Source organism: Schistocerca americana, chromosome 3 (assembly GCF_021461395.2).
Source record: "Schistocerca americana isolate TAMUIC-IGC-003095 chromosome 3, iqSchAmer2.1, whole genome shotgun sequence".
Classification (NCBI taxonomy): domain Eukaryota; kingdom Metazoa; phylum Arthropoda; class Insecta; order Orthoptera; family Acrididae; genus Schistocerca; species Schistocerca americana.
In genome coordinates, this window is record NC_060121.1 from 652058877 (window position 1) to 652203055 (window position 144179).

The 144179-nt window shown below is 41.4% G+C and overlaps 1 protein-coding gene across 1 annotated transcript; it reads right to left on the reverse strand.

Annotated features, from left to right (window-relative positions):
• Positions 1–8590: 8590 nt before the first annotated feature.
• On the reverse strand, positions 8591–78740 carry LOC124606756 (peroxisomal membrane protein PMP34-like). Its single transcript, XM_047138806.1, has 8 exons — positions 78348–78740; positions 77712–77772; positions 77568–77634; positions 37438–37589; positions 29587–29706; positions 19195–19442; positions 15045–15112; positions 8591–11169 (listed from the first exon to the last, which is right to left on the reverse strand). The coding sequence occupies exons 1-8, from the start codon at positions 78411–78413 to the stop codon at positions 11010–11012; spliced, it is 942 nt and encodes a 313-aa protein (XP_046994762.1). The 5' UTR covers positions 78414–78740; the 3' UTR covers positions 8591–11009.
• Between the last annotated feature and the right edge of the window lie 65439 nt (positions 78741–144179).

A 144179-nucleotide genomic window follows, 5' to 3' on the forward strand; every position in this document is an offset into this window, starting at 1 on the left:
TAATTTCAGTTTTGTTAATACGAAAATTCAAAAGACACCCTGATGTAGTAAAATGTGACGCAAATAAACACCGAAAACAAAAAAAAAATCTGTACAGACATTCTTCAAATTTATTTAGATCAATTGGACCATGAGGACATAAAATGTGAAAATTTCAGCTTCAAGAATCAGACCCCTAGACATGAAGAACTGGAGCCAGCTGTGTGAGAAAAGCGGATAAGTAAAACGTTTATTGTAAATTTTACGCATTTCGAATCTTATGAAAAGTCTTAACCATAAAGACAGTTGTGATGACAAAGGAGGGAGGGCAGATTACAAGTGTGGATGTCATCCAGGATCAATTGACTAATAATGAAGTTTTGTCTGTTGCAGAAAAGAAAGTTTATGTCATTAACAACATATGTATGAATAAATTTCTGATCACACAAAGCAAGAAAACTGAAAGCTGCTGAACAAAGCAAATCATACCAACAGTGATGATGTACTACCAATAATGACAAACTGGATTAAATGAAAGAAGACTTTACAAGTACAACCAGTGACATCAAAAATAAAAGATAAGTACAAACTATCTGTGAAGTTAACTTGTTTGTGGACTCATGTGCTTGTTAACAAAATGAATAGGGATGAGGGTAGTGATGTAGAAATGAAAACTGTAGGATCCAGTCAGGACATGTCTGAGCCGAGTAAAATCGTAGTCAGTAAAGAAACAGTAAAAGCTGATATTTTTGCAGTTAATTTTAGCAAAAATAGAAGAAATTAAGACAGATAACAATAGCAAATTAGACAAAGTGCAAGATCAGATGGACTAACTTAACAATAAAGTTTCAGCACTAAAAAATAGGTTGTCTGAGAGGTTAAAAAGTGTGAATGAAAAAGTTGATGTTTTAGAAAATAAATTTATTGTTTTGGAAAATGAGTTGGAAGTTGAGACAGTGAGACAATCAAAGAATGTTGATGATGTAAGACTTGAACAGAAGGCTGTAGCGGAAAAAAATGGAACAAAATTTCACCAGTTTAAACCAAAAAAATTTAAATGTTGAAAACAATATGCAAACTAATGTAACTGTTTTAGATAAAAAAAAAATTCAGCAGTTCAGGAAATTTATGAGCCAAAGTCTGTGTGCAAACAGTGGTATTGCACGGTCCAACACTCCTATCAAAAGTTTTCCATCAGAAAATTTACATCCAGTGGATTTTCTGCACCTCTGTGGAGATAGTTTTGTGTCAGATATGAATGACAATCAACACATTAAATTTGTTAAAAGATGTCTTGAAGGTGAAGCTCTGTCACGGGTAAATTTAAATTTAAGTCAGTGGGAAACTTATCAGTTTCGAGAAAAGTTTTTTAAATAAATTTTGGTCCAAAGCTGCACAGGAGAGAATCAAAAGTGCATTTTTGAATGGTCCTAATTACAGGAATAGGGATGGCACTTTGAAAGAATTTTTAAGAGCCAACTTAAAAAATCATCACACCTTGACAAACCATTTGACAAAATCACCTCGATTGATGCCACTTAAAAGGAGATTACCTGAAAGATTGTAGTGCGATCTAGTACAAGGACCTGACAATTGTCTTAAACATTTTTTACGATGCTGGATAGGGCATTAGGAAGAAGTGTGTATCATAATAATTGAAATGATAGGAAAAACAATGGGAGTAATTGCAGAAACAGAGATAATGGTAACTTCTATCAGGATCAAAGTGCCAATAGAGGCACACATTTTGATCAGCAGCGGAATAATGTGGATAACCATGGGCATTTTAATAGAAGAAACAATCATAGAAGTAACAAATCTGGAAACTGCAGTTTGCCTCAATGAAGGTCCACAGTTTTGGGGAGAGAAACGTAATGAGCACAAAACCCCCAAGTTACATTTGCAATTAGACAATAATGATAGGGTTAATGATATGGCTCATGTATCTGAAATTGAACAGAAGGAATATAAGAGTTCTCATTTATGTTTTGATCAAAAGTTTTGGGATTCTGTTTAATTATGGGGATGTACGTGCTAATCACAAACCAAAATATGAAGGTAGTGAGAATTTTGAAGTAGTATGTACTAATGATTTCTTCTCTTGGTTGGCAAACAGTGTTATTGATGTATGTAATCAGGTGATGACTGTATTGGATCTGAATTAAGTGATATTTTTTAAGCATATGATGATATAAGATAGAGTCATGGAATACCAGTCTAGTCAAAACAGTTTTTCATTAAGGTCATGCAGAATAATGATCCAAACAGTAAAGGTGAGTTATCTGTTAGCCTAGAGAATAAAGCTGAAAACTTTTTGAAATTGTCTGGGACGAGATTGGTGATGACATAGATAAATGTGCATTCTGGAATAACTTATCTGTCGTTAGTCAGAATTTGTATCCGTAATTTTGACAGTAATGTGTTTAGTGTTCCTTCTGTAACAAGTGATGTTAGTTGTGCCATAGAATCCATTCATTGTGTTCAATCTCTACCTGACAACATGAGTAACCAACGTAACGCAACAGTACCAGTAAAGTTGATAAAACCCTGTAAAGACAGTGTGGATGTAGCATTTGATGAAATTGAAAGTGATCTTTTGCAGGAAGTATCTGACAACAGAAAGGATGTTTTAGATTTTGGGCACCCTTACATTAAAATTAAAGCTGATCAGTGGGGAGGTAACTGATTGATACAGATAGCACAAGTTGTGGTGTATCTGAACAATTTAGGGACAAGATCAAGTATAGTAAGAATTTTGTGGAAATGCCAATTGTAGGTGTAAAGATAAGAGGAGCTACAGGCAAGCAATGCAAGTTTGTGAAATCTCAAGTGCTGTTAACTCTTAGTGTAGAAGACAAGACCTTTGATCATGGATGCATGATGATCCCTAACCTGGAAGAAAATATACACTATGTTTCCAGGTTCATACAACTGTATAATTGTGTTTTATTTGTCAGGAATGTAGTATGTAAAATGTGATTTCTGAAGTTCTGTCTTATACACTGAATGACTTTAAATCTATGCCATACTATATTTGCAGGTTCAGACAACTATATAATTGTTTTGTAATGGATTTGTGCTTTAGAATTTGATACATATATGCCATGATACTATATGAGTAGACCCCTCTTACAATTTTGAGTGAAGACTCATTTTATACTGTTAAAAATTAGGAATAATATCTTAGTATATCTGTGTGTATCACCTTAATAGTTCACTTTTTCATTGCATTAGCTCTGTTTATCAATTTCATATGTGAACACTTTTTAATCCATTGTGACGTAAACCCTGTATATTTGTTTTTTCAATACAAATAGGCAAAGCATATGCTGTGTGATATGAAGGAAGGATTGAACAGCATACTTAGTACACAGAAAAATATTGCAGGATTTGCTAGACAGGAAGTAACCTACCCGTTGGAGCATGTGATGAGAAATCAAGGGAGGAAACCGAAAGATGTGGGTGGTCCACTCCCCACACTCCTGTATGGCTGCACCCTTGCTGGTGCAGTCGACTTACAAGAGATCAGAGGTGCTGGGTTATGTACATCTGTCAACTAAATGTGTTGTGTCTGAAATTTGTAAATTGTTAGCCAAGAAATTATACTATATGAAGAATTCCTGGAACTATTTGTTCAGAAAAGAAGTCACTGCTATGGACAGTGTTATTCCACATAAATGTTCGTTTTTTTTCAAGTATGGGGATTAACTTCCCAGTACATTATGTAACTTTAAAACAATATGTATTTTTTTATCAACTGTAAATGAATCTTCTATGTATGTAGGTTAGTTTGTATGAACTATTAGTAAATAGTGTGGAAGACATTTACAAGTATAGACAGTATAAAAGATGTATACATTTCTGATTCCACAAACTGGATTCGGTCTTCAAGTTACTCGATTATGTCCCCGTTCAAAGCTATTTATGACTCTGATTACCTGTATTTATCCTGACAAGGAGGCGGCCTCAGAGACGGCCAACCGATTCGGCTCAGATTTGGCAGGTCGCTTGTGTACAACCTAAAACGAAGGAATCCAAGATATTTTGGGTCAACACCCCTGCGTTTTTGAGAAAAATCACACCGAAAGGTTATGACGAGTGATCGATTCAAAATTGGCGGGATCGATAGATAATTGTAAATAGAGTATTTTTCATCATCAGGTATGCGGTCCGAAAATGCAGACTTTTCCAGAAATCGAGGTGAGAAACTTTTACAACTGCCGCTTCTGTAACCACATGGTTAACGCCTCTCGTAAACAGCGCCGATAGCGCAGCGGCCAAGGTAAGCCGGCATGGTAGCTCAGTGTGTTCGGTCAGAGAGCCAGTTGGCCTCTGTAATAACAAAACTGAGTGGAAGGATCAACCACTGAACTTTAACAGGATGTCTTGCGACGTCCGCAACGATCAATAACGAACAAAATGCAAAAAAGTTAACTGGCTGGGAATTGGAAAACCCGGGTTCGAATCCTGAAGAAACCTAGTGGATGTTATTGTTTTCGTTTGTATTTTTCCATATCTCAATTGATAGGGATAGGAGGGTTAATAGTGTAAGTAAATCAATAAGGAATGATAATAATAAGGAAGGCAAACTAATTTCCCAAACGCCGTGAGTTACTAAAGTATCAAACTTTTAAGCCTTGTAACATGGTCACAGATAGCCAACCGTGCGATGCTTGTTTACAGCGAGGCATGGGATAGAATGCATGCGGGGAGAGTTATGTTGTCCCGGTTGCCTCTTCGTCATATCATAGAGAGGGAACAGTGTAGCTGTTGAAAGATTGCATTCATTAGGTGCTCTTGGTGCCATGAGTTTATTTGTTTGGAATGTTTATATGACAAGTACCATCCATCTAGTTGTTCGAAGAAAAGTGAGGGCACGTAACAGTGAATGGAAGAGCCACTGTAAAGTGACCTGGAGTAACATTTTAGTTGTTTACTATCCCAAGAGGTTTGAGAAATTTATTTGCCCACCTTATTAACCCTCCTATTCATATCAATTGAGATATGGAAAATACAAACCAAAATAATAATATCCACTATGTTTCTTCGCGATTCGCAGCCCTTTACCTTGGCCATTACGCTATCGGTGCTGTCAGCGAAAAGCGTTGACCATGTGGGTACAGAAGCGGCAGTTGTAAAAGTTTCTTAACTCGATTTCTGGAAAAGTCTGCATTTTCGGACCCCATACCTGATGATGAAAATTGCTCTATTTACAATTATCTATCGATCCCGCCAATTTTGAGTCGATCGCTCGTCATAACCTTTAGGAGTGATTTTCTAAAAAACGCGGGGATGTCGACCCAAAATATCTTAAGAGTCCTTCATTTTAGGTTGTACACAAGCGACCTGCCAAATCTGAGCCGAATCGGTTGGCCGTGTCTGAGGCCTTCCCCTTGTGAGTACTGCAATATTGTATCACATAACTTACTGTTATCTGATTATGAACTTTATTCATTTTTTTGTCGAAACATTTTTGCTAGTGAGGTTTAGATTCTTGGGTTGGTCCCCACGTCATTTAAGCTTAGGTCCTAATATTTTTTTCATTATTTTCTTCTTTCCACGAGTCAACATATCCTATATTCGTACTCACGACTAAATATATTCTTCTGGTCTGTACCTGTCTTGAGTTTTTCGAGTCAGCTCACTTAATCGTACACTTAGACCCTAAATTTTTTCTCTCTTCTCTTTTTGAAGATTTTGAAATTGTGACTTTATAGATGTAAACTTGCAATTTGTAATTTTAGTAATTTACATTGTCTCTGTACTAATTCATATAGTTTAGTGTTGTAGTTTTGACTTTCTATCATTTGTCTTGTGACAGAATGTTCTGCAGATCTGAATACCATGTTCTCATATGTTACGTTTCCTGTACTATGTTATAATCGGATACTTCAATACATTGGTATTCTATCCGTTGGCATCATTTCATACACCTTTTAGCAAACCTTATAGTCGTTCACAAAATGTTGTAAACACATTGTTTCCAAATTTTGTGAGGGGGATATTGTAAAGGGGCATCCTCCTCTAGCATTACCTTTCCTGAACAGAAGTAGTAGATACCAGAAATAGTTTTCAAATTTTATACAGGTCAATATTGTCCCAGCTGTTTATCTGAAAAATTTCATATAATTTTATACACAATGTGTTATTTTTCAAGCCAAAATCTATAAAAAGGAATTACTTTATTTTTGTTGTTAAAATTATTATTTTTTTTAAATATTTGAAATTACAAAATATTTAGCACACTTAAAATTTCTATTGTTAATTACACAATTTAATACTACTGTTTATTACATTTATTTCTGGATTCATTTATAAAATAATAATACAATTTCATTTGTCAAGAAAGATTGTAAACCCTTTGGATTATTGTTTTTAGTGCAAAGTATTTTCCATTGTTGGCCACTACTTTCTCCCATCTTTCGGGCAGTGTGCGAATCCAAAATTGTTCATCTTTTGAAGCGATCCATGAATCGATCCAATTTGTGATTTCTTCATGAGGTTGGAAGTGTTGGTCAGTCAGGCAGTGTGTCATTGATCTAAACGAGTGTTAGGCAGAGGGAGCAATGTCTGGAGAATATGGCGGGTGGGGTGGGACTTCCCATTTAAATGTTTCCAAATACGTTTCGACCTCTTTTGCAAAGTGAGGTTGAGTGTTTTGTGCTGCAAAATCACTTTATCATGGCTCTCGCTGTATTGCGGCCATTTGTCTTTTAATGCTCTGCTCAAACACAATAATTGCATTCGATAACGAGCACCTGTGATTGTTTCACTTGGTTTTAACACCTCATAGTACACGACGCCAAGCTGGTCCCACCAAATGCAGAGCGTGATCTTGGAGCCATGAATATTCAGTTTGGCCGTTGATGTGGAAGCATGACCAGGCTATCCCCGAGATTTTTTGCTGTTATGTCTGCACTATAACACAACAAATATTCCATGATAACCAAATTTATTTGACCTGTCACTCAAAACAAAACATAAGTTCAACTACACAACACTTCGCTGGCTGTAGCACCAAAGAGAAATCAGAGTCACTGGTAGAGAATAGAAGTCCAAACCACTGCCAACCAGTCGATACCGACGCGTCACAAGTTTCCAGCCAGGGAGGCCACAGTATGGTTCGACTGTCGTGAATCCAGCAGCCGGGTAGTAACACAGTCATCGGCGAAGATTGAACTGGTTAAACGGGCTCAGGGAGCTCGCTTAAATCCACAGGACCAATCAGAGTGTTGGTAGATGGGGCTCTTATATGGTTGCTCACTCTGGTGGCAAGGGCAGCGCCACCAGGGTAATCTGTATCGATAGTGGTGTATACGCTGCCGCTAACCCCACGACGACCCGTTCACTTGCGCCAGTTGTTGACATCGTGTGCGGCACTAGCGGTACTCGCTGTGTGCCACGCGTGTTGTAGCACGCCGTGCCGAGTTGATGGCTGCTGTGCAGCGGCCGATACGACATTTGCATTTAGGGCTGTCGTAGTGAACCCATTTTTCGTCCCCAGTCACAATGCAATGCAGAAATCCCTTCTGTTTTTTCCTCTGAAGCAACTGTTCACAAACACGCAAATGCTGTTCAACGCCTCCCAAGTTCCTTCTTTCTTAATCATGCCCATAGCCTCAAGACATTTTTAAATGGCTTGCTGTGTCACTCCCACTGATTGTGCCAATTCTTCTTGAGTATGATGCGAGTCTTCACTCAGCAATGTCTCCAATTCTGCATCTTCGAAAACATTCTCTCTTCCACCACTGTGCCAGTCTACGACGTTAAAATCACCATTCTTGAAGCGTTGAAACCACTCACGACACACACTTTCACTAATAGCGTCCTTACCATACTTGAGAGCATTCGATGAGACTCAATCGCTATTTTCTCCATATTGAAACAGCACAGTAACACCACCCGCAAATAACAAAAATTAGGCTCGTAACCTGACATTTTCAATCAAGAACAACTTCATTATGCAGACACAAATCAACTAATGTTTGAATGAGGTTATGTTGACCGAGGTCCAAGCAAACTGCCTGACATCTGCAATCTGTTTCTTTCGACCACTACTTACCGTTGTCGCCACCTATCCGCAAATGGCAGAAGCAAAGTTTTACACCTTGTACTATACCTTATAAACAGAAATGCTGTATCTAACCTTGTAATATGTAAGGCATAACACCAGTCCCGTGTCATTTTACTCTCCAAAATACGAATGGTATGTCTGGTCAGAACCTCTTAACATTGATGTCATTTGGACCAATTTCTGCTTAGTAATTTGGAAGGAAGATTAACATTTTATTGACAAGAAGGGGCAGAAACTCTTAATAGGACAAGGCTGAAGAGAAATGTACTTTTGAAAACCACCATCCCTGCAGCCACTTTTATTGATTTAGGGAAATCTCAGCAAACCTGTGGAATCTTGAACCCTGGTCTTGAGCGAGTGAGTTTAGTGCATTAATTGAACCACCTTCCTCCATATAGAATAAATATGCTCTGGAGACTGGAACCTGTGTAGACTTACTGTGTCTCTGGGAAGCAGATTCTCTTTACCCCCCTCCATCATTTAGTTGTTGCTGATTATGTAATATATCATCCGAGTCTAGGACACACTATGTGATTATTGGTTTCAAGGAACAAATATTTTAATGAACAAATTTATCTGTACAAAAAAATATTTATACATGGCAGAGTGTCAGCTGCTGTTTTATCTGCAGCTGTAGTGTGATATGGTGAGATAATTATTACATGAAACATTATTCACAAATATTTTTAATTACAGTAAATTAAAGCAAAGTAAAAATCACAGAAATATGCTCAATGGCAACACAATCACAGTTTTATAGTCTCCTAATTGAACAGAGACAAAATAAATGGATGTCTGCAAAGGTTCAATAAATACAATAATGCTTTTACAGGGATAGTTTTAAGTTACACAAGATACAGTCCACCCTCTATTTAGCTGACATTAAACAGTAGCTTCTTTCATCACTGTAATATAAGGAAATATAAAAAACTTAATCTACTAAAAGCAGTATTGTCTTACATATTCATTATTTTTGATTCAGTGTCAATACTAAACACAGAGAGCTGTCATATTCCCTATTTAATATGTACCATGACACAAAAAGATTAAAATATTCATCTGGTTTCACAATGTTCCAGTTTCGAAATATGGAAACTAATAAGACCTTGTGAAACTAACATATGTTCAATATAAGAGTTATACTAATGTGATGAATCATAGTGACATACTTAGTTGTCTTTCAATACAGTTCTTGGGCTAAAATAAGCTTAGACTGAGTGGCACAAGAGTTGCCTCTCATTGATAAAATAAGGAAGGAAATAATTTTTACGTAACACTGAGAATTACTTTTGGAATTTCAGACTGATTCCGAAGGTGTGCATACTGATGAGAAGAAATAACTATAGGCTTAAAAATGTTAAACTATTTCCTACTTTGTCATATATGAAATGACTTTTGTGCTCTTCTGTATAATGTTGTGTTGAATTTCCATTTTGTTTCCCTGAGACCACCAGAGAATATTCATGTAATAAGTCGCCAATCGAGTAGTAACAATATTTCTTAAATTTCCACATAAAAATAGGAGTACCCACAAATCACCACAAAGGGCAGTGCTAAATCTGGAGCAATAAGCTGTAAGACAGACAGCCAGTACTTCAATGACTCACAGTCACTTTTCTTTTTCAGTAATAGATTACACATTCAATTTGAGGAGTAAAAACCAAGGTGGTTTTGATCACATAAAGCATCTGAAATAACAGTGGGAATGGGAATTTTTTTAGAGAGCAATCTTCATCTGCTGTAAGGAGGAAGCATTGCTATATATAATGTGGCTTTTTAAGAATGAGTGGTTCTGAATGTACATTAGTACACTTTTATGCTAAAAATAGATTATATATCTGTAATAGAGACACAAATACCAACCTTTCATCTATTATGGAATGATTATACAGAGATGAAACTTTGGCAGGCATTAAAATGTATGATGCAGGGCATGTTGAATGGTTAATTATATGGTTTGTGTGAGCTTCAAGTGTCACTGGAAATAACAAAATGCTGAATTACACAGGCTTCACCTCACACTCTGTTCCCCACCACAAATATTCTACTTATGGCACCAGCAAGTCCCTTCAGATCTTTGAAGCCTTCCTTGTTAACTACATAGCTCCAAGCTCTCCGTCTACCACATTAGTTTTTTTCTGCAAGTAAGTGAATGAACATTTGACATTTTGGATTTTTACCTCCATTTCATGTGTAGGGAATGCATGTATTATTCTAACAAAATCAACAGCAATATTCTGCACTGCAGTGTAGAATGGGAAATGAAACTCCCCTAGTCTGATTTGGCCAACACAGACATGGAGAACACTAACGAGGTTAATCTTAGTATTTGTCATTACTGAGAAATTAATTTCATGTTAATCATTTTTATAACTTTATCTCTGACATTTTCTTGTTCTTTGTAACACACTTCTTGAAAATGATCTCATGTCTATGCTACTGGGTTGTACTTGTGAGAATAATACTTAATTTTCGACAGAAGAGGACGTTCTACTTTCTTTGATTTCTCTTAATGACAGAGGTAAAAAGGAAATTCATATAAAAAATTAATATAACCAATACAAAATCCTCCAGTGAACAGATAGGCAAGAGTATTGTATGACATACAGTAAGAGTGTGCAGTGAAAAGACAGACAAAAACACAGTATGACACGAACAATAAGAGAGCTAATGTCATGGAAATACTGCAACTTTCAATGATCACAATATTATCTATAAGAAATATAAATCATTACAATTTCATTAGCAAGTGTCACAAATACTTTTCTGATCACTACACTCATACACCACCAAAAGAAATAAAGACTGCTTAGCACTGTCATACATACAAGAGGATGTCTTACATGAAATGCCTACTCTTTGAGTGTTATTCATTCTAAAGATTACTGGCCTTTGGTATTCTTAGGTAAGACAGACTAGTATCTACACCGAATTCTACTCTTTATAAACCATTTTCCTAATGATTTCTCTTAATTACTGTTTGTTGATGACTTAACATCAACTTGAAGACAAATGCTGCAATCTTCTCATATGTTGCAAACATAAGTGCAGCAGTTAAAACAGTCTGAAGCAGTTTAGATTCCATTCCCTTGAAGAGTCCACCAACCCCATGTTTCCTACCAAAAGATAAACAGTGGAAGTTAGTAACAATGCTGTAAAATGTGCCTGCTTTCGTTTGGTAAGTCACATCATCTTTGTTTTTAGGTATATATATAAAAACAAAGATGATGTGACTTACCAAATGAAAGTGCTGGAAGACACACAAACGAACACAAACATACACACAAAATTCAAGCTTTCGCAACAAACTGTTGCCTCATCAGGAAAGAGGGAAGGAGAGGGAAAGACGAAAGGATTTGGGTTTTAAGGGAGAGGGTAAGGAGTCATTCCAATCCCGGGAGCGGAAAGACTTACCTTAGGGGGAAAAAAGGACGGGTATACACTCGCGCACACACACACACACACATATTCATCCACACATATACAGACACAAGCAGACATATACAGAGGCAAAGAGTTTGGGCAGAGATGTCAGTCGAGGCGGAAGTGCAGAGGCAAAGATGTTGTTGAATGACAGGTGAGGTATGAGTGGCGGCAACTTGAAATTAGCGGAGATTGAGGCCTGGTGGATAACGGGAAGAGAGGATATATTGAAGAGCAAGTTCCCATCTCCGGAGTTCGAATAGGTTGGTGTTAGTGGGAAGTATCCAGATAACCCGGACGGTGTAACACTGTGCCAAGATGTGCTGGCCGTGCACCAAGGCATGTTTAGCCACAGGGTGATCCTCATTACGAACAAACACTGTCTGCCTGTGTCCATTCATGCGAATGGACAGTTTGTTGCTGGTCATTCCCACATAGAATGCGTCACAGTATAGGCAGGTCAGTTGGTAAATCACGTGGGTGCTTTCACACGTGGCTCTGCCTTTGATCGTGTACACCTTCCGGGTTACAGGACTGGAGTAGGTGGTGGTGGGAGGGTGCATGGGACAGGTTTTACACCGGGGGCGGTTACAAGGGTAGGAGCCAGAGGGTAGGGAAGGTGGTTTGGGGATTTCATAGGGATGAACTAAGAGGTTACGAAGGTTAGGTGGACGGCGGAAAGACAGTCTTGGTGGAGTGGGGAGGATTTCATGAAGGATGGATCTCATTTCAGGGCAGGATTTGAGGAAGTCTTATCCCTGCTTCAGAGCCACATTCAGAGTCTGATCCAGTCCCGGAAAGTATCCTGTCACAAGTGGGGCACTTTTGTGGTTCTTCTGTGGGAGGTTCTGGGTTTGAGAGGATGAGGAAGTGGCTCTGGTTATTTGCTTCTGTACCAGGTCGGGAGGGTAGCTGCGGGATGCGAAAGCTGTTGTCAGGTTGTTTGTGTAATGGTTCAGGGATTCCAGACTGGAACAGATTCCTTTGCCACGAAGACCTCGGCTGTAGGGAAGGGACCGTTTGATGTGGAATGGGTGGCAGCTGTCATAATGGAGGTGCTGTTGCTTGTTGGTGGGTTTGATGAGGGCGGACGTGTGAAGCTGGCCATTGGACAGGTGGAGGTCAACATCAAGGAAAGTGGCATGGGATTTGGAGTAGGACCAGGTGAATCTGATGGAACCAAAGGAGTTGAGGTTGGAGAGGAAATTCTGGAGTTCTTCTTCACTGTGAGTCCAGATCATGAAGATGTCATCAATAAATCTGTACGAAACTTTGGGTTGGCAGGCCTGGGTAACCAAGAAAGCTTCCTCTAAGCGACCCATGAATAGGTTGGCGTACGAGGGGGCCATCCTGGTACCCATGGCTGTTCCCTTTAATTGTTGGTATGTCTGGCCTTTAAAAGTGAAGAAGTCGTGGGTCAGGATGAAGCTGGCTAAGGTAATGAGGAAAGATGTTTTAGGTAGGGTGGCAGGTGATCGGCGTGAAAGGAAGTGCTCCATCGCAGCGAGGCCCTGGACGTGCGGGATATTTGTGTATAAGGAAGTGGCATCAATGGTTACAAGGATGGTGTCCGGGGGTAACGGATTGGGTAAGGGTTCCAGGTGTTCGAGAAAGTGGTGGGTGTCCTTGATGAAGGATGGGAGACTGCATGTAATGGGTTGAAGGTGTTGATCTACGTAGGCAGAGATACGTTCTGTGGGGGCTTGGTAACCAGCTACAATGGGGCGGCCGGGATTGATTGGGTTTGTGAATTTTAAGAAGAAGGTAGAAGGTAGGGGTGCGGGGTGTCGGTGGGGTCAGGAGATTGATGGAGTCAGGTGAAAGGTTTTGTAGGGGGCCTAAGGTTCTGAGGATTCCTTGAAGCTCCGCCTGGACATCAGGAATGGGATCACCTTGGCAAACTTTGTATGTGGTGTTGTCTGAAAGCTGACGCAGTCCCTCAGCCACATACTCCCGATGATCAAGTACCATGGTCGTGGAACCCTTGTCCGCCGGAAGGATGACGATGGACCGGTCAGCCTTCAGATCACGGATAGCCTGGGCTTTAGCAGTGGTGATGTTGGGAGTAGGATTAAGGTTTTTTAAGAAGGATTGAGAGGCAAGGCTGAAAGTCAGAAATTCCTGGAAGGTTTGGAGAGGGTGATTTTGAGGAAGAGGAGGTGGGTCCCACTGTGACGGAGGACGGAACTGTTCCAGGCAGGGTTCAATTTGGATAGTGTCTTGGGGAGTTGGATCATTAGGAGTAGGATTAGGATCATTTTTCTTCGTGGCAAAGTGATACTTCCAGCAGAGACTACGGGTGTAGGACAGTAAATCTTTGACGAGGGCTGTTTGATTGAATCTGGGAGTGGGGCTGAAGGTGAGGCCTTTGGATAGGACAGAGGTTTGGATTGGGAGAGAGGTTTGGAGGAAAGGTTAACTACTGAATTAGGGTGTTGTGGTTCCAGATTGTGTTGATTGGAATTTTGAGGTTTTGGAGGGAGTGGAGCTGGAAGTGGGAGATTGAGTAGATGGGAGAGACTGGGTTTGTGTGCAATGAGAGGAGGTTGAGGTTTGCTGGAAAGGTTGTGAAGGGTGAGTGAGTTGCCTTTCCGGAGGTGGGAAACCAGGAGATTGGATAGTTTTTTGAGGTGAAGGGTGGCATGCTGTTCTAATTTGCGGCTGGTCTGCAGGAGGATGTTCTGAACAGCCGGTGTGGATGTGGGAGAGGAAAGATTGAGGACTTTTATTAAGGATATATATATTTACACATTTTTTTAATTAAGAAAATTAATTCTGGTATTGTAAAATAAAGTTTCTGTTACAGTATTTGTTTCATTGTGTACATTGTGCATGCTACAGCTAACTGTTTAGTGACAATAATACCACAAACCAGTGTAACACAAACTTTTAGATAATTTGCTACATAAAGAATACTAAATACACCAAAAAATAACAGTTGAACTGTCCAAGAAAGTGTGTTTGAATTTATCTCTGGGCAAGTGCAATTCTGTAAAACATTTCAACGATGTTTCAATAACATTATTTGGGGGGGGGGGGGGGGGGGGAAGGCTGATCACTTGTTGGAACTACTGCTCTATTGGCTTTGTAATATTGATACATTACAAGTGAGAAGTACAAGAGGTAATGATATTTGAATGATCAGATGATTAATGTTTTATATCCTTCAGAAGGCTGCATGCCAATTTCAACCACCACCACCTTGCTCCTTGAATAGTGTAGACTGAAAGTCATATAGTCACTTTTCCCATTCCATACACCACAGAAATATCAAGTTTCAAACAATCCCCACCAAGTTACCAAATTAAAGCTTCTTAAATATTACTGCTTTTAATTTATTAAAGCCACAGAAATGTGCATCAGCATCCTATCTAGTCATATGTTCGGTATGATGTGTTTTCAGCTCCAAACAGTTTACTATTCACATTCCATAACTCATTTGAAATTGCTAACAATATTGCTTTCAGAGCACCTGTGAAGTCTCTTTCTTGGCTGTTCTCAGTTCTTATATAGGAGCATAGGACAGTAGAGTTGCATTAACTGTGGTAACAAGAAGCATAATTCTTACCTGAGTAAGTATAAAGTCATTTCAATCATCCCAGCATCAGAAGTCAAATCTTTGAAATTGTGCCCATGCTGCAAAATGAAATTAAAAAAAAGTGAATTCCTTTGAAGAGCCACTGCAATCACAATTTTTTCAAATTTCAACATTTCCTGCTGCCCAGTCACACTCTTCTTTGGAGTATCAGAACAAAGGAAAGGCTAGTTTCTTACTACAAGTAAATTTTCAAATAAACAACAATAAATAATCTCCAACAGACTATTTTCTATACACCTGTCAGGCAGACAACTATGCAGACATTCTTCACGGGATAGTCACTTAAGTTTTCCTGAGACCTATGGCTGCTACAATACGCACCTCAAATGATGTAAGCATTGTCACTATTATTTCTGACCACCCATATCTATTTACAGCTAATTACTTTCTTACTGGGTGTAAGAATCATCTAAGCACAAGAACAGAATAAGCTGTATTGGCCTGAGGAATTTTGAATGATATCTTCATCCCCAAGATATTCTGATTGCAATCTTATTTGGAATGCCATTCAGCATCAGAGCTCACAAATCAGCTTTGTCATAATATTCAATAATCCACTGATCAGATTGTGGAACTTTAGCGCTATACAACTCTGAAAATACAACATCTTTTAGAATTTGTGCAACAACAGGTGCAACTGTTGGGCATGAACACACTACTGCAAATGATGATTTGGTGAACAGTTTACACTTTATTACACATGATTCTACATTTTTAATTGCAGACAAATACAAATTGAATTTTCTACTCTGCATGTGAAAACAAATTTTGAAAGACAAGGCACTGGTTCTTACTGGGCAAAAATGTGACAGGAAATCATTTTGATGTTATTTAAGTGGCCATCCCAGCATAGGAATCCTTGTCTGGCCCACAGTTTCCTTAAATCACTTAAGACGAGATTGGAATGTATTTGCCTTGGTGGCAAGGAGCAGCACACAGCGGCCAGATTCCAATGATTTAGTATACTGTATCACTTGCGTACTAAAATTTCTGTAATCCATCATCTAGCTTCAGATATTATCTGCAATAAGAAAAATTCAAACGATTCTAACATTACTGTGCAAACTCCGCAAACAGTCTACTTATCTAAGGAAACTGATAAAAGGCTAATAATTACTGGTGAAGTGGGGGGGGGGGGGGGGGGGGATTGAAGTTGACCAGTACAGTTATTAATAAACTACTTTATTGTTGATCACTCTATGCCCAGTCCTAGAGAAAGAAAGAACCACAGAAACATTTACCTTGTTTCGTTTCAGTTTAACAAAAAGGGCAAATATACAACTGAGAATACTAAAAAGCTAGACAAATTAGGTGCACTGATCAGAAAAATGCCAAGTAATACAAATAAAATATATGGGTAATAAAGCTGAAGCTGTCCTCCAACTGAAGGTTGGTTCAAACATCATAGTGCTTTACTAGACGTGGCCCTATTGGAGGTGTGTTACTTTTGCATTTCTCAAACCTCTGAACTAGGTTACAGGCGGTCTTACACTATAACCTAGACTTCAAATCATGATTGTTGCCAGACATGAAAGAAACAATAAGGGACAGAAAAAGTCCTAGGGCCAAACAATGACAGTGTTAAGGACCCTGTAGTGTGCAGCCTGTCACACACCACGCCATATATTTAGTAATGTTATGATGGAAAGGAAAGAAGTGGATATTCACCAAGCTGCTATGAATAAGGTACAGAAAAAAGTTAGTATTATAAAGAATAATAGCTTACACAAAAATATCTGTCTGGATCATACTTTATTTATCCACACAGATTATCCATTTCAGCCTACTGATATCATTGGATCAAAACACAAGGTAAAAATTGCCAGCATGAACTTACACATTGTACATTAAAGTACTATTTGACTTGATACATTGTATTTATTTTTCCCTTGTGTTTTGGTCTGACAAGTGCAGTCTGCTGAAATATGTAATCTACATGGATAAATGAAGTGTAATCTAGATAGTTAGATTTGCATAAATGCTTCATAACTGTTGCCGATACCTACAACGACTTTCTACCAACCACTACTATGAATAATAAGGTAGTAAGTGCAGCAGTAATTAACCTACACATAGGGTCTGGAAATACATCTGACTTCAGAAATTAAGATCTGGATGAGAAAATAATAAACGTAGTAAGCAGAAGGGATATTTATAGCTAATTATTTTTTGTCAGTATAACTGTTAAACCTTTAAAACATTATGATCATTGTAGTGCTACAACACGATTTTAGATAGTAGATATGAGAATGAGAGGACACACAGCAAAATCTGGAAGCAAGGTGGTGTAGCATTCAGATGTCACACAAAGTAAAGGTAATTGGCCTCAGATTTTCTTTACTAGCATAGAGAGGGGAAAGAACAAAATAAGTGAGACACAAACTCTTTCACAATTTGATAGGAAAAAAAAAAAAAAAACAGGAAGAATTTTAGGGAAAGAAACACAATGCAGGATAAGAGATGATGGGAATTAACTATAGACCAAAACTGTCAACTGCCACATCTCTCAGAATAGAAAGCCTGAATCATAGAAGAGTATTGCATTACAAGTTGGACAACTGCACTTTAATCCTGTAAAGGCAGCTGCTCAGATGGATAATGGCAATGTACCAATTTCCAAAAGTTTTTGTGTTTTGACTGTTGGTGTTTTCAGATCTCTAATAGAACTGATTACTTTATGTGCATAATATTTCTTTGAGTGGCCCAATCTTCTTCAGGCACTCCTGAAACTAGTCTTATTCAGCCTTGCTGCCTAAACTACGACCATATGTGAGGCAATATTGAGGTCACACCCTTACTGACAGCCAAGTTTGATTCCAGTACCCTGTCTGTCCTTTGATCCACATTTGTTTTATCCTGCCAGAGCCATTTTTCTGTGAGATGCTCATTTTGTTGGTGTCTTCAGGATGAATTGACCAATGACATATTAGTAAATTTAGTGCCGAACCTTAGACCTCTGTCCTTGTTCATTCATTTCACTCCCACTGAAATGAAGGCATTGTGACATTACATTAAGAATGATCTAGAGACCCGAAAACCAGGCTCATAGCACATTCCATGCCACTGTGGGACATCAGGTATGAAGGAGTTCAGCACAGCTGAGAAGAGGTGCAAAGAAAATCAACAGCATATCCAACTGAAATGGCCGAACAAACTGAATGTCAAGGAAAAATGCCTTTAGTATCAATACGAAATATGAAGCTGCTATCATGGCACATTGTCCAAATATCTGGCTCAGAATAATTACAGATTCTATTGAAATAAAAATGGTGGAAAAACTCAAACAGGATCAGAGGTTTCAAGTTACACAAAGATTGAAGCTGACATTCAATTTATTACAATCTTGTCAATCAGCTGCTAGTAGTTTTGATCTATTACTCCCACTTCCACATCCTCTCACTAATGTATAACTAATTGATCAGCAGTGTGTAATGGCAAAGAAGCTGATTAAAATTTATGTTTCAGGATATGTTCTACAAACCACATATGGTGCAGTATTAACAAATTTATCTCCTCGGTTTACTGTGTGTCCCAACGTCTAGCAGAATGGTATTTCCTTAAAATGTTTCAAAAGACACAGATGGCAGATTCTTAATGCTCTGATTCTAATATTTTTAAATTATGCATGTTACAGTCAGATAATGTTAATTTTAATTGGTTCAAGACTATTTATGGAAAATATCTAGAAAATATGAAAAATATTGTCTTAGTAACCATTTGTTTTCGAAAGAATACACCACCATTTGACAGTAAATTACTGAATTTTTCTTCTGTACAATCTAGATTTCGGCTTTTATGCCATTATCGAGTACAAAGCTAAAAGTTCTTAGACCGTTAACAAGTAATATCTTGTGAAGTCAGCCCAAAGCCAACTGATTTCATTGTACCAGATATGACATGTTAATGGTCTAAGAACTTTTAGCACTGTACTCAAAAGTGGCATAAAAGCCATAATCTAGATTGTACAGAAGAAAAACACAGTAACATTAAGCCAAATGGCGTTGTGTTCTTTCAAAAAATACTGTATGACTATGGTTCAGTACCATTAGAAACTTTTTACTTGTTAACCTGTTTTATAATAATAATAATTATTATTCTAATAACAATATTAACACTTTACCCTAAGTTTCGTCTGCACAATCTGAAGAGGGTAAGTCAATATTGTAGCAACAGCTTTTGCCACTGCTCCCATAAGAAAATAGACCCAACCACTTGTTTCTGTTGGTCCGTACACGGCTCTCATGTGCCTTTTCAATGACTCGTACACCATAAACTGAAGAGCAGGGTTCACAACAAGTAATAATGAAGGCAGAGCACCACTCCATAACGACCCCACACCTTCATTGCGAGCTACTCTCATGAGGCCATCTATATAAACAGAAAAAAATAGTTAGTACTGCTCTATATGATACAGATAACTCATGATGAACAAGAACAATGTAGATAAGTCATCACCAACTTATCCAAACTAACTCAACAACAATTAAGAAGTCCATCCTGTTTAACACACCACCTCTAGAAGAACTGATCTCTCTCTCTCTCTCTCTCTCTCTCTCTCTCTCTCTCTCTCTCTCTCTCTGTGTGTGTGTGTGTGTGTGTGTGTGTGTGTGTGTGTGTGTGAGCGTGTGTGTGAGCGTGTGTGTGAGCGTGTGTGTGAGCGTGGGTGTGAGCGTGGGTGTGAGCGTGGGTGTGTGCGTGCACAAAAACATTTTTCTTCATGCACGTCTGATGCATAGGTTACCATTAAATTAATGATTTCTTAAGTGGATTGACTTATTTGTTATTTTAAAATCTGTGTTGTTCCCATGAAATTTCCTATGATCCAAATATGTTAACAGCCAAATTAATACTTGTTTATTGACTTGTAATATGTTTTACTTACTAATGATATGGTATTAAATGGTTGTTCACTACCTAGAATGAAAATGATCTAATTTTTCTTCATGGAAACTAGCTTAAGCTTAGAAAGTTTTCCAAAATCTTTGGTCTTTAGTTAATTAATGTAAGATCTTTGATGAACTACTAAATTAAATTCATGAAGAAACTCAATATTCTGGACTGCTTCTTTTGCTCCACAGATGAATTTTTATTTAGATATTTATAGCTTACATAGTGAATGGAATTTCATAGTTTTGGTAAAGTATAGGTCCTTTTACTGTTATAATCCTGTGCGAGTGGTGTAATATACTTGGTGGCCCATATAAATTTTCCACCTCTAATAATGAAAATTATTTCCAGTCCAATGACCAGTTGCAAGGGGTTTATGGGAACGGGATCGGTAATCGGGATATAGAAAACTTAATTCCCATATATGTCATAGCTCATACATATATCTAAAAACAAAGATGATGAGACTTACCAAACAAAAGCGCTGGCAGGTCGATAGACACACAAACAAACGCAAACATACACACAAAATTCAAGCTTTCGCAACAAACGGTGTTGCTTCATCAGGAAAAAGGGAAGGAGAGGGAAAGACGAAAGGATGTGGGTTTTAAGGGAGAGGGTAAGGAGCCACTCCAATCCCGGGAGCGGAAAGACTTACCTTAGGGGGAAAAAAGGACAGGTATACACTCGCGCACACACACACACACACACACACACACACACACACACACACACACACAAGCAGACATTTGTAAAGGCCTTTACAAATGACTGCTTGTGTCTGTGTATGTGCGGATGGATATGTGTGTGTGTGTGTGTGTGTGTGTGTGTGTGTGTGTGTGTGTGGCTCCTTACCCTCTCCCTTAAAACCCACATCCTTTAGTCTTTCCCTCTCCTTCCCTCTTTCCTGATGAAGCAACCGTTTGTTGCGAAAGCTTGAATTTTGTGTGTATGTTTGTGTTTGTTTGTGTGTCTATTGACCTGCCAGCGCTTTCGTTTGGTAAGTCTCATCATCTTTGTTTTTAGATATATTTTTCCCACGTGGAATGTTTCCCTCTATTATATTCATAGCTCATACATATTTACACTTGACACTGCATGTGTACAGAATGAAGCATAACAAAGAACTGACTAAAGTAAAGTTAAGATGGAGGCTCGACAGAGCACTTAGAGTTCACAGATATTAAGTTTCGTGGTCAATACGAACTATCGATGCCACACAGACCCCCCACCCCCGCCCGCAGTATGAAGTACTACAGATGTCCAAGGGTGACGGCGTGTGGGCCTACATGGAAATCGTACATGTAGGCAAGCACACCACAACTACTTCCATCTCTAGCGAGGTGGGTTGTGATGGCGAAGTGGCAAGAGGCAGGTCCACTCCATAGTCCGTCAACCACCGTGGCCAGATGAGATGGCGGCCGGCCCAGGAGTAAGTGCGTGAGGTGGTCGATGGTGTGGTGGAGGCGTGTGGGGCCCATAAGCGGATCGAGTCATCTGCAGAAATGAAAGCACGTAGAGATGCTCGGTCACACTCGCGCATGGGAGTGTGAGGTTGTGTGCAATATTGATGTGTAAGGGACCGTCCGATGGTGGGGGCCACAGTATCTGTCAAAAGAATGACCCCTCAGTTGTCGAACGTCACTACAGAAACGTCGTTCACTCGGTGCGGCAGCACATTGCAGGACTGATGTTGGAGATGAGTGAGCGAAACCTGCGCAAGGTGAAACGGGGTGAGGTCGGGAAACCAGCGAATGGTGGTGAACAGTCTTCGGCGGAAGAGGTGTGCGCGCAATCAAGGATGGATCGTCTGCAGAGTCCGACAACGGCAGTGTGAGACCATCAGGGTCAACGAAAGCCGGTTTCAGGTGATGCAGAGAAACTGTCTGTGTGCGGTCTTTAATCATGATATCAAAAGTCATGTCCCCCAGGCACAGGACGTTGTAGTGGCCAAGATAAGGAGGTTGAAGAGGCTGCCTAACCGCATCATCACACAGCATGACATGGGAGCAGTTGGAGAGTGCGGTGGGAACCTGATGGGCAGGTGCAAAAGCATTTGTTGAAAATGCGTGCGCATCCGGCTAATGAAATCTGGCGAGGGGGGGAAGATCCTCGCTAACCTGGGGGAAGAATAAGTTCCCCTGGTAGGGCCGGATTCTCGCCAAAAACAAATTCGGATGTAGTCCCCTGTAGGTCAGGTTTATAGGTCGAGCATAGACCAAGTAGCACCCATGGGAGAGCTTCCGAGCTTCTGACCAGAGACAATCGTGACATCGAAGGGCCATCTTGAGGGTGCGGTGCCATCTCTCCATCAACCCATCGCTTTGTGGCTGATTGGCAGTAGTGTGTACTTTTTTAATACTGCAGATATTGCAGAGGATGGTGAAAAGGGAGGATTCGAACTGTTGACCCTGATTGGTGGTGATAGTGGTCGGGCACCCGAAATGAGCAATCCACGAGTCAATTAAAGCCTTGGCTACTGTCTCAGCAGTAATGTTAGGGAGAGGGACAGCCTCGACCCAGTGAGACAAACATTTGATAGTTGATAAGACATATCTATGGCTCTCCAAAGGAGGAAGAGGCCTGATCAGATCAATATGTATGTGACGGAATCGTCCTGTGGGAAAGTAGAACTTGCCCAGAGGCGGGCAGGTTGGCGACTGATCTTTTTGCGCTAGCAAGTGACGCAGCTGCGTACCCAGGTGTGAGCGTCCCGTTTGATATTCTTCCAAACAAAACGTTCGGACATGAGACGTGTGGCGGCTCAAATGCCCCGGTGGGCTATGTTATGCAGGGCATCAAAAACCTGTTGGCTCAGCCCAGGTGGAAGCATAGGGTGTAGGGTGCCAGTCGAAGAATCACATCACACCTCGTCGGAAACGCCAGGAAATTTAGCCTTTGTGAAAACAAGTGATGTTTGTGGGTCTCGTAGGAGAGCCTGAGAAGCTTCGTCAGAAGCTTGGAGGGAGGCCAGATCGGAAACATCAACGATGCAGGAAACAGCAGATCTGCGAGAAGAAATCCGCAGCAATGTTATCTGCACCCTTGATGTAACGGAAGTCCATTGTGAATTGACAAACCAGGTCAAGGAGGCGGTAACAATGAGGGGGTGGGTCCTCAGGTGGGTTGCAGAACGCTTGTGCCAGTGGTTTGTGATTGATGAGGACGAAAAACGAACGTCCCTCGACATCGGTGTGGAAATGTTTGATTGCCTCATAAACAGCAAGGAGCTCTTTATCGAAAGCAGAATATTTTCTCTGAGCCGTAGATAGTTTCAAGAAATGAAGGGGAGAAACGGTGTCGCCCTTGCGTTGTTGCAACGTTGCCCCCAACGTGATGTCGCTGGCGTCTGTAGTGATGAATAACTTGGCCGAGCGGTAGGGGGGAGTGAGTGTCACAGCACGAGCAAAAGAAGTCTTCAGAGCCTTGAAGGCCTCTAGCATCAGAGCAGTCCAAGAGATGGGTTTGATACCAAAAGTTTGTTTGCCTGATAGCGCATCCATCAGGGGTGCCTGAACAGCGGCGGCAGAAGGCAGATGGCGACGATTGTAATTGATGGTGCCGAGGAAACAGCATAACTCTTTGTAAGTAGCCAGTGGCAGCAGAGACGTGATAGCCTGCACACGAGATCTGGGAGGCTGTATACCATCAGCGGAGACGGTGTAACATAGGAAGGAGACTGATGCCTGGTGCAACTGAAACTTGTCTTTGTTGACCTTAACACCATTGGAGTTCAAGGTCTGGAGGACTGTAGACAGATGATTTTCAAGTTCCTCCACTGAGCTGCTGAAAACAAGAATGACGTCCAGATAAGCAAAGCAAAACTCAAACTGTCGCAAGATACATTCAATGAAACGTTGCCACGTTTGCGCTGCGTTCTTTAGGCCGAACGGTATGAAGTGGTATTGGAATAAACTGAGCGGTGCGATAATAACCGTCTTAGGAATGTCTTCCGGCACAACAGGAATCTGGTGGTAGGTGCGTTTAAATTCAATAACGCTGAAAATTGTGGCACCCGATAACGTGTGTGAAGTCATTGATGTTCGGCATTGGGTAATTGTCCACGATGGTACAAGCGTTTAAGCGTCTGTAATCGCTGCACATTCGAAAAGATCCATCGTGTTTGGGGACGAGGTGGATTGGTGAAGACCTGTTCCTGTCTGAAGATTGCAGAACACCTGTCGCCAAAAGTTTATTAATTTGCTGCCGGGCCACGTGCAACTTGATAGGGTTGAGGCGTCGGACCTTACGCCTAATAGGAGGGCTGGCAGTGGTAACTATTTAGACTGTCATTCAGTCTGTGACGGAAGAAACTGAGAACTGCACATAAGATTGGTTAACGCCCTGGCACCGAGTCTTCGGACGAGTAGGGCGTGACGAGGTATAGCCGATGGTGCAAGTGGGGAAAGGTAGCACAAAAGTCACATGTCTCTTACAGGAGTGTGGCGTGTGCTTGTGTGGAGGGGGTGCGTGCATGCTCAGCGCCGAGTGAAGGGGAAGGGGCAGCGACTGTCCGCTGTTAACCTTGCGCTGGACAACCGGCATGGGCGAGAGCAGCGCTGGCGTCGCACATGGGGCCTCAGTGGCCGCTGGGTCATGTGGCCGGTTAGTGAGAGAGGGGGAGTTTTTATCAACACGCACGGTAGCTGTCAGAGAGGTGGGCCTGGTCGCAACGTGCACGACTGTCATTAGCAGCACTGTTTGAAACACATGGCACTGGATGAGGCGAGTGCGATGGGGGGATTGGAACGTCACACGCAAGTAAAGTTTGTGGACTAACCTGATGAGAGTTCGAGCTAGGCTTGGCCGAGCAATTTTGTTAAGGTGGCGGCGCCGTGGACTGCAGTTGCAGAAGTGAGGTACGAGCCCCGATGAGCTCGCTGTCAGTGGATGTGATGCGTTGTGTCAACTTCTCATTGTCCTGGTGGAGTTGCGTCGCCGAGTCATATTCTGACAGTAGATCAGTAATGCAGGTCACAATGTTGCCCACGAGGGCACAGCACTCGCGTATATCGTACGTTGCAGTGGAAATAGAGAGTTGGACATAGGTGCGGGTGCATGGTATGTGAGTGTTCGTAAGATGATGGAGCACTGAACCCTGTATGACATTCAGAGATAGTTCGTAATGAGAAAAAAAATCCATACAGAGGATCAGTTCATTGATGTCGGCAAATTAGAACTTCCACGGAAAACGTAGAGAAGGAGATGGGGTCACCGTACCTTTACTGAGCCCGAGGTAGGTAACATTGTTGAGTTGACAGCTCGTAGAAGTGACTGTCTGTGAAGAAGAGGGTGGAGCCATCGAAGTAGGTATGATCGACACATCAACACCGGTGTCGACCAGAAAAGCTAGACCTGATGCAATGTCAGTCACATAGAGACAACCACTCGACCGGGTGGACGGGTGAACGGAGTGTAATGCAAGAGGACGCCTGTTAGGTTCCCCGCAGGACTCAGCGTCTCTTAGTTCCTGCGGTCAGCATTTGGGTGTTGGCATAGCAACCTGTACTTCTTGGCGTCGTCGCTGAACACTTCAGCAGAAAGGGTGAGCTGGGTGAGGAGGAGGTGAAGACTACGACAGCGGGAGCAGCTTGTCCTCGTTGATTTGTTCTGGTAAATAGACCAGTACGTAAGGTGCATGGGCGATCCTGGAGTGCTCCGACAGCGGAGAGACACTGCCAGGAGAAGTAGGCGAGGTGATGGCGGAGCAAGCCCTGCCTCTGCCAGCCGAAGGCCAGTATGTGGGGGTAGCTGTGCCGATGAACAGTGTGGAATGAACTGGCTGATGTTGCCACAGAAGCGAATACAACTGGTCAGCAACGCATAGGCAGGAGCCGATGGACTCTAACGAGAGTGGTAACTGATGGATCTGTAGATCGGTGGACAGTTTGGCAGACTACACAGCCCATAGTGTGGCATCAGGCATGGTATGCTCGTTCACAAGCAATCGAAGGCAACGCCAGAATTGTGAGGGGGTGCATTCCCCCAGATGCTCCTCGTAGAGAATCTTGATTATTAACTCTTGTGGCGAGCAGGCAAGTTGTTCCATTATAGTCTTCTTTGCGAACTCATATTTTAGTGCAGCAGGCGGCGGCGAAAGGAGCAGGTCACAAATCAAATCTGAGTGGTCGTGGAGGTGTGCGACGAGGCAGAGAATCTTTGAGTTTTCATCAGACACATGATGTAACTTGAACAGATGTTCGATGAGCGCGAACCACAATGCCGGGTTCTCCTCATATAAGGGCGGTAGCTTCGGCAAGCGGCCAGGAGGGGGTGACGATGGTGGCTTCGGTGTGTCCTGGGGAAGCGGCTGATCTGAGGTTAAGTCAGAGACTGGCGCAGTAGGCCTGGATTTAAACCAGGCGAGTGAATGTGTAGTTGCAGCAGCTGGTATAGTTGACTGTGTGTCACGAAAACATGGCACGGCAGGCATGGACAGTACCGTGGAAATGGGCAGATGGCACACGAGGGGGGCCCGGAAACTGGACCATGAGTGACGAGTGCTGGATGGAAACGACCCGCTTCCGGAACAAGGCGAAAGACCGGCGTGGCAGACACAGGCCGTACTGTGGGAGCGGCAGGCGGTTGAGCGACCGGAAACAAGGACCCCCCGCAAGTGAGGGGGGAGTGTGTGGGGGGGGGGGGGGTTGAGAATGCCACCCATGTGGAAACTATCTGATGCGTAACATGCCTGTAGTGTATGTGGCGGACCACTGAGGTGAGGCAAGGGGTCCATGTTACGTGAAACACTGAATTGTGCATGTAAATTTGACACAACTGGAACTCCATGTGCATGGAACGGATCCAGCACGGGTTGTAGTAATGGCGGCGTTGCACACTGCCCGACAGTAACTGATGTAGCATGCCGGTGGGTGGCTAAACACGTGTTTGAATGGAGATCACTTTGTTCCTGAAACACTCAATTTGAAGAGACACAATTCGAAATATTGTTCAGTTCACAATTCACTGTTGGATGGGCATAATCCACTGACACGAAGCCAGAGTCCATTGTTCGCTCTAACGGCATAGTTGTCGACCATTGAAAACTAGTGAGGTTAGCACACGGCGTTGGTGGAGAACGTGAATCACTGTGCGTAAATGATGAATACGCCGTTGGCAAAGAAACGACGAAACTCTGTAAGCGGAGTCGAGCTACCACATCTTCAAACAAGGCATTGTTTGGTGTGGTCATTGTGTAGTGCATGTAACCTGTTGCATAAACACTGGCGCGGAAGATGCGAAACATGAACGAACTGCGGGGTCACCACTATGGGAACGAGATTGATAATTGGGATATAGAAAACTTAATTCCCATATGTGTCTTAGCTCGTATATATTTACACTTGAAACTGCGTCCGTACAGAATGAAGTGTAACAAAGAACTGACTAAAGTAAAGTTAAGATGGAGGCTCGACAGAGCACTTAGAATTCACAGATATTAAGTTTCATGGTCGATACGAACTAGCGACACCACAGGTTCATACAATAATTAATTATAATCAGTGTGTTTTTGTAACTTAATTAATAACCAAAAAAGAACATTACACCTGTTTTTTTTCGCATGTGTAACTACTCTGTATTTTGGCTCCAGATAATTAATTTCTTAAAAAAACAGATTTACACTTATTATGCCTCATACATTACAGAGAAATATTGCTTTTAGAACAGGGATTTTATGTTTTCCTTGTTGTGGGACACATGAGACACAGCATGGAAGGTATGCTACTCTCAATGCCAAAAAGTTTTACCAAGACAGGAGATGGTGGATAAGAAGCGTATTGATCTCTGGAGTATTTGAATGAAGTGCAATGGAATCTTCTGTGTCATCTGAACGAGACACAGCCAGGGCAAGAGCACCACAGGCGCAATGATGCAAGCAGGTGCCAATGCCATAGAGACTCGCCACTTGCGCGAGTTCCATCAGCACCACGGGCAGCGCTGAGGATGAAGACATCGACTTTGCCTCAGCCAATTGCTGGCTGAGTACAATCTGCCAATGACTGGACAGCAACAGACAGAAGCCTACTCAGAAGATAGAAGAGCAGCTCTCTCCCACTTGGTTATATATCGTCGTCCAGGGCTGACTTTGACAGGGAATGTTATTTACTGAACTCTTAGAATCGGACAGACAGTAGTTGTAATTGCAATTACTATGTACTGTGAAGTTTACCTACGATTATTTTCACTCGGCCATTGAGGGCCTTTTTAGTGTTACATTACAAGCAGTGTTACAGACTTCAATAATCAACTAGTCACAAAGAAAAGTAAAACTTTTAACTCATTTCTGAGACTACGTTACTAATTTGTTGGAGTGTTGTAGAACCTTCGTTCTCCTATCCTGTTACCTGACCCAGACATAGCTGTGTAATAGTGGTGTACTGTACCAGAAGCCATTTCACAATCTCGGCCTACTGTAACAGCGGCAACTCGGCCTCCTCAGCAGTAGCAATGAGGCCTTTACAAAACTGGCGACGAGGGTTTACAAAAGAATCAATGTCTCTGTACAATGGAAAGATGAAAAGGTCTGGCTTGGAAAATGTGGTGGTGATAAGTTAATTTCTTTTGAACTGGATTCACAGATTCACTGGATTACATGATAATGTTTTTACCTGTAACTCTGAATATATTTATTTCCCACAGTTCCAATTTAGCCATTTTCAAGTGGTTGCTGCGGGAATGCAATCTAATTACACATACAATTAAAAAATACTTACCTGAACACTGTAGAACAATTTGAACAATGGCAACTAGACTCTTAAAAACTTATATGCAGTACATCAGCACATTTAAAAGGGTAAAATGGTCACCAAGAGAAAATAAACACTCATCGCCATTAATGACAAAAGCACTGAAGAACATCTACACAAAACAGAACACACAAATCAACACTGGGTCCACTGCAGGTATTCCTCATCAACAGAAAGATAATATTTCTAAAAATTACACTGAAGTATTAACATTAAAAAGAAAAATCCTAATAGACCTTACATAGCAAAGGTTTAAATATGCAACCTAGACATAACAAAATCTTCACTTTTCAGGGAATGACCCTGAAGCAGATTTTATTTGCCAGGAAGATGACAAAAGTTTCTGAAATATGAAAGGAATTATTCTTAATGATTACCTAGCAAATGATAAAACATTAACCTGTGACCATTATACTGGTCATCTGGACCATCTCCGACATGAATTTGTTAATGCAGCACTGAACTCTTGTACTGTTAACTAATTTCAGTATACTTTCCAGCAATCTTCTGAACTGATAAAGTATCTCTATTTCAGCAAGGCATTCTTCCATCAAACGTGCAATAGTCTACCTAGTGGTGCATCATTCAACTAACCACAAAAACAGAATGTACTCTTACGCTCCATATGTTTTGCCTGGCCTAAAAAGCATATTCTGCCTCACAAAAACTAATATTCCACAACCCCCTCCCCTCCACACACACACACACACACACACACACACACACACAAACACACACAAAATGTGTCATACCCATTTGCAAACCAATCACATTTATTTACCTTCATGTGAACATGCAGCAAAATTTAAACACAAACTATGGAAAATAGCCTAATCACTGACTAATTTCACAAAATCATGATACATCTGTCTACTCACCAATGAGGCCAGTGTATTCAACACCGTTACTTTCATGTGACTTCTTTGGCTGTACACCTTTCATTTTCAGTCGTGTGTTAACAACCCATAATGGAGTTGTCAGAAGAACATTAACAACACCTGAAAAGCATTTAGGAAATTGTTTAAGAGCATTCACATAGAAAACTGTAATTGATTACAGAGTAACAGGAATTACACATAGATAAAAGTGGAAAAACTATGAGGGTGGTTTGGAACGTTCTTGGTATCACCACTAGAGGTCAGCACTAGCGCAATGTGTTGTTCACGTGATATTCATTGGACTGTTGCCTGTAAACATGTGTCACATCAGTGCTCTTGGAAGAGAACTGTGACGGTGACGTGGCTCTGTTGTTGTTCCCACGTAGTGACTTGCAAAGATGGAAAAAAATTGAGATTCGAGCAGTGATTAAGCACTTTGTAAAGAAAGGTACGAAATCAAAAGACATTCATGGTGGTTTCCAGAATACACTGGGGACTCTGCTCCTTCATATTCGACTGTTGCCAAGTGGACAGGAATTTAAATTTTGTTGGGAGAGCTTATACGATGATCCACGCAATGGTCAACCAAGATGTGTCACTACTCCAGAAATCATTGCAGAAGTGCACAAAATTGACGCCGAGGATCGCCAATTGAAAGTGCGTGAAACTGCTCACGCTTGTCAGATGTCATCTGAAAGGGTATATCACATTTTAACTGAAGAATTAGAAACGAAAAAATTACCTGCAAGATGGGTGTCGCAACTCTTGACGTGTGCCTGCATACATGTGCTGTTGCCATGGCAAAATTACACCAACTAAGGTATGAATTGTTGCCACACCCGCCTTATTCACCTGATATGGCTCTGTCATACTTCCATTTCTTCCAAAAACTGAAAATTGAAAATTTTTCTTGGTGGACAAAGATTCACTTCAAACGAAGAATTGATAGCCGGAGATGACAACTATTTTGCAGGTCTGGAGGAAACTCATTTTCGAGATGGGATCAAAGCACTGGAACATCGTTGGACCAAGTGCATTAACCTATGAGGAGACTACATTGAAAAATAAAGAAAGTTTCAGTGATGTAAGTCCTTTTTTTCTATTCTGCTCTGAGAACTTTTCGAACCACCCTCGTATTTGTATGGAGTGCACACAAACCAGCCAGCCCGCCCGCCAGCGCGCCCCCCCCGCCCTCCCCCCCCCCCCCCCTCTCCCCACATACACACATTACACAGCTGACAAGAACAACCAAATCTGGATCAAGAAGTTACCCCACTTTGTCAGAAAAAAGGGAAAAGTTGGAGGAAAGAAGTTATCACAAGACAGGGAGGGAGGAAACTATCAAATGATTATAAGGGAGAACTTAATATACATGTCTACAGCAACTTTCCTTAAATAGTACCAGTTTTATAATAGCTTACTACATTACAAGTTAAAAAACAACAATTATGCAATATGCTTGTGATAATAACCAATTATGAAGTGTACACGCTCCAGTTAAAATAGTGTAATTCTGAAGACACTTAGTGGTAATCAAAAATATGATACATGTATCCATCGAAGCACCACTGTTTTATAGATAAGAATGGGAACCAGTGATGAGCTTCCCGTTCCCAGCCAAATTCAAAACATTCTTTTTTTGCTTATGTAACATAACACAATCTAAACTTTGTTAAATCAAAGATTATGGTCTGTGGTCTTCAGTCTGAAGACTGGTTTGATGCAGCTCTCCATGCTAGTCTGTCTTATCCAAATATCTTTATCTCTGTGTAAATACGGGCAACCTTCCATCCACTTAAACTTTGTTACTACAGACGGTTATTTCATTCACAAAGGATGGAATTATGAGGGTTGCAACAATTGATACCTACAAACAAATTAGTTTTCTGTGTCGATCACTTATTTATTATTCCACTACACTTTTTGATTGTTCACACAATCAATTTCAGGTTGGGAATCGTTTAATTACATAATTAATTTTACTGAAGAGCACAGATGCTTTTCACAATAGCAGACCAAGGGCAGTGTAGGTTATGTTGCATCTTAGAAGGCACTTTTAAAGTTAAAGAACATGAATTTGATAGTAAATTGTACTTACAGGGACAGCAGAGTAGTGAGAAGTCTGGATACTGCTATTTCTTTTATGTCCTCTTCACTGTACTTTGTGTATACACTGTTACTCCAAAGATGATGTACTGGGTGTGATCAAAAAGTAATGGGAATTTTTTTATTTTGTGGGCTTTATACATTGAATTTTCATTTTTTTATCTTGTTGGTACACATGTTCCTGATGTATGTTTGTATTTTTAGCTCTTTTGAATATTTGGTTTATTGTTGACACCTGAAAAGGTTACGTGGGTCTTCAAGTGTTCAGCAAATTTTTACTTTCGAAAAAGATGGATCAAAGAATTTACATTAACTTGAGCACCACATCTGCAAATGTTGACTGCGGCATTTGATGAATCTACTACAAGTAACACAAGAGTTCAGAAGTGGTATACACGTTTCAAAGAGGGTCAAAAAGACCCTGACGATGACGACCACCCTGGATGCCCTATCACATCAATTGTTGATGACAATATGGAACTACTAAAGAAAATAGTTCTGGAAAATTGCCACATCACCATCAGAGAGGGTGCTGATGATGTTGACGTATCCTCTGGCTCATACCAAGCAATTTTTTCACATGTTTTGGGCATGAAATGTTTAGCAGCAAAGTTTGTTCTGAAATTGTTGAATTTTGACCAAAACATACATCACGTAGATGCTGCTCAGGAATTGCTGATTGAAGTCAACGACCCAGTACTTCTAAAGAAGATTATAAACAGTTGGCAAAATATGGCTATACAGATATGATGTAGAAACCAAGGCCCAATCATCCCAATGGAACCTGCATGAAGAGCTGAGGCCAAAATAATCCAACAAGTTCAATCACATGTGAAGGTTCTTCGCAATGTTTTCTTCAGTTACAATGGGGTAGTGCATTGTGAGTTCATGCCTTGTGGTCATATGGTCAATAAAGAACACTATCTGGAACTTATGCACTGTTTGCATGTGGCAATCTGAAGAAAATGATTGCAATTGTGGCAAAACCACTCATTGAAATTGCGTCATGATAATACTCCCACTCACACCTCACTTGCTCGTTATTTATTTATTTATTTTTTTGGCAAAATATAAAACCACTAAATTACCTCAACAACTGTATTCACCAGACATGGCTTCCTACCCTTCTTTCTGTAACTGAGGCAGAAGAGAACCATAAAAGTATGTCGTTTTGCCACCACTGATGAGATGCTGATTTGCTGAAGGAGCTGAACACCACAATGAAAAGTGAGTTCCAGCAGTGGCCTGCAAGATGGGAAAAAGTGCTGACACAAGTGTATTATATCTGATGGGGATTACCTTGAAGGAGAGAAAGTTGATATTAGTGTATAAATTAAGATCCTTTAAGAGACAAAAACCTCATTACTTTTTGATCACACCTCGTACATATTACATATATACTGTCTTATAGTGGATACAAACCTGACAAAGTGCAATAGCTGGAACTTGGTTATTCAATACTCTACATTACAATTCAATTATTATGTTATACAGTTATCAACATAAATATTTTTCTTTATATTAAATGTATGAATTGGCTGCAACAGAAAATGGACATCTGCACAATTCTATTATTTTATTACATGCTTATGTATACAAAAAAAGATTACAATAAATCATGCATATATATTGCAGGTTGAACTTATTGGGAAATGAATGGCAGTGTTTAAATAAATTGCTGCCCACTGAAATTGTGTAGTGAAGAAGATATACAATAAGTAGCATTATGGAGACAAATTACAACCCTCTTGTTCCTGTAAGTACAATTTAATGTTACAAACTCATGTTCTTTAACTTAAGTGCTTTCTCCAAGAGGCAACTTTTACCATCAACAAAAGATGCAACATAACCTACAGTGCCCTTGGTTGGCTATTGTGAAGAGGCACCTGTGCTCTTCACTAAAATCAGTAATGTAATTAAACAATTCTGAACCTGAAGCTGATTGTGTGAACCACCAAAACGTGTAGTGGCAAAATAAATAAGTGAATGATTCAGAAAACTGTTTTATTTGTATTTCACACTACAGTTAAGACTTAAGACTTGGTCTCCCTCTACAATTTTCACCTCCCTTTCATCCCCCCCCCCCCCCCCCCCCCTCCGCCCATGCCCTACCCTTTCCCAATTTTCCTCTGTTACCATATTAAATATACCTCAATGCCCGATAATTTGTCCTCCAAAATCTCAAATTATTTCTTTTCAAGTGTGCCCTAAAGCTCTTTCTCCCCAATTCCATGCAGTGTCCTTTCAGTAGTTACTCGAATTATCCATCTAATGTTCAGCATTCCCTGTAACAACACGTTTTAAGTTTCATTTCTCCTCTTGCCTGTATTGACTACCCTTAATATGAGGCTGCATCCCAGATAAGTACCTTTAGACAAGACTTCCTAACACTTAACTTTACATTTTGTTGAAAAACTTTCATAAATTTTTTTCTTGCTACTGCGTACCTACATTTTAATTACTTTTTCTTCAGTCATTGATTAGTTATTTTACTGCCTAAGTAGCAAAACTCCTCAACTACTTTTGGTGCATCATTTCTTGATCCAATACCATCACCATCACCCGATTTAATTCGCTTACACAACATTACCATTGTTTTATTTTTGTTTATGTTCCATAAACTGAGGTGAATCTGATCAAGAAGTGCAGTTTTTTAATACCAATTTGAAGTTTTAACTGTACAACCTTGAAGATGGTATATTCACATATTAATTTATTTATAATTCATAAATGCACTTATTATTTTAATTTGATTGTTGATTGCATTCACCTCACAAAGTGGGATAAATCCAATCACTCATTTATATCGTACAGCAAAAATGTAGTGAGTCTGATCACTATCTTGAATTTAAAAACAAAATATTGGTGTATTCACAACAACATATTCCATTTCCTAACACAAACAAGCTTACATACATACATTAAATTCTACATTCCTATTATAAAGACACTTGCATTGAAAAAAGCTAAAATACAAATTTCAGTCTCAGTAATTCTGTGAAACTATCAACATGAAAGATATTTACTCAATATCATGATCATCTATCCCTTCAAATATATATGCACTTCACCTATTTTCTGGCACAACATTTTTAATATTATGGGCTCTCTCTTTACCAATAAAAAACCAAATCATCTTTTCATAGGAAATTTCACTAGGGTGAAATTGTTTTTATTGAATTCTTGGCCATTTTTATTCTTCTCCTTGTCCATTCCTTCATTTTCATTCGACCAGTGCTGTTCTACATCACTGTTAGATGTTCTAGAGATAGGGATAGGTACCCATACCATCAAAGCAGTATTAACAAAGAACAAAAATTGAACAGTAGCACTCAAGATGTTCCTATGCAAGTAGTAATATTACAACTTACCAATTACACACAGGAAGTACCTGATGCCAGTAGAAGTTTTAGTACTGATGCATTTACTTCGTGAGTCCAGCACATAGTTACTGTCTCCTTACAGTGCCATTTGTTGGTATCTCGCACTCAGATATGCCACTGTTATAGACAAATCGGTCAAGAATTGACATTTGTCAACTGAGGTGTTCTTGTTAAGATGCCACACTCAGATATCCAAATGTTGAAAATTTGATTCACCTCATTTTACAGTTCAGTGTAATAATCTCTTTTCGAGACACCACCCGCTTTGACCAACTGCTCTTCCCAGTCCTTTGCCATCTCTGGCAGAATTGCAATGCCATCGGCAAATCCTGAAGCTTTTATTTCTCTTCCCTGAACTTTAATTCCTTTTTGTGATTTCTCCTTGATTATGCACATTGTCCTCAAATGCTTGGTTGTTCCTATAAGTACATCATATACAAAGTAATAAATAGCATTTTCCATAAGCAATCTTTTCCTGAAACTACGTAGCAAGTGTGATAAATTGTTTCTGAAAATTAATACTATTCTTTTACAAAAGGCCTTCACAAAAACTCCAAATATGCTCATAATACAAAACTTGTTCTTAACTATCTACTTTCTGCATTTTTATAAGGTAGTTTACCCGATGGCTATTTTAATCTGTCTGGACTCTGAAAATTGTTACGCACTTATCTGTACTAGCAAAATTTGGACTTAACTGGTTAGCTATTGACAGGAAGTGATCATTGTGTACTTTTCAGGAATCTGGTGAATCGCCAGTTTCAGTTTTCTGCAGCAGAAACGTGTTATTTTGTCCATAATCTTTCCATTCTTAATATTTTTATACAGTGCTTTTTTGTGGGAAAAAGGTGCTGGTACCCACAAAGAAGATGTTATTCTAGCAGCTTCCACAGTCCTCTGATGTACAATCGTCGTTTCTAGACCACTTCTTGCTTCTGCTATCAACTGCAGAATAATGAACTTGGAAGAGCCATGAGCCTACATATTTATTAGGTCTGAACTGAGGAGAGGAGGCCCTACCATCCCGATGAACAGCAATGCAGAAGTTGTCTATACAAGTTGAAGTTGTTATAAAATTCATTCGAGAGAAATTCATTTTACATTCGCTGAAAAATATTGCAACTATGCCCAAAATGTACTTCAGAAGAAATAGTATATCTGGTAATTCATTTTCTTGAGCACAGTTTCCTGTTTCCAATACCAACATATAAAACAAAAAGGTGTGGTGCCAGCTAGTACAGAATAAAACAGGAAATTTCATTTGCAAAGAAAGTGCCATCTACTGGGATATTTATAATACATTTTGCTCTAAATAAATCAAACACTTTTTGAAACAAAAAAGTGCCAGTACAAAGCACTCTTGTGTGGTGCAGAAAATTGCTTTCATCACAAAAGACTATAGGGTGACATTTGTATCCAAGAGTGCCCTATTCTCCTGGTAAAATGCACAGTTTTAACCTGTCTGAAGACATCCCTCAGCACTCTTAAATATTTTCTGTGGTGAAATTCCACAACTGAGCAGTGACTATCCCTCAGATTACAATTCAGCTTCTTTCTGCAGTTTTCGAGTGCTATTTCATTCCCAACAGATCACTTATTAGTACACTATTTTTAATTTTTATATTTTAATGAGAAATAGTTACAATAAATGTGATGGAATTGTAGGGACATTCTTTGAATTTTAGAATTCCTGTGAAACGTCTCTTGAGATTATTTACATAAATGTATGTACTCCAAGTGGACCTGTTAAGCCTAACCATTTCTATGAACTGATGTGTCATATCTGGAAATGAATAAGAAACATAAGGAACCTCAACACCTCTCTGATATCCCTCAATTTGACGTTATGCAGGAACAAAGCACTGAGTGTAGATTTCCTCCCCACTATCAACAACTACACTAAGTGTTGCATTGGCTGACAAATGATACAAGTTCCTTCAGCATCAAAGACTCGCAAGTGTGTTTTTCAGTTATTTCAGCTCTGACTTCCCTTCTCTGTGGCTGTCTATAAACATCTATTTTTTAATATTTTTTTTTAGCATTCTGTTGGGAAAATACAGACTATAGTATGCTGAGTATGTGTAAAGTTACCATTTTTTAAATCCCTGTGTCAAATGGCATAAAAACAAGTAACAATCAACAGAACAGCCCACAGAAACTAGGAGAAACTACTGGGTCCTACGGTTTCCCAATTTCGGTAAGCACTTGGGCTTAGCAAAACTGTCAATAAAAATATGGACAACAGGAATGACATATTTATTGATAAAGACATTAACACAAATGTATTCACATTTCACTACTGCAGATAAAAGTATTAGTGAACCCACCACACCAGTATGAACATCACTAGTTATTTACTCACCAGCTACGGATCCAAGAAGCAAGTCTCTCACTGCACTGTGCTGTACAGGATGAACTTTTGTTCCCTTAAGGCCATGGAATGTGTAAAAATACACAAAATTTGAGGCACACAGGCTCTCCAAGACAGGAACCATGCCACGATACAACGTACAGCTAAACAAAGCACCACACACAAATAAGATGACTAATAACAACACAACATAAAAGTAATAGGAAGGTGTGTATTCTTATTAATCAGATAGTAATAGGGGTTACTAATAATAAAAAAGAGGTCTGAAAGATATGTTTAATATAAACACAATGATCAAGCACCAATTTTTCTTCAATCTACAGCTACTGATCAGTCATTACCAAGCAAATGTACTATCTCTTCACCTGCTGCACTTACACTACCATTTTTCACATAAAAAAAGAAAATCATACCCATTAAAGAAACAGCTCACAATAGGATCAATTGAAATTTTAAACAATTCTCCACATAATTCACTTCATTTTGAATGAACTGAAAAACTTTGGGCAAGTGGTTGTCGACTGAAGCTCTGGGAAAGATGTAACCATATTTAAACTCCACAATATCTTACTGAAACGAAAACAGGAGAAGCTCTAAGCTTTAAAAATATAATGGCTTTGACTTAAACTTCACGGAATGAGCATACTTCATCTGATACAGGTTAACATCCTGTAAATTACATTTTTGCTTTTACAAGATAGTTTTGACACGGAAATTGTGGCCACTATGCTTCGTTTCTGCAATTACCAAAAATAAATTATCCAGGCAATAGGAAAAATGTATCAAATGGCATTTTAGTAACAAAAATGTGATTTTTTTCTGTTGAGACAGGAAGAAGTAAATTAGCCAGTGAATCACTGTGTCACAGTTCTAAAAATTATGACAATGTATTGAATTTTTTCACATATTTTACACTAATACTTCCTCTTAAGAGTCTACCATAAAAAACTGTAATCATATGGAAATGGGCTAAGGCTGCTATAAAAGTACCAAATGAATTTTTTTTAAAATGTTAGACAATTAAATGGAAAGCAATACAGATGTAAACTTTATAAATCATGTCAAATGATATGAAACTACATTTAGAAGCATGATGAAGGCACAAGAAATACTGCACAAAAATTCATTCTGAACCATAGAAATAAACAGGATGAGCAGTTTTAAATTCTGAACATATAATTACAGGTAAGTATATAGGGGAGGTAACATTATCTTTAAAAAATAAAAATCTACTGGGTGTAACAAGAAATCAAACTGGAGTAATTAAAAATGATTCTAATATGATATTGGGACATCGATTCACAATAATTAAATCAGTTACTCGAAAAAGAATGCTTCCCAAATGCTCTGAAGTATTCCGTGCTAAATCCATTAATTAAAAAAGGTTCAAAGGAAGATGAAGAAAGCTTCTCGATAGCAAGTCTTCGGCCCAGTGACCACATACTACTTCGACACACATGAGAAAGATGTAGCATCATGGGGTTGTGCTGCCAAGTGGTTCAAATCATATTTCACAGGGAAAAAATCCTGCTCTCAGACTGGAAAATTATTTCTCGGAGAATCTCACCAGGTTCTATTTTAGGCCCAATCCTGTTTTTATTTTATACACAGTGTCCCAGGAGGAATGGTCAATACGAAGGGATTTGACAAGAATTATCATTCAAAGTACAAAGCCTAGTATACATTGGGTTTAAAATGCATATCTTAACACTGCCATCCAGCGACACCATAGTGGTGCTGCATGCGAAATAGTGGTCAACAGCCGGTGACACAACAGTGGTGTCACGTGCATGGTATCGCTCAGTGGATGGTGACACCAGAGTGGTGTTGTGAGCATAGTATCACCCAGTGGCCAACGACAGCACTTTGGTATCTTTTGCATTCTGTTGATGTTTTTTTGGGTAACAGTAAGTTACACACGTGAACAAGTTTTTTGTTTTTATAAGTACTTGTGCCGTTTCATCAAGGCAGACGAAAGAGACGATATGATTATTTATGACGAATGTGTGGACATCTTGTCTGATGTTCCGGACGACTTGGTCGATTGGGAAGAAGACATTGGATATAGTAAAAATGAAAGTGAAGCAGAAGCCTCAGAAGATAGTGAAATATATCCAAGAAGAATTCGGCGAACTCTACGGTTGCCAACTGATTCGAATGAATCAGATGAAGAAGACAGTTCACAGTGGTCAGACTTTGATTTGCCGAGGCCCAATAATAAATGGTTTGGGCTTGCTATCCTTATGAGAATTCTAAAAGAAGGCAAGGATCGATGATTATTGGTCAATGAATCTGTTGATAGACACACCGATATTTTGCAAATCGATGTCCCACAATCGATTTACGCAAATATCATCATTTTTAAATTTTTCCGACAACAACAATAAGCCAGACAATTCCGACTGGCTTTTCAAAGTGCAATTCGTAATTGATTATTTTTCCAAAAAGTTTAAATAAACAAATATTTGAAACAAACAAATTTTGTATATATTTACGTATGTGTATCTTCCAAACTCCACAAAAGTGGGGAAACAGGGTTGAGAACTTATGAGAACTAAGGATGAGATTAGTAACACTTAACAATTTATAATCTCCTGATAATGTCAAGAATGCCGGCAACAAGCCAAGTAATCCAAATTAGCACTGCCGGCGCCAGGCGAATTAATTTGTATGAGATGTGTGGATGGCAAAATGTTACGATCTACGAGCACTTGCTCAGTAGAAGAGATGTATTTCACAGTTGCGAATATGAACGAGTGTTCACAGCTCTCAAGGTAAGCACTTCAGTGCCCATATTTACTTAACTTTTTTTTTCAGTTCATACTACCATACACTGGGGAGAAGAGGAGTTTGTGGCACAACTTGACAAGAAGAAGGGACTGGTGGTAGGACATGTTCTGGGGCATCAAGGGATCACAAATTTAGCATTGGAGGGCAGCATGGAGGGTAAAAATCGTAGAGGGAGATCAAGAGATGAATACACTAAGCAGAGTCAGAAGGATGTAGGTTGCAGTAAGTACTGGGAGATGATGAAGCTTGCACAGGTTAGGGTAGCATCATGGAAAGTTGCATCAAACCAGTCTCAGGACTGAAGACCACAACAACAACACATACTACCACCTTACAAAATATGAAAAGCAAAGAGATTGCAGTAGAAGAGATTTGTATCACACTATTGAAGGTGACGAGATACTCATAGCTCTTAAGGTATATATTTTACAGCATCCGTTTTGCTTTGAATGATTATGTCTGTCATATCCTCCAATACTGACCATTCATCCTGGGACATCCTCTATAAATAATTTACTCCTGAATATTGCTTTCTACTCTGTTTCATTTGTAGATGATATCTTCCTAATTGGAAAGCGAAACCAAAGAACGAATTATCCTGAGTCACCAGCACCCTAAACAGCTTAGAATTTTGGCTTGATCTAAGAGGATAAAAATTGAACATGATAAACACTCAACTAAACCAGTTTAAACTATCATAAACAAACAACCTCCAAACTACCCATAAAAATCAGTTTATTTATTCTTTGCCCATGGACTCCCGCTGAAAATCCAGCTGAGAGTATTGGGTGTGTCATACAATAGCCTATTAACATCAAACTTAATTTCAATATATATATATATATATATATATATATATATATATATATATATGAAACAAATGATTAAACAGAAATAGTCCATAATCATACAAAGGTTTTACATGTTTCACATTATACGTACACACAAATCAAAAAAACATACAGTAATTTCAGTAATGATATATTTAAACACCATCTTAGTATTCACTCAAACTGTATATACATTTCTCTGTGAGATATAGTTTCAAATGATTTTTAAAACATTTTAGATCTGTTTCTTTTTTAATGATTTTGGGGAGTTTATTAAAAAACCTTTTGCCTGCTTCTTCTGGGGCAGTCATAGACAGTTTTAGATTTCTGTTTATCATGTAGTAATTTTCATTTCCTCTTGTACTGTGTTTGTGCACATCTTTATTTAGGAGGTGTTTATCACTTGACCTTACCACCATTATGCTTTGGTATATATACAGTGAATATACTGTCATAATATTATAGTGTACAAAAGCTTGCCTACAGGTCTGTCTTGGTGGTATTTTTGCAATGCATCTCACTGCCCTTTTCTGAATTGTGAATATTCTTTTTAGGTAGCCAGCTTGTGCATTTCCCCATATATGAACTGAATAAGACAAATGTGGGAAGACAAGTCCATAATACATTGATCTGAGGACTTTATCATCCACAGTCTTAGCTGTTTTATGCATGATGAAGATCTGTTTGTTTATCTTTTTACACAGTGCATCTATGTGCTCCCCCCATGCCAAATGTTTGTCTATTATAGTTCCTAGAAAATTTGTGCTGGTTACTTCTTTAATAGTCTTTCCATTTATATTAACATTTATATTATAATTTTCACTATGCTTGGTCTGAAATACTACATTCATTGTTTTAGACTGATTCATAAACAGGTTGTTTTGTGTTAAATATTTATTTGCATTTTCAATAGTCAGGAGTGCTTCCTTCTCAAGCTCCTCCTTTGTGTCAGCTGTGCAAATGATTGTTGTGTCATCAGCATACATTATAAGTTTCTGATTTATATAGCTAGGGAAGTCATTTACGTAGAGTATAAATAGTATTGGCCCAAGCACAGAACCTTGCGGCACACCGTGTTTAACTGTTTGTAATTCTGATATGTAGTTTGTTATATTTCCCCCACTAGTATGTCTGATTTCTGTGCATTGTTTCCTATTTGTAATGTATGATTTAAGTATGTCATAGCATTTTCCTCTAATTCCATTCTGATATAATTTCATCATTAATTTTGAGTGGTTCACACAATCAAATGCCTTAGATAGGTCCATAAAAATCCCACAAGTCTTTTGTTGCCTGTCAAGTAAATTAAGAATGTGCTCAATTATATCTGTTGATGCTGTTTTTGTTGACTTCCCTTCTCTGAAACCATGTTGTGATGAATGCAGTATACTGTACTTTGTTATAAAACTTACAATTCTATTCTTTATTATCATTTCATAGATTTTAGCAAATGTTGAGATCAATGATATTGGCCTGTAATTTCCTAATTCATCCCTGTTCCCTTTCTTAAATATTGGCTTCACTTTACTTACTTTCAGTGAATCTGGAAATATACCTTCTTCTATCGCAGCATTCAGCATGTGTGTCAATGGTTTTAATATACATTCTCTGCATTCCTTTATGAGATGTGATGTAACACCATCCAAGCCAGAAGAGTGTTTAATTTTAAGTTGTTTTATTAGGTCTGACACTTCTGCATCTGTTGTAGGTATGAAAACCATAGTATGATTTGTATGTGGGGGGTTTAACAATTTACTTACTGCATTTGTTTTATTTTTACTTATTAATTCATCTGCTACAGTAATATAATATCTATTAAAAGTATTGGCTACTTCTAGAGGGTTTGCGTTGCTTTTTCCACTCATCAGTGGGCAGATGTCCTCTGCCCGATTTGTTACTTTTCTTCTCTCTCCATTAATGAACGACCATAAACCTTTTGAGTAGTTCTTTCCCTTATCTATAGACATCCTGATGAATGATGCTTTAGTTTCTCTGATAAAACTACAGTACTCTTTCTTTTTTATTTTATACAGTGTGTTGTAGGCCTCATTATTTTTTTGTTTGGAGAGGTCATAATACACTCTCATATTATTTCTGGCAAGGATTACTTCTCCAGTCACCCAGCTTTTCTTTTTTTGTTGCTGTTTGACAAGCCTTTTACTAACAGGACATGTAACATCATAATAATAATTGAATAAAGAATAAAACTGGTTCCATTTGGTGTTTGCATCTTTAGCTGCATATATTGTTTCCCAGTTTTCTGCCTCTAACATCTTTTTTAGCAGATTTATGTTATGTGGGTAGTTCTGTCTTCTCATCTCCCATATCTTCTGCACTGAATCACTAGTCTTTATATTTATGTCTATCATGATTGCAAAATGGTCTGCTAATGTGGAGTTTATTACCTGTGTGTCACAATAGCATGTAGGAATATTTGTTATTACATGATCAATAATAGTTTCACTATGCTTTGTTACTCTGGTTGGTTTATCTATTTTTATTTTTAGATTGTATATGCACAATAAGTCCAGTAGGGTCTTAGTATTGTCTGTATTTTTACTCGTGTCTATGTTCAGATCTCCTATAATGATCAAATAAGCATATGTTTTTGAGAGGTGTTGGATTATATCTTCCAGCTATTCAAAGAAGGTTTTAATTATACCATTTGGTGATCAATACAAACCTAATACACAACATAAATTCCCAGCAATTTTAGTTTCCAGTGCTGTAGCTTCAAAGCTCAATTCTATAGCATATTTTGTTATATTTATGGCTTTAGTTGATTTATAGTTAGAAAAAATGGCAACCCCACCACCTTCATAGGAAGTTCTGCAAAAACTGGCTACTTTCACATAATTCTTCAAGTTGTAAATTCCTATGTGATTTTCTTTTAGCCCATGTTCTGTAACTACTAGAATGTTTGGCCTATACTCCTGTAATATTACCTCTAGTTCCTCTGTTTTATTGTTTATGTATTGAACATTTTGGTGAAGTATTCTAATAGTTGGCTTTAAATGTAATAGTTCCCCTTCCTGTAATATACTAAGCACTTCACTTGCTCCCTTTGCTTCTGGTACTATGCAGTGATTTTTTTCAGTTTGTGTCATTAAACCAGGATCGTATCTTTGTCCGGTGTTTATATTCCTCTCCCTATTGTCACACTGGTATTTAAGATGGACAGTTTTACTTACATCTTTTTCCATGATCTCTTTCTGCTTACTCGGTACCATAAAAAATCCTCATTTAGTGTAGCAGGTCTCCTAGTTCTCAGGCATCTGTCTTGATTGGAAGCTGCTTCTGCTGTTGATCTCCCAGGCCTCAGGCACCTCTTCTGTGTGGTTGCTGTTGCTGGTGGCTCCTGTGCTCCCCGACTTGGTGACTGCCCTTCTTTGTTAGCTGCTGCGGCTAATGACCTTTGTATGTTTTCCTCACATGCATTTTCATTGCCTTGAGGTAGTATTATGGGGTCTGCTGTTCTGGATGCTGTTGCTGATGACGACAGCTCTGCTGATGATTATGGTGATTCTGCTGCTATTGGTTTATCTGACACTGCTGGTGAGAATATCTGAGCCTTTGCTGCTGCTACTGGTGTTTGTTGTAGCTCTACTGCAGATAATGATGGTTCCACTGTTACAGACAACTCTTGTTTTGGCGGAATTGGGATTGGAGACACTTCCATTACAGATGACTCATTAATAAATTTAAGTATTTCGGCACTAATAATCTTTTTCCCTTTTACGTTCATGTGGAGACCATGTCTTGTGAAGTGCTCTCTTTGAACACTGTTTATCTCTACGAAAGTCGTATTGTGGAAACCTCTACATATTTTCTCAAATAGCCTGTTTGCTGTAACAATCTCGATGTTTACGCACGAGTTTTCCATCAGATCGTGCCTCCTGGGGATACTAACAATGTAGAAATGCACTCGAGGCATCCTTTTGATTGTTTCCTTTAGGATTCTCGTTGCACGCCAAGTTTCATTACAGTAAACATCATTTGCGCCTCCTATTATGATGCAGCTGTTACCCGTCGTTAATATGTTGTCACTGTTTTTCAGAATTTCGCGTAATGGCGCGCCTGGTTTGATGATGCCCGTTACATTAAGGTCTGGGTGATTTCTTCTCATAATTTCCGTAACTCCTCTCCCATGACTATCTGCAAAAATATATGTCTGTTGCTTGTATCCTTGCTTATGCATAACGTGGTTGTTTACTTTTTTTTCCTTACGAATATTTACCTTGTGTTTTTCTCCGTTTAATCCACTTGTATATTTTTGTGTGGATAGTTTGTTCATATTTTTATCCATAGATGCACTATTAACACTTTCTTTTCTTGCATTTAATTCACTTGTGTCTTTTAGAGTGATCAGTTCGTTCATATTTCTAGTTACAGTCGTACTGTTTACACTTTGTACATTTGGTTGTGCATACCTACGAATTTTATGGCTAGCATTAATGAGATCTTGTTACCTTGACGATTCAGACAGTTCCCGTGTGGTTAGTACCAAATTTTCCATTGTTTTTATATATTTTTTTATAATGTCAAGTTCTTTTTGAAGTTCGTTATGCACGCTGTCTTCTATTCCCGCGTAGCACTTTTCACTCGCGATCTCGCGGCCGTTACACTCTATGTCACATTTACACTGTATTTGTAAATCTTCTTGAGCGTAACAGCGTGAATGGCACCATTTATGTTTAAACACGCATATTCTAACTCCATTTAGCACTGTTTCGTCACAAACAATACACTTGATTGAAATTAAGTCCTCAAAAACTGCAGAGCGGTTTAAAGTTACGTGTACACTTGCCGCACATTCTATCAAATCCCTGGTGATATCTGTAAGAAAATTATTGTCATGGTCTTATATACAGGGTGTCCCATTTATCTTGACCACCCTAAATAACTGTTTGTCCAGAGCAAATTACAAAATATTTCAAGCAAATGTTTATTAGCCGTCAGGGGGACATTAATCAGCATGATTGCCTTTGTTTTAGCTTTGTCTTTTTACAAAGATATGAACAGTGGTATGACTTTTATAAATGGCACCCTGTATTTTTTATTCAGTATTTCATTTCCTCCCCTAAAGACCTATTCAAAAATGTATCACAGTGTACCATTCACTGAAACACAACATTATTAATTACATCACACATACTGACTTTGCGCCCGGGATCACAAACTCTTCCACTTGCTGGAGTTGTCAGAAAATAAATTAAAACCAAGTAAAAACATAACATGAAATTGACTGACTCTCCTGTACCATTGCCCAGAAGTAGAACATGCAAAGGTGCTAAAAGTGGTGACACTGGACACCAATACACTGGTGCACTCATCGAATGAAAGAATTATTTACTACTTCCAGTGCTGCCTGCTGCAGAGAATTACAAGCAAGCACAATACATTCCTGCATTTCCTCTGGAGTTGTTGGAATATCACGATAGACATAATCTTTAATGCATCCCCAAAGAAAAAAGTCCAGACTTGATTATTTGATTGTAAAACTGGAAAGCTTTATTTGTGGAGTTTAGAACTTTACTTCAAGTTAAGTTTTTACAATCTGTCACAATGCCCAAATATGGGAAACTCAGGTTGTCCTTGTCTACTTACCTTCATTGCTATTCTTCAATTCACTGACAGAGCAAAATCCTCAAATGTGATTGTTCTATATATTCAGTTTTTCTCGGACTTCGTTTTATATCCCCGGGTCATAACATTTTCAGTGAAAACAATTGCTTTCGATTCAGATACATAGCACTCCTTATTCCTTTTCATTATATGTTCACTCTCCGCTTCCTACTCTACAACTGACCTCTTCCGCAGAGCATCTTCACTTTCTCAATCAGTGGCTTAAGTACATTTCTTCTATAAATACATTCCAAGATTTGGATCTTGGTACAATGTTGCAGGCTTTCTTGATGTCTAAGAAGAATAGCATAATGCTTCTTTTTTTTCAGATACTTTTTGAGTAGTGTTCAAAAAATATTCAAATGTGTGTGAATACCCAAGGGACCAAACTGCTGAGGTCATCGGTCCCTAGACTTGCGCACTACTTAAACTAACTTACGTTAAGGACAACACACACACACACACCCCAATACCCGAGGGAGGACTCAGACCTCCGACGGGAGCAGTCGCGCAATTTGTGACATGGCACCTCTAACCACGTGGCCAAACTGCATGGCAAATAGTGTTCCCGTCAGAAAGATCAGTTCTATTGTACTCCTGCTTTTCTTAAACTCTTGCTGTTCTTCTGCTAGGAGAATTTCAATTATCCTTCAAAGTATGTTTTCTAGATCTTCTCCAAAATTTTTTATCCCTGTGAAAGCATTGTTACACCTCTGTAATATTGAGGTAGTTTCCTATTACCTTTTTTGAACAATGGTATAGTCACACATTTAGTCCAAACATCAGACCTGATTCTCTCTCAGGGATCTTATTCTACCTCCAGATTGTGTTTAACAGTCTGGACAGCCAATGGATCAAGTATGTTTCTGCCGCCTTGATCATAACTGCCTTTAATTCACCAACTCCTCTAGACTTTTTATGTTCATGCTTTTCAGAGCTTCCACTGCTTCCAACCAACTTAGTCATGATTCTTCTTCGTCACTTCCATTCTTCTCATAATACTCAGTCTGCATCTCATTATCATTCAAGCTGCTTTCATGCCTTCATACGAGGGTTTGCTGAAAGAAATCTCCATTATTAATTGAATACCTGCCGTGTCTCTAACTAGACCTCCCTCGATAACTTTTATGGTGTCTTAGCATTTCCTTTTATTCGTTATTTCCTTATACAGTAGTTTCTTATTGCTACAGTAGTCTTCTTTGGGCATCTGTAAATTACTACCAATATTTGTTTTCCTCCTCAGTTACTACTTGTTTTACAGTTAGTTTTTGCTGTCTGTATTCTTGGGTCAATTTTTGATGTCTTCGTCATCCCTACACTCCTCTAACACCCCCCCCCCCCCCCTCTCCCTCCCTCTCTCTCTCTCTCTCTCTCTCTCTCTCTCTCATATTTTTTACTTTGGTTTCTCACATGTATTTCATTCTTTACCCTTTTGTTCCACAACGGTGTTCCCTGTTCTCTCACTCTAGTGCTTGTCTTCCCACAGATCTTTGTTGCTTCACCAATAAAGACAACCTGAAACACTTTCCATTCTTCATCACTTCTTGTTGCCCTGATACATCACAAGCTATGCTTACCCAGACAGACAGACCACAAGGGCACCAGATGTTACTGCATGTGCAATATTAAAGTTCACAAAGTAACATAACATGTATTACAAGTCCCCCTGAGTATTTCACATATTCAGATACTTTGTGATGATGCAGTAATACACAAACTGTTGAGAGATACTGTATTGACCAGAATCAAACTAGGCTAGGAATGAGTCAAGAATCGGTGAGACTGGCTGACTGGCCAAGGACATCACACAGAGTCACTGGAGAGTAAATAGGTGGACAACAACAAGAGGAAGACACACAACAGAGGTGGTACAGAAGAATACCAGGTCCAGCAAGTCAACCAAGATTGAAACATAAGACATAGCGAATTCAGACCAAGACAACAAGGTGTAGCGAGATCAATACAATACACAGGGAAATCATGACTAACTGCGGAGCTGCTGCACTGCTGGCTTTAAAGGGCCGTCGCAGGCACTGATAGGATGGCAAAGTGGGCATGGCCTTTAGGCAGCCCTTGCTGCAGGGACACTGATCCCCACACATGAAGCAGCACCGTCTAGCGGCTGTCATCAAGTTCCATACCTTCCGGCAGGCCTTCAAAATCACCGGCAATCAAATGTCACACTGACTATGACTTTATGCTCTTACACTGATATGAGAGGTAGTTTCTTTACTTTTGCCAGTCATGTGCAAAATCTAACACAGTTAGAGCAGTTACTATTTGTTGCCTATTTTTCTGAATAATTTTTCCTACTGTTTTGATTGGTTTTATCATAATGGAAATTAAAAGTATTGATACTGTGTAAGACTGATACAGAAGAATAACAGGTCCAGCAAGTCAACCAAGATTGAAACATAAGACATAGCGAATTCAGACCAAGACAACAAGGTGTAGTGAGATCTCAATACAATCCACAGGGAAATCATGACTAACTGCGGAGCTGCTGCACTGCTGGCTTTAAAGGGCCGTTGCAGGCACTGATAGGACGGCAAAGTGGGCATGGCCTTGCGGCAGCACTTGCTGCAGGAAGTAAAAGCCAAAGCAAATTCTAGTTAGACAGACACTGTGCAACACATGATGAGTAGTTAAGAGGGTGGAAGACTCGAGATTCAAAATTTAGATTTCTACTAACAACAGTTAGTAGCAGGACACTGAAATTTGAATCTCTGCTGTTGAGCCACAGTATTCTATAAACCTTTTCCTTCGCCACTCATTCCCGCAGCCAGTCCTCATACTGAAGTTTCCTTCCTATATTTCTCACTTGAATTTCTTTTTACTTACTATTCAAGAATTATTTAATGAACTTTGAAAGGTTGACGTTATAACACTTATTACCATACAATTTTGAACATTATTTTGAAATATTCTTATGATTTGTTGTGGATGATGTAGCATTGCATGCTAACGATAACGAACAAGACTATTCGTTACAAACAGGAAATTATTTTTACTTCTGTGTCACAGGTACATAGTTTTACCAGCCAAACCAATTTGTCACTGAAATACATAAACAGAACAGTCTAGTGTGAACAATATGCTATGCGAAGATAATACTTTCATTGTGTGAGAAAATGGGGAAACAGAAGGGGACAGGAATTTTCAGTGTGGCCAAATATTGTTGAACAATGGAACATTAAGAATGAAATTACAATATTATGAAAAGTGTAGATTGCTGCTCACGATATAGATGAGACATTGAGACGCAGACAGGCACAATGAATAGACTGCTATACAATGAATAGACTGCTATACATTTAAGCTTTCATCCACAATGCTTCTTCTGAAACAGGCAATGCACACGTTCACTGTCTCCAGCAGCAGTGTGGTCTGACTGCAGCTGCGTCCGACAGGAGCAGCTACCTGGCATGGGTGGTGGGGGTCGAGACGACGATAGGGTGGGGAGAGGAGGGAGAGCAGGGGAGGGGTGGGGGCACATGTAGTGCCACTTCTGGGGACATGCATGGATGCAGTGGAGACAGAATAGGGCTACAAGATTCAGTCGGGGGAGGGTATGGGAACATAAGGTATATAGCATGGATAATTACCACTTGCGCAATTCAGAAAAGCTGGTTATGGTAGGATGTATCCAGATGGTGGAAACTCTGAAGCGATTACTGAAGTGAAGCACATGGTACTGGGCAGAATGTTCAGCAACTAGGTGGTCCACCTTCTCTTGGCACCAGTTTGTTGCTGGTCATCCACGTGGCCAGACAGCATGTTGCAATGCCCACGTAGAAAGCCACACATTAGCTGTAACTTAGTTTGTACATCACGGGGCTGCTTTCACAGGTAGCCCTTCCTCTGATGTGATAGGAGACACCTGTGGCCAGACTGGAGTAGGTGGTGCTGACAGAATGTATTTGACAGGTCTTGCATCTAGGTCTATTGCAGTGATACGGAGCAAGGAAATGGGAGCAGGGTCGGAACAGGGACAGCCAAGGGTATTCCATAGGTTTGAAGAGCAGTGGAAGACCACTGTGGGAGGGGTGGGAAGGATAACGGATACAATATTCCTCATTTTGGGGCACAAGGAGAGGTAGTTGACATGCTGATACAAAATGTGATTCCGTTGCTCCAGTCTTGAGTGGCAGTGAGAAATTAGAAGAGTGCTCCTTTGTATCTGGATGGTGGGTATGTGAGAGATTCTAGATGACTGGACAGCCACAACACAGGAAATCTGTTTCTGTACATTTGAAAGGGTAATTTATGTCTGTGAAGGTATCAGTGAGAGCCTTGGTATATTTGGAGAGGGACTGTACATCTCTGCAGATGCGATGACCACAGGTTGCTAGGCTTTATGGAAGGGAGTACTTGGTACTGAATGGGTGGCAGCTGTTGAAGTGGAGGTATTGTTGGTAGTTGGTAGGTTTGATATGGACAGAGGTACTCACACAGCCAACTTTGAGCTGGATTTCAATGTTGAGAAAGGCACTTATTCGGTTGAGGAGGACCAGATGACTGGATGATATGGTGTCCCCATCCTCACTCCAAATCACGAGGATGTCTTCAATGAATCTGAATACAGTGAGGAGTTTGGGATTTTGGGTGGTTAGTAAGGATTCCTCTAGCTGGTCCATGAAGAGGTCGGCATAGGATGGTGCTACGTGAATGCTCATTAGAATACCATGGATTTGTTTGTTAGGTGATGCCTTCTAAGAAGTAATTGTGGACGAGATACAGTTCGTCATGGTGACCAGGAAGGAGGTTGTAGGTTTGGAGTCAGCAGGGTGTTGGGAAAGACAGCGTGCAACAGCAGCAAGGTCATGTACACGGGGAAGTTAGAATAGAGGGAGGTGGTATCAACAGTGACGAGTAAGGCACCATGTGGTAAAGGAACAGGCACTGTGGAGAGTCACTGCAGGAAATGGTAGCTGTCTTTTACACATTCCAAGTTCCTCCAGAACCTCAACAGATTCTCCCTCATTCGCTTCACCTGGTTGTCCTTAGCCCAACATGCCATCTTCCTCGATGTTAACCTCCACCTCAAGCATGAAAACACCAGTACCTTCGTCCATATCAAATCTACTAACCACCAGCAATATCTCCACTTCAATAGCTGCCACCTGCCACCTATTCCATACAAAGCACTTCCATAAAGCCTAGCCATATATAGTCGACACATCTGTAGTGATGAGCAGTTCCTCTCCAAATATATCAAGGGTTTCATTGAGGCTTTCACACACCGAAATTACCCTCCCAAACTTGTACAAAAATAGATCCCCCACGCCTCGTCACATAACCACTGTCTGGCCACAAAGAAGCACTCTTCTCATGACTCAGTACCACCCAGGACTTGAGTAAATAAATCACATTCTCAGCCAGGATTTCAACTACCTCTCATTATGCCCTGAAATGAGGAATATTGTACCCACTATATTCCCATTGTGGTATTCTGCCACCCACTGAACTTGCACAATATCCTTCTCCATCCCCACTCCACCCCTGCTCCCAAAACCCTTGCCTCATATTTCTGCAATAGACATATGTGCAAGACCTGTACTATATATTCTCCCGTCACCACCTACTGTCTAGTACAGGTATTTCCTGTATCATCAAAGATAAGGCTACCTGTCAAAGCAGCCATGTGATCTGGGTTAGCTGCAATAAATAACCAAACACCATCTGGATCACAACTTTTCTTTACAACCGATTTCAGTCTGCAATGAATATCATCTTCAGGTCTAGGTTGGAACAAAAAGGCAAAAACAACAATGATTTTACAGAAGTGTGATACTATGAACACCTGTCTCATGAATAGTAGAAATGCCAACAAAATATTTTGAACTCGCACATATCTGGTGCTGCAAAGTGCAGCTTATCAACATTGTGTAAAACAAACATAAAAAACAATGATGTGGTGCGTAGAAAAATTTTATATCACATGACATGTGCATAAGTCATTGCTGATTACATTAAAACAGTGTAAAACGATTTCTTAATAGGAAATTATATAAAAAATTAATACATAATCAGACTTAATGGACATGTTAATGTAGCAAATTTCGCCTGGAATGGTATGTTACACAACAGTAGATCAAAAACAAATGTTATAAAAATACTCACAGGACACTGCATTTTTGTTCTTGTTTATATAATTTTTAAAAAATTTAAAAAACCAATGCAAAATTGCCAAAATTTATCTGAGACTTCATTTTAATGGAAACAGCCTGAGAGTTCTCACTTTAATTTAAAAAAAGGGGAACAAAAAAGAGTCTAATTATGAAATAAAATCTTAGATTGTGTTCGGTAATTCTGCACTGGCTTTTTAATTTTTTTTAAATATGTAAACAAGAACTAAAATCTTCGATGCACTGTGTCCTGTCAGTATGCTTACAACATTTTTTTTTAATCTGCTATTGTGTAATGCATAACTCCTGCTGAAATAGTAACCAACAGTAAGTCATCAAGTAAAACAAAAGAATTATCTGGCATTCCCCAAAATAGTGTTATAAGCCTTCTGATATTCCTGTTCCCCATAAAGAATATAGGAGACAATCTGAGCAGCCCTTTCAGACTGTTTTCAGGTGATGCTACCATTTGTCATCTAATTAAGTCATCTGATGATCAAAACCAACTGCAAAATGATCTAGATAAGATACCCGTATGATGCAAAATGTGACAACTGATTGTAAATCATAAGAAGCGTGAAATCATCCACACGAGTTCTAAAAGAAATCACAAAATTTTGGTTACACGATAAATCACGCAAGTCTAAAGGTTGTAAATTCAACAAAGTACTTAGGGATTGCAAATACAAATAACTTAAATTGGAAAGATCACTTACACATTGTTCTGGGTAAAGTAAAACAAAGGTTGCAATTTAATGGAAGAGCACTTAGATAGTGAAACAGGTCTACTGAAGTGACTGTTTATGCCTTACTTGTCTGCCCTCTTCTGGACTATTGCTGTGTGGTGTGAGATCCTTATCAGATGGGACTGACAGAAGACACCGAAAAAGTTCAAAGAACGGCAGCTCCTTTTGCATCATTGCAAAACAGGGAGAAAGAATCATCACGATAAAATAAGAGAAATCAGAGCTCATACAGAAATATTTAAGTGCTCGATTTCCCCTTGCACCATTCAAGAGTGGAATGGTAGGGAAACAGCTTAAATACGGTTTGATGAATCCTCTGCCAAGCACTCAACCGTGAATTGCAGAGTAATCACGTAGATGTAGAAGCATACTACATTAACGTGTCCTTTAAGTTTGATTTTTTTTTTTATTTCATTACATAAGGATAAATAGTTTTATATTATTTTAAGGTACTCATCTATGATTTACGCACATCCCATGACTACACAAAAATTTTTCTTCCCATCACATCATGGTGTTTCATGTTCATTTCACACTATGTTCACAAACTGCAATTTGCGGTGCCAAGTATGTGTGAGTTCGCAATATTTTATGGCCATTTGTACTATCCATGAGACAACTGCTCGTAAGATCATATTTCTGTAAAAGCATTATTGTTATTGCCTTTCTGTTCCAATCTAGACCTGAAGATGATCTGCAGCACAGTCTTGGTAAATAAGAAGTTGTGATCCAGACTGTGTTTGTCTACTTATTGTAACAAAAAAGGGTTTTGGATCCTAAAACATGGCTTCAGTTGTGAAATTTTCTGCAAACACTGCTTTCTACATGAGCATCATGACTAACTAGATGTCTGTCAGCATGAATGGCCACTTGCAAACTGGCCAAGAGACAGCTGGACTACCCAGTTGCTGAACATGCTGCCCAACACCATGTGTTTCACGTCAGTGACTGCTTCACAGTCTGTACCATCTGGATACTTCCTACCACCACCAGATTTTCTGAATTATGCATGTGGGAACTCTCCATGCAGTATATCCTACATTGTCTTAAATCTTCTGGCCTAAAACTTCACTGGTCCATATCCTCAAGCCACCAATACGCTTCCCTGCTCCCACTTTAGTACTAAATGGTCTTCTATTTCACCAATGCACCACTAGTCCCTTCTCTACTGCTCTCCTTTTCCACTCCCCTTACTCCCTCCCTCACCAATCCCCCAAACTTCTCGTGTGCACCTAGCAGCTCTACCCTGCTCCCAACAAGTTCCTGCACATTCTCACATGCAACACAAGGCCTTCCCCCACCCCTACTCTGCTATCCCTCACCCTCCCTGCCTCATTCCACTTCCTCACTCCCATCACCCACAGCATACTGTTGCTCCTGTCATGTACAGTTTCAGTTTACAGCTTGAACATTTAGCTATTTTTCTACATAATCACCATTTCTGTTGATGCATTTTTGTAGACGTTGTGGCAGTTTTTGTATGCTCATGTCATACCAGCTCATCGCCATGCTGTTCAGAAAGTTATGAACCTCTTCTTTCACCTCATTGTCAGAGCTGAATCTCTTTCCAGCCAAATGTTCTTTTAACCTACGGAACAGATGATAGTCATGGGGCGCCAAGAAGTCAGAACCATAAGTTAGGTGGGTGATTATGTTCCACTGAAACTGTTGCAGGAGAGCAACAGTTTGCCGAGCGATGTGTGCGCGAGTGTTGTCACGGAGAATGTGTACGCCCTTGCTCAACATTCCTCTTCCCCGGTTCTGAATTGCCTGTTTGAGTTTTTTCAGAGTCTCACAGTACCTGTCAGGGTTATTTGTGGTCCCAGTGATTCAGCTCTGATGACAAGGTGAAAGAAGAGGTTCATAACTTTCTGAACAGCATGGCGGCGAGCTGGTATGATAGGGGCATATGAAAACTGCCACAGCGTCTACAAAAATGCATTGACAGAATTGGTGATTATGTTGAAAAATAGCTAAATGTTCAAGCTGTAAATTGATGTAAACCATTGTAGAAATAAACAGGTCTATGTAAACCATTGTAGAAATAAACAGGTCTATGTACTTATAAAAAATAGGAGACCTTACTTTTGGGATCACCCTCATAATAATAAAATTATGATGTCCAGGTTCATAATTTTGCTCATATTATTACAGATTAGTAATTTGAATACTTAAATGCAATATATATGACAAATTGGAATTGCTTTGTTGTGGTACTGGCTTATATCTTTATGTATGAAATATCATACAGTGGGGTGGGCAGTTGGTCTGATTTATTTCAGATATAATATGGAAAAGGAGCTAGGGACTACGAAGAGGTTCTAAATATCCTGTTCTCCACAGAAGAAGATGATGAAACTTTGTCTGACACATTTGATACATGTCAGGAGCTTGAATTTGTACTTGTTCTGCCGAATGTTGGCGAGGACTGATAAAGATGATGCAGGTAGTGACGCATAAAGACAACCTGCCACTGTTGCTGGTTTAGAGAAGAAGGTTAAGAAGGTTCTGGGACACATTGCAGAGATAAGATCAGTAAATACTGACAGCCTTGTTGAAAATGTTACATCTGTATCCACGCAAGAGAAAAATACCTGCTGTTTCAAATCACGATCACGGTTTTGAGTTAGGAAAGCAAGATACCGAATAGAAGAAAGACTAGACTCTTCACAAAAATTTGAGGTATCTCGTGATCCTACACCTGATGTAATACATCTCCAGACATCAAACTTGACTCCAATAGATCTTTTTCGTAGAGTTTTTGATGCTGATTTGGTTGAGATTCTGATGAGAGAGACAGTAAAATATGCTGCTCAAAAGGGACACAACATACAAATAAGTCATGATATCTACAAATACATTGCTATTTTGGTGTTATCCGGAGATTGTATTGTCATGCATAGACATATGTACTGGGAGACCATACCTGACACAAACAATGTCCTTGTTTCGAATTCTATCTCCAGAAATACTTTTGACAAAATTCACAGATTCTTCGATGACAATGATAATGACAGCACCGAAAAATAAGAAAAAATTTACAAGGTTTGGCCATTAATTTCACATCTAAACAAGAAATTTCAAGACATCATAGAGTCTCTAGGGTCAACTTCTCCATGGATGAGGCCTTTGAGCCTTATTATGGCCACCACTTTGTGAAACAGTTTGTAAGAGGCAAACCAATTTGCTATGGTTTCAAATGGGGTGTTTAGCTACATCTAATGGATGGGTCATCTAAAGTGAGCCATATGTTGGAGCAAGTCAAAGAGATCCCCATAAGCCAATGGGACATTCTGTAGTTGAAAAGCTCTTTGTGGACTACATTCGTCAGAACAGCACAGTGTACATTGATAATTACTTTAACGTGCCCCTACTTGAATCTCTTACTTCAAATGGAACCAAATGCATACGAACCCTGAGAAATGACCACTTGGAGAAGGCACACATGCCAGATATAAAGAAGACGCTATTCATGTGTTATGTGATACAGAAAATTCTATCACACTTGTAAGATGGAACGACAATAGTCAAGTGACTCTGGGGACAAATGTACTGGATGAAGGTATATTAGGTTAAAGTAAATGCTTGAGGTGGAATAGAGACCCAAGAAAGAAGGTTTTCATACTACAGTCTTCCCTCATATAGGAATATAATCACCTCATAGGAGGGGTAGATCTTTTTGACAATCTACGAAGTCTATATTGCATTCGTATAAGATCACGAAAGTGGTACTGGCCAATGATCAGGTTCCTCCTAAATGGTGCTGTTGTGAATATGTGGATCCTATACTGGCAGCTAAATAATGTAAGCTTCATGTAATTTACCAGACGTATTGTATTTTCAATTCTGACTTCACCCAACATTGAAAAGCCAAGAGGTGTGAGGCCAAGATTTCTGTCACAGGTGCCAGAAGACATAAGATTTGATAATGCTGGACACATGATTGATGAGCACAACACACAAAGAAGCTGTGGGCAATGTGGTAAATGCACAAAATTTCACTGTGTAAAATTCGATGTGGGACTCCATCCAAAGTGGAGTTTCATTTAGTATCACTGGCGCTAAGAAGACTAAATTGTCCAATAAACTATTATTTTTGCCATTTGTCCTTTATTATTGTAATGTCTTACTTTATTCATGTAATGCAGTACAGTTATTTTGTTGATTCTACTATATGATTTTGCCATGTATATTTAATGTATAAATAAATAATGTAACCTTAAAATATAAATACAATGAACATTACAATACCTGGAAATTATTATTGTACTTTTTATTCATTTATTAATGTAATGAATGATAATCACGAAAAATTCAGCATATTACTTGTGATAAAATTGTGTAAGGAATTCTATCCCTTACTGCCCATCGTATGACGTATCATACCTCAATAATTTTATCCCTTACTGCCCACCGTATGGTATATCATATGTAAAAAAATTATGAATTTAAGGCTACCATCACAAATTAACATTCATAATGTGATAATTAACCCATGTGGGTGGTGGATGTTAAATTTTATCAAAATCTAAAAAAAAAAAAAAAAAAAAATATTAATTCTGGGATATAATGGGTTAATCCCTTAACCAACATTATTTCCTGCAATTCTTTCTCCTCTTATGTCAGATCAAGGAACCTCATATTTTGAATGCAATTTTGTCATTTCTAAAAATGGTTCAAATGGCTCTGAGCACTATGGGACTCAACTGCTGAGGTCATTAGTCCCCTAGAACTTAGAACTAGTTAAACCTAACTAACCTAAGGACATCACAAACATCCATGCCCGAGGCAGGATTAGAACCTGCGACCGTAGCGGTCTTGCGGTTCCAGACTGCAGCGCCTTTAACCGCACGGCCACTTTGGCCGGCTGTCATTTCTATTTATGTCTATACCTGACTTTACCCCTATCTTTCCTTTACCGTTAATTCACTTCAGTTATACGCATTTTTACAATTTGTGTAATACTCTTAATACTGAGGACGGAACAGGTAGATCAAATAACTGATGAGTAGGTACCAACATGAATAGGAGAGAAAATAAATTTATAGTACATCTTGACTAAAAGAAGGAACTGGTCAAGTTACCAAGGAACTGTTAATTTGGTACTGCATGTAAGTCTAAGGCAAAAATTTTTTAGAGAGAGACTTACGCATGATTACAATAAGCAGATTCAAACGGATGTAGATTGCACTAGTTATTCAGTGATGAACAGTATCACACAGGATAGACGCATGAAGAGCAGCATCAAACCAGTCTTTGGATCAAATACCACAACAACAACAACAACAACAACAACAACAACAATGTAACTCTTTCATAGACACTGCACTTTTGAGGGAGGAATCAAAAGAGACTTGCTCTTAATGATCAGTACACACAATAACGAATAATAAACCTAATAAAAAATAATCGGAGACAGAGGTTGTCAAATATCGGACATACATTGATCAACCAGAGCAATACAACCACCAACCTACTATCGATATAAAGCCATCTAAGCGATAGCACCATCATCTGGCAAGGAATGACTGCTAGTCAGACACACGCATGGGGCATGCAGTATTCGTGAGCATTCTGTCTGTGTGTAGTATGGGGAAGGCGCGATTTATCTGAATTTGATTGCGATGGCCTGGAGACTCAGCACAAGCATTTTGGTAACTGCTCAACTTTTCAGGTGGTTGAGGACTGCTGTGACGGGTATCTTCAACTTGTGGCCAAACCAAGTTGAAACAAAGTCCAGACATCATGGAACTGGGCGGCCATACCTCATTACAGACGTTGGACATTGTAGGCTGGGCAAACTGGTAAAACAGGACAGGCAGCGAACTATGGTGGAAATAACATCAAACTTTAATGCTAGGCAGAGTACAATTGTGTCTGAACACATAGTGCATTGAACGCTCCTAATGATGGGCCTCTGGAGCTGAAAAAACAATAGACGCTTGAAAAAATGTGATGTTCAGCTTTTTATATCAATGGATGTAACTGCAGGATAAACCTGAAAGATAGCACAGAATAACTCGTCAATGCAATGTCTTCAAATAAATTTCACTGTCCTACTGCCTTCTAATAGGTTACAATTCGAGGGGAAAGTTTATGATTTTTCTAAGAAATGCCAAAAATAGCTACTTTTGGCCCACTTTTACAGAAAAAGTGACTTCTATAAGCTCTTTCAAACCATTTTCATTACTAAAACCATATTCTAAACTACCTTAAAACTATATTTGGTTTTGAAATGCAAGCTTATAAGGCCCTAAAACATGACAAAGTGGAGACTCATTTAAGATGGGCCCACATTCTGCTGGCACTCATATTAAATCCGACATCTTTTATTATTTTCTATTATTGTTTAGCACTCTCTGGTGGGCAATATCAAAACTACAATAACAGACTCAAAAGGTTATCAACTTCACAGTTTAGCTGTGTATTGCCAAGCCAATAGAGATCGTGGCAGTAAAATTGTTTCATAACAGCTGATGACACACTGTACAAACAGCCTGCAAATTTACACCACTGTCACATTGTGAAAATTTTGGTTAAGTTCACAGCAGTCTTTCTGACATTTTATGGAATGGATTCATGTTATAGGAGGCTTATTAGTATATCTTTCGATTGAGTGATGGGTACTTTAATTCTTGTTTAGGGTATAGCATACTTTGTGTTAACATAGTTTACAATTACGGCAGAACATTAGTGTAGATATAAAAATTTGTGTAAATACGTTGGTAGGCCCATGGTGCCTTAACCATAGCTGGTTCCTTTTCAAGTGAAAAAAATTAGCGTCCCCACCAACGCCACCGGAGCCATGTACGATAGCTGTGCAACAGCAGCCATGAGCGAGTTTCTCTGCCACATGTTCCCAAAACTTATAAGGATTTCTTTACACAGAATCCCAAGCCGATGATACATTTCTATTTTAGGGGCCAAATCTAGAAGAGGTCTTCAAAGCTTTTCAAATACCATTACCAGTCAGAAAATTTGCTGATTACTAAATTATTTATTTAGTGGCATGTTTCGAGGTGACCAATATACAAAGTGAAATTGCCTCTTACTAGACTATCCTCCTTTCTCTTCACAGGATGATTGCAGCAGTCATGTAAAGAAACTTTGATATCTGTATACACTTATGTTTAATGTTTTTGTAATGTCACTACAGTCTGACGATGAGGTATCACATCAAAACATGTCATTAAATAAATAATTTAGTAGTTAACAAATTTCGTGACTGGTAGTGGTACTTGAGAACTTTTCATATTTCTGAATGGCCATTATAGGTTGGTTGGTTGCTTGGTTTAAAAGAGTGAATGGTCAATATAGGTTGGTTAGTTGGTTTAAAAGAGGGGGGGGGAGGGACCAAACAGCTAGGTCATCGGTCCCTTATTCTGAATAAAACAATGCCACAAGCGTGAGAATAAAACAAGCAAGACTGACAACACAAAATGAAGAGAAAGGAAAACCCACAAGAATGACGGAAGGGCAACAAACGCTTAAAAGGAAAAAAAGGGGAGAAGATAACCACAGAAACGCAAGACACAGTTAGAAGAGATTAAAATGACAAAACAGATTACCATGGCTGGCTAACTATGAGAATAAAAAGGAGAAGCAAGCTACTCTGCAACACATTAAAACCTCCACCCTAAAAGCACTAGAGTGGAGGACACAGAGGGACAAAGGACATGTGCTAAAATTAAGATCAAATGATTAAACCCACCCTCACAAATAAAACGTAAAACTAAATCAGCCGATGAGGTATTGTCAGATAAAATTAGCAGCAACGAGTCCAGTAATTGAAGATTTCGTCGCAGGGCAGTCAAAGTGGGGCAGTGCACCAGAATAAGGCCCACTGTCAACTGGACACCGCATCGACACTGAGGCTGGTCTTCACAACACAAAAGGTAGCCATGGGTCGCCCAAGCATGGGCAATGTGGAGCCAGCAGAGAACCACAGAGTCCTTGCGAGAGGCCCGCACGGAGAACTGCCGCACATTCATAGTCTCCTTAATGGCATGCAGTTTGTTGTGCGTACCGAGAAACGCCCTTCCGTCTCCCAAAGGCGAAAAACCTGGCGAAACGCCCTTCCGTCTCCCAAAGGCGAAAAACCTGGCGACGCAAAAATGAACGCAGGTCACTTATTGGAATGCCGATCTCCATAAGCGGTTTCCGTGTAGCCCGTTTGGCCAGAATGTCAGCAAGTTCATTGCCTGGCATTCTGCTGTGTCCTGGGGTCCACACAAACACCACTGAACGACCAGACTGTTCCAGGGCATACATGGGCTCCTGGATGGTCGCTACCAAAGGATGACTAGGGTAGCATTGGTCGATAGCTTGTAGACTGCTCAAGGAGTCAGTACACAGAAGAAACGACTCCCCAGGGCATGAACGGATGTGCTCAAGAGCAAGAGATATAACCACCAGCTCTGCAGTGAAAATACTGCAGCCATTAGACAAGGAATGCTGTTCAGTATGTCCTCCATGGACATACGCGAAGCCGATGTGACCATCAGCCATCGAGCCGTCGGTGTACATCACTTCATGGGCTCGGTACATGTCAAGAATCGAAATGAAGCGACAGTGGAGAGCTGCGGGGTGAACCGGGTCCTTTGGGCCATGTGAAAGGTCCAGGAGAAGCGGCGGCCTAGGTGTACACCATGGAGGTGTACGCGATTAGACCTCAAGTATAGGTGGTAAAGGCAAGGACTCCAGTTCAGATAGAAGGGATCGGACGTGAAGTGCAATTGTAAGCCCTGACCTGAGCCGGCGATGTGGGGATGAACCACCTTGGGTGGGAAAAAAAGGAGACGATAATTCGGATACGCAGGGGAACTACGAATGTGTGCAACATAACTGCCAAGCAGTTGTGCACGCCTGACCTGCAATGGAGGAACTCCAGTCTCCGCAAGGATGCTGGTCACTGGACTCGTCCTAAAAGCTCCCGTCACAAGTCAAATGCCATAGTGGTGCACTGGGTAGAGTAAACGGTATGCTGAGGGTGCCGCTGAACAATAAACCACACTCCCATAGTCGAGGTGGGATTGAACAAGGGCTCTGTATAGTTGCTGCAGCATAGAGCAATCTGCATCCCAGTTGGTGTTGCTCAAGCAGCGGAGGGCTTGAGGTGCTGCCAGCACTTCCGCTTAAGCTGACGAAGATGAGGAACCCAAGTCAATCGGGCATTGAAAACTAGTCATAAAAATCAATACATCTTCACTACAATGAGGGGATTACCAGTAAGGTAAAGTTCTGGTTTCAGACGAACAGTACGACTCCGACAGAAGTGCATAACACACGACTTTGCTGCCAAAAACTGAAAGCCATGGGCTAGAGCCCATGACTGCGCCTTGTGGATGGCTCCCTGTAGGCGCCACTGGTGGAGCAGCAGAAGTTGTCAGCATAAAGAGAGGGTGAGACGGATGGTCCTACAGCTTCTGCTAAACCGTTAATAGCCACTAAAAATAGAGATACACTCAAAACAGAGCCCTGCGGGAGCCCATTCTCCTGTATATGGGAGAACTACAGGAGGCACCAACTTGGACATGGAAAGTACGAAGAGACAGGAAATTCTGGATAAAAATCGGGAGTGGGCCTCACAAACCCCACTCTTATACTGTGCCAAGGATATGATGATGCCAGGCAGTGTCATACAGATTTAGTAAAAAAAACACACAAGGTGTTGGTGTCTGGAAAAGGCTATTTGGATGGCAGACTCGAGGGACATGAGATTATGAGTGGTAGAGTGGCCCAGGCGGAAGCCGCCATGGCACGGAGCAAGTAGGCCACATGACTTCAGGACCCAACCCAACCGCCGGCACACTGTATGTTCCAGCAGCTTACAAAGAATTTTGGTAAGGCTGATTGGCTGATAGCTATCCACATCAAGTGGGTATTTGCCATGTTTGATCACTAGTATAATGGTGATCTCCCGCCAGTGCGATGGAAAGATGCCAAAGCACCAGATCCGGTTGAAGATCATGAGGAGATGTTGCTTATAGTCAGGAGAGAGATGTTTAATCATCTGACTGTGGATCTGACCAGGTCCAGGAGCTGTGTCGGGGTATGTGCAAGGGCACTGAGGAGCTCCCACTCTGTAAAGGGGGCATTATAGGGTTCACTGTAGCGTGTAGTGAGCGAGAGGACTTTCTCTTTCATCCGCCGTTTGAGAGTGTGGAAGGCTGGGGGGTAATTCTCCGATGCAGAAGTGCGAGCAAAGTGCTCAGCAATCGTATTTGCGTCGGTAGGTAACACGCCATTTATGTTAACACTGGGAACTCCTGTTGGGGTCTGGTACCCAAAAACTCGTTTGATCTTTGCCCAGACTTGAGAAGGTGACGTATGGTACCCAATGGTTGACACATACCTCTCGCAACACTCCTGTTTCTGCCTTTTGATACGCTGGCGATCACAGGCAAATAGCCGTTTAAAGGCTATGAAGTGCTCCAGGGAAGGGTGCTGCTTATGCTGCTGTAGAGCTCGCCGACGCTCCTAAATCGCCTCAGCGACTCCCGGCGACCATCAAGGGACTGTCTTTTGCCAGGGGCACCCTAAAGAACGAGGGATTGCGTTTTCCGCCGCAGAAATGATCATTGTAGTTACCTGCTCTAACACCAAAATCGATGTTACCGTGTGGGGGAGATTAAACGGTGACAGGAACACAGGTCGTCATGTGCTCTCCAGTGGATAGATGGGAGAAAGCCAGGACTGCAAACCGAGAGATCAATGGCCGAATATGGGCCATACTGAAATATGTGAGGCCACCTGTATTTAAGAGGCAGAGGTCGAATTGCGACTAAATTGTCGACATCTGAGCCTCGGCCAGTAAGAACTGTGCCACCCGGCAAGAGGTTATGAGCGTTAATATCTCCCAAAAGTAGGAAAGGTTTTAGGGGTTCTGCACCATCTGGAGGAAGATATACGTTGCAGACAGTTATTTCTTGCGTCGTCCTAACCCTGACAGCCACAGCTTCAAGAGGGGTTTGAATGGGCACAGGTTCGCTGCATACTGAGTTCAGGACATAGACACAAACTCCATCTGACACACTATTATAGTGTTGCTACAGTTACTGTAATATCCCTTACAGCCACGAAGGGCAGGAGTCCGCATTGCCGGGAACCAGGTTTCCTGGAGAGCAATGCCGAAAGTAGGTGTAAAGCTTCAGACTTCTTCTTAGTTTGCTTGCTCCCTCGCTTCACTTTAGGGGCTTGCTGGGAAGATTTCTCCGAAGCAGCTTCAGGCACGGAGGAAGACCAAGAAGCTCTCCATCCAGCAGCTTTTGGCTCCTTGAGCCATGGTGAGTGTCCTCCATGGCATTAGAGGAGACCTTGGAAGAGAGGGCCCCAAGAGATCCCTTCCAAACAAGAGGAACTGGAGGAGGCTGTTGCTTCTCCGGCTGGGGGGGGAGAGGGGACTGATGTCCCATGTGTTTGGAGGGGGCCTTGCTCCCGACGTAGCTGCTTTGGGAGCAATGGAGGAAAATTTGCCCCTTACCACCAAGGGGGCAGATGTATTCGTGACACAGAGTGGGGAACCACAGGCACTTGGGATGGCGATGGTGACAGTGATGGTGATGTAGCTGCAGCGTATTTCGATGTCAACCGAATGGGGTGTAATCTTCCAAATTTACGTTTAGCCTCTGTGTATATCAACTGGTCCAGGGTCTCTTATTCCCTAACTTTCTGCTCCTTTTGGTGTACTGGGCAGTCTGGTGAGCAGGGGGAGTGGTGCTCTCCACAGTTGATGCACCTGGGAGGGGGCACACATGGAGTATATGGGTGCAGCAGACGTCTGCAGTCTCGACATGTGGCGCTGGAAGTGCAGCGGGAAGACATGTGCCCAAACTTCCAGCACTTAGAGCACTGCGTAGGGGGAGGGATGTATGGTTTAATGTCACAGCGGTAAACCTTTTCAGGCAATGAATCACCCTCCAAGGCCAAAATGAAGGCACTGGTAGCAACCCTGTTGTCTTTGGGTCCCCTGTAAATGCGCCAGATGAAATGAACACCTGCCATCCTAAATTGGCACAGAGCTCGTCATCAGACTGCAAGAGGAGGCCATGATGGAAAATAATCCCCTGGACCATTTTGAGGCTTTTATGGGGAGTGACAAACAGGAATATCACCCAGCTTGTCACAGACGAGTAACACTCGGGATTGGGCTGGGGATACTGTCTGACTCAAGACGGCGCCACTTCGCATCTTGAACAGCACTGTCACTTCTCCAAACTTATCCTCAAGGTGTTAAACAAAAAACTGAGGCTTTGTCGGTAGAAAAAGAGTCCCCATCAGTTCTTCTACAGACTAAAATCCAAGGTGAATATGGCTCTCTCCGTTCTGTAGCTCTATGTTCCTCCCATGGTGTACTGATGGAGGGAAACGATTTAGGGTCATACCTGTTGGCACTGTATTCTATCTTGCCCTTCTTAGAGACTACTGGTGCCATACGGTCACCAGCAAGAGATGACTTTGTCCACTTCATTGCAGGTCATCTGCCCTGATGCCACCCACTCCGATCACGGGCTCTCCCCACGGGTGCCACCCAGCCACAGCAAAGGCCAACTGGCATGATGGCCGTTGATGGGAGTCCTGATTCCCCAGGAAGACAGGCATCTACTTCTAGGCATATGTGGGGGAGTTTACAGCTCAGGCATCAGTAGTGCGATCAATGTGTTGTCAGGGGCTACCACCAAATGGATACATGATGGCCCCACCACAACAGACTGGCTACTGAACTGGATATTGGGTGCAGAGAAATCCAATATTGTCATGGGGGTGGAAGAGGACAGGAGACAACGTTCTGTTTTTTGGTTTTAGGGTGCACAAATACAGTGGTCATTAGCACCCAGACTAAATTATGAATGCACTGCAAGGCACAATGTTAAAAAAGCAACTAAATAGGACACCACCATAAAAGGCACATTAATAGACAAGGGATTAAAAGAAAACAGCATAATCAAATGTCCTTAGACAGGTTTGTCAAGTGGATAAAACGAAGAACGCGAGCAGCTGCTCCTGGGTCATCCGCTAAAATTTCATCCAGAGTACATGGCAGGCCAAGATCAATGCCCAGTGTATTAAAATTCGGACAGGACGTTAAAAGGTGGCATACCCAGGAGACAACAGAAGATGATGACATACCCCAGAAAGTGTCCTCGCCCAAAGAGTTGAATCACAGGTGGAGATGCAAAGCCACGACAAGTGATTCAGGAGATTGAATCTAAGGGCACTCGTGCACCACCTAAGGCGTCCTTCCCCATATGGTCCGCACTTCTGTAGAATTTTGAAAGTGGAAGGTCAAACCATACACTGGAACCTGAACTCATAGGTCTGAAAAGTGTGAGACTACTTTTAGTTGCCTCTTACGACCTTGGGCATATTCTAAACCCCAGACCCACAGGGGAGGTCAATATAGCTTTAAGTTATAGAAAAGGTCTCTCTTAGGGTCCTAAACTTATGTTTATCTTAAGCTACTTGAATTTTTTACTGATTCATTAATTTGCTGCAGACTGTCATAAGGAAACGTATACTACCAGCCAGATGATGTCCCTCAAATTATAAGAGCCACAAAAAAAGGAAAACTATTCTTTTTATTGGATTCCATATTCCATTTCATTTACTTTTATACAATGGATTTTGTTGAGTTGAATGCTGTAGAGATGTCAAAAAAGACTACTTACTTGCAGTTTTTCTGACTCATGCTCATTTCCAAGTCATCAAGACTATTGATATTACCTTCTATAGGGAGTACTAAACAACTGTAGAACATAATAACCAATGTCAGATTTAATTTTTGAGTACCACCGGGCTCATTTGCAATGCTCCTTCACCTTGTCATTCTTTTTTAGGGCCTTATATGCTTGCATATAAGGCCCTAAAAAAGACCAACAAGGTGTAAAACCAAATATAGTTTGTTAGGTGGTTAAGAACATGGTCATTTTAATTAAAACATTTAAAATGAGTTTGCAGAATACATATTTTTGTAAAAGTGGGTCAAAAAAATAGCAATTTTTGGTGGTTTTAGAAAAATCGTTAACTTTGCCCTCATTTTATGAGCTACTGGAAAGCACTAGGAGAACTAAATTTTATATTCTATGACCCTGTTTTGGCAAGTTGTTCTGTGCAAAGTTTCAAATGCTTCCTGCATTACTCCCAGAGATATAAAAAGCTAAACTTCGCATTTTTTTGAGCATCTATTTTTTTATCAACTTTGCTTCAAATCATATGTAAACCACTGAGCAATTTTTTTTTCGTCATTATTTCACTTAATAGAGCAAAAAGTTGGACAAGATTGACTAGTTTTGTTTCTTTCCAGAAAGTGTTACCGGATATATGAGGGTTGGAACTTAAATAGTGGCAACTATTTATTCACAACCGATACAAAAGTGTTATATGTTTGCACCTGTTACTGTCCTTCAAAGTAGTCACCAGCATTGTGTAGAACCTATTGCCAGCAATGTGGAAGGCATAGTATACTGTTAGCAGAGCCTGTACTGTTGATGGTGCGAATGGAGCAGTCTACTGCCTGTCTAATCTCTGGAACATTTCTGAAGCGAATGCCACGAAGTGGTTCGTTCATCTTTGGAATCAAATCAAAGTCACAAGGACGTAAGTCCGGGGAGTAGGTGGATGGTACAGTACTTTCCAATCCCACAGACTGAACAGAGCAGCCACAGCTTGCGCTGTATGCGCCCGCACAATGTCATGCAAAATGTTGGGTGGTTTGCACAGAAAGTGTCGACACTTCTTTCGCAAAGCTGGTCACAGGTGGTGCTCCACAAATGAACAGCAATACTGTGCACTGACGGTCTGCCGTGGAGGAACATAATGCATTAGGATAACACCATGACATTCGTACACGAGAATTAGCATAACTTTCACCATACTGGGGCTCTTACGCACTTTCAACTTTCGCGGCAACTTGTAGACGCCATTCGTTGGATTGGCATTTCAGTTTTGGATTGTACGATGTGGCCCATGTCTCATCCAGTGTTACGATATGGCATAAAAAAGCCTCTCCTTCACACTCATAGTGCTCCAAGTGCGCCTGAGCAGCATTGTAATGCATCCCCTCATGCATTTCCATCAAGTCATGCCGAACCCATGGGGATGTAATTTTTCACATGCCAGGCATTCCTTCAGGATGCGAAGCACAGTCGTATGCGCTAATCCAGTTTCGCGGGCGAGCTCACAAATCATATGGTGTCGATCATTGCCCACTAACGTGGCAACAGTATGCACTTCTTGAGACGCTAGGACGACCTGCCCAATGCATGTCTGCCACAGTTTGCCAACCTGTGTTGAACCCTTTACCCAACGTGCCACTGTTCTGTACAGCAATGCCGATTCCCCGCACGCCTCTTGAAGACCTTGATGACACTGTCGTGCTGTACGGCCTCTGGCACATTCAATATTGATCCAACTCCGTTCATTGGTGATGTGGGACAGGCAAGTCCATTTGCTTTGAGGTAAGGTCAACAACGTATGCTATCAGTGACAATAGTAGATTCCACTGCATAGTGTCTCCAGAGCAGTGTTGCCACTAAGTTCCAACCTATGTATCATGTCTCAAAGTTGGCGAGAACTCACAGGTGCACTGTTGATAGCTGCACATGGGGCAAACAAATGACTATATTTCTGCAAGTATTAAATTGGCAAAAGTAAATCTTTACCAGTATTCATTGGCAACATGTGTGAATGTTCATACAAAAGTCCAGCAAAATCCAAAGTCCATGATGGTCATGTGGGAACTTTTTTCCAAAATTAGACCACTAGACATGGAATAGCCCTCTTTTAAGTGAGAAAAATAGGGATATGCTACAACCAGAGGCATTTAAGTCGTCATTCTTCTTGCACTCTATTCGTGAATGGAAGGAGAAGAAGCCCCTGCATCTGGTACGATGCAAAGTTCTCTCTGCCATACACTTCACTACTGTTTTTGGATAATAAGATGTAGATCTGGGCACCGTGCCCAGATACAAGCAATGATCAGTTATCAATATACTTGCTCTGAACCTTAAAATGAACACAACCTAGGACTGTGGCACAATACAGTGGTTAAAATACAAAGATCTTTAATTAAGAAACCTATTCTGTCAGTTACTGAGCTAATTAGCATCAGTAAACTACTATCAATATGTAACAGCATTCTTTTAGGACTTCAAAACAGCTTTGCTAGCGTATCCTCCTAGACTTTAAAGTAGTCTACACTCAACTATTCTCTCTACAGTGACTACCCGTAAGTTCTGGGTAAAACAGGTGGTTAGGCACATTATAGAGCCCCTTAGGCAGACAGTGTTCAGGGCTGGAAAGAAAGCCAATATGTCTGCCAGGGGGCCTCATCTGAGATGTGTTGGTGCCTACTGAACATGCAGGGTTAAGTCGTGTTGAAGTTGTGCCTCACATCGGCACCAACACCACCTGTCACACATGAGTTCTGACGCAATCCTCAGTTTGTACAGGTAGCTGGCGGAGGTGGTGAAGACTGCAAGCCTCGCCTACAGGGTGCAAGGAGAGCTCACAATTTGCAGCATCGTTCCCAGAGTTGATAGGGGTCCTTTGGTTTGAAGCCGAGTGGAGGATCTCAACCAAGGCTTCATCGACTCTATGATGGTCTTGGCTGCAGATTTCTGGACCTTCATTATGACATGGAGATTTGTAGGACTCCCCTTGATAGGGGTGCACTACACAATGGAAGCAGCTACTCTGGTTAGCAGAGTACTTGTAGAGTGCACATAAGGTTTTTTTTAGGTTAGGTGGTAGTTTGAGGTACTCTGATGAGCACTCACCAATTGATTTACAGCAAGGAAAGTCAAACAGTGTTCAGAATACAGACACACTGTCACAATTTTGTCAGTGAACTGTTGAAGTATTCATAAAAAAGTTCCTGAATTTACTGCCCTCCAGGAAAGTTCTTGCGCCAAAACTGGAAAGCTGTGATACATTTAGTGAGTCATGGAATGCACATTGGAAGGACAGATTAGAGGCCGTAGTTGTGGGAGTTTTCATTGCAGTTGACAAAAATATTTTCTCTATTGAGGTCGCAGTTGAGTGTGAAGTGAAGTCGTCTGGTCACATATAACAGGTGTAGGTGAAACTGTGTTAATTGTTGGATGTTTTTACTGGCCACCCAACTCCGCTGTGGCAGTTCTAGAGTCATTCAAAGAAAGTCTACAGTCAATAATGTGTAAATACTAAGATCATGCAATAATGCCAAGTACAGACTGGGACGTCTATGGGTTCATTACGAGGGGTACAGACAGACAGTAATGCAAAATACCTTTGAACACGTTTTCTGAAAACGTGTCTTCAGCAGCTAGCTCGGCAATCCACCCACAATGGAAATATCTTAGACCTTGTAGCTACAAATAGGCTGGACCTTATCGACAACGTCAGTATAGAAACAGGGATTAGCAATCATGATGTCATTATAGCAACTATGATTACGAAAGTTAATAAATCAGTAAAGAAGGCTAGAGGGGGGCCAGAATGAGATTTTCACTCTGCACCGGAGAATGTGCTGAAATGAAACTTCCTGCAGATCAAAACTGTGTGCTGGACTGAAAGCACTTACCCGCAAAAGGCAAAGGTCCCGAGTTCGAGTCTCGGTCCGGCACACAGTTTTAATCTGCAAGGAAGTTTCAGGCTTGGAGAGTGTTACTGCTAGAGAGAGCAGATAATAAGTTATTAACATCTTACTTAGACAGTGAATTGGCATCACTTAGTACCTGTAAGATGGATGCAGAGGATTTATGGGCAAAGTTGAACCACATCGAAAATCGTGGCCTGGAGAGTTACGTGCCTAGTAACTGGATAAAGAATGGAAAAGGTCCACCATGGTTTAATATAGAAATTTGTAAGATGGTGAAAAAGCAGAGGCTGTTGCACTCTAGGTTCAAAAGAGGACACACAAATGATGACAAGTGAAGGTTTGTAGAGATTTGTGTGTCTGTGAAAAGGTCTATGTGCGAAGCATACAACAACTACTACCGTCACACCTTAGCACAAGATCTAGCAGGGAACCAGAGAAAATTCTAGTTGTATATAAATTCGCTACACGGGTTTAAAGCTTCCATGTTTTAAATTTCACATTCAAGAACTCATTCACGCACAAGAAATGTACAAACACACCGTCATTTGACCATTGGACACACTCCCGTATGGACGACATAGAAGTAACCATACCTGGTGTAGAGAAGTGACCTAAAGATGTGGAAACAAATAACTCACCAGATCCAGATGGAATCCCGTTTCCATTTTACAAAGAGTACTCTGTGGGACTGACCCCTTACCTATCTTGAATTTATCATGACACTCTTGCCAAGCACAAAGTCCCAAGGGACTGGAAGAAAAAGCAGATGACTCCAGTATACAAGAAATGTAAAAGAACGGACCTGTAAAATTACAGACCAATATCCCTAAGTTCTGTTTGCCTCAGAATCCTTTAACACAATCTCAGCTGGAATACAATGAACTTTCTTGAAGCTAAGCAGCTTATGTCCATGAATCAGTATGGTTTTAGAAAGCTTCATTCATGTGAAACTCAGCTTGCCCTTTTCTCACGGTATACTTAGAACTATAGAGGAAGGGCAACAGGTACATTCCATATTTCTAGATTTCTGGAACACATTTGACACGGTGCCCCACTGCCGGCTGTTAACGAGTACAAGCATATGGAATAAGTTCACAGATATGTGAGTGGCTCGAAGCCTTCTTCAACAATAGAACCCAGAAAGTTGTCCTCGACAGCGAGTGTTCATCAGAGACAAGGGTATCGTCAGGAGTGCCCCAGGGAAATGTAATAGGACTGCTGTTGTTCTCCTGTTACGTAAGATTCAAACCATTTTGCAGCATTGCCGGTGGCACCATAACATTCCAATGTACTTAAGAGAATACTGTGGTTCACACAGTCAAAGGTTTTTGACAGGTCACAGAAAATGTCAGTAGCCTCCAATTTATTAGCTAATGAATTAAGTACATTCTCACTGTACGTGTAAATAGTTCCTCTATATCAGAACCCTTAAGAAACACAAACTGTGACTTGGACAACATATATTTGCAGTCCGATGCTTGCAGAGACACATGAACGTAACATTTTCAAATATTTTTGAGAAAGCCAGCAAAAGTGAAATTGGTCGATAGTGTAAAGGTACCTTTTTATCCCCCTTCTTGTAAAGAGTCTTAACTTTGGCATACTTTAGGCAGTCTGGAAATGTTCTGCTGATAAGAAATTGATTACACAAATAACTTAAGGTAGAACTCAACCCACATGAGCACTCTTTTATTAAATTCGTTGATATGTTATCATACCCACTAGAATACTTAGATTTCAAGGATTTTACGATGGATGCTAATTCTTTGGGAGACGCGAGTGTCATTCACATTTTATTGAAGTTATTGTTAAAGATTGGTCTCATATAATCCATTGCACTGTTTACCAAACCTGTTAACCCCAAGCTGTCAGTAACAGAAATTAAGTAATTGTTTAAAAAGTTTGCAACACTATATGCACTTGTTACCAAAGTCTCATTTTATTATTTTATTTTTAGAGCTATCTGTTCCTCTTCCTTTTTGGCTCCACCTGTCTCTGTCTTCACTACATCCCATACATTTTGTTGCCTGATGCAATTATCTTTTTCTCGTAACAAAGCTGCTTCAATGTCTGAATTACTTGCTTCAATATTTTGCAGTATTCTTTGTAATGCATTACAATGCTATCATCAGAGCTGTTCCTAGATAGTAGATACAGTCTCCTTTTGCCCCACATGATATCTTTATTCCTTGCATGATTTGAGTTACCTTTAGTGAAAAACAATTTTCAAAACTGAAAGTAACTTTATTACTGAATACTTTGTATTTTCCATTTGAGTCAGAAGTATTGTAAACACCTATACAGTTGATGTCGTTGAGTAGTTTCCTGCATTCCTCAATTTCTGACTGATTTATTATGTACATGTAATCAGATTTAATAGATTTTTTGTCTCCTGACAAGTTTTAACATTTAACACAAGACGCTGCATGCCATGATCAGATAGCCGATTTACTATCGGTTTTGTGATATGTCTTTTCCCCCCAAGATTTTTATATGAAGATATTATTAATAGCAGTCTCAGAGCATTTACATATCCTAGTTGCAAAGTTCACAGTAGGAACTAAACCATATGATAGTGTTACTGATTGTAATAATTGTTCACTGACAGAGCTTTTCAATACATCCACATTAAAATCACCAGCAATCACTGATTTTTACTGTGAGTTGGGACAACAGAGACTCCAGATTTTTTATGAAGAGATTAAAATTCCCTAAGGTGATCCGTCCATCCCAAAGAAAGCAGGTGATGACAGATGTGAAAATTACTGAATTATCAGTTTAATAAGTCACAGCTGCAGAATACTAATGCCAATTCTTTACAGACGAATGGAAAAACTGGTGAAGCCGACCTTGGGGAAGATCAGTTTGGATTCCATAGAAATGTTGGAACACGTGAGGCAATACTGACCCTATGACTTACCTTAGAAGAAAGATTAAGGAAAGGCAAACCTACGTTTCTAGCATTTGTACACTTAGAGAAAGCTTTTGACACTGTTAACTGGAATACTCTCTTTCAAATTCTGAAGGTGGCAGGGGTAAAATACAGGGAGCGAAAGGTTATTTACAATTTGTACAGAAACCTGATGGCAGTTATAAGAGTCGAGGGACATGAAAGGGAAGCAGTAGTTGGGAAGGGAGTGAGACAGGGTTGTAGCCTCTCCCCGATGCTATTCAATCTGTATATTGAGCAAGCAGTAAAGGAAACAAAAGAAAAGTTTGGAGTAGGTATTAAAATCCATGGAGAAGAAATAAAAACTTTGAGGTTCGCCGATGACAATGTAATTCTGTCAGACAGAGCAAAGGACTAGGAAGAGCAGTTGAATGGAATGGACAGGTCTTGAAAGGAGGACATAAGATGAACATCAACAAAAGCAAAATGAGGATAATGGAATGTAGTCTAAGTCAGGTGATGCTGAGGGAATTAAATTAGGAAATGAGACACTTAAAGTAGTAAAGGAGTTTTGCTGTTTGGGGAGCAAAATAGCTGATGATGGTCGAAATAAAGAGGATATAAAATGTAGACTGGCAATGGCAAGGAAAGCGTTTCTGAAGAAGAGAAATTTGTTAACATCGAGTATTGATTTAAGTGTCAGGAAGTCGTTTCTGAAAGTATTTGTATGGAGTGTAGCCATGTATGGAAGTGAAACATGGACGATAAATAGTTTAGACAAGAAGAGAATAGAAGCTTTCAAAATGTGGTGCTACAGAAGAATGCTGAAGATTAGATGGGTAGATCACATAACTAATGAGGAGGTATTGAATAGAATTGGGGAGAAGAGAAGTTTGTGGCACAACTTGACAAGAAGAAGGGATCGGTTGGTAGGACATGTTCTGAGGCATCTAGGGATCACCAATTTAGTACTGGAGGGCAGCGTGGAGAGTAAAAATTGTAAGAGGGAGACCAAGAGTTGAATACACTAAGCAGGTTCAGAAGGATGTAGGCTGCAATAGGTACTGGGAGATGAAGAAGCTTGCACAGGATAGAGTAGCATGGAGAGCTGCATCAAACCAGTCTCAGGACTGAAGACCACCACCACCACCACCACCACCACCACCACCACAACAACAACAACAACAACAACAACAAGGTGATCTGTATATACTTACTATTATAAAGGACTTAATATGAAATAGTAATTCTGTTGCACAAGCTTCTAAGTGCTGCTTTGAGCAAAATTTATTAATATCAATATCCTTGAAATCAAAACAGGTTCTGACAAATGTGGCAACCCCTCCTTTCTCCATATTTTCTCTACAGATAAGAAGCTAACTTGAATACTGTAACATTTAAAGTATCTATACCAGTGATCACATGATGATTAGAGAGGCAGATTATATCAACTGGTTTGCTCAGCTCTAATTCTTCAACACAAATAAGCAACTCATTAAGCTTACCCCTTAGACCTCGGATATTCTGACACAATGAAGATAACTGATTTTTTGCCATGACTGAAATACAACTGGATTAACCTCATTTTCCAGTCAATTTTTGAGTATCACTAGTATCAATAAATCAATAAGAGTCAGTCTGCATGAATTGTGCACATTAAAATTTGCTTACTGACTGACTTATCAACGTGAATGCCATTTTCAAACTGTATCGAAACATCTTTTGAAAAAAAAAAAAAAAAAACTTTTCTGTCATTTGTAACCACTAGTACTTCACTACTTGTGATAGTGCCCCCCTCCCAAGTTATTTGCTATTAGCCCAGACAGTTTTTCTTTCACTTTCCTGTTGGGGTGAAGGCCATGCCTAGTATAGTCCCATTTGCTGTTAGAGTCAACAGGAACCACACTGATATGAGACCCCATACCTGAACCACGCAGCTATTCCACCTCTAAATTAACTCTCCTAGCAGAAGATTTTAATACCAGGTCACTCTCAACTGAATAATTAGGGTGAAGTCTTTGCAAAGTGAACCTACTTACTCCTCATACATCCTCTATCACCTGACCCAGACCTACTCTAGGTTTAAAAAGCTTGTGACCAAATAACCTAACCCTAGTTCATCCTGCAACAGTTGGCCAACACCTCTACCATGTGAACTACCTGATCTGTGGGAGAGTGTCACAGATGCTGAAGGAACTGAATTGGAAGACTATGGAGATAGATGTAAACTATCCCAAAAAAGTCTATCTCGAGGAATATACTACAACCCCCTATAAATCACTCACATAGGGTTTGTGAAGATAAGATTATTCTAATCACTGCACACACAGAGGCATTCAAACAATCATTCTTTCAGCGCCCCATACGTTAATGGAACAGGAAGAGACCCTAATAACAGTACATACCCTCTCCCATGCACCTCACAGTGGTTTGCAGAGTATAGATGTAGATGTGAAATATATACATTTATTGATGAAGTAGAGCAACAAGGCTGTACCACATGTTTAACACGTAAAAATAATTGTTTATGGTTGATAGCAGATGTGTCTGCCAAACGAATAATATTAAAGTGAATTCACACAGTTTGATGTAATAGCACATAAAAAGATAATACAGCACCAGTAATAATAATATTCACTAGTCTTTAGTTTCTCAGAAAATAATTAAATAATGGCTGTGTTTGATCATAGACTTCATCCAATTCCTTACTTCCCACTTTCCAGAAGGAAATTCTCATGTTTCACAATGGTGGGAAGTGCAGGAATTTCACATTTATTAATTAACAAGGTCTTACTGGACATGATTTACCACTGCAACATGTGCTGCCTCAAATGTGAAACTTTACCAGTGGATGACTGTGATATGCATTTGTGGAGTGCACTTTTGTATATGTGCAACTACAATAGAGAGTTTGGAAACCAGGGCTGCCACACAGAAAGGTGCTGCTGATTACATTAGATGTGTCCCTGAAATTGTCACTTCTGTCAACAAAAAACTAAGCAGCCCATTGGTGAAGAATCTAGTGACAATAAGACATAAGCTATCATGCTACCTCCAAAATTTCTTAATGAAGTCAGTGGCACAATTGTAAGTTATTTTTAAAATAAAGAAATAAATAATAATAATCCAGTATTTAAATGGGCGATGCAAAAACAATCATCTATAAAAATTTATTTCTACATTTTCTGTCTATGGTCAAGAAATATTGTATTTAGACTATTGATTTCTGGCAATATTGGCCACCCTTAAATCTGAAAACAAAATGGAATGCTGGCAACATCTTAAAATGCAGAATTTCATCAACGTGGTATTGACGAACAAGTGAGTGGAAATAAACAAAGAAATTTCTGTATTTCTAACTATGTTGCTGCTTGTGAAATCTTTTACCCATATGACATGAAACTGAAACATGCATACAATGCAACTGAATGACACAATGATGCACTACAGTAACTGATCCAATTAAAGTGAAATAAGAGTAGAATATTATTTATCATTATCTCAACTGTCTACAAAATTGCACAATTTACTCACAAGCCTTCTTCTGCTACCAATTCACGCAATACAGAAAGTGTATTCTTTGCTTCTCGTGTGTCCTCCACTGGAAATAAACAAATCTATCAGTCAAACACCCAGCACATTAATGCTCACCAAATACTGTAGCCAAAGTGTACTCACACTGTAACCTCGCTCTCACTGTGTCCAATGGATAAAATGTCCCCATCGCAACAACGCTGCCCTGTAAACCAGAAACAGAAATGTAATTGGGTAGTATTTATTTGGCTATGCTACCAAGTAAAATGTTAATGGCAAGCAACAAACTAAAAGTTACTTTGAACCAACAGCAAAGGGCAAGAAAATCTATTTGTGTGTGCAGTACTACTACAATTTCGTAGTTTTCTTTTAGATTTGCAACTGATGTATGGAACTGAGGCTTTCTACTTCGGCAACTTAAATATGCCACGATTACGTCTTCATTTCAAAAACTCAGTCGTTAACTTGGAAAAAAGTTACAGCGACAAACTTCTCGACACACGACAATATCAATTCACCATTTGTTAGTTTATAATAACGAAAACTCAGAATACAAACAGTGGTTTTTCCTTACACAAATTCACTACTTCCTGCGGCAGTGGCAGCTACCGGCCACTGCATACTCTATAATTGTACCGGTATATAAAATATTGCCAAATTTGTTATTTGATGTTTGTGTTCCTCTCCACTTTGCATTTTGGCACAGTTAAACACAGCTGCCAGTAACACAGTTTTTTGCCACTGTATTTATAACACTGATGTGTAAATATTCATACTTACAGCTGCTCCTGCCATAGCATGGACAAGTGTCTCGTACGTAAATAAATTCCTGCTACGGTCACTCATAATTAGTAAATTTACACCAGTATCAATTAAACCACAAAGTTATTTTAATACTGCCGGTACAATTCAACACCGAACTTTTTCACAAAAAAGATCCTTTTTTAACTTTACACATCTCATGAAGAAAACTCGCCCGAAATTCTTTTCGGCTCATTCGAAAAAACTATCTCTTAAATCCTTTCCCTACACTTACACCCATCGTCATACCGCTTCTCTGTTAATATGATATGCACTTCTCGTCCCCAACAAGGATGCACGCTGACAACCCTTTAAAAACCAAAGGTTTTCATTTGTTGTTGTCGTTCGTGACTCTTTCCAAATCGCGTACTAAGCATTTTACTGTGTACAATCAGAAACATTTACACTCGAAACGTTTCAAAATATCAGTAAGACGTTACTACTACGATGATGCCCTCACCGTCGAAACTAAGCATTCTACGAGCTAACATTTATGATGTTGGCAGCCCAAGACCTTTGGAGCGCGAAGTTCTAATAGCTTCTCAATGACCAGCAGATACGGTAATTACTAGTGCTGACTCTGAACTGCCACTTACGTAAGAGAAATGTCCGTTGACAGCTAAAAACGTACTTGTATAACGACTGTAGAAAAGTTGACAACTTCGGTCATCTACATAATGTCCGACAGAAACATTGCTAGATTATCTGCGTTTCGTTTACTGTTTAATTTCTTCCCGGTATTCACATTATTTACTTAATTACGTATCCCACATGCGGCATCTGTAAACCATCACTTTCATGTAGAATGAACCACGCAATGATCACCGTATACCTCGAGATTTTCCTCAACAGTGTAAAAAAAAAAGAAAAATACTATACTCAAAATTCGAACAAGGACCGGGAGGGGGGGGGGGGGGGGGTGGTTGTACACATATATTCAGATCGTAGACTTGCTACTAGATAGTATTCATTAGATGTTCTAGTTCTCTTCAAGATGACACTGAATTTATATGTCTGTATGTATGGCATGGCAGGACACGAAAGTTTACGAACATTATTTTCCGCGGGGCAATGGGACGATAGCTCAGTACATTCTACTAAAAAAAATTTGCGACGTATAATTAAAACGAAATTATTTCCTTTTTGTTATGTTTAAGTATATAATTTCTTTTCAACAACATGTTCAATGCATCTTTGACTAGATGCGGTTTCTGTGAATTTCAAGCCCACCAATACGGCCTTACGTTTATCAAGATATTTGACAGCTGAATGCCTACACGAACTGTCGAGGTTGTTAAAAGTGAACTAACTAGGAGAAATTTAAAAGTAGAACTAAATACATAGACATAAGCAATTATCCATGAGCTGTAATGGTAGGAGGTAACATAGGCCCAAGTAATCATGCACTTAAGTGTACACACATACAGTCCTATCACTCCTACAGCAAGGAGCCAATGGACATTAAGCTACGTTGTTGAATTCAATAGCAAGCTAATCTAGATGACTGCTTTGGACCTTAGGATTGTCCTGAAACAGCTACAACATTTCCGCAGCTGTCGAAAATGAATTAAGGCTCGAAAATCCATTTTTTTTCTTTTCATGGGCTGTGTCACTTTGTTTTGGTTCCTCTAGCAGCGTGCTGCGGCGCGGATATTTCAATGTTTTATCAAGACTCCAGACATGTACCTATTACCAAACAAAAAATTAATTAGTTAACTTTATAATTTTGTGGTGATGATAACAAATTTATGATTGCACCTCGTACAGTGAAAACCGTGGTGCGTTAACACTGTACATCAGATCAAAACATTGACATTGTTGGGAAGAAAAACAATGAACACTGTTGCTTTACTGTCATTCTGCGGGATGAGACAGGCGCGGATGCAAACGGCGGGGGATGAGGGTGCTAAAAACATTTTTATGTTTACATACGCCTATCAATTTTCAACTTTCTCGTTTAATTTTCGGAAATTAAAGTACCATGAAAACAGCCTCGAAAATAGTAGGGAATTTTTGAAAATTACAAGCTACTTTAAACGAATCATACTTTTCAGTTACGTTCCTGACGCATGTAGACTCTGTAGTGACTCGGCAACGACTGCATCTGCGAACATACGGAAAACTCAATGTTTAGTGGCGGAGTGATGTCGCAGGACTATCTTTGGTGCACAATGAGGTGACAAAAGTCAGGGGGTAGCTGTATGTATTCATACAGATGGCGGTAGAATCGCGAACACAAGGTATAAAAGGGCAATGCACTGTCGGAGCTGTCATTTGTACTCAGCTGATTAATATGAAAGGATTTCCGACGTAATTATGGCTGCACGACGGTAATTTACAGATTTTAAACGCGGAATGTTAGTTGGAGCTACACTCATGGGACATTCCATTTCGAAAATAGTTAGGGAATTCAATATTCTGAAATCCACAGTATCAAGAGTGTGCCGAAAATACCAAATTACAGACATTACCCCTCACTATGGGCAATGCAGTAGCCGAAGGTCTTTGATTAACGACCGAGAACAGCGGCGTTTCCATAGAGTTGTCAGTGCTAGCAGACAATCAACACTGCGTGAAACAACCGCAGAAAGCAATGTGGAACGTACTACGAATGTATTCGTTAGGCCAGTGTGGCGAAATTTGGCGTTAATGGGCTATAGGAGAATATGACCGTCAGTGTGTCCTTGCTAACAGCACGACTTCGCCTGAAGCATTTTCCTAGGGTTGTGACCATATGGGTAGGACCGTGATTGGTTGGTTTGGGGAGGGGTCCAAACAGCGAGGTTATTGGTCTCATTGGATTAGGGAAGGACAGGGGAGGAAGTCGGCCATGTACTTTCAGAGGTACCATCCTGGCACCTCCCTGAAGTGACTTAGGGAAATCACGAAAAACCTAATGAGGATGGCCGGACATGACATGTTGGCCCAACTGAACCGATTGTTAACTGGAATTGGTTATGTTCAACTTCTTGGAGACCATTTGCAATGGTATATGGACTTCATGTTGCCAGACAAAATTGGAATTTTTATGGATGACAATGCGCCATGCCAGTGAGCCACAGTTGGTCGACTGGTTTAAAGCACATTCTGGGCAATTTGAGTGAATGGTTTGGCTACCCGGATCGCCCGTCATGAATCCCATTGAACATTTGTGGGATATAATCGAGAAGTCAGTTCGTGCACAAAATCCTGTACCGGCAACACTTTCGCTGTTATGGATGGCTGTAGAGGTAGCATAGCTCAGTATTCCTGCAGAGGACTTCCAACGACTCCTTGAGTCCATGCCAAATCGAGTTGCTTCACTACACCAGGCAAAAGGAGTTCTGACACGACATTAGGAGGTATCGCACGACTTTTATCACCTTCGTTAGTGTAGGTTCGACCTGAGCCTTTATGGTATGTGCTTGCGTTTTGTGTATTGCTGACAAGCAATAAAGTACTCTATTAAGTACCTGCGGTCTCAGTCTTTTTACGTGGAGTATCCTCACCTGGGTCTACTCTACAACTGATGTCTCAGCAGCGATTGTTCGCACCTACTACAGTACAAATTGTCCTGTGTTCTCAATTTCATCTTGTATGCAACCACAGTGGAACCATTTTGCAACTTTAGTCTGGAGAAATACTTATACAAATAGTGACTTATGCAGTGTTCAGTTTAGTGCTCTGTTTCAACAGGAACAACCTTCGCCTTTTTTAAAACGTGAAAATACGACTTTCTTGTGCAGTGCTGATGCTATCAACAATGCCACATCATGCATCCACACAATGTGTCCTGATTACCAGTCTTTTGGTTGACTTTGTTAACAAATGCATCTCTTTTGCATATGAACAATCTGCTGTTAAACAAACTATCACAGACAGACACAGAGGAATTTACCTCGATTCTATCGCCGGGCCCCTTAAATTCTGCTGAATCCGTTTGCACCACCAAGTGGGCCGTGGACAAACACATGCACAGGACTCCCTTCTGCTTCATGGCCATCCCATGTCGTTCTCCTGCCAACTGTGATACCACATGCATACCAGAATTCTGATAATAGTACTGTTCACCTCAGTCCACAGCCCAAACTGTCACCCTTTCACCCTGATCTACTGGCTGTGTGGTATGTTCTCACCGAGTGCATCCTCTACAACCACGGAATTTCTTAGGACAGTTCCTTGTTTGTCACGTTCCTGAGCCATCTAATTGAGCATCCTGACACTGTTAGTGACTGTTTTGTCGCCCCTAGGTTCCATCAAATATGACATAGTGAAGACAGCAATCCTCCCACACCTCAGCAGAACAGAGGAACAGCAGTAATGCCAAGTTGTTTATGATGGATATTTAGGAATCAAAACGCCTTCCCATCTCTGGAGATGCCTTCAAATGTTAATCGACGTCATACTCACGCTAGATCACACCTTGTGAACACCATTCATAGTGAAGTTATCTCCTTAGTCAGAACATAAAATGATCTCACATAAGCAAGAGTCATTAGAAAGAGAAGTAATTTTGGCAGACAGACTCCTGACTGTTACATCGAAAATTCGAAAATGCTTTAATGCAGCAGACAATAATGACCAGATGCCCCCCCCCCCCACCAACCCACCCACCCACCCACCCACCCCCACCCCCACCCCCCACCCCCCTCGCTCAGGGACCAGTCCGTGAAGGATGATATGACGCAGACAAGTAGATCCGAGCCTGCACGATTGCAGCCAAGGATGATATCACTCGCACCTACATGGGCAGCGACCTCCAGCCAGTCATAACAAACACCCCAGATGCCAGCAACAAGATGCAGCCACGCTTTTGTTGGTTTCAGGCGCATTTCGGCCGTAAAACATGCAACCGCGCAGCACCTTGCAATCACTAAAACAGAAAGAACGATCCGCAGAAGGTGCTCCAGATCGTTGCACTGCCAAAAGTCGACTAGCTACTCAACACGTGAGCCAATCCAGATGTACAATGTCCCCAAGTGAGGGCGGTAACTCTATGTCCTGGATCTTATTCGCAACCAACACTTTCTTGTTGTTACTGGGACTAAAGTGAGCGCCATGCCAAGTGAGAGACCACCTTTGGAAGAAACTTTTATCTTCCTTCAAAAATCTCTGTGGTGAAAAATTCGCATAATTTAGTATATGTAACCACATCTCGAACCTTGGAGCTGGGTTTGGAAGACATGGCAGTTTTTCATCACTGACGTCAGGGAACCCATACTGGGGACTGACTTTCTAAGATATTTCCATCTCTTAAGAAATACTTTGCAAACTGCGATACGGTTCCACATCAGCTGCAGTTGAGAACAAATGAAAATCTGTGCTATACTGGGACTCGAATACAGATTTCCTACTTGTCACAAGTGGTCATTTAAGCACTTCAGCTATCTGAGCACACCTCCAGAAGTGACCCAAATCGCCATTTCTCCTGTTGCCTACATTCTCTAGAACTCGAACTATATTACCAAGATTCTGAAATACTGTACTGTAGGGCAATGCCTGTGCTATACTATATAGTCTCAAGCAATGTTTCTTTGGTCATGTATGGAGATTTGCAATGAAGATTTAGGCTACTTTTAAAAGCGTGGTTGGATAGCCAAAGGGGTTAAAATGTTCAAATGTGTGTGAATTCCTAAGGGACCAAACTCCTGAGGTCATCGGTCCCCACACTTACATATTACTTACACTAAATTATGCTAAGAACAACACACACTCCCATGCCAGAGGGAGGACTCGAACCTCCGGCGGGAGTGGCCGTGCAGTCCGTGACATGGCGCCTTAAACCGCGCGGCCACTCCACGCGGTCAAAGGGGTTAAAGAGCTGCTCTCGCCAAGCAGGAAATCCGGGTTCAAGTACCAGTTCAGCAAAGATTTTAATTTCTTCCTAACTATTCTACAGCTGCTGTAAAACCATAATCGCTATTTGTGAATCATTTCTTAATTTAAATGTGGCTGTTGACTGTCAATGCAGTAACTGTTTCTTCAAACAAGCACTCATGTCTGAAGGAACATTATTTCGGACTATATAATACAACGCAGACACTGCACAACAGTACAGTATTTTCATCTCTTCCCAGATTTGGCAAATGGAACTCTTCTGCATTATAGCAGCAGACATTCTTGAAGTGGAATCTTTGGCAGTCTACTGCCATCCATACTTCCAACTTCGTGGACTCCAACTCACAAACTCTTCTTCCTGTCGACACACACAAACGGGACCAGCAAACACTTCGACACTGTCTGGCGTCAGTGCTGAAGTAGCAACAACTCAGTCCGTACTACCTCGACATTAAGCAAGAAACACTTTGCCTGCACAGAAACACACTGTGCATGATGAAAATCGTGCATCCACAGACGAGCTCACAACTTCTCTTGCATACTTGGAGCAGCTCACTAGAAAACGACCCCATCTTTCTAACATTACCACCTTGAACAAGTCAGCGAGCAGGGGGTAGTGGGCAACAGTCAGACATGCACCATCGAAGCAGCCTGCATCATCTACACCAGAACTGCCACAGGTCAGCCCAGTGTATCATTCTTCCGGTACCCATGCTGCTATTTTGTGTCCCCCCAGCCTCAACAGAGTCAGCTATGCAGTTCAGACAACGTGCTCTCGATGACAGAACCGTTAATAAAATCAACACTATGGCAGTCCCTCATCTCTGACATAAGACATGTAGATTAGCCCCAGATAAGCTTTGCACAGCCACCTTGGCTATGTATGAATTATTAAAATCCGGTGTTATCAGACAGTCTGATAATCCTTGGGCCTTACCCATGTATCATGTACCTAAGGATGGAATACATAGACTGTGCGTGACTATCAGGCTCTCAACGCCTGCACTATTCCTGACTGTCCCACAGTTCTGAATATTCAGGAATATACTCGTAATTTAGCAGGCATCCGTGTGTTTAATGTATTGGTCTGCAAAAAGACTTATTAACAGATTCCCATGAACGAAGGGGACATACCACATACAGCTATTATCACACCCTTTGGACTTCATTAATCCGTTACAAGCTATACGGACACGAAAATGCGGTACAGACATGGTAAAGGTTCATAGACCACCACTTTTACTGTTTTCCTTTTGCTACACCTATTTTAGTCTTCTCTACACCTCAAAACAAATGCAGTGAGCATCTCAAACTTGTTTCTGATGCCTTACATAAACTTGGAAGTCAATGATGACAAATGTCAACCTGTGACAATAAGTAGATGCCTTTCTTCGTTATTCAGTTAGCAGTGAAGGTATACAGCTTACAATACAAAAGACTGAGATCATCAGGCAACCTCAATGGCCACATCACATTTAAGAAACATGCTGATTCCTTGACATGTTAAATTTTTACCACGAACACCTACCTTGTGCAACTGCCATCCAGATAACACTGACAAACGCATTAGCAAGCAAACAAAAAAAAACAGGCAAAAGAGACATTTTAATCGACTCCACAAATGCAACAGGCATTTGAGCAAATTAAAGATTGGCTTTCTCAGACCGCAACTGCAAAATCGTCCATCACTTCAGATACGAGCAATTCCACGACTGGAATGGTTCTCCAGAAGTCAGTAGCACGAACACGATAACCACATCCTTCTTCTTCAAAACGTTGACTGACTCGCAGCATAAGCTGTCGGCTTATGACATGAAATTCTTGGTGGTGTACGAAGCACTACGGTACTTTAAAGACGATGTGGAGGATAGGCCTTTGACCATCTACACTGATCACAGCCTTTGGCAGATCCCATTCACAATTCAGTAAAAGATTGTTACCCAGAGCGGCTTCGCCATTTAGATTATATTGCACGTTTCACAACACAAGTTCGACATCTTCATGGCATTGACAACGTCATAGCAGATTATCTCTCTTTAGGATCAATGCACTCTCAGTGCGTACTGGCTACAACAAACTAGCAGAAGGACACTCGTCGATGTGAAGTCTTACATGACACCATAACTAGTTCCCTCACAGAATGCCCCACTGTTCCCAGCTCCTCAAAACAAGTACCGTGTGATGTTTCACAGGACTGTCTTCGACCACTAGTACATCTTAGCACGTGGAGGCTCTTCTTCAACAAACTACATATGATGTCCCATCCGGTGATCCTTCCAACAATGAAACTTGTCACAGACTGCTTCATTTGCCTAAATGTCAAAAAAGATTGTAAAATTGGAACACAAGCTTCAACTGACTGATAAGAATCCAAAATAGGATGGCGTACACAGCAGCAACAGACCTGTTATTCAATTTCTAAGGCCCAATTTCAGCATATCCACGTAGACCTCGACAGGCCCCTCCTGACTCATATGGTTTCTGTTATATCTTTTGAGCAATCAACAGGGAGCCCACTGGATCATGGCTACATCAATAGAAATAACAGCAAAACCGTTCAATTTATGGATTTCCCGTTTTGGTTTGCCAGCCTTATTACAACTGGCTGACAATATGAATCAGCACTTTTTACCAAGCTTTGTCATTTGTGCACTGTTCAGCACTTTCGAGCTTACCACACTCCAAGTAATTGACTAGTGGAGTGCTGGCACTGCACACTATAAACAGTCTTCATGTGACATGTGACATTGAGGGGAGTGGACAAAAGCTCTACCATGGGTGATTTTATGCATGCTTTCCGTTATAAAGATGATCTCCACACATCTCTAGCAGAAATCCTTTACGGAACTCACTATGCTCATCTATACGGTGAAGTAGCAAATTGCTCGTCTCAAGATATGCTGCCCCCCCCCCCAACCCCCCCGCCCTCAAAGCACACGGCTCACATAAAATCTTCGTCCATCGAGCCCTAAAGAACTGTGGTTATGTACGGTAGTAACGAGAGTCCATACTTTCCATTTGACATTGCAAGTACCGTAATCAGTTCCACACAAAGTGATTAGATGGGATTTCAACAAGTTTACAGAAGTTGGTGCAATCGGTGCCGAGTTACAGGGGAAACCGACGAATGTTACCGTCAATAGACTCAAACCTGTGTGAGTCCTGAGGATACCTCCAGCGTGATGGTAAATAGCACCAACTACACGAACAAACATTACTCACATCGATCAGGATGATGATATATTTATAGTATGATTAGAAAAGCAACAATTTCAGCCTGAAGAGATCTCAGTTAGACTCGTCACTCACATTCTCATAGTGGAAGGACAACACAATGAATGGCAGAGTAATGAAGGCACACCTATGGAAATACACACTCGCCATTACAGACTTCCACAGGATGTCAACATAGACACCATTTATTATCGGTTGTGTCAGCTGACAGAACCTTCACCCTCACAGCCACTAAGAAAAACCATAGCCACAGCACTGCCAAACGAAACAGGTTACACCTGTAGCCACAGTTTCAGCACCTCCACCAGTCACAGCTACCCCTACCCCCACTCCAATGCTAATCAGCAATCCCTTTAGGACGACCACAATGGTTTCTCCCTCCCTTCCACAATACCATGTCTACTGACCAATAACAACCACTCAATATGCTGAGAAACGGTACAGCCCTGCCCATCTTAGGAATCCAGCCAAAGCATGGTTGCTCATGCGTGCTTGCGTGAAGAGTAGGTCAATGGCAGTGTCATCAACCAAATCCCTCTCCCCCTGAGCGATGCACATTACTGGGTAGGGAGCTCTGCAGAGACTCAGCAGCGTCTGCATCAGCTAACATAGGGGAAACTCCTTGGTGAGTGGCACAGTGGTGCTGCATGACTGTTTTTGGAGTCATTTAATTTTGAGTCTTTGAAGTATGTCACGTGTTATGTGTATTGCTGCCAATCAATAAGGTGTTGTATTACAGACAATTGGCCTCAGTCGTTTTACGTGGAGTATCCTCACCTGGGTCCTCTCTACAGCCCCTTTACACCTAGTAAGCGCACTCATTTTCAATAACATTCCAGCAGCCATAAAAATTACCAATAAATTTCATTCTAAGAGAAGCATAAAGGATTTGTTGATGGCCAACTCTTTCTACTCCACCCACGAATTTCTTAGCAGAACAGACTAAGGTACACAATGATCAGCCAGCACATTATGGCCACCTACCTAATAGCCAGTATGTCCATCTTTGGCACGGATTACAGCGGCGACATGTCATGGCATGGGAGCAATGAGGCCTTGGTAGGTCGCTGGAGAGAGTTGGCACCACATTTGCATACCGAAGTCACCTACTTTCAGTAAATTCTGGGGTGGGGGGACGATGAGCTCCAACGCCATGTTCTATCACATCGCAGATGTGTTCGATAGGGTTCAGATATTGCGAGTTGGGGGCCAGCACATCAATTGGAACTTACCACTGTGTTCGTCAAATCGAACCACACCATTGCATTCCCGGCATTGTGACATGGAACATTATCTTGTTGAAAAATGCCAATGCCTATGGTTCAAAATGGCTCTAAGCACTATCGGACTTAACATCTGAGGCCATCAGTCCCCTCAACTTAGAACTACTTAAACCTAATTAACCTAAGGATATCACACAAATCCATGCCAGAGGCAGAGCTTGAACCTGCGACCATAGCAGCAGCGCGGTTCGGGACTGAAACGCCTAGAACCGCTCGGCCACAGCAGCCGGCCAATGCCTTTGGAAAATGTGATCGTCATGAAGAGATGTGTAGGATGTGTAGGATGCTACTTGGCTGTCATGATGCCTTGCACGAGCTCCACTGGACCCATGGATGCCCAGAGCTCTCCAGAGCATAATGGAGTCGCCACCATATTACCTCCGCTCCGCAGTACAGGTATCAAGGAGCTGTTTCCCTGGAAGACAACGGATTCGTGCCCTCCCATTTGCTTGGTGAAGAAGATATCAGGATTCATCAGACTATGTGACACTATGCCACTGTGCAAACATCCACTGGTGATGGTCACATACCCATTTCAGCTGTAGTTGCTGATGTTACAGTGTTAACATTGGCACATGCATGGGTCGTCAGTTACGAGGGCTCATCGTTAGAGAGTTCACTGCACAGTGTGTTCAGACACACTTTTACCCTGCCCAGAATTAAAGTCTGGTGTTAGTTCTGCCACAGTTTGCCCCCCTGCCCTATTTTACCAGTCTGCACAGCCTACAACATCCTAAATCTGTAATGGTGGATGAAGGGCAACAGGAACAGTGCATATTTCTAGATTTCTGAAGGTGGTGTCCCACTGTAGACTCTTAACGAAGATACGAGAGTACGGTTTAGGTTCCCAGATACGTGAGTGGGAGGAACACCTCTTAAGTGATAGAACCCTGTACTTTGTACTCGGCGGCGAGTGTTCATCAGAGACAAGGGTATCGTCAGGAGTGACTCAAGAGAAGCGTGATGGGACAGCTGTTGTTTTTTGCATACGTAAATGATCTAGCAGATAGGGTGGGCAGTATCTGCGACTCTTTGCTGATGGTGCTGTGGTGCAGTTGAAGGTGTCGTCGTTGAGTGACTGTAGGAGGGCACCAGATGAGTTAGATAAAGTTTCTAGTGGTGTGACGATCGGCAGCTGTCTCTAAATGTAGGAAAGTGTAAGTTATTGCAGTTGATTAGGAAAAACAGATCTGTAATGTTCGAATGCAGCATTAATAGTATGATCTTTGACCCAATATCTAGGCGAATTGCAAAGTAATATGAAATGGATCGAGCATTTAAGGACTGTACTAGGGAAGGTGAATGGTTTATTGGGAGTATTTTAGGGAAGTGCGTTTCAGATGCAAAGAAGAGCACATAGATGGCACTAGTGCTACCTATTCTTGAGGACTGCTCGCAGCAAGTCGATTAAAGGAAGACATCTACGCAGTTCAGAGGCTGGCTGCTAGATTTGTTACCAGTAGGTTCAAATAACACGCAAATGTTATAAGATACTCCGAGAACGCAAATGAGAATCCCTGAAGATCGAGTCTCTTGGTTATCGGCAATTCAGCTTAAAATCCACTGAGTAACTGTTTTGATGACTAGGCTCATCGGTCAGTGTAAGAGATATTACGGCCAGGAGATAACGGCAGGCAGTATTCTGACCTTCTCAAGAAGGAACGTGCGTCAAGTACCGTCTCTGCGAGTAATCTGTGGAATGTTTCGGTTTTTTTTTCCTTTTTTCGGTTGAAGCTGAACGATGATGGGAATGTGAAGTCGACTGTTGCCTACATTTGTATATACGATAACAAAAGAAAAATAATTGCATAATGAGATTGGAGCTGAATACGCGGTACTCCCGAGACTATATGAAGTCGTAGTTAATTGACGAAATATGCACATTTTTCATCTTCTACATCTACATCTACATACATACTCCGCAATCCACCATAGGGTGCGTGGCGGAGGGTACCTCGTACCACAACTAGCATCTTCTCTCCCTGTTTGACTCCCAAACAGAACGAGGGAAAAATGACTGCCTACATGCCTCTGTACGAGCCCTAATCTCTTTTATCTTATCTTTGTGGTCTTTCCGCGAAATATAAGTTGGCGGCAGTAAAATTGTACTGCAGTCAGCCTCAAATGCTGGTTCTCTACATTTCCTCAGTAGCTATTCACGAAAAGAATGTCTCCAGAGACTCCCACCCGAGTTCCTGAAGCATTTCCGTAACACTCGCGTGATGATCAAACCTACCAGCAACAAATCTAGCAGCCCGCCTCTGAATTGCTTCTGTGTCCTCCGTCAAGCCGACCTGATAGGGATCCCAAACTCGAGCAGTACTCAAGAATAGGTCGTATTAGTGTTCTATAGGTGGTCTCCTTTACAGATGAACCACATCTTCCCAAAATTCTACCAATGAACCGAAGACAACTATCCGCCTTCCCCACAACTGCCATTACATGCTTGTCCCACTTCATATCGCTCTGCAATGTTACGCCCAAATAATTAATCGACGTGACTGTGTCAAGCGTTACACTACTAATGGAGTATTCAAACATTACGGGATTCTTTTTCCTATACATCTGCATTAATTTACATTTATCTATATTTAGAGTTAGCTGCCATTCTTTACACCAATCACAAATCCTGTCCAAGTCATTTTGTATCCTCCTACAGTCACTCAACGACGACACCTTCCCGTACACCATAGCATCATCAGCAAACAGCCGCACATTGCTATCCACCCTATCCAAAAGATCATTTATGTAGATAGAAAACAACAGCGGACCTACCACACTTCCCTGGGGCACTCCAGATGATACCCTCACCTCCGATGAACACTCACCATCGAGGACAACGTACTGGGTTCTATTACTTAAGAAGTCTACGAGCCACTCATATATTTGGGAATCAATCCCATATGCTCCTACCTTAGTTAGGAGTCAAACGCCTTCCGGAAGTCAAGGAATATGGCATCCGTCTGATACCCTTCATCCATGATTCGCAAGATATCATGTGAAAAAAGGACGAGTTGCCTTTCACAGAAGCGATGCTTTCTAAAGCCGTGCTGATGCATGGACAGCAACTTCTCTGTCTCAAGGAAATTCATTATATTCGAACTGAGAATATGTTCGAGAATCCTGCAACAAACCGATGTTAAGGATATTGGTCTGTAATTTTGAGCATCCGTCCTTCTACCCTTCTTAATGCAGGTGTCACCTGCGCTTTTTTCCAGTCGCTCGGGACTTTACGTTGGGCAAGAGATTCGCGATAAATGCAAGCTAAGTAAGGAGCCAATGCAGTAGAGTACTCTCTGTAAAATCGAATTGGAATCCCATCAGGACCTGGCGATTTATTTATTTTCAACACATTCAGCTGCTTCGCTATGTCCTCCATACGAGAATCTGTACGAGACTCAAACGGCGGTATGTTTGTACGATCCTCGTGAATGAAAGATTTTAATTTAAAATTTCAGCTTTCATTTTGCTGTCTTCCGTTTACAAGGCCAGAATGATCAGTGAGTGACTGGATTGAAGCCTTCGACCTGCTTACCGATTTTACGTAAGACCAGAATTTCCTTTCACTACCACGGTGGTAGTGGTTGTATGCTTCACGCATAGCTCTTTTTACAGCAGCACGAATCTCTACTAACTTTTTCATGTCCTCATTCTCCTGGTCTTTCTTGTACCACGAGTGCAACTGTCTTTGCTTCCTGAGCATTCTCCGAATTGCGCTGCTAAACCACGGTGGGTCTTTTCCGTCCATAATCCACTTTTTCGGCACATACTTCTCCAATGCGTGATTTACAATGTGTAAATTTGCCCATAATTCTTCCACGTCCATCGCACCGGAAGTAAATGAAGTCGATTCATTTACGAAGTGGGATGCTAACAACTGCTTATCTACTCTTTCTAGTAAGAATACTCTCCTAGCCTTCTTGACCGACTTTTTAACTTTCGTAACTATAGTCGTAATGACAACATCATGATCACTAATCCCTGTCTCAACACTGATACCGTCGATGAGGGCTAGGCTGTTCATGGCTACCAGATCTAAAATATTTCCATTACGCGTTGGCTGTCGATTTAACTGCTCGAGACAGTTTTCGGATAATGTTTTCAAAAGTAATTCACACGACGGCTTGTCTGTACCACCTGTAATGAATCCATAGACATCCCAGTCTATACTAGGTAGGTTGAAGTCGCCTCCGACTAATACAGCATGGTCCGGGTACTTCTGCGATACAGAGTGTAGACTCCCTTCGAATGATTCTAGAACTGTCGCGGTGGAACCTGGTGGCCGGTAATAACATCCAACAATTAACTTTATTTCTCCTAGCCCTGTTAAACGTGTCCAGAAACTTCACAATCACGCTCTACTTCGACCTCAGTAGACACAATATTTTTGTCAACTGCAACGGTGTCTAATCTGTCTTTCCGATACACGTTCCAACCCTCACTAAATATTTCAGAACTTCCTAGCTCAGGTTTCAGCCAGGTCTCAGTCCCGAGAATAATTTGCGCGCCACACGTTTCCTGGAGGGCAGTAAATTAAGAAACTTTATTCTGAACACTCTGAAAATTTACTTCTAATATCTTGATAGCTGAAGTGTCTTTACACTGAGCACGTCCTGATTTCCCTGCCTGCACGTCGACTGGTGAGTGTTCATCAGGACACCTCGCACTACTGCCTAGGAGGATTTCCACACTGTGGAAGGTAAGCATGTTCATGCTTTTATGAAAGTTGATCCTCCAATATATTTAGATGAAATGTGCACGCCACAAGTACTCTGCTACCCGAGTAGCCGCTTACTTTGTGTAGTGCATCCGTGACCCTTCTAGGGGCGTCCGACAATTCCCCACCCAATAGCGCAAGTCTAGAAATCTGCAGCCAAGACCGTCACAGAGTCGACGAAGCCTCTGGTTGAGACTCTCCACTCGGCTCCAAACCAAAGGACCCCGATCCACTCTGGGAACAATGCTGCAAATAGAGAGCTCTGCTCGCACCCCACGTGCAAGTCCAGCGATCTTCACCAAATCCGCCAGCCGCCTGTACGAACTGAGGATCGCCTCAGAACCCAAGTGACAGGCATCATTGGTGCCGATGTGAGCAACTACTTGCAGACGACTGCACCCTGTACGCTCGATAGCCGCAGGCAAGGCCGCCTCCACATCTTGAATGAGGCTCCCGGGCAGACAAACCGAATGCACGTTGGAATTCTTTCCAGCCCCGTACGCTATTTCCCTAAGGGGCTCCATCACCCGCTTAATGTTGGAGCTCCCAATAACCAGCAAGCCTTTGCCCCCGTGTGCCTGCTCGGGCCCACTGACAGGATGAACGGGCGAGGCCAGCCTCCACATTGACCCTCCTGTGGGTAGTTGAGTAAAAGCTGAAGTATCCGGTATCTTAGCCTAGGCATAGATACCGTTGCTCGACTCCGACAGTACGGCGAGTTTTTGTTACGTGAAAGATGGGCGATAAGGATTTAACTTCCCGTCGAAGAAAAGATCTTTAGAAGTCCAGTCAACGAAGTAAAATTATGGGGAGAAAAGGGTAGTTGCAAGTTTTTGTACAGTGGTGGGGTGGGACGCCATGAACAACATACTAAAAATTCTGACCAGTGTGGTATGACCAGCGAGGGGTGAGGGCGGGGGGAGGGGGCGTTTAAAGGTGACTTTTTTTGTTTACTTTAAATAATTCGAAAATTACTGTTTCTATAAATAATACAAAATTAAACTCCATTAAATTTCCTACAGAAATTGTCCGACTAATTTGTCGTTTAGGATTAACTCGCAGGCTATTAAAAATAGTGGTAAAGAATCAATGTTTATTATTGAATGAAGTGGATTAAAAGCAAATATTAAATGTGTGTACCATGTCTTAATTGTAGTAGAGGCATTTCATGGGATATATTGTCTTCTGAAGGAGCAGAAACAAGAGGTGAGAGGGAGGTCGCCGGATTGTGGATCACCCATTTCCCTCGTTAATAGGTCTGAAAACTGAAGAGCGAGCAAGCGGTTCCCCACTCTCTCTACCCCACTACGCCACAAGAAGCAACTACAGGGAGTTTCGCAAAACTGTACCAACCCTTCCACAGCACGCCTTATGAGTCACTGGCGATGCACTACGTAGATACGCCCGGGGAAGGGTGGTTTATTTTCCACAAAGTGCAGTAACACTACACGGAATACGTATGAGTTACTAATAATACCAAAGCAAGAAACGCTTATGGAAAGAATCTACACAGATCTCAGCACACAGTGCTACGCTCGTAGAGGGGAAATCGAATTTTACAATTCATCTTGTACGACAGCTCCAGCGTTCTTACGGAAAAGATATCTCCCCCCCCCCCCCCCTCCCCCCAATCTTACGAGAGGTGCTCGCTTTTCAGTTTACAGACAGACTAAACGTGCGCAGCATTTCTCGTCCAGTTCTCTTATATGAGTAGACAAAATAACCTCTCTGAGCTCGTGTTGATATAGTGGAGTTATTTTCAGTTTATTAAATGAGTATTTATTAGTAATTGTTAAGTGAGCCATTACGTAAAAAAAAACTGAACATCTGGAACTGTAAACTGTCTACCACACTCAAGAGCCCACCGCAAGTGTAACATGGTCAATATGTATTTGACTATGGCGATTTTATTGTCTCTGCTATCACTGGCTAAATACTTTTTCCCTATTCAACCATTCTCGGTCTTCATTGACTGGACTACACACGTTCGAATTCGAGAAGAGTGGGGAAAGAAATAGAATCCAGCTTTTTCGAAAGAACCATTCCAGTAGTCACCGGAATTGGGAGATCAGGAGCAACCCTACCCTTATAATAACGGACATGGATTTGAACTTCGAACTTCCAGGATAGGCCAGTGCCGGAGCCACTGCGCTCCCTTTTTTGTTTGCATACTCTGTTTTGCAATGAGCAGGCATCACAGTACTCTCCGTGCCAGCCGGCCGTGGTGGCCGAGCGGTTCTAGGCGCTCAGTCCGGAACCGCGCGACTGCTACGGTTGCAGGTTCGAATCCTGCCTCGGGCATGGATGTGTGTAATGTCCTTAGGTTAGTTAGGTTTAAGTAGTTCTCAGTTCTAGGGGACTGATGACCACAGATGTTAAGTCCCATAGTGCTCAGAGCCATTTGAACCATTTTTCTCCGTGCCAGCACTCAGTGTAATGGAAAGGGCGGATGACTGTTTTTCTTTTGTGTTCGTTACTTTTCATCCCAAGCCTAGGATGGGGTGGGCCAGCAACAGCCAAATGATTTCTTGGTTAAACCACGTCATTTCAAAGAATGTTAGTATAAGAGCTGCATACATTTTAAAAGGCAATGATGGCAATGTGATGAATGTATTCGCGACCGACGTATTTCTGTTGTCCACTGTATATTGTGATACTAGTCTAGTTTCTTTGGAGTTAACTTTGGTAGAAGCTGCTAGCAGTGGCAAAGTTGCATAAGCTAAGGATGGTGAGAAAGCTGTTGACAGAGAGGATATGTAGGTGTCACAGTCATATGGGACTGCAAAAAATGAGTAGAAGGAAACTAAGTAGGAAAGTTTAGGGTTTAATATCCTGTCTATGTGGAGGGCATCAGGGAGTCATGGACTTAAGTGTGGAGAGAAACCGACTGTGGCACAGTAGAAAGACTTGCGTCTGCTTTCGCTTAGTGGTCTCTGGATAGCACTAGATACCAAAACGTGGATAGCTAAAGGGTAAGTTGAATCTCGCTTCTTCCAATAACAAGTCTAGCATCTGGACTACTGCAGCAGTATAGTGGAGAGCAGAGATCTCTTACTGGCGCTGGTGCAAAAGGGAAAGAACTGGAGAAGGGTGTACAATGCAGTGAAATCCAAAACGAATATAGCGGTTAGAAAAGGCTAAAACTATTTAATTTCTAGCGATACGTAAATAAGAATTACAGAAAATGTGAAAGAAAGTTAAAAAATTACGTACTTTATAGCTGCTCTCTGTGAGTGCCCTTGATCACATCGACAAGATGTAAATGATAATCAATTTCACTCCATACATTCTGAACCATATGTGGAGTCAACGACGGCAAGTGTAATAGAAATGTGCATTTTGAGATACAGAATTGCTTTTAGCCAAGGAGGCACATACACAAGGTCTTTCACATAACCTCATATAAAAAACGTCAGTTAGCATCAAGTCCAGAGATCTATGTGGCCAAGAGCATAACACATTGTCATCATGTCCAATATGGCCAATCTAATACTTACGGAAAACGTTGATTTAAAAATGTGCATGCTTTCCGATTCATTGCACTTGCGCAAGGATAGCAATTTTGAACTTTCTTTTACATTCTCTGTAAAACGTATCGATGTATCACTATGCATTAAATAGTTATAGCCTTTGTCATCGGTATATTCACTTTGAATTGGCCTGTATAGCTAACTCTCTCCATACATCCCATGGGGTGTATTCTGCCACATCAGACCATGCATGTATGGGTATATTGTACAAGTGTGAGCATATTTTATTGACATGTCTTCGGTTCATTTATGTTCAGTGAATTACATGTGATAGAAGGAACATTATAGGAATAGGATAATGGTATTTGGATAGTTGAAACGTTCTGGAGAAAAATATTTTTCGTGTAGAATTCTGTGCCACATGTTCTTCTACTCTCTCAAACACACACACACACACACACACACACACACACACACACACACACACACATGAACACAAATTTTATTATCTTCTGCTTTTTGCACACAATCAGTATGCATTAGCTCAAGTCTTAGGACACCCAGTTACAGTCATCGAAGGTGTCAAGTTGGTACTTCACTTCATGTAGTTATTTGTAGCTAACTTATCAACATTTGCCTGTCACATGTTTGTGAGAGGCAGAATAAGCTGAGGCCTTGGAAACAACATGTAGCAACAAAATATGAGAAGAAATAGAGTAATTTGTTGATTTCTTCTCGTATTTTAAGGCCATCTTTCTCATTTTGCAAGGTGGTTAGCTGAGCTGTGAGAAGGCCACTGTGGAACTGCGATTTCTAAATTTCATACGCATAGAGAGAAAAATGCTGATGCTGTTTGGCAGAGTCATGTAGGAATAATGTTACAAAGAAAGTAATTACTTGAACGAAAAAAAACTAGAAACTCTAAAGTGAAAAATAGCAAATTGCATCCGAAACTCATCGTCAGAAATTAAATGATCCTGAGCAGCTTCATCGTCCTTTTGCACTGTGCACTGAATTTGTTTAATCCAAAACTTCGATTCATAATGAGAACTCTCCCCTCTTCAGTAAGCATCTCCTTATACAAATATATTCATCTGGAATGCACTTTATAAGTAATTTTGTTCACCTTTGTCCCTTAATGTGCCATAAAAAGTGTGGAACTGATACCGAAATTCAGTCATCACCAAGTGCTGCTTAACTTGTAATTTTTGTCAGTAGCGCTATTATGGAAACCGTTTTATGTTACAGAACAGTCAGGCTATGATGATTCTACCAAGTGTGTTTTCCACTCGAAGGTCTTATGTATTTTGATAAATAATATTATTTTGATGCAAGATCAATGTTCATTTGCATTCAGAAATCCGTAATAAATTGTACTTGTGTAGACAATAAGCAACCTGCACATATTTTGTAGTCAAAATCTTTAAATCTTTGATAAATAATTATACAGTCAAAATCATTACACATTTGATCAGTAACGTTATTTTGGTGCGAAGATCTTTTTTTGTGGTATCAAATTTCTCTCTCTGTGTGTGGAACCTTGTCCATCAATTTCCTTGCCCATGTTCTGTGCTTGTACCCTGTATTCAGAGCATTATGAAGTCATATTTGCACCTTACGAAAATATGCAATTTAAGTGATACAAAAAAAAAGTCTCATCAAAACACCTTCTTCCCCCCAAAATGAAGCTCGGTCATTATGTTTATCTTTGGCTATGTTGTGTGTTTACCCTTGTATTAAATTTTGATGTTATATAGTAGTTGATTATGGAAAAGAAAGGAAATTCAATCTGTAAATGTTAAGAGAGCCTTGGCGCCGTCCTTCTTTGAAAGATTGTTTTTGTACGTAACGTCGAATACGCCTACATCAGGCATAATAAAAACCAGCATCAATCTGTCACTAAACATCGATCACATTTTTCTAGTATAGAAGATGATGCATTCTTCCCCCCCTAAACGGTGCTTGCTGAAGAGAAGCTTTGCTGAAAAACTCTTTAAAATGTCAGGTGCTACTAGTTTGACTTTTGTACTGTGAGTAACACAGCCTCAAGTAAGACTGTGATCGAAATGTCAACACTCTTTACATATCTTGACAGACGTTTTAGGTATGCAGATATCATTGTAAACCTGGACATAAAGGTGATGTGTGCTGTCATACAAGTTTTCAGGGTACAGCACCACATCATATAGTAGACCCAGAAGAAGTCCACTGTAACCATGGCCAAAACATTGGTTTTCCATTACTATGTTTCACATTATAACACGGTAACATACACAGAAAAATTTTATGTTAAGTATATCTGGCTACAGAAGCCATACAATTGTATTTAGATTATATTAGATTAGTTATTCGTTCATATTGTGTGTGTTCCCGACATAGAGTTTCACATACAGTTTAGACATGGAAGTGCTCTAAGTTAAGGCATTTATGTGTTTTTATGGACAATTTAAACATGAAAATAAGATTGTGACATTTGAAATAAACATTGTGTGTGTGTTTATCGTCTGCCCCCCCCCCCCTAAAGGGGTGTTTCAAAAAGGGGTGTTTCTTCAGGATTGTTTTTGTACATAGTCTCATTCAGGCTTAGGATGGAATGTTGAATGCCTACTTAGCACGTTATTTGAGCAGATACCATGTGTTTTGTACAGTTATAGAACAATTTAAATGTGAAAATACTGTAACCTGCACCCTTTACATACTGAGATAGAAGTTTTACACATACAAATAATGTTGTGACACCTGACATAAACACTGTGTTGCTTATGTGTTTTCACATAGGTTTTAGACGTAGAAATACGTACTGTATATTTTTGATAAATAATACAGTTCGTTAAGATGCCTTGAACATGACACTAATTTACACAGTTTAGGTGGAGCTTACATATTTTGATAACTAATACAAGTTGTTTGGATAGTTTTGAACACGGTGTAAAATTTAGAAGCATGTATGTGTGTGTGTGTGTGTGTGTGTGTGTGTGTGTGTGTGTGTGTGTATGTGTATTTAATTTTAGGAACTACCATGTCTTACACCAAGTGTGGACCATTAATCGAACTAAGCTCTTTGACAAATGCTGCTTAACTTGTAAGTTACGCGAAATTCAGGTGAAGCTGACTTTTTTTGAGATGGAAATATTGTAGTATTGTCGATATCTGCACATGGTTTTTATGTTAAAAGTCATTCATATACTTTTGAACATGATGCAAATTTCAGATCGTATGGATACTTCGGAACATAGCACCATAATCGCTGCTTGTACATGTTAGATAGATCCGCTTTCTCGGATTTTTTGTTTTTAATTTCCTGCAAGCATAATAGGGTTAGTACTGCCATCTTGCATTCTTGAATTTCCTGGCAGTGTCAATGTGCAAAAGTCAGCATAGCCCTACTGCTCACATAGTAGGCGTGTGTCCCCTCTCTAGTGAAACACTACTAGTTTTGGTCATTATAGTGGACTAACCTCAGGTTTTAATAAAGAAATTAATAACACGTTACGTGTCCAAACAATTTCATTTGTACTGAGATAAATGTTATCAGTTTGTCGTAAATTACAAACTGAAGAAAGCAACAGAGTCCCGCATGAGGCAATAAGTTTTCAAGGCGAAACGCAAGGCCAGACTGAAGTGGCACATTCACTCCTGTCATGAAAAAAAAAGTTAAAGAATGTAGACCACTTGCTCTAGGTACCAAGTGTAGTTGAAATTTCTCCAGGTTCAACTGAAACTTCTCACCACATTGCAGAGTTTCCATGCCCAACTTACCTCTAGAAATTTCTCGGACAGTTACTGTACAGGGCAGGTAAAATAAAACCGTCGCGGAGGAAATGTTTACAGCAAAAATGTCGCTAGATTGGCCATTTTTAATGAACATCACAGAAGATGCTGGAAACGGCCACCGTTGACGACGATGCAGGGCTTTGCTTGATTTATCAAACTGTGAGACACGCGTAACAGCTCTGTCTGAGGGATACCAGCAATGGCGTATTCACTGTTCTGCAGTAGCTCTTCCAGTGCGCGTGGATTGTTTGATGCACATGACCCTTCAATATGCCCCACAGGCAAAAATCACAGGGAGAGAGATTGTTGTCTAGGCGGTGCGTGCTGTTGCTCTGGCAAGCTGAAAATATTCATGAAGTTATTCATCATCTGTAAGTTGATCGACATATGGATTAAACAGTTCTTGGACTTAACGGTCAACATTAACAGTTTGGTGAAAGAATCGTGTTCCGATGCAGACATTAGACATTATGCATCAAACATCAATCTTAACATTATGGAATAGGTCTGAGGAATATTTTCTTACGCATAATGATGAATGTTCTGTGGGTTCACGTGCCCTTCGTCCGCCCCCAGTAACTGAGTGGCCAGCGCGACATAATGTCAATCCTAAGGGTCTGAGCACTATGGGACTTCACTGCTGAGGTTATCAGTCCCCTAGAACGTAGAACTACTTAAACCTAACTAACCTAAGGACATCACACACATCCATGCCTGAGGCAGGATTCGAACCTGCGACCGTAGCGTCGTGCGGTTCCAGACTGTAGCGCCTATAACCGCTCGGCTACTCCGGCCGGCTCAATCCTAAGGGCCCGGGTTCGATTCCTGGCTGGGTCGGAGATTTTCTCCGCTCAGGGACTGGGTGTTGTGTTGTGCTAATCATCATAATTTCGTTCCCACCGACGCGCAAGTCGCCGAAGTGGCGTCAAATCGAAAGACTTGCACCCGGCGAACGGTCTACCCGACGGAAGGCCCTAGTCACACGACATTTATTTATGTACCCTTACATGTTGAACCAACCCTTACCTGAAGTTATGAAATACTGACGATCCGAAAGTCTTGATTCCACTTCGCTGAGGAACCACCGGCAGAACTCAACACGGGAAAGTTCATCTTGACGTTTTAACTCTTGCCCAGCAGCAAATTTGTAATGATAGAGATGCATGTTCTTTTTGAAATGATTGGACACGACGACCTTTTATTTGACACTTGGAACTACAGGATGTTAGTTTTAACTTGAGACAACTAAATATCTCGAAAACGATGCGTCTTACAAAAATAGATGTTCTAGGTGGAAAGTTAATATATTAGTAAAGCAGACATCTGTCTGTACTACACCTCTCTTGCGTGGGCAGGGTCAACATTTTTTATTTTCAAATGGGAAATCCCAATTTTTATCGCATTTCTCATTCTACGCCAAAAAATGTTGACGGTTTACTCAAAACCATTGTTTTCCATTCGTGGACAATGACGCTGTAATCGACATATATCAGGTGTGCCTGTTTTCGCAATCAAGAACGACGCATTTGATTCTACACTTCATTTATGATGTAAATGTGTTCTACAATTCGACATTTAAGTTCGAAATTTACTGTTATGTTTCTAATTCGACTGTGTAATATAACATGTTACCGTTTCAGTGTCTGGTCAGAAACTACGTTCAGCGTGATCCAGAAACAACTGTGTGACATGTAATAAGTATTCTTGTCTCATGTGGATACTTGATTTCGGCGAGTCCCCTTGCCTCTCACTACTGAGGTGCTTCATTTCTGTGAGTATCCATGGCAGGTGTGGCTGTCACTATCACTTCATGGGAATTTTACCTTATCACAACGATTGTACCGAGCGAGGTGGTGCAGTGTTTAGCACACTGGACTCGCATTTGGGAGGACGACAGTTCAAACCCGCATCGCGTCATCCAGATTTAGGTTTTCCTTGATTTCCCTAAATCACTCCAGGCAAATGCCGCGATGCGTTCTTTGAAAAGGCACGGCCGATTTCGTTCCCGATCCTTGATACAATCCGCGCCTGTGCTCTGTCTCTAATGACCTCGATGTCAACGGGACGTCAAACCCAATCTTCCTTTCTTTTACAACGGTTGTGGTTTTCATTTCGCCGGTAGACGCGTAGCGGCCAGCGCGAGAGTTACGGCGCCTGGATGTAAACACACATCGAAATCAGTCACCCTGATGGCGGGGTTCGAGAGCGAAATCAGGCATTCCGATGGTCTGGGGGCTCACCACAACCAACGCCGTAAGGAACAGAAAACTTCATTACCATACAAGTAGCTTATTTGCCAAAAAGTCAATGTATAGTATACTACATGTACTGTACAATCACATTTGGAGCACTCAAGTAAAGTTTGAATATCAGTACCAAACGTTAGAACACAAAGGTTTACATTTAAATCATAAATTAACAATAGAATCAAATGTGTCGGTTCGTAATTGCAAGAACATGTACACTTTGATATTTGTCGATTACAGCGCCATCTACCACGAATGTAAACAATGGTTTCAGTAAACCGTAGGTAGTTTTTGGCGTAGACTCCGAATATGCGATAAAAATGGTGGGTTGAAAATTCAGAGTTGACGCCGCCCACGTCGAAGGGTTGGTTAGGAAGTGGCCAGTTGTAACACAGACAGATGTCCCTTTTACTAATACACAGGGGTACAGAAAAATGTAGACTCTCTTTGATAGTTAATAGCTTTGGAACAAAATGACATATCGTTGCAGTTTTGCAGGAAACGTTAGCGACAGCCCCGGACATTTGCACAAGCCCCGCCCATTTACCCCCCTCTACACCTACCCCCCCCGCCACACCAACCAAGAGCGCATCAATATGATCTTCGGTAGTTCTCGTCGCTGTCGTGTTTTTGCTCGTTTTTTGTTTCACCGCGGTTGTTCATACTAGCAGTGTTGTGCTGTTAGTACTTCTTAGCAGTTTGTGTAATACTGTCAAAATGAAACGTAGATATGCACTCTCAATAAAGTTATCATACACAATGCACCTAATCTTGACTGTTGTGGCCAACTGCTGTCAAAACTGATATCTAACAGACATTAAAGTACGATAAGATTTGTTGGAATGACACTGACGAAATTATGTACATATGTTTAACAATAGGCAGCTCTAAAGCTCTCAAACACTGAAGAAGAACTTGTGTCTGCCATAAGCAAGCAGTCACAACAGTTCACAAGTAAAAATTCACCCATTACACAGGCAAATATTAATGAAGAAAGTCACTGTATAAATATCTGACTGCTTGCATTACGCATTTCTACATTATCCCACTCTTATATTCTTTAGTCTTAATGAGGTAATTAGAAACAAACCAAGGCACCGACTTTGCCTTGTTTATGCACAACATTGACTTTAGACAATCGAGATAATGGACAGCATCCTTCGCGATACTACCAATTAGTATTTCCCAACAGAATTTCTTACACTACGCGAGGTGACGGAAATTTGCGCTCACTGCAGATAACAAATATCAGATTTTTTGATATAGTGCAGATGAAAGCTCATGAAATAAAAAAGACAGCGTGGATACCATTTTTATTTTTCTTTCTTATTGATGATTTTTCAACTCGCGTATTCAATGAACAGATTTCTAATTCTTTTCACAATGGTACTGGAAAAACTGTATTTCGTACTAACTACTGATTTTCTCCCTTGTTACGACTGGCATAGCCCGCATCTCGTGGTCGTGCGGTAGCGTTCTCGCTTCCCACGCCCGGGTTCCCGGGTTCGATTCCCGGCGGGGTCAGGGATTTTCTCTGCCTCGTGATGGCTGGGTGTTGTGTGCTGTCCTTAGGTTAGTTAGGTTTAATTAGTTCTAAGTTCTAGGCGACTGATGACCTCAGCTGTTGAGTCGCATAGTGCTCAGAGCCATTTGAACCACTTGAACCATGACTGGCATATCTGTGATACGAACAACTTTGATGTTGGAACATGCAGCAGACCATGGGCGGAACTTAGGATATGGATTGTTGTGGAGGGGGGTGATTGGGTGGGACTTGTGCATCGTCCGGGGCTGTCGCTAACGGGACGTCAGTTTTGCGCGGTAGCGTGGTCCATTGATTTCTCAGCAGATCTTCGCGCTCGTTTTTCAGTACACGTGAGTGCAGCAGTGGATGAGGTAAGATCGTCGTTCACGCAACGCAAGGCCGCATCGAAGTGGTACTGGAAGAACGAAAATATGATGGGAGGCATAACGGCAATGGCGTAATGTCTTCACAACCCAGTCATCAAAAAATACAACTACTTATCGAATTACGGATAAATTTTAAGCCATCGGTAATGTTCAAGATGCTGATAAGGATAGGTCTGACCGACCAAAAACATCAACAAATCCAGCTTCCAGTGCTGCTGTGTCGCAACATTTTACTAGTTCAACTCAAAAATCGGCGAAGATTTGTGCATGTGAAAGCGGGGTAAACCGATCAAGTGTACGTCGAATTCAGAGGGCTGTAAAGTGGAAACAGAATGTCACTTTGTTCCATTAATATTGAAAATCAAAGAGTTCCTACATTTTTGTGGACCTCTCTGTATTAACTTTTCACCTAGAACATTTTTTTTCGTAAGATGCGTAGTTTTCGAAATATTTAGTTGTTTCGAGTTAAATATCCTGTATAAACGGCGTTGAGATTTCGCCGGATTTTATTCCAGGTCTTCCTCCACTACAGAATTGTTCTCTGGTGTTCGAATACTTTCAGGATAGTTATGATTTTTATTCGCTACAGAGCCCATTTCGCGTCATCTGGGCACTAAATTTTGCACTGTAGATTTTGCTGCAGCTTTTGTCAAAACAAATGCAGCTTTATACTGTTGCCCAAACTGTCTCGCACACGTATGCCACGAATCGTGCTTCGCATAACACTTGACAATGAACATGAACGTGCATGTTTTATAGTGAGCATCATTTGGTGTATCATTCAGCTGGATCACTAAACACGTCTGGTCCAACCACTCACTGAAATATCATGACAGAACGTGCGGGAGATCCTCATGCACAAACCTGCGACAACAACAGAATGAGCATCGAAATTACGGTTTCCAGTGTCTTCTGCCATGAGCAGTCCTTCTTTTAATTAAGATGGGTCAGTTTTATAAATATTTTCAGAGCCACTTTTATTTTGCCCAAGTTTTATACGTACCAAGTTTCATAACATAAGGTCGTCCCCATAGCTGAGTAATCAGTACGGCGAAATGCAACGTATGGGGCTCGGATTCGATTCCGGGCCGGGTCGGAGATTTTCTCTGCTCTGGGACTGGGTATCGTGTTGTCTTCATCATCAGTTCATCCTCATCGACATGCAATTCGCCCAAGTGGCGGCAGTTAAAGAGACTTTTACCAGGTGGTCGGGCTCCCCGCAGGTGGGGCTCCTAGCCTTACCACACGCATTATCATTCATAACATGAATGATCTCCTGTGATAAGTATGAAAAGGAACATACTAAAAATAAATATATTAGGTCTACAACTTTGTTTTCGCCGTTTTGCAACAGATGGCAGTAGCAGCTGGTGGTGGTGCAAGTGGTGTCATACAATAATTTGGGCATTTGTAAACATAACAGCATTAAAATGCTAGTCGATTTGTGATAGCATTACACAGTTACTCTCGGTTGAATATGTCAACTTACGAGCCCAATTCTCGCCATTTGCAGGAAGTTTTAATTTTCTGCTTTAACATGAAGAAATCTGCGTCTGAGACTCATAAAATGCTGGGTAAGACCAATGGTGAGGCACCTGTTGGTGAAAGATTGTTCAGAGAATTGTTTCAAGAACGGCGATTTTGTCGTCGAATGCCGGCATGGCGTTGGAAGAGAGAAGGTTTACGAAGCTACTGAAACCGACGGAAACAATCACAGGATATCGTTATCGAAAGTAATTGATGTGTTTGAGCCGAGCACTGAAAGAGAAACGGCCACAAACAACGATGGACCTGAAAAGTGATTTTGCAGCATGACAGTGCTCTACCTCGCGTCGCAAAACCCGTTAAACATACTTACAAGGGAACCTCCCCATCGCACCCACCTCAGATTTAGTTATAAGTTGGCACAGTGGATAGGCCTTGAAAAACTGAACACAGATCAATCGAGAAAACAAGATGAAGTTGTGTGGAACTATGAAAAAAGTAAGCAAAATATACAAACTCAGTAGTCCATGTGCAAGATATCCAACATCAAGGACGGTCTAAGCGTAGGAGCGCCGTGGTCCCGTGGTTAGCGTGAGCCGCTGTGGTAGTAGAGGTCCTTGGTTCTAGTCTTCCCCCGAGTGAAAATTTTACTTTCATTATTTTTGCAAAGTTATGATCTGTCCGTTCGTTCACTGACGTCTCTGTTCACTGTAATAAGTTAAGCGCCTGTGTTTTGCGACCGCACCGCAAAACCATGCGATTGTTATTGAAGTCGCGAGCTATATTTGCTGGATTCATATTGCCCACGGAATACATCTCACGTATTTGATGCACTCTCGTCCAAAGTAGTGAACAGTTAACTGCCATCCAGGGAGCCTCGTTAGCAGGAATACTCTCTCTTCCGTGCGCTGTTGTCGACTGACGTCGTGTGTTTCGATGTTTGTTTAGGTGTGGCGTCCCCATACTACGGTGCAGTTACCTCGCATCGAACGGACGGACGGACAGATAATAATTGTCTGAAAATAAAAAATTAAACTTTTTAGTCGATGGACGACTTGAACAAAAGACCTCTGGTTCCGGAGACGCTCACGCTAACCACGGAACCACAGCGCTCTACAGCTCAAACTGTCCTTGATGTTGCCTGTGCTGCGCATTGACTACTTAGTTTGTATATTTTGTTTATTTTTTCATAGTTCCACACAACTTCTTCCTGTTTTCTCGATTGATCTGGATTCAGTTTTTCAAGGCCTATCCACTGTGCCAACTTATAACTAAATCTGAGGGGGGTGCGGTGGGGAGGTTCCCTTGTTAGAAACGTTTAAATGCCGAGTGCTACCCTACCCGCCGTATTCTCCAGATACTGCTCCCTCTGAGCACCACCTTTTTCGACCAAGAGGCACGCGTTCTGGCTGCCGACACTTCTGTCATATGCAGAAGTGCAAAACTGGATCGATTTATGGGTCTCGAAAGACGACAAGTTCTTCCGCCGAAGGATTCGTATGCTACCCTAAAGATGGGAGAAAGTAGCAGTCAGCGGTGGCCAATACTCTGAATCGTAGATGCTTTGTAATTTTTTCACAATAAAGCTTCGAACCTCGAGAAAAAATGGCGGAAGCAAAGTTGTAGACCAAATACGAAATTAATAAATGAGTAGCGTTGGCAAAGCAATAAAATAAAACGATTCTTTGTTGTCTGGTCTGTTTGTCATAATCCTCTAAAAACGACGAGTAGGAAATTCCTCGGAGCGTTGCATCAAGACGACACCTTACGTCGGCTGAAGGTTTCATGCATGCGACACAGTACGAAAATATGCTACAATGAGTGCTATGTGAGGCAGACTGTGTGAACTAAACATAAAGAATCTGAAGGCATTGCGGAGACATGGCTTAGCCACAGCCTGGGGGATGTTTCCAGAATGACATATTCACTCTGCAGCGGAGTGTGCGCTGATATGAAACTTCCTGGCAGATTAAAACTGTGTGCCCGGCCGAGACTCGAACTCGGGACCTTTGCCTTTCACGGGCAAGTGCTCTACCATCTGAGCTACCGAAGCACTCCTTTCGTTCAGGAGTGCTAGTTCTGCAAGGTTCGCAGGAGAGCTTCTGTAAAGTTTGGAAGGTAGGAGACGACGTACTGGCAGAAGTAAAGCTGTGAGTACCGAGCGTGAGTCGTGCTTCGGTAGCTCAGATGGTAGAGCACTTGCCTGCGAAAGGCAAAGGCCCCGAGTTCGAGTCTCGGTCGGGCACACAGTTTTAATCTGCCAGGAAGTTTCATATCAGCGTACACTCCGCTGCAGGGTGAAAATCTCATCCTAAAGTAAGAGATAATAATCGGACTGCCTAGGCGAGTTTTACGGTCGTCTTGCGTGCCAAGTACGACCAGTTTGGAGGTAGTAATGTTTTTGCTTATCAATGTACAGCACACCCATGTGTGGTCACACTGTAAATGTTAACTGCCGCTGCCTGAGCTCTCCACTTCGAAGGTTACGAGATTCAGGGACGGCCATGTGGCAACTATCTGCATCTCCTGGTTGCTTTCTGGCTATTTTAATTTCTTGCGTTTCTTCCCTAAGCACCGTTGTAGATCTTAAAATCTTGAGGAACTGGCTATTTACATGCCATTACTGACTTCATCTCCACCTCCTGTACAAATGTTTCTTTCATTACGTTTCTGGTCATTTCCAGCAGCGTGGTGTGAAAAGTTGGAGTTAAGCGGCAGGTTAGCTAACACAGAGTTGTTTGCTAAGTAGTTACCGGCTGCTGCTGACTTCAGTTCTACGATTACTCTGCAGTGCCTTGACCGCACATTGCATATCTGTCTGTGCACTTTAAGTAACAGCCAGCCTCTGTTCATCCTATGCTGCCTTCAGATTCTTTACGTTTAGTTCACACAGTCTGCCTCACATAGCACTTGCACCCGTATCCAGCTACCTAGGAGATGTTTCCTTCGTAACTCCTTTGTGGAACTAAGTGCGAAAGGGCAAACTTACAATTCCAATGTGCCGCCTCTCGGTCTCGTCACGACCGGTGACGTTGCAGATCGATCTGGGGGGTATCCAACTGCAGCCCGTAAAAGAAATGAACTTCCTTCTAGTCCACGAGAAACTTCGTATTCTGTAAGTGCCCAGACCTTGACTATCCTGACCAGACTCTCTCTGCACCTGAACACAATTGTGTTTCGTCGTGGAACCGGCTCTCCTAGTTCTTAGTAACTTAGCAGAGGTAGCTGCACATTATCTAACCAGTAGTGGTTTGGGGGGGGGGGGGGGGTGTTACTTGATGAAATATTGGACGTACTCCCCGGGTAGATATCCAAGAAATCTTAAGGCCAGAACATCAAATATTCATTCTCGTCATACCACTGCTGCAGGTTCTTTGTATGTGGGGAAGACTATATCGATGTTGTAACAGTTTTCATGTATGAACCTCATCCCCCCCCCCCCCCCTCCGGGAAAGAAAAGAATATAGCACTACCACATAGTGCTTTCTGAACATATCTGGCACTGCATGTCTCGAGCACCCATCTCTGAAGACAAAATTTCACACTTCCATTCCCTGACCAGCAAATTTCCATTGTCTAGCCACATTGTTTTCATGTCCATTACAATCTTAGCTGATGATTTTGACAAGATCACATACACGGTCCAGACACATTAATACATTAATGTAAGCACAACCTATGTTCGACGTCAACGTGTAATAACCACGCACAGACCGCAGGTGGCAGCACTAACAGTGGAGGGTATATAAAGAGTGTAAGGGGGATGTGGAAAAGAGTGCAGACGTTGTCCTAATCGGAAATGGCGCGATTTATCTGACGTCCAAAAGACACGATCATTGGCTTACAGGATAGGGGTGGAAACATTTCCGAAACGGCTAAGTTTGTAAATTTTTCTCGTGTTGCCGTGATTAAAGTATACCATGCACAGCAAAATGGCACTATCTAAATCTGCGGTGGATCATGGGCCATAGATGACAAGGGTGAACGACGGCTGCAGAGATGTGTATTGGCAAATAGACGTACAACTGTTGAGCAAACTGACTGCCCAGATGAAGCAAGGGGATACCAAAAATGTCTCCTCAACGACCGTTCAACGAATGTTGCTGCGTATGGGCCTCTGCAGCAGGCAGTCGATTCATGCAGCCACGTTGAATGCTGTGCATCGGCGACAAGGGCTGTATACGGCCTGCAACAATCGTCGGGAGGGACCAGGCTGGAGGAGGGCGTGCCATGGGCCGGGGAATGCTTTCGTGCCATTCCCTGAGTGATCTCGTCATTCTGAAAGACACAGTATATCAAAAGAAGTATGCATCTATACTTGGAGACCAGTCCACCTCTATATGTAGTTTATTTTTCCTCAGAATAATGGGCTCTACCAACAGGATAATCCAACATTTCGCACAGCTGGCAGTTTATATGTGTGGTTCGAATCCACAAGAATGATTTAACAGTATTCCCCTGGTCACCAAACACGCCAGACTTAAACCCAGTCGAGGATGTTGGGACCACCTCGATCGGGCTGTCCGCGCCATGTATCCTCAGACGAGAAACATAGTGCAGCTGGACACGGCACTGGAGTCGGCATGGCTCCACATACCCGTCGGTACGTTCCAGAACCTCACTGACTCTCTCCCTGAATGTTCGTGCTGCAAAAGATGGTTATTGAGGCTTTTGACACATGGTCACAACGTCACTGGACTGTCTATAAGTATCGTCTGTTTCAGACCACCGTTTCCAATAAAGTGTGATGTAACGTATGCTCCGAAACACATGCTGCCTCCTAGATTTTATTAAATTACTACCAGCAGCCACACCTATCACCACGTACTCTACTTTATAGAGCAGCGAAGCATCAGACGCCTATGTTCTTCAATGAACCACGGACATAATCATTTAGGTTTACATTCGGTTTCTTGATAATACTATCGCTTTCGATGTACACTGCTGGCCATAAAAGTTGCAACGCAGTGAAGGCAGCATGCAACAAACGTCAAATAGGCATGACGTGTATCACGTGCTTGGATACGTAAGCGATTATCGTTTCGGAGCAACCGCCCAACGTAAGTAGAAATAACATCATCTACTTTCTGCTGTAAGGAGCAGGCAAATGAAAACGAGACATGTGGAAAAAAGTAAGAAGACCGAGGACCATTGCGCCAGTTTCATTCTCGTATCACTGAAAAGTAGAGTGAAATAGATGCTAGTGATGTTAGTGTCAGTGGCGTTGAGAAACAGCTGACATCCTTAAAGCTGAGCGAAGCCCGAATTCCCGACGGAACCCCTATCAGATTCTATGCCCAATTTGCCGCTGAGCCCTTCTGCAGCTGAGATCCCTCGAGCAAAGAGCCGTGGCCAGTATCTGGAAGAAAGCACATGCCCCACGAGTATAGAAGAAGGGTAGCTGAAGTGATCCACAGAAGTACCGTCCAATATCTCTGACATCCATTTGCTGTAGAATCAGAACATATTCTGATCTCGAACATAATAAGGAATCTCGAACAGAATAATCTCTTCATTGCCATCAGTTCGAATTTCGAAAACATCGATCATGTGAAACACAAGTCGCTCTTTTCTGGTGTAACATACTGAAAGCCATGCATCAAGGCAGTCAGGTAGACGCAATATTTCTCGAACAGCATTTGACACAGTGACAACACAACGCTTATTAACAGTACCAACACAATGCTTATTATCAAAAGTACGAAATTATGGGGTGTGAAGCGAAATTTGTGACTATATTGAGGATTTCTTGGTAGGGAGGATGCAGCAAGTTATCTTGGATGAAGAGTCTTCGAGAGATGTACCCAGGGAAGTGTGTTGCGTACCTTGCTATTCATGTCGTATTTGAATGGTCTTGTGGACAATAATAATAGTAACTTCAGAGTTTTCGAAAATGATGCAGTTATCTATAACAACGTACAGTCTGAAAGAAACAGCACAAGTATCCAATCAGGTCCTACGTAAGATTTCAAAGTGATTTAATGATTAGCAATTTGTTTTAAATGTTCAGAAATGTGAAAGTGTGCACTTCACAGAACGAAAACACGCAGTAACCAATGACTATAATACCAGTGAGTCACAATTGGAATTGGTAAACTCATACAAATACCTGAGTGTAAAACTTTGTAGGCACATGAACTGAAGCGATCGCCTTCATGGGCTGAGTCACGGGTAAAGCAGATAACAGAACGGTTTTTGGCAGAATACCGGTATTAGGGAAATGCAGTCAGCCTCCCCCTCACTTATCGACCTTAATGACAGTGAAAAATTAAACCGCGTGTACCTAATGGAAATTTGGGAAAAGCAATCGTCACCGAAGTTAATCTGTCGGTAAAGAGGGAGGAAATGGTTACATCTAAATGAAAGGAAAAATGCAAATGAAACTAGCTGAAATTAATTTTGAAAAGGGGTAAAGTTAATAAAGAAAGTAAATGTGCGGCCGTTACATTAACAATTAACTAGCGGTAATTAGATATTTGATATTTGGGGGAAATTACGGTCGCCAGTCCTATGGACAATTACTATAGTAACTGAAAAAGAAAGGTTATTACACATATAATTAGCACTAGAAGCGTGGCAACTGAAGGTTGACACGTTTGGTGTGAAAACTGAAAGTTTGTCAGAAGTAATAAATTTCGCTACACTTTGACTTAATTTAGCAAAAGAATTAATAAAACCAGAAAGTTGAACGTTAATTTAGTGACTGAAATTAATAGTGAGCTTTGTTTCTGAAGCACATCGAAATTCAGTAAAATACGGTTAGTCTTGGGCTACCTCAGCAATCATTTCAAAAGCTACTTGAGTCTACGCAGTTGAGAAATAAGAGATTTAACTTTGAACTTGAATTAAATGATTCTGAACAATTAACAATAGTAAAATTTAGTACATACCAAGCTGAGCTGCAGTCACAGGTAAGCTAAAATACGGTAACAATACTCGCACCCTTAATTTGTGCTTGTGTAATCTAAATATTGTAGTCAGCTATGAATACCTTAACTGAACTTTGAAATTAAAGCAGTGAAATCGAATGATATTACTTTAATGCTGGCGTTTGATTTTCAACGACACTCGGGTTCATTCCGGAAAAGGAAGGGACCCTGCTTGGTAATGCAATTGGGACAATGAGCAACAAAGGTTCATGCTAAGTTGCTGTAATTTTGTGATGCAACAATTTTAAAAGCTGAGGTCTGCCATACAGTTCTAAAACTTTACGTGCTACCAGTCTTCCTTGTTGGTTGATTGAAGGTTTGAAGCCGTCGATCGAGCAGGTGATGACAGTCACTCATTGTCGGCCGTCGCTGTTGCAGAAGCTGGATGTTGGCGCGCCTTCTTCTCGACACGGTCACCAGGCGAAACGGGCTCTTAATGTGCGCCAGCTAATGCTTCCCGTCCGCGACACCGTGTCAGAAACTATCATAGCAATTCGAGCGCAATTACATGCTGCCAAACCCCGAAAGCGCGGCAACTCGCGGGAGCGTCACACAACACACCTGCTCCACTGCACTACTCCAGCCAGACTCCCCTCTGCTTGCGCTCCGCGTGGCAGAGTTAACACTCTCAAAGATCCTAAACACTTTGGTTCTCCACACGACCTATCGATGTATTCGTTCGATAGCATAGTTTTCCCTAGGCAAGACCCAGCGTAAAAATACAAATAATATTTACAAAACAACCAATTATACATCGACACAAATGCATATATATATATATATAGTAAAACAATTACAATATATAAAGACACAGAAATGTCATATCTTGAGGTAACAAAACAAGGAAAAAAAATTATAGTACAATAGATGGAAATAGGAGGAGATGCATTTCCGGCGTTACAAGTCAACGAAGGAGACTGCTTACAAATTACTCGCACAAACTGTTCTAGAATACTGCTCAAGTTTGTGCGGCCTATACCAGATAACACTGAAACGAATATTGAACGCATACAGAGAAGAGCAGCACGATTGGTCACATGTATGTTTGACCTGCGAGAGTGTCACAGACTTGTTGAAAGAACTAAACTGGCAGACTCTTGAATATAGACGGAAACTATTCCGACCAAACGTACTTTCGAAGTTTTGGGAACCAGCTTTGAATGGTAACACTACGAATATATTACAACCCCCCAACCATCGCTCACAAAGGGACCGTAAGGACAAGATTGGATTTCTTACAGCGCGCAAAGATCCATTTAAATAACCATTCTTCCCGCGCTCCATACGTGAATTGAACGGGAAAACGCTGTAATAAGTGGTCCAATCGGACGTCCCTCTGCCATGGACTTCACAGTGGTTTGCAGAGTATGGATGTAGCTGAAGACGTATACGTAGAATCTCTTAAGGTTAGCTGACGTTTCTGGATTCGTTTGTTAGTCACTAGATACAAGTTATTATAAAGTACGGCTGTGAACCGCGGGCTGCACAAATATTTGGTTCGGTAGGCTGCAGTCTGACGACCACTGGACTACAGTATGTGAAATAGAACCTGCAACAACGGGTTTGTACAGGCGGGTGACATTTGGCGATCTATTTCACTGTTAGCCAAACAAATATGGACCTACCTTGCAACAAATCTATATTAAGCAAATGCATGAAAAAGCACGAAGTAGATAAGTAAATCAAAACTAAAATCAGTGATAAACATATGTTTACACACTTACACAGAAATTACCAGTAAAACACTGAATTTTTATGTTTGGTTTGTTTTTCCAACTGATTCTTACACTTCTTCATTTATGCCAAGCTTTCATTTTCTTGTTTAATTAATCCTTTTGGAACCATATTAAAATCTTAAGAATTTGCCGGTCCCAAAAACTAGCCGCATCGGTCGGTGCCATGGTTCGGTGTTAGTTCAGTTTTCTCCAATGAACTATTATCCGCACAGGTCGAAGCGACTTGTTACTTCGGAGTTTTTTAGCCGCACGGGGTAGCCGCGCGGTCTCGGGCGCCTTGCCACGGTCCGCGCGGCTTCCGCCGTCGGAGTTTCGAGTCCTCCCTCGGGCATGGGTGTGTGTGTTGTCCTTAGCGTAAGTAAGTTTAAGTCAGATTAAGTAGTGCGTTAAGCTTAGGGGCCGATGACATCAGCAGTTTGGTCCCATAAGACCTTACAACAAATTTCCAGATTTCGGAGCTTTTTCTGAAGCCTGTCGGCGCTGTAACTCGTGTGAATGGCGGCATAGCACTTTTTGTTGCGCAATATCTGACCGCCGAGGCGGGAACGTTGCACGAGTCACTGGCGATGCTGCATTGACCGACGCTTTCTGAGGTACATGTAGCAAGAATTTCTCAGGGCAAGAGGGCTTACTGAAAAAAAAGATGCTGTCATCGAAAAACGTAACCTGTAAAACAAAAGTCAAAAAACCTTTATGTTAGTTAAAAATGAAATTAGCGTTTGGCGTCATTGGGCGGGAGGCCCCATATGGGGCAGGTCCAGCCGCCTTGGTGCAGGTCTTATTATTACATTCGACGCCACACTGGGCGACCTGCGGGCCGGATGGGGATGAAATGATGATGAAGACAACACGACACCCAGCCCCTGAGCGGAGAAAATCCCCGACCCAGCCCGGAATCGAACCAAGGCCCCTTAGCACGGCTGAGGCCATTCAGCTATCGGGGCGGACTTATGTTAGGTGTCGAGCAGTGTATGGAAGCGAAACGTGTACCACGGGAAGAGAGCAATGAAACGATTAGAAGACTTTGAAATATGGTGTTATAGAGGATTGTTGAAAATCAGATCTGTTGATCGAGTAACGAATGAAGAGCTATTGTAATGAGTCGCCGCGAAAAGTGCCTCGAAGAGAGAGGACGATTCGGTACATATTGCGACATGACCTTTGCTGAAAACTGTGGTTCAAGGGATAGTAAAAAAAATCTCAAAGGCTTGCTTACATATGAGCATACAAGGAAGACAGTCGATGATGTGAGCTGCAGCAGTAACGCATAGTTGACGAAGATAGCTCCGGAACAGACGGTTGGATGTAAAAGTACGCGTAGACACCATCGGCAGGTTTGTAAATGATGAGAGCTACAATTGTCTGTGATGGGTAGAATGGCCACCAACGTGTTATTCGTGTTTATTGTTGTTACCAGGCCCGTTAAGTTGTGTAAGGGGCCTGAAAGCGTCACACATTGAGCGGTCACTGTGAAGAACACGGAGATGCCGTGTACTCACGCGAGACAGATTTATCAGTGCCTGACAGCGTTTGGGAGGATCCCCTTTGTGGGCCAGCAGGTCGAATCGTGCAATGTCCAGATTTGTGGGACATACAGGTGTGACAGTGGCCCGATGCTGTACTATTTGGTAACATGAGGGGAGATATACTCGTCGTCAAGGTTCCGATCGGACACCTCTGACTAGTGCAAAGGGCTACTGCCGTATTGTGCACCAAGCATATCGTAACCCCCTCACAACTGCGACTGACATCCGAGAGAAAGTAATGCACCCTACAACGCCATAAGTCGGTAGCTAGCAGCAGCTAGATTGGGAAATTACCGTCCTATGCGCAGGCTATCTTTAACGCCACAACACAAATTGCTGTGCTTGAAGTGATGCTGTGACTGAGAAACATGAACTGTCGACAAATGGTGTCGCATTGTGTTCAGCGATGAATCGCAGTTCTGCCCTACCCCATACTGCCTCACATGACCCTCGTCAGCGAGAATGGTGGCGACTTGGGATGGGATCCCTTTCTTCCAATGTTTTGGAGAAGCACGGTGGTGTCACTCTTGGTCTCATGGTGTGGAGAGTCATCGCATAAGACATCAGGTCACAGCTGCTTAGGACTGGGGAACTCTGACTGCACAGCGGTATGTCACAAACAACAAGCATCTCGTATGTTACCCTCCAAAAGAGTATATTGTTGTGCTATGTTTCAACAGGACATTGCTCGTGTCTCTGAACTTTCTGCGTGATGTTGACATACTCCCATGGGTAACAAGATTCCTAGGTCTGTCTCCAATAACACATGTGTGGGACCAACTCTGTCCCATTACCAGCATTCAGGACATCAAGGAGGTCTTTTGCTTGTTTTGAAACCCTGCTTGAATAAAAGTTGTCAGTGAGTGAACCTGGTCGGTGCAGCTGTAGTTTGGGCAGAATCCTGCCTGTTCAGCAGACAGGTTTCGAAAAATTTGTGGCTGATTCTGTTATACAACACTTTTTCCAAAATGTGTGTACTGTGCCAAGTAAAGAAATCAGTCGTTAGTTTTATGGTTTCTCATTTACTTTACATGGTTTTAAGAAGTCTATGATCTTTGCTCGTTTCAGATCACGGTTTATGTTACCGGTTTGGAGCATATTAGTAAAGAATGCTGCTAGCTATTTTTTTACATACTTCCCACTGTGAGTTAGGTATTCTGAATGGAAGCCATCAAAACCAGGTGCCTTCCATGTTTTCATTTCTTTGAGAGTTTCTTTTATTTTCTTACTGGTGAATGGTCTCGAGTAGTCCGACTCAGATTTGTGGGCTAGTTTGAGAACCTCAATTCCTTTTTGACCTTAATTGTATGTGATCGAATCTTAGGAGTTCTAGAGGTGAAGGAGTTAATGTTATTTGCTACTTGCTTGTGAGTAACAGCCTCCTTCATGCGGTTTAGTATGCTGGTACCTTCTATTTTTCTCAGCAAGGACGAGGCTTTTCTGTTTGAGATGCGGAAGTCTGAGGACTCGTCTACTTCAGTCCATTGTATACAGTGGGCAGCGTCAATACTGTAATGCTGTCCAGAAGTTCATCGACCATTTGATAGTCATTGTTATCACCTTTTTTTTATTTGTAATTTCGAACTTGTCCCTTCATACGGGTACAAAGACGAAAAAAAAACAACAACAACAACAACAACAACAAAAAACGCAACAGCAAGATGCATTTATGTGACATAAACGAAAGTTGGTAGGACCTACATCTGAAAGATGATGTCTTTTCATATTTCACACCAGTCGCAACAGAGTGGCCTTAGCAGCACCACTATGAGGACGCAAATCGCTTTAATTACATGATGTGATGGTTGTCAGCGTTAGCTACCTTTGAGACTGAACGTGGTGAGCTAATTTTCGTCAAGAACACCTTTAAGGCGACAAAGAAGCCATTATCATCACCTCGCTGAGTTTAAACGAGGTCGTGTAGTACGACTACGGGAAGCTGCATGTTTCTTCTGCTATACTGCAGAAAGACTTGGCAGGATTGTGGCCACTGTACTTCACTGCTGGCAGTGATGGTCACAAGAATGTACAGTTGTAGGAAGACCGGGCTCTGGGCGACCACATGGCACTACCGAGGGGGAAGACCGATGTATTCAGCATATGGCTCTGTCACACATACTGCATCTCCAGCAGCAGTCTGAGCAGCAGTTGGCACCACAGTGACTCAACATACTATTGCAAATCGGTTACTTCTAGGACAGCTCCGAGCCAGACGCCCTGCAGGTGCAGTCCACTAACCCCAAACAACCGCTACTTGGGACTTCAGTAGTGCCAAGCGAGTGGTCAGTGGAGGACAAGGTCGATGTCTGTTTTGTTTCCTGATGCAGCTGATTCTGCCTGGTTGCCAGTGATGGCCGTGTGTTGGTTAGAAGGCCTGTAGCCAACTCGTCTGCATGCTAGCACATTGTACCTACCTCTGGAGTTATGGTCTGGGATGCGATTTTGTATGACTGCAGGAGCACTCTCGGGTTATCCGGCGCAGCCTGATTGCAAATTTGTACTTCATTCTGGTTATACGACCTGTTGTGCAGAGAGCCTTGGCCTGCTCGATCAGCAAATCTATCTTCAATCGAGACATATGGGATATCATCGGACGACACCAGTGTCACACACAATCAGCATTAACCATCGCCGTATTGACCAACAAAGTGCAACAGGCATGGAACTCCATCCCACAAACTGGTATCTCGCACCATTACATCATAATGCATGCACTTTTGCATGTCTGAATCAACATACTGGTGGTTGCTCCCGTTATTTGATGTACCACCATTTCACATCTGCAATTGATTATCTCGCGCTTACATTAACATGTGATCTTGCACCGTAAATCATTTTCATGTATTAGCTAGACAAATGTATTCCCAAAATTTCATTACTCTATATTAATTTTTTTTGGTACTGCGATTTTTTTCCGTCAGTGTACATATAACTTGCGGAAGTTTTTTGATATAGTACACTTATTTGCTATGAGTAGCACGGCTCCAGTGAATCTCCTATAGTTTCTGCTTGCTGGTGGGATCCGTTCTAAGAATGCAATGGAAGAGCGGGCAAGACGACGCTATGCTGGGCTGTTTCGGCAGTGACGGCAACGAAATCACAGTACAGTGTTTCGTCTGAGGGTGGTTGCATTACTCTGCGTTGTGTGTTGTACGTTTTGACTTCTTCACTGTTGTGAAGACATTTTCGCTGAAACATGGGAGACTGTGGCAAGAAACCGAATAAATCATAATTACATTACTCTCTAACAAGCCGCCGGAGACCGCGTGTCCCTTAGACCGAAATAGTCAGAAGGTATCCTTGAATATTTGACGGCAGAGTCCTAATTCATCCTGTGTCTAACGTGTATACTCTTAATTTCATATACTGTTATTGCTGTATCGAAGATTACCATCTTTTCTAAATATCCGAAGTTCTCAATATACAGATGAGACACTCAATTGGATCCCTGAGTTAATTATAGCATATTGGATCCCTTAGTTAATTATAGCATATTGTCTATGAATAGCCAATTGATAAATATAATGACTCATGCAGAATGTAAACTGGATATTTCACTTACACCTTTATTTTATGGTACTGGATTGCCTTTCGTTCGCAGTGTACTTAGCAGAAGAGCTACTACGGCACGACTCAAGACTCGTCGTCAAGTGCTTAGATCTGCTACTGCTCCGTACTTTTCCAGGGGAACATTTTCAGTGGCGAACGGGAGGGTTTGTATGCTGTGATGCAGCTGAGGGCTATGTTGACAGTACGACAGCTACCATCCAAGCCGGAGAGGCCTTCTATAATCAGACAAATCGTGTCTCGCAACTTTTGGGAAGGCGGGTGGTATCTTTATATAAGGTGAGGGGAGTAAGCTACACACATAAATTCAAGAGTACAGGCAGCTAGAGACAGAGGAAGGGGAAAACAGGTACCTCCCCCCCTCCTCCCCATAGAATAAAATCTTCGAAGCCGAACTCAGCTCGCCTCCTCCTCCTCCTCCTCCTCCTCCGCTTCCATCACCAAACGTAAGACGCATCAGCTCAACATTAATTTGAAGAAAGCCATAACATGAAAAATAACATGAAATGACCACCACCCCCTCCCCCCACCCCCTGATCAGATACTGGGTACATTCTTGCATGGATTGATGCTGTTGTTCTGGTATTCAGTCCCAGGACTTGGTCTCTCTCTCAACAATTTTACCAGTCACACTTCCTCCCATTATCAGACCGACGATTCCTTGTTGCCTCAGGAAGTGTCCTATCAACGGATCTCTTCTTTAGTTGCACCACTCATTTCTTTGTTCCTCAGTTCGATTCAGTATCTCATCATTAGTTATTCGATTTGATCATCAGTTTTCTTCTGTAGTGTCACATTACTTATTCGATCTAATCTTCTGCAATACCACACTTCAAGAGCTTCTATTCTCTTCTTGTCTGAACTGCTTAGTGTCCATATTTCACTTCCGTGCAAGGCTGCACTCCAGACAAATACCTCCAGGAAAGACTTCCTGAAACATAAATTTATATTAGATGTTAAAAAATTCCTCTTTTTCATAAGTGCTGCAGTCTGCATTTTATATCCTTCCTACTTCAGCCATCATCAATTATTTTGCTGCTCAAATAGCAAAACTCATCAACAACTTATCTCTTTTCAAGACTCTATTCTCATCGGTCATTTGTTTTTAATACGTCCTTTGTCATTTCTCAGATAATTACAATGTTGTTGGCAAGTTTCAACGTTTTTATTTCACCTTCCTGTAGATTAACTCCCTGCTTTCCTTTATTGCAGGCTCAGTATAGAAATTGAATCACATGGAGGCTAGATTATAGACCTCTTGCATGTCCTTCTTAACTAACGGCTCCCTTTCATGTCCTATCTTAAAACTGTGGTCTATTTTCGGTACAAGTTATAGGTGAACTCTCGCTCCCTGAAGTTTATCTCTGCCATCTTCAGTTTTTCAAAATGTGTATTCCAGTCAGCATGGTCGAAAGGTTTCTCTGAATCTACAAATGCTATAAATGTAGATTTACCTTTCTTCAACCTATCTCCTAAGATATGCTGTAGGGCCAACACTGCATCGCGTGTTTGTACTGATCTTCCCTAGGTTGGCTTCCATACTTCTGTAAATAATTCTTGTCAGTGTTTTGCAAAAAAATGGTTCAAATGACTCTGAGCACTATGGGACTTAACATCTATGGTCATCAGTCCCCTAGAACTTAGAACTACTTAAACCTAACTAACCTAAGAACATCACACAACACCCAGTCATCACGTCAGTATTTTGCAACCATGACTTTTAAACTGATAGTTCGGTAATATCAGCAACTGTCAACGACTGCCTTTGAATCGGACCTGCACTCTCGTTTATGTCGGAGGGTATTTCCCCTGTCTCATATTTCTTGCAGACCAAGTGGAATAGTTTTGTCATGACTGGTTCTCACGAGAATCTCTCTGTCTCTCTGACTTCAAGCGAATGTCATCCATCCATGGGTCATATTGGATTGAAGTCTTCCAGCGTTACCGAGCAAGGTGGCGTAGTGGTAGCACACTGGACTCGCATTCGGGAGGACGACGGTTCAAACCCGCGACCGGCCATCCTGATTTAGATTATCCGTCACTTCCCTAAATCGCCCCATGCAAATGCCGGGGTGGTTCCTTTGAAAGGGTACGGCCGACTTCCTTCCCTAATCTGATGTGACCGATGACCTCGCTGTTTGGTTTCTTCCTCCAAACAACCCAACCCAACCCTCTTCCGGTGTTCCGTAAAATTCGTCTCGCAATATCATCTATCACATCGTCATCTCTTTCTGATTCGTTTTCTGGAACACTATCTTGAAGGTCATTTCCCATGTATAGTCCTTCTATATTTTTTCATTTCATCTTCCGCTTCTTTGCTTAGTACTGGCTTGCCATCTAAACTTTATATTATCAAACAGCAGCTTACCTTCTCTCCAAAGGTCCTTTTAAACTAAGTTGTAGCGTTGACTGAATTATGCTCTGTACACGATTCTGGCGGCTTTCCCTTTCATTTTTTTCCCATGCCCCGTGTTCTTATCATTTTTCCTTCTCTAACTTCTATTACTATCGAATTACAATCCCCAATCACAATTAAATATTCGTTTCCGTTAACCACTTGAATAATGTGGTTTATCTCATCATACATTCTTCCAATCTATCCTACATCTGTGTTGCCTTTGTGTCTGTGTTGCCTAGGATAATATGTTCACTACGCTTCTCGTAGTACCTTACGCGCGTTCTTATTTCATTATTCATTATTAGACTTACTCTTGCATTACCCATATTTGATTTTGTATTTATAGCTCAGTGGTCACCCGCCCAAACGTCCTATTCTTCCTGCCACCGTACTTCACTAATACCCACTATATCTAACTTCTCACTCTCCATATCTTTCTTTAAATTCTCTGACATATTTACCCTATTACGGAATCTAACATTCTGTGCTCCGATGCGTAGAACGTCAGTTCCGTTTTTCCTGAGAGCGACATCCCGCTGAGTAATCCCGAACCGGAGATCCAAATGGTAGCCTATTTTACCAAAGAGGATGCTGTCTTCATTACATTACACAGTACTGCTGCATGTCCTCGGGAAAAATAATAGCTGCAATTTCCCTCGCTTTCAGCCGTTTGAAGTGCCATCACAACAAGACTATGTTGGCTAATAATTCACGGTCAAATTAGTGAATCATCCCGATTGTTGCACCTTGCAATTATGTGTAACTTGAAAGTGTTCTCTCGACCAAGACAACGTATAAGAGAACGCCAATTGCAGTAGTGGTAATAACAGTAATAGTAGAAAATTGAGAATTATGAATTACTCACATACAATTGAGGAGTTTGGCGCAGGAATGGTGTAACCCACAAACACCCATTTTTATATTTTTGTGTTTTTTGTTGCTTCATTACATTGTTTTTATAGCATATCTTTTTGTACTTCGTTCAGGTGCCATTCAAGAGCAAAACATTAGTGGTGTAGCTTGTAGACAATTATTTTAAAATTAATTGAGTGCAAAATTGATGAAAGCCACTATGCATTCATTACGTGAAGAAACTCTGAGTGATTCTGGTTCTGATCAAGAATATGTTCCACATGCTTCTTCATACGAAGGTGACTCAGATTATGAAACCCCCAAAAGGAAGCTTAAAAAGAGAAATGTGAAAAGACAAACCCATGCTGAAACAGCAAGACCCATCTGCTGCGTCAGTACAAGAGGTAACCCTACTCTCACAGATTATGGAAATGATGGACAAATGCCAAGTACCTTAACTAAAACAACAGTTACTGTCGTTGAAGGTGAAATTGCTGATCTGGATGCGGGTGGAAACTTTATTGCTGTTGAAGATGACCCTCCTGCCATTCAAAAAAGGGTAGAAAGAGAACAAGGAATACTGATTTGTGGAAACGAAATGTAAAGAAGATGGAACGGGTTACTGGCATGTACAAGAAGTTTAGTTATATCATTGCAGTTGTCCTAAAAGCTGTGAGGTTAATGTCCCTGAAGAAGACAGGCAGTGCAATTTTGAAAGGTTCTCTTCCCGCAAAGAAGATGAATTAGCTCAAAAAAGTTTTATCCGTGGATTGGTGCAACAAACAATGAAGAAGCGGTCATATAGTACAACAGAATCATGTCGTGCATTCACTCTGACATATGCTTTAAAGAAACAGGGTGGTACTAATGTTAATGTGTGCAGAATTGCTTTCCAAAACCACCTTTCAAATTTCGTCTGGTTGGCTAGATTGTGCTGTTACTTCTTACAAACAAAAATGAGAAGTCGCTTCAGATAATTTTGGTAAATTTGAACCTGCAAACAAAACTCATGCAGAAGTCTAACGTCAAGTTAAAGAACACGAAGAATCGTTCCCAAGGTATCACTTACACTATTCTAGAAAGGACAATCCAAATCGAGAACACCTTAACCCCGAAATGAACATTGCCAAAATGCATCGCTTGTATTAGGTTTGGTGTAAAGAACGAGATTACACTCCAGTAAAGGGATCTCTTTACCGTCAGGTATTTACTTCAGATTTCAAACTTTCATTCCATCCACCACATTCTGTTGTGAAATTTAGAAAACAGAAACAGCAGCTTCAACTGATGAAAATGAAAAGAAAATGTTGGAACTGTCACGTCAACTACACCTCGAAGAGCTGAACTGACGATGTCCCAAGTGAAGGAAGATGTAGAACTGGCCAGATCTGATCCTTAGATGTGTGTTATAGCATTCGATTTGCAGAGTGTTCTTTCATTGCCTAAACTCCCTGCAGTTAAGTTGCAAAAGTTTCTGTATCGACAATCTAGTGGAAGACAATGCTTCCATGTATTTCTGACAAGAGGCACAAGCAGTTAGAGGACTGCAGGAAGTTGCTTCATGTATTTTGCGTTATGTGAAAAATCTTCCCTTGCATGTTAAGAAACTGGTCTGCTATAGTGATACTTGTGGGGAACAAAATCGAATTTTCAATCTGTCTCATGTGTTGCTGCATATTGTCACGAACCCAGAGATAAGTGTTGAGACAATTGAACCGAAATTTTTTGTGTCAGGACACTTTTTCAAGGCCTGTGACCAGGATTTCTCATGCTTAGATAATGAGATGAAGAACGAACAATATATTTTTGATACAGAAAGTCTTATTTGAATTATTGTGGAGGCAAAGAAGAAAGGAAACAAACGTCAAGTCACTCAAGGAAGATGATTTTAAAAGAATCAAACCTTTGAAAGATGTAACTGTTAAGAAGAAAATATGTATGGACTGTGACAAAATCAAATGACTGAAGATACAGCGGCTGAAATTTCACAAGGAAAAACCTTTTGAAATCGATTTCTCGGAAACAGTAAATCGAGATATGCCATACAGGTCCATGAATTGCAAGAAAACCAGAAAAGGGCGTCATATACATCAACCAGGTTGTGTCACGCTTTTGAAGCTATCTGAGGTGAAAAAACCTACTCTAACACATGCTAAAGCTACAGATTTAAGGAAACTGATGAAATATGTTCCTCCCATCCATCACAGCTTTTATGAAGATATTATTAATTCACAGACTACACTTCCAGAGTCTGATACAGACATATCTTTGAGTGAAGAAGTCGAAAATGAGTGAGACCTTGTTTACTGGGATAAATGTCTAGACATTTTTGTAATATTGCCTTAAAACGTTACATTATTGTGAGTACTAACGTCAGTAGAGAAAGAGGTTTTACTTTGTGTCCCATGTTTGTAGCAAAATGTGAAATAAATATTGTTTGTGTTCTTTAATAGTACGGTTTGTTTAATTTAAATAGTGTTATTTCCATCATTTTTCTTAAAACTATGATAATGTAGGTTACTCGATTCTGGCAGTAAATGCACGTTTTGTTCGTAGAGAGCAACAATGACGTGTAAAAGTACAAAAATGTGGAATACACCAATAAAGTTTCAAATTTTTATTGGAGGTAAAACGATGTAACCCACAATTTTGACGCCGAGAATGCATTAGAGAATGCACGTAGAAAGCAAATATTTACATTTAATAATTTCACTCTAAGTACAAAGAACAATTTTTGTAGCAGTAGTAGTTAAGTTACACAGTTTCATTAACTTCACTCCTTTTTTCTAAAAACAGGAAACTTGTGCGTTAACCATTTCTGCAGCCAACAACAGTCAACGCTCCTAAAATTTTTGCCTAGTTTTTCAATGGGAGGCACTACTTTCGCTGGAGCTTATTAGAGGCGTAATTCGCCCGTCCAGTAAGTGGATCTAAATAAGACCAGTTCAAGTCAAACACAGTCCCGTCCGTACCCATCACCTTGAGCGTTGAAGACAATACGAGAATTTCGCATTGCTGTTCTGAACAATGTCGTAGTAAGTAGACGGCCCTAGCCTTCCTGTTACTCGTAAAAAAAGTCCAGTATTCCAATATCTGAAGAGTCCATGTTATTTCACAAGGCAATACATCGACCATGATTCGCAGGAGATAAATGTTACTGGTATAGAATTTAACCTTGAATTGTGTGAATTATTTTTCAGGCGAGGATTTTGGACTTTGCATTGACAGCAACCTTAGATGAGATTTACATATCAGAACACATACGATAACGTGATCTTATCTGTGCTGGTGCGAAGGTGGGAGAGGCTGTATATCCTAACCAACTTTTTAAAGAAACCTGATGCAACCTCCATCAGAGCGTTGATTACTGGAATAAAAAAATATTGTGGTTTGAGTATGATATGTGCAGGACTATCATGATCTCTGTGTTTTAATGTGTTCACATTAGGGTTTAATAAAAGTTTTTCCCAGGACATGGCGGTTTTACAACAAGCGGATAATGTATGACAACACAAGAAGTGAAAATTGACTCGTAGTACGAATGATCAAAAAGCTACGAGTGAGTTATTCAGACATTACGAAATGAATGGCTTTAATATTTTGCCAGCATCTCCTCGGTTATTAAATTCAGTAAAGATAACCTGTGATGAATTCGAGTGCCTCGGGATTCTCATTGGTAACAGTCTCAAACGTATTTAAATACCAAAGAATCCCTACTTGAGGATGACAAGTCTTTTGTAAATCTACTGCGTACTTAGCGAATCACTATACAGGACAAAAGCATCAGCAAACATAAATGTGTGTTTCAGTCGAAGCGTCTTTCACATTCAACGTAAATATCTGGCTTAAGTGCGAAGGCTTTACTGTTCACCTAAAATCAACAACAAAAATTTCGATGTATGTCTTACTTCTGTGAACAACTACCTACGACAAATTAAATAGAATATATTCTGCGTATCATTCTGAAAGGTTTCACCACAAAAGTATTCTCTTCCTTAATGCAAATGTCAGACTATCTTGATATATCTAGAAGTCTAAGTACAACCACTTAAATATCCGTCCTTTTACTAAATCCACTCATCATCTTAGAAAAACGAGAATCAAGCGCACCGATACTTTAGATAACGAAAAGTACTTCGACTTTGTTTTCTGGATTAGGTACTTCATTCCAGAGTGAAGTAGCTCGTACTTCGTGAGGTAATCACCTAACAAATGGTCTGAAAACGACACTGCCTTATCAAATTTCATTAGATTCTGGAGTACAGAGTTTTACACTTCTAGAGGTGATTGGATGAAAATTGAATTCTAAGTTTTTGTGCTGCCAGTAAAATGTGACATGAAACATCTAAAACTGAGCAACTCACTAATATAAAAATGGCAAAAGCGTCTGCCTCTCCCCCCTCCCGCGGATGAATTGCTGCGTGTGACGATGACTCAGCATCAGTTGTCATGTGGTAGGTCTCTAAATGGGCACCCAGATTTTAAAATACATCGTAACAACTGAGCAACACTTAGTCATATTTCCTGTGAGTGTGCTTCGTAAAAAAAATGACGTACAGCAGGCAAACAGTATAAATTCATATCCCGCATTGTAACTTTGTAATAACAGTGAAAAGTATGCGATAAAACACCGCGAAGATTAAGCACAATCCTTTCTCATTGCTTTAATGGTTTTCTGTGATTCAATACACAAAGCAACTCCACACATTTCCACAGCGCACACGAACTGCAATACCGCAGATATCGTCTACATTTCACTTCCATACGAGGCTACAGTCCAGACAACTACCTTCAAAAAATACGTCTTATCACTTAAATTTATATTAGATGTTAACAAATTCCTTTTTATCAAAAATGTTGTTCTTGCTACTGCCTAAGCATGGAATAGTCAATGAAGATAAGATTTCCTAGTAGTATTTACATTGTTTGTCCAATGTAAACGGAAAACGGCGTACGAAATTCATCTAACTTCAAATGCTTGTAGTAAACTAAAATCAATCCTAAAATACAAGCAATGACTTTCGCATTTATACTGTGTGTCCGAAATAATGGCAAGGCAAAATTACTTTAAGCTGAAAGGCATATGTTAAACGAAAATCAGTCCTATTCCACAGAAAGAGGGGTCTTAATTGACGGATAGACACACAGACGGAGAAAAAAATTACAAAATTTTTTTTTCATGTGATGTAATTACAAAGTAACAATTTTCGGATTTTTTTCCATTACTTGTACTGTAAAACCTTGCTCCTTGCCAAATTTCAGGATTCTAGGTCAGCGATTAGTACACTATAGATTTGGTGAGTGGGTTTTCTAGTATTAAAATACGTCACATAAATGGCCGTATCTTATGACTGCATTGACTTAGAAGCTTAAAACTTTTGCATCACAGAGGGACCGTAGATCTTAGTATATGACATAAATTTTAACGTGATACATCTTCCCGATCCTGAGAAAAACGGTTCTTTACAGTCGGGCAGACAGACGAGACTGAAGCACGGAACCATAAAAGGAGATAAATTAACCGTGCATTATTTGATGGATGTGTTTCATTAACCCTTTGAATATCAGTGGTGTCTGCCTGAAACCACCATCTTATTAATTATTATGTTCCCCACATCAATCGGCAAGAACGGAACTCTTACAGGATCACTTTGTTAAACTGACTGCAACATTTCGCTTCTTATTCCGCCTACGCTTGATTGCACTTTTTGAATGCAACCCAAACGTAACTCTTAACTACAACCCCTCCATTCCCAATTGCCTTTCTGTCTGACTGTCTCTCCGTCCGACTGTTCAAAACCCTCCTTTCTTAGGAACAGATGCACGTATCATTTTGAAATTTGTGTCACATACTATTGTCTGTGGTCCCTTGGCGATGCAAAACGTGAAGCTTCTAGGTCAATGCAATCAAAAGATACGGCCATTTATGTCATATACTTTGATTCTCAGCAAAACCTACAGTGCACTCCACGTTGACCTAGAATCATGAATTTTGGCTAGAAGGAAGGGTTCACAGTACAACCAAAGGAGAATATCCGAAAATTGTTAATTTGTTGTCACATCACACGAAAAAAAATATTTCTTTTGTCAATTGTTATCTGACTTCAAACTTGAAATTAAAACAGTATCGGAAGTCTTGGGATCCCTGGCACCGATATCTTGCCCAGTATCAATGCCGATAACAGGCAAAAACCGTCGAGATCTACGACTCCCGGAATGGATCAACCGTCTATATACACATTTAAGTTTGTACGGAACCCATAGTGCGTGAGACTTAAACGCACCTGGCCAATTTCTGTTCAATTCCCAGCGCCTTTCGCACGAAACAGGGACGTCTAGAGGTACACTGAGGTAGCTTACGAATGTAACGCACAGTAGCGGTCACTTACAGCGTTCGAAGGAATAGTCGACGCGGAGGTTGTGCCACATGATTATAAGAAATTGTGACATGGTTTTTTATAGCGATCATATTGAGGAGGTCACTGACAATGAAAAACTATCTAAAATTATTGTAGCGTAAATCTGAGTTCTTATTACTGCTGTAACGAGTTGTTTCGAAATGGAACCACTGTAGCGATATGTACTTTTGAAATAAAGTTATTACATTTTAGGCCCATTTTTGCTTGTTGTTTAATACTATAATTTATTTAGGCATTACGAATTCGTGAGGTTCGAGATGTAGGATTGAATCTAGGAAAACGCGAAATTGCTTTCAGATATGGCTCATGAAATTATGCTTGATAGAAAAGTATATGTTCCAGTGGTTCCAAAGTGAAAACCAAATTCAAAATAGTTTATTGTTTACTTTTGCCAATTTCTTCTGGTATTCGTTACTTACTATGGTAATAAAGATTAATTTTGTGAAAAAATTTAAAATTATATTTCAAGGTCAAACCACCTCTTTAAAATAATTAACTGTCTACTTTCCGCAAATTTATTCCTGAATTCGTTGCCTACTATGATGATAAAGGTCAATTTTGTAAAAAATTTTAAAATTAATATATTTATATCGCTGGGACTCAAAGGGTTAAGTTTAATGGAGCGCATCATAGACACTTAAATGTCAAGCAAGAGAAAAATGTCCATTGGGAATAAAAATGAAAGAAAAATCGCAACAAACCTAAATTTGAATCTTAGATCTTTTTATAGAACGTTTGTACATTATCCGTTCATCTATGGAGGTGGCCAGCGAACATTTTCCTCTCCAGTTACTACCAACTGTATCATTCGACAATGCTAACATGTTCTGATTGCCTGTTATTTTTGTTTCTTCTTGCAGCAGATCTAGAATACCAGAAGACCTCTTCCAGCGAATGTTTCAAGTAATGTTTCCTCTTGAAGGTGTGCCAAACATGGAATGGAAAACAGATATACTGCAGTGCATTCACTTAAGTGTTGTACATTACTTTTATTTATAGACATTTTAGTCTTTCAATTTTTGTGTTGTTAAGCTTAAATCACGTGAGTTAAATAAATTTCACAATATGGTGGTTAAAATATGTGTTTCAGTCACTACAACCCGATCCACGAACGGTGGCGATTCGTGCATGTCGGGGCACGGACGGGGATTGCGTTATTGGCGTTTCAAAGCGACAGTTCCCGCTTGAAGAAAACGTACATCATGCAAATTATATGTCTCGCTCGCTTATGTAGAATTTATTTATCACTTGCCACCGCCATCAGCGATGACAACTCTCAACAAATGGAACAGAAGTTCACTAAACAACTCGCTACGATCATGTTTAATGCTCGCATTAGCTGCGGCAGTCACAGCAAAGTGCTCAGAACACTTCTGAACGCTCTTTGGCTGTCGGAGATTGCGCGACGCAGATGCGCAGAAAAAGCCGAAACTCAACCGCCATCGTTCGTCATTCCAGCTACAGTGTGTAGTCAAACTATATACCAATACGTAATGCTGTTTTGTTTGATAGATTACTGGCATGGCGACAAGGGCCGATTCTAGAACATTCTTCCACACAAGCGACCATCTCCCATCCACTGCCCCTCTCATCATCCATCACATGTTAGTCGTTGTTGACAATACCATTAGAAATAACTGTAAATAATAAAAAAACGCCAAACCTAATGATCGTGAAAATGTGCTGCATTTTTTAAACTAAGTACTACATATACATTCCTCTGCAGCAGAAATAAATATCTGAATATTATTGCTGTGTTAAATATTAAAAGAAGAACCAATTTCCACTCAAATGGTTTCAGTGAAAACAGAAAGGGTTAGACCTTTTGTACTGTTCTAGCTTCAATAAAAATAGGCCAGCTACTAAACTGGGTGGAAAGAATGAAAATATTGAATTTTTGTTTTTAGTTTAATAATAATTTTTTTAACTGTATAATTTACAATTTATTTCATATTGCATCGGAATAAATGGGGTAGAAACACAAAACTATTATCCAATTCTAACGTATTGGCCCGAAAATAAGCCTCTCTTTTTATCCAGAGTTCGCCATCGAACTTATAACTGCTACCTTCTCTTTTTAAGTATCCTTGCTGTAAAAAAAAAAAAAAAAAAAAAAAAAAAAATTATGCTCATTTGCAACAATGTTACTGTAGTCTGTAACCGAAACTGGCGGCAAGGCATTTAATTAAGCAACAATGCAAACTTTTAGCGGCGTTTTATTGTCATTCACATTGTGTAGCAAGGGCGCCCAAATGGTGGTTTGTAGGGGGAGGGGGCGAGACGTGGGTGTGTGGAGTAATTTTAATATCTTGGAAGATGAATGGCGACTAGTAAGTAGCCACACAAGGGTTCCAGATCCAACCCTGTCAAAAATCTGCTTAATGCCGACCTTTAAATCATTTCTTGAAAGAAAAACGCCTGACTACACTATATTTTTTCATTTCCCTGAGAATTGGGGGAGGGGGGGGGGGGTGAGGAGAGGGGCACCGACATCCTTGTCCCCGGGTGTGGCACCCTTGTTGTGTAGGTCTACCTGTATTGTTTCGTTGGTTGATAATTCAATTTCGATTGCATACTGGTAAGAAAGCCTGAATTGTGGCGATATGAACGGCCATTTAGAGCGAAAAGCCGAGGAAATGGGGACAGTTAAGATGCAAACTTCAAACTTACAGTTATGCATTATGCCAAAACCACAACCAATAGGGAAGCCGGAAGATAGTGTGGACTGGGCGATTCCAGTGTGCGACACTGGTTTGCTTCAGAAGAAAAATGGCAGAAGGCAGTTTCAAAGACAAAATCATTCAGGGGACCAAAATGTGGCATTGGGAAATTGCAGCAAGGTTCTTTCTGATGTGCAAGACTAAGAGGAACGATGAGATGACTATCTCTCTAGAAATAACCCAGCTAAAGGCCTTGGAAATCGCCAGTCTTAAACGTGCCGCAAGGAAAATTTCGTGCGAATATTGGTTTGTGTCATCGGTTTACACAGAGAAATAGCCTTGTTCTGCGACGAAGTGATACACTTGCTGCACAGAGTATGCCGACAGATTTAGAGGAAAACTGGTTAACTTGCAGCGTTATGTCATCCAGTTGCGAAAGTGTTACTCATAGCCTTTTCGTCAAACTGGCAATGCTAACGAAACACTAATATTTTTTGACATGCCGAGCCATACGACGGTAGACATAAAAGGGGCAAAACGGGAATAAAAAAAATAGAATAACTACTGATGTTAGCTGTTACAGCCGATGAGGGGAAAATTATCCTCTTATATCAATCTGAAGAAACAAAAAACTAAGCCGAAGAAAACTGTCCTAAGGGCTTAGTGATTCGTTGCCAAGAAAAGGACTACATGAGAACGCAACTGATTGTTCACTAGCTGTCTACTATTTGGAATTGCAGACCTGAGGCTGTGCTTGCTAAGAGGTCTGCTAGTTTTGGATGCTTTTAAGGTGTATCTAACTGATGAATTGAAAGAGAAACTTGTTGCACAAAAGACAGACCTTGCAATGCTCTAAGGAATGACTTCAAAAGTACAGGTGCTAGATGTTGCCGTAAACGAGCTGTTCAAGGACAGTCACCGAAAAATGTATTCGGATTGGCTCCTGGAAGAAGACCATACCCCTGCACCGTCTGCCATTAGTCATCCTCCTGCGCAAGTGATTTCTTGCTTCATGGTTCTCTACACAAAAAAGCCCATCACGAAGGGGTTCAAAAAATGCTTTGCATTTGAATGTGCTGGGTGGAAGTTAGGATGACGTACGGTGGGAAAAAAATGAAGAATTATGGGAGTGTGTGCGAGAATGATCAAGTGAATAAGATAAATTGTGGTACCGGTATTTTAAGTATCAATATGTTGTATATTACAACAAATGTTTCGTATGCGCACCTACGTCTTACATAAAGGTACAAGAAAATTTCTGGCAATTTTTCTCCTCTCAATCAGTGTACGGCTTATTTTCGCACAATTTTTTTTCTTTATTTCTTCCTCGAAATTTAGGAGTGAGGGGTACATGCGCTGGCGGCTTAACGTGTTAAACATAAGACGTCGTTTAACTTGGTACGTTGTATGTTACATGTGAAGAAAACTCATCAGTAAGTAAATAAATTTTAGGAATTCTGCCATCCAAGTAGTTGAAAATACGTTGACCAAAAAGAAAAAAGCAGCAACAAGAAGGAATTGTGCGGAATAAGCGAAAGTTGACAGGCTTGTTTCTACATTTGAGAGATGATGTCTGTTCAACTTTCGGGCCAGTCGCAAAAGAGTGGTCTAGTAGCGCCACTACGAGAATACAAATCAAGTTTGCTTTAAATAGACGTCATAACGATCGTGCGGGTTAGTTACCTCGGAGACTGGACGTTGTGAGTTGATGTTAGTCAGAAGGATATGGCAGAATTGTACCCACTGTACATGATTGCTGGCAGTGATGGTCAAGGGAACGTATGGTCGCAAGAAGACCCTGTTTCCGGACTGCCACGTAGCACTACCGAGAGGGAAGACCATCGTGTTCGGCGTACGGCTCTGGCGCGTCGTACTACATCTGCAGCAAAAATTTCTGCAGCAGTTGCTACCACAGTGACAGAACGAACTGTACAAATTGATTACTTCAAGGACAGTATCGAGGCAGACGTCCTGTAGCGTGCATTCCACTAACTCTAAACCACCACAATTTGTGACTTCCGTACTGTCAAGCGAAAGTTCATTGGGAGGCAGGGTGGAGGTCTGTTGTGTTTTCTGATGAAAGTTAGTCGTGCCTCGGTGTCAGTGATGGTCATGTGTTGGTTAGAGAAAGGCCAGTTGAGGGCCTACAACCAACCTATCTGTGAGCTACAACTGAAGTTATGATCTAGGGCGCGATTTCATATGACAGCGAAAGCACTCTCGTGGTTATCCCACGCAAATCTGTGTGTCAATCTGGTGATTAGAGGTGTTATTCATTAACAGCATTCCAGGGATAGTTTTCCAATGGGATAACGATCGCCCACATACCGCTGTTGTAACCCCTCTACAGAATGTCGACATGTTGCCTTGGCCTACTCGATCACCAGATATGTCTCCAACACCAGATCTGTCTCCAACTGAGCATGTGTGTGACATCATCGGAGTACAACCCCAATGTCATACACAACCAGCATTCACCGTCGCTGTATTAATGTACCAACTGCAACAGACATGGAGAAAACTGACATCCGTCACATGTACAGCACCATGGATGCACGTTCGCATTCTTGCATTCAACATTCCGGCTGTTACACTGGTTACTAATGTACCAGCATTTCACATTTGAAACGGCTTACCTCGCGCTTACATTAACCTGTAAGCTTGCGACCTTAAACACTTGTAAGCTTGCGACCTTAAACACTTAAATAGACAGATGTATTCCAGAAATTTCATTATTCTACATTGAAGATCAACAACGGACTTCATATTTGCGGTAAGGCAACTGCAGGAAAGGCACTATGAGTACGGGAAGGACTTAATCATGGCCTTTTTAGATATTGAGAAGGCGTATGACAGTATCTATAGGGACAAGCTCTGGGATGTGCTGAACGCAAAAGGGATAGATGAAGAGATAAAACGAAAAGTCAGAAAACTGTATGAGGGAAGTGAGAGTTGTGTGAAAGTGGGGAGGGAACGTACTGCATGGTTCAAGCTGGAAAATGGGCTGCGACAGGGAAGTGCACTTTCGCCTTTATTGTTTATTATTGTTATGGATGAAATCCTACAGCAAGTATCAGATGCAATTGGAGATCATAAAATGAAAGCAGTGCTTTTTGCCGATGACCTGATGTTGAGGGGAAATTGCGAGAAGGAGGTGCCAGAACAGTTAGATGTGTGGGAGGCAACGGCAGCACAATATGGAATGCATTTCTCTGCAAAGAAAAGTGAAATAATTGTCACAACAAGGAAGAAGAATAGGCCAAATGTGGATATAACTTGTGGAGGGGAAAAACTACAAGTGGTAGAGAACTTCAAGTACCTGGGAAGCATGATTGAAAGTAAGGGGGGAAACGCAATGGAAATAAATGAAAGGTGCAGAAAAGCAGGGCAGGTCATCAAATGCATTAGGGGGCTTATTTGGAGCAAGGAGGTGCCACAGAAATCCAAGGGAATTATATACCGATCCTACTTTGTCCCCATATTGGCATACGGAAGTGAGACATGGGTAATGCACAAAAGCGACAAAAGTAGAATACAAGCTAGTGAAATGAAGTTCCAGAGGAGCAGGTTGAGTGTAACAAGACGAGACAGATTGCGAAATGTGTATGTGAGGGAAAGACTAAAGGAGGAACTAGTACAGGACAGGATAGAAAAATCAAGACTGCAGTGGTATGGACACATGAAGAGAATGGATGAGGGAAGAATTCCAAAGAGGATGTTTGATCTGCAACTGGAGGGGAAGAGGCCCAGGGGAAGACCAAGAGATAGATGGGTGAAGGGAGTGAAGGAATGTGTGACGAGAAGAGGAGAGAACTGGACGAAGGTGGAAGAGGGGGAATGGTGGAAAGACAGAACACGATGGAGAGGCTTGTGTTCCCGACAGACCCAGCCAGTGGCTGGAAACTGTCCAAGATGATGATGATGAATTAATTTTAACCTGCCAGGGTAGCCGAGAGCGCTAATGCGCTGCTTCCTGTAGGCGCGCCGGCCCCGGATCGAATCCGCCCGTCGGATTAACGACGAGGGTCGGTATGCCGGCCAGCCTGGATGTGGTTTTTAGGCGGTGTTCCACATACAGCTGGGAGAATACTGGACTGTTCCCCACTTTCTGCCTCAGTAACACGACTCGCAGACCTTTGAAAACGTTCGCACAATTACATGGCTTACACTAGACGCAGACAGCTGGGGTACACTAATTCCGTCCTGGGGTGGTCTGGGGTGGAGGCAGGAAGGGCATCAGGCCACCCTCTGCAACTAACACTGCCAAATCAATAGTAACACGGTCGATTCCACGTTGAATCGGGACAAAGGCCCAAGAAAGAATTATTTTTAGGTGTTTCGATATCTTTTTGTCAGTACAGATAAACACGAACACAATTTTAAAGCATGTAAAAGAAAATAAAACACAAATGTGTGTGATTTGTACATCGGACAATGTAAGGTAGGTCTTGGATGGAATGTGACATCTAGTTGGATAGAGACTTAATCGAAAAGTTGAGTTTGGGATATATTTATGCTAACTAGAACTATATTTGATATTGAAGTCAGTGGCGGCTCGTAATCTCACATTTTCAGTTATCTAGGGAAAAGGCTCGTTTGGGGATCCATGTCACTGAAACTTTTTTGCCTCTGTGCTTTCATAGGTGTCAGTTTTCCTACCGCACTAATTATGATACACCCTGCATACAAATTTCGCATTTGGACGCTTCTGGCGTGTCTCAACTTGGTGCCTAATGAATCCGCTTGCGTCGCTCGGGACTGCAGCCGGCCCTGATGGTGACAACGGTTGAGGCATGCTGATGATACGGTTTGCCGGCCGAAGTGGCCGTGCGGTTAAAGGCGCTGCAGTCTAGAACCGCAGGACCGCTACGGTCGCAGGTTCGAATCCTGCCTCGGGCATGGATGTTTGTGATGTCTTTAGGTTAGTTAGGTTTAACTAGTTCTAAGTTCTAGGGGACTAATGACCTCAGCAGTTGAGTCCCATAGTGCTCAGAGCCATTTGAACCATTTTGATGATACGGTTTAAGTTCCCGCGTTGGTAACTCTGCAGCTGACTAGTTTCCAGTTGATGTCGTGAAGTATTGTGTAATATGTTAACCGCAGTACGTTTTTGAGACGCATAATTGTTCAGCGATGACGCTTATTTGCTAAGTACAGACGGTACATAGGCACACGGTGTAGAGTAGGATGACTGGAGGTAGATTCCGTAAATGTGAATCTTATATCGGACAGAATTCGAGCATAAGGCTAGGCTCTGGGAGCTTGAAGCCTTGACAGTTATCAGCAGGAAGGGGAACGGAAAAATCATATTGTATTTGTTTCACGTACTGTGTCTTTCATTGCGCGAGTGCCAATAATGGGGAAGGTAGGAGCCGATCGCCACATACGCTACGGCCCGTGTCTCGGACTCTGGTTAATGGTGTACCACCTTTAACTAAACTTTCTTTCTTTCCTTCTTTCTCTCTCTTTGTCTTTGTCTCTGTCTCGCACCTCATCCCCCCCCCCACCACCACCCCCATCCACACACTCACCCACACACACACACACCAGTTAGGATCGGCATTTAAAATAAGTCCTAGGAAACTGGGGAGTCATTTAGCACTTAAGACTTCTGTCTCAACGGTAAGTTCTTGCAGACCTGCTGAAAAATGCAAACTGAACCCATATAGAATAATGATAGACCATCGACTGGTCGTTTCGAATACTTTTATACTGTTGCTCAGTGTCAGAACTGCAACTGGTTGTTGTACTTCGTTCATAATGGAGATGTACACCCTGAAAAGCTTTTTTTTTTTCAGATGATGCACGGCGTACGGGCGGAGGGTACCACATAGTCATTTCCTTTCCTGTTCCACTCACAAACAGAGTGAGGGAAAAACGACTATATATAAGCCTAAGTACGAGCCCTAGTACCTCTCATCTCATATTCTTGTTCCTTATGCGAAATGTAGGTTGGCAACACTAGGATCGATTGCCATCGGCCTCAAATGGCCGTTCTCCAGATTTCCGCAAGAGAGCCTCGCAAAAAGAGCGTCGTCTTCGCTGCACATTGCCGAATGCTTTCTCTAAGTCTAGAAACGCTATAAACGGAGGTTAGCCTTTCCTTAACCTATTTTGTAAGATAAGTCGCAGGTCATTACTGCCTCACTTGTACCTACATTTTTCCCGTGTCGGCCTCTACCAGTTTTTCCATTCTTCTGTACAGAATTCGCGTTAGTTTTTTTGTAGCCATGACTTATTAAACTGATACTTCGCTAATATTCACATCTGTCAGCCCCTGCGTTCTTGAGAATTGGAATTATTACATTCTTTTTGACGTCTGAGGGTATTTCGCTTGAGAATTAGAATTATTCCATTATTCTTGAAATCTGAGAGTTTCTCGCCTGTCTCGTACATCTTGAACACTAGAATGGAACAGTATTGTCATGGTTCGCTCTCCAAAGGCCATCAGTAGCGCAGACGGAATCTCGTCTACTTCCTGATCCTTATTTCGAGTTAGGTCTTTCAATGCTCTGTCAAACTCTTCTCACAGTATCATATCTCTCATCATATCATCTACGTCCTCTTTAGTTCTTCTCCCTTGTGTAGACCTTCTATATACTCCTTCCACTTTTCAGCTCTTCGTTCTTCATATAAGACTAGTTTTCCCCGTGAACTCTTGATACCCATACAACCGTTTCTATTCTCTCCAAAGGCATTTCTAATTTTCCAGTAGGCGCCTTCTATCTCTCCCGTAGTGAAACATGCTTCTAAATCCTTACATTTGTCCACTAGCCGTTCCTGCTTACCATTTTACACTTCCTTTGAGACTCATTTTTTAGACGTTTGTATTCCCTTTCACCTGCTTCATTTAATGCATTTTTATATTGTTTCCTTTCACCAATTAAATTCAATATCTTTTGTGCCACCCAAGTACACTCCTGGAAATGGAAAAAAGAACACATTGACACCGGTGTGTCAGACCCACCATACTTGCTCCGGACACTGCGAGAGGGCTGTACAAGCAATGATCACACGCAAGGCACAGCGGACACACCAGGAACCGCGGTGTTGGCCGTCGAATGGCGCTAGCTGCGCAGCATTTGTGCACCGCCGCCGTCAGTGTCAGCCAGTTTGCCGTGGCATACGGAGCTCCATCGCAGTCTTTAACACTGGTAGCATGCCGCGACAGCGTGGACGTGAACCGTATGTGCAGTTGACGGACTTTGAGCGAGGGCGTATAGTGGGCATGCGGGAGGCCGGGTGGACGTACCGCCGAATTGCTCAACACGTGGGGCGTGAGGTCTCCACAGTACATCGATGTTGTCGCCAGTGGTCGGCGGAAGGTGCACGTGCCCGTCGACCTGGGACCGGACCGCAGCGACGCACGGATGCACGCCAAGACCGTAGGATCCTACGCAGTGCCGTAGGGGACCGCACCGCCACTTCCCAGCAAATTAGGGACACTGTTGCTCCTGGGGTATCGGCGAGGACCATTCGCAACCGTCTCCATGAAGCTGGGCTACGGTCCCGCACACCGTTAGGCCGTCTTCCGCTCACGCCCCAACATCGTGCAGCCCGCCTCCAGTGGTGTCGCGACAGGCGTGAATGGAGGGACGAATGGAGACGTGTCGTCTTCAGCGATGAGAGTCGCTTCTGCCTTGGTGCCAATGATGGTCGTATGCGTGTTTGGCGCCGTGCAGGTGAGCGCCACAATCAGGACTGCATACGACCGAGGCACACGGGCCAACATCCGGCATCATGGTGTGGGGAGCGATCTCCTACACTGGCCGTACACCACTGGTGATCGTCGAGGGGACACTGAATAGTGCACGGTACATCCAAACCGTCATCGAACCCATCGTTCTACCATTCCTAGACCGGCAAGGGAACTTGCTGTTCCAACAGGACAATGCACGTCCGCATGTATCCCGTGCCACCCAACGTGCTCTAGAAGGTGTAAGTCAACTACCCTGGCCAGCAAGATCTCCGGATCTGTCCCCCATTGAGCATGTTTGGGACTGGATGAAGCGTCGTCTCACGCGGTCTGCACGTCCAGCACGAACGCTGGTCCAACTGAGGCGCCAGGTGGAAATGGCATGGCAAGCCGTTCCACAGGACTACATCCAGCACCTCTACGATCGTCTCCAAGGGAGAATAGCAGCCTGCATTGCTGCGAAAGGTGGATATACACTGTACTAGTGCCGACATTGTGCATGCTCCGTTGCCTGTGTCTATGTGCCTGTGGTTCTGTCAGTGTGATCATGTGATGTATCTGACCCCAGGAATGTGCCAGTAAAGTTTCCCCTTCCTGGGACAATGAATTCACGGTGTTCTTATTTCAATTTCCAGGAGTGTATTACTGCTAGCCCTCGTCCTTTTACCTGCTTGATCCTCTGCTGTCTTCACAATTTCATCTCTCAAAGAGTTAATCGTTTCCTAAGATTCCCTCTGAAACTCTCTATAACCTCTGGTTCTTTCAGCTTATCTTGGTCCCATGTCCTTCATTTCCACCTTTTTGCAGTTTCTTCAGTTTTAATATACAGTTCATAAAAAATAAATTGTGATCAGAGTCCACATCTGGCCATGGAAATTTTTCACAGTTTAAAATATTGTTCCTAACTCTCCGTCTTACCATTATATAATCGATCTGAATCCTTCCAGTGTCTCCAGGTCTCCAGGTCTCCAGGTCTCTTCCACATGCCATGCTCCGATCCGCAGAACGCGAGTTTTGTTTCTCCTGGTAACGAGATCCTCCTAAGTAGTCCTGGAGTATGAATGGGGGACTATTTTAATTGGCCGGCCGCGGTGGCCGTGCGGTTCTAGGCGGTCCAGTCCGGAGCCGCGCTGCTGCTACGGTCGCAGGTTCGAATCCTGCCTTGGGCATGGATGTGTGTGATGTCCTTAGGTTAGTTAGGTTTAAGTAGTTCTAAGTTCTAGGGGACTGATGACCACAACAGTTGAGTCCCATAGTGCTCCGAGCCATTTGACTATTTTAATTCCGGTATATTTCACCCAAGAGGACGCCATCATCATCTAACCATGCAGTAGAGCTGCAAGACCTCGGGGAAAATTACGGCTGTAGTTTCCGTTTGGCGTCGCAGTACCATCACAGCAAGGTCATTTTGGTTTATGTTACAGCGTCAGATCAGTCAAACATGCAGACTGTTGCCCCTGCAACTACTGTAAAGCCTGCTGTCCGTGCTCAGGAACCGCAGGTTCGCCTGGCCTCTCAACAGATACACTTCCGTTGTGACTGCACCTACGATTCGGCTATCTGTATCACTGAGGCACGCAAGCTACCAAACCGACTGCAAGGTCCATGGTTCATGGGGGGATTGAACCTACCGTTAACAAATCCAACAGCGCATCTCTGAATTGCTTCGATGTGTTCCTTTGATCCGATCTCATGGGGATCCCAAACACTCGAGTAGTACTCAAGAATGGGTCTCACTAGCGCTCTACACGATTTGTCCTTAATACATGAGCTACACGTTCCCAAAATTCTCCCAATAAAGAGAAGTCGAGCAATCGCCTTCCCGACTACAAACTTGACGAGTTCATTCCATTTTGTATAGCATCGCAACGTTACACCTAGATATTTAATAGATGTGACTGTGTTAAGCAGCACTTCACTAATGCTGTACTCGAACATTACGGGAATGTTATTTCTTCTCATTGGTGTTAACTTACATTTCTGTACATTTAGAGCAAGATGCCATTCATCACACCAATCAGAAATTCTGTCTAAGTCATTTTGTATCCTCCCTAGAGTCTCTCAAGGACGACGCTTTCTCGTACACATCAGTGTCATCAGCAAACAGTCGTAAATCGCTGTTCATCCTGTTCGCCAGATCATTTATGTACGTAGAGAGTAACAGCGGTCCTATCACACTTCCCTGGGGCAATCCTGACGATGCCCTTGTCTCTGATGAACTCTTGCCGTCGAGGACAACGTATTGGGTTAAAAAGTCTTCGAGCCACTCACATATCTGGGAACCTAAGCCGTGTTCTTGGACCTTCTTCAATAGTCTGCAGTGGAGCACTTTCCGGAAATCTACGAATATGGAATCCGCCTGTTGCCCACCGTCCATAATTTGTACCATGTCATGTGAGGAATGGGCAAGCTGAGTTTCACCACGAGCGATGCTTTTTAAGTCCGTGCAGATTTGTGAACAGAAGCTTTTCTGTTATAAGGAAATTTATTATATTCGAACTGAGAATATTTTCAAGAACTCTGGAGCAACCCGATGTTAAGGATACTGGTCTGTAATTGTGCGGGTCCCTTCTTTTGTCCTTCTTATACGCAGAAGTCACCTGTGCTTTTTTCTAGTCGCTTGCAACTTTGCCCTGGGCGAGAGACTCGCTATAAATGCACGCTAAAATGGTTCAAATGGCTCTGAGCACTATGGGACTCAACTGCTGTGGTCATAAGTCCCCTAGAACTTAGAACTACTTAAACCTAACTAACCTAAGGACATCACACACATCCATGCCCGAGGCAGGATTCGAACCTGCGACCGTAGCGGTCGTGCGGTTCCAGACTGTAGCGCCTTTAACCGCTCGGCCACTTAGGCCGGCAAATGCACGCTAAGTACGGGGCCATTGCCGCTGCTTACTCTCTGTAAAACCGTATTGGGGATGCTGGACAGTTTCAGAATGCTCACCACCGATGCCTCTATGACAGTATTACGAGGTAAGGAGTTTGACCTACTTGTATGATTTATGAGATAAGTCAAATTATATGAGTATTTTACGTATCACTGTGGATCACTGTTGCAAAAATAGTTCAAATGGTTCTAAGCACCATGGGACTTGACATCTGAGGTCATCAATCCCCTATAGAACTACTTAAACCTAAATAACCTAAGGACGTCACACACATCCATGCCCGAAGCAGGATTCGAACCTGCGACCGTAGCAGCAGCGCGGTTCCGGACTGAAGCGCAGAGAACCGCTCGGCCACAGCAGCCGGCTCAGTGTTGCACTTGGTATGCTGTTGTTTCATTCAAAAGTAGTATGCATTTTTGATCCATCCGATGTACTGCTTTCTTCCAGAGACGATGGTTATAGGAACTGAAACCGTTAAAGAATAAAGTCAAATGTGTACATCTGAAGGTCATAAAAATGCTTTTCTTCAAATATTTAACAGATTTAAAAAGTTAACATAATAGATACCTCAAAAAGCCCCTGCTTGACGTGCTAACGGGAGTGTGGTGTGCGTTTAAGGCAAGGCGATTTACTGGAAGGGTCATTTTCTGTCAAATCAATTACTGGTATGTACGCCAACAAATAGCTTTCTTCAGAACCGTACAATAAAAGAAACCCCTCGTAATACTATCACCGACTCCGATGATATGTACTCTGGCGCTGTCCTGCCTGAAACAATCATAGGTCTTTTCGTTAGCTGTCACTTCCCTGAAAATAGCTTCACATAACCATCGGAAGCTATGATTTGGTGGAAAAAGACTGGTCCAATAACACATCATGCACTAATTGCACGCCGCTCTCTTGCTTGCACACCGTGCAAAGGTTTGTATATTACTGACTTCGATTTTCAAATCGCCAGCGTCCACCGTTCAGCGAGTTCACGAGGCTTCATAAATGCAGACACGCTTCATCGGGAAGAATACAAGCACGTCATATCATGCAACGATTACAATAGCCAGTTGCCGTACGAATGTCGAAAAACAGTATCTGAATTAGCCAATCAACGCACTAAAGGACGAAAGTAACTTTCGCATGATGTGTCACTGCCAAGTAACATAGTTCGATGAAATTAGACCACACATAGAAAGAACTGTTACA

Coding starts and splice junctions, on each gene's coding strand:
- LOC124606756 (XM_047138806.1), bottom strand. CDS start 78,413: ATGAGTGACCGTAGCAGGAATTTATTTACGTACGAGACACTTGTCCAT. Junction 77,773..78,347: donor ATGCTATGGCAGGAGCAGCT/GTAAGTATGAAT, acceptor TCTGGTTTACAG/GGCAGCGTTGTTGCGATGGG. Junction 19,443..29,586: donor TGAATACACTGGCCTCATTG/GTGAGTAGACAG, acceptor CTGTTTATATAG/ATGGCCTCATGAGAGTAGCT.